We start from the raw sequence: 144,179 nt of genomic DNA on the forward strand, positions 1-144,179 counted from the left end.
AGAAAAGAGAAAAAGAAGAGAAAGAGTTTCAGTTAAGACTTATTTGATTTCCCAAAAGACCCAGAGAAATGGACTGAACAAGATTTACAAGAACTTTGGGCTGATGCACCTTTAGATATGAAGAAACCTGGTTGGGATCCTGTTTGGGCTGATGCTGATGATTGGGATGTTGTTCTTGATGAACTTGAAGAAGGGAGAGATCCTCCTATTGCTCCTTTTTATTTACCGTATCAGAAACATTACCCTGCGATACCGGATAATCATTTTGACATTTCCACCCCCGAGTCTGTCATTGAAGAGCTTGATAGGATTGAGGAGTTCCTTAGATGGGTCAGCTACATTTTCCCTGATGGGAGTTCGTAAGTATTCGTTACCCTCATTTTCCTTGTTGGTTTGTTTCTGATTGTGAACTCTTGATTTGAGTTACTACGGATATGTGTTCCCCAATTGTTTACTGAAGAAGTGCTTATACTGACACCTTTTCTTGATGACATCTGCTGAAGGTATGAAGGAACTGTTTGGGATGACTTGGCTCATGGGACTTGACGATTCAACAGTGAAAATGACATAAGATTGGGTCAAATTGAGCTGAAAAAAGAAAGTTTCAGAAGAAGAAAAGTTGCACTCTTGTTTTGATGAAAAACACACTGGGACAACATAAGAAGAAGAAGAAGTAAAAGAAATCAATCTCACCGTCATCGTCATCAGTATCAGCTGCAATGAAGCTCAAAGAAGTGAGAAGAAGCATAACAGCAACAAGAAACACTCTAATAAGTAAACCATCAGTTCTGAAACCAAATGCCATGATAGCATTTGCAAGTGAACAGTTCACTCTAAACTAGCTCAAAGCTCATTTCTCTCCTCTCTCTCTCTCTCAACTAAGTTTGGAAGTAGAAGAAGAAACAAATAAGATGTTTTTTTAGAGTGTGTGGGGTTTTTACTTTTTTCTTCATGCTTTAGAGTGTCTCAAGCAAGTGTTGTTTGAGGGGCGGGTATGTGTGGAGGATCGGGGGTCTTGAAGGTGGTCATACTAGAGGTTTCCATGTTTCTTCAGTCGTGATATTATAGAGACAGGCAGGGGTACAGCTCTAGTTTGTGATTAAACTTTTATTTTATTTATTTATTAATTTTTCGATTAGTAAGTAATTGGTTTGTTTAGGCGCTAATCAGAGAAACCAGATTTGAACAGTGTCTAATATCGATTTTGGGCTTTGAGTCGTGGGCTTTAAACAGTGTTAATGGCTAATTTCGTAATTTCCACAGAAAAAGGGTATTTAGGACAATTCATGATCTTTGACCAGTCAACTGACGGAAACTGTTGGTTGACTCCTATTGACTGTCAAGTTGGAAATCCTAATTTCAATTATTATGGGGGGGTAATCCTAATTACAACTACTGGTGGGGGTATGTCAATATAACCCTTTATTTTTCTATAAAACATTAAAAAGTATATCCACTTAACGGTGTGGGCTTGAAATTGACGTTTGAGAGTTTCTGACAGTCGTTTCAGATGGTTATATAAAGACACCAAATTTTAAAGTAGGCAGGCTGTACCTGCGGTATGACATCTGGCCCTTCATCAGGAAAGGGGTGAGAGTATACCAGCGAGCGACTCTAGAGGACAAATCGGTTGAAAGTGGAATTCTAGAGGACCCGTTATTTTTGTAATCACTCACAATAACTGAGTGGATGAAAGTTCAAGTTTACTCTTGACGCGAAATAAGAACGGCTCGGGTAGATGAAATGTCAAGTATACCCTGTAGAAAAAAATTAAATGGCCTGACCCAACTGAAACAACCCGGTTATAAACATTGATTGTTCATATTCACAATAGGTATGAACATTGATTGTTCATACCCCCGATTATGAACATTAACTATGAACAATGAGTGTTAATACCTATTTGAGCTATGAACAAGCATTGCTCATACCTATCCATGTATGAACATTGATCCAGTTATGAACATTGATTGTTCATACCCACAATAGGTATGAACATTAATTGTTCATACTTATCCATGCTGAACATTAGCTATGAACATTGATTGTGGCTATAAAAACATGAACCAAAAACAGATATGAACAATAACTATTCATACCCCAAATTATGAACATTAGCTATGAACAATAGGTATGAATATCTGTTCAAACGCAATAACTGCGGTTCTCTCATCCAGGTTCTCGACCTTCAGAGTCTCTGCCTTGAACCGGCACAAATATTCCCTCACGGTCTTCCCTCTACCTTTGTCTCACATTGAACAGTGCCGCTATATCCACAGCTCGCTTCTTCTGATGAATGAAATGATCTATAAATGTTTGTTCCAACTCTTGAAAATTCCTTATGCTCCCCGCTGGCAATCGATAGTACCAATCAGACGCCCCTCCCTTTAAACTGGCCGGGAACATCATGCACCGTAGTCCATCATATCTTGGCTCTTGCCATAATGGCATCTGCTGCCTGAAGTGGAGGATGTGGTCCGCAGGGTCGCCTTTCCCATCATACCTCTCAAACCTGGGTTGGTTAAAGCGTTTTGGAACCTCCGAAGCCCCAATGCCTTCCGCCAATGGGTTGCGGTTTAACCCAGCCACCACCTGACTTGCAACTCCTCCCCGACTCTTTGCCTTCAGCTGGTTCACTTCCTTATCTCTGTCTATCATCTCTTGCACCCGCTCGATTGTCAAGCCGACCAATGGATTTTCAACGAGGTTTCCTTCCTCTTCTGAGTTGTCACTTGCTTCCCCGCCTGTCCCGTCCTCCTCTTTTTCCCTCTCTCTCCTTAACCCGTCATTCTCCTCCCTTAGCCGCCCGATTTCTTCCCTCATAAGCCGCATCTCCTATGTCTCCGTCCCCTCTCTTCTGTCCCTTTCTTCGTCGATCACCGCTTCTGGTGTCGTTTCTTACACCGCCACTTTCTTCGGTCTGCGTACTCGTTTCTTAGGTGCCATCTCTGTTTTGCTTTTCTCGGTCCCTACAGACGGCGCCAAATGTATGAACCTAAAGTCTCAAATAAGGATCCCAAAGAAACACAACTCGGTTCCTCGTCTATGGCTGTAGCCACCCTTTTTCTATTTTCTCTCTCACCCTCTTCCTTCCTTTTTTCTCTCAATCTCTTCCTCCCTTTTTCTCTCAATCTCTTTTTCCCTTTTCCTTTTCTTTTTCCTTTCCTCCCCCTTCTTTCTCTCTCCATTCTCTCCTTTTTATATCTCTCACCACTCTCCCTAGCCATCCATCTGTCCCTTCATCTAACAGCTTCTCGTCAGTCGTACCTCGGCCACATCCACCTCTAGGGTTCCGCGGATCTACTCCCATGCTCCCCAACCCACTTGGTTATGTTACCCCCACCTCTCCCTTTGACCTAGTCCATAGTTCCATCATGTGAGTCGTACCTCGGACACGCCAGCCCCTAGGGTTCCGCGGCTCTATTCCACTGCTCCCCAGCCTACCCAGTTACCTTGCCCCCACCTCTCCTCTTTGACTCCGTACATCGTTCTATTATGGGTCACTACAATAATAGAAACGTTGTTTTAGGAATATATGGTCATATTGTTTTGAGTTTTAACTCATTTCTTTCAAGTTAGGTTGATTTGCCTTGAGCATGTCAACCAGTTGGCAATGAGTTGAAACATCTCTCTTATTTCTTCAAGTGGAAATAAGAAAATTTCGTTCTAACTAAGAACTTTGTTTGCTATTGGTTTGAAAAATTGCATGCATGATTATCCTGAACTTTTTCAATAATGGAAACTCCTTTACTCCAGCTTTTCTCTATTCTTTTGTGGTATAGGAACCAAATCAAAGCGTTAGTTTTGCAATGACAAGATAATACGTCAGCATCCATAACCAACGGACTGAGAACCTTATACCTTTTATTATACTAACTATGTTGGGGAGGGCCTTTTTTTGAAACTATGCTGAAGAGTAATAAGTTTGCTTTTGCACTACTACAGAATGACACATATACCACGGTCAATAAGAACGTTTATACCACGGTTCTTTCAAAAACCGTGGGAAATACTTATATACCACGGCGGAAATTTCTTTGGTCATTGGTTTACTAGTATATGCCACAGTTACATGAAAACCGTGGGATAAGTTGGGCCATATACCATGGTTAGTTTTTTTTTCAGCATGAGAGTACTCCACATCCCCACTACCTTAAACATAAACAGTGGTATATAAATTTTCCACTTTCTACCGTGGTTTATGACTTTATGCTAAATAGTCAAATACGCGAAAAAAAATACACAGTTGATGGATTTAATCCATTGTCTATTAAATTGGGCCTCCAACTCGCAAGCCCAACCCGAAAAGCTTCTCATATTCAATTTTTGAGGAGGGAAAAAAAACACACACTGAAAAAACTCAAAATCATTTCCACTTCTCTCTCTTGAAAAAACGAGACCACACCTCAAAATCAAAAGCAATGACAGAAACCCAAAAAACCACCCCCAACACGAGGAGGAGGAGGAGGACCAACGAGTCCATTATTATTCTCAAACAACGACCAACTCGAACGTGCACGTGTGCGTGCAGCAGCCATTAACCGCAAATCCATTATTGTCGTTTCTCCTCCTCCACTTCAATCTCAATCCAACCCTTTATGTTTCAGTAAAGAGCAAATTACTGAACTTTTCACAAACTGTATTAAATTAGCAAGTGAGAATAAGATTAATCAGAAGAATACTTGGGAGTTAAGGTTGATTGATCATATGTGTGAGATTATTAGAATTGATACTCAAGATGATAATGACGTAGAAACTAATTTCCAAAAGGTGCCCACTCAAGTTTTTTCTTTTATTAAATGTTGGGTCTTTTTGATTGTTTTGTTTTGTTTTGTTTTGTTTTTGTGTGTAGGCAAGTTGTACATTGGAGGCTGGTGTTAAGATATATGCTTCGAGAGTTGATTCGGTGCATTCGGAAGCGTATAAGGTTCTTGATGGGATTAATCGGGCCGGGGGAGATGATGTACAAGGTATGATTGTTGTTGTTTAATATGGTTGACTACAAAGAAGCCTCCTTTGCTTTTATACTTAGTGGCAGAAGCACCAATAGAAATCAAGACCCTTTTTGAGACATACTCTGAAAATGGTATTATGAGTGTTGACCATCTTCATAGATTCTTGATTCAGTATCAACGTGATGTCAATGCTACTAGAGAAGAAGCTCAATCTGTTGTTGACACCTTCAAACATCTTTTCCATAGGAAGGGTCTTAATCTCGATTCCTTTTTTCGATATCTTTTCGGCGATACTAATCGCACTCTCTCACCTTCTCTTGGGGTAATAATAATCCTCTTATATCTTACTTTATTATGTTTGGATTATATGTTTAAACATGCTCTTGTCATTTATTTAATTACATACGTTTTACTTGTATTTAGAATGGAGTCCATGCAAACCCACAGTTGTTTATAAGTCCACCACTCCATTCTCTTTAATTAGTTACTTAAGAACCCGCAGTAGTCAATTTTTGGGTTTTTTGTTGTAAAAATCAGACTTTGTAATTCGTTCTACAGATTTCCTAGCCAGTAGTCACTGTTCTTCATATGTTTAGTAAAGTAGCTTTCGATATCGAATCCGAAAGTATCAAGGATCAGGATGCATAATTTCCTAGATAGTTCCATCCCTTCCATTTTGCTGTTGCAAAATAGCTTTAACTTACCTAAGTTCATGCTGAAAATGGCAAAGTCATAATTCCTACTGGATTTATTCTTTGATTATATATATATACTCCCACATTCTAGCAAAACTTTATACCTGAATTTCACAGAAGAAGAAACAAAACAGCTCTGTAAGTTATTTCCTTGTCTTAGTCATATATATCCTCACGTAAAAGCTTTTTTTTTTCTTCGTTAGAACAGTTAAGAGGGTGGTCTTATAAATTTGTTCTACTTGTTCTTGTGAATTCTTGCTTTTTTTTTGCTTGAAACAATATGTAGGTTTTTCTACTTGTCCTTGTGAATTATAAGTTCCACAACCACTCATAAACAGGCAGGGAGCTCCTATTACAGGCAAACATGCAGCTGGCACCCTTGATCGCCCGAATAGAAATAATGCTTGGAGCGCACGGATGAGGGAAAAGGGGTATGCTTTACTTCCGTAAATTCCTTGTATTTCTATTTACACTTGAGGCAAATATGTAGGGAGTCATTTTTCGTGTGTTCTTAGTGGACTGCAGTCTACATTGGATTTCATTATTATAGTCAATTTCTTGCAATTCTTACTACGAAACCCTTCTCTAATCTCTGTGTTCTCTGTTGCATAAGCAATATGGGCTTTGATACATCTGACTTCACATACAAACCGTCTGAATCGATCATGTACCAACGATGTTAATTTATCATCCACTACACCATACCACTTGAATTTGCAACATTTAGTAAAATTGATTACTAACACTTATACATCCGTTACAATATTTGTCACACATTTGATCCGTTAGAAATGCTACCAACCGTCACATATTTTTGTAGGCAAATGTTTGATTTATTTAGTAACATTTACTTGATATTTTGTGACAGATCTTGAAGTGTTGCTTATTGCAAAAATACAAGTAAAATATTGAAAACAAAATAAATTGGGTGAAAACTATGGGGAATGTTTTTCATTCTCGCTCATCTCTAACCCTTTCAATAATAACAATAGAGAAAAGTAAAGAGGTAAGCTAGGGCAGATGTATTTGCCGACTACCGCCGTTTGTGTTTCCCAATGAGGTAAGTCGTCATCATCTCCTTCATTTTTAATCTTCTCTCTTCTTCCTCCTTTGTAAAGTAAGGGTTTTGGCTAGGGTGTTACATTTACACAAGCAACTCGCTCAATCTACTCAAGAAAACTTCTTCTTTAACGTTTTATTTAGTGATGAATCCTCTTTTACTTGCAATTTCAAGTGTTTCATTTTTGAGGAAAAGGATCGGAATAAGCTTTTGGGTTTGTCGGACATAAGATTATTAGGTTGTATGTTAACAATAGATTTGTATAATCTGTCAGCCATGACCAAAGGTTGCATCTTTATATGATAGATTTTCTTGTTGAATTGTGTATCATTTTTTAGAAATCTGCTCATGCTTGTTTCATTCACTTTGATGTCAGATTAATAGTTTATTTAATTAATGAAACTGTATATTTTGAATCTCATCACCTTGGGTTTTGAATTATGTACTAAACTTTGTTCTTGAAGTGAAGTTTTGGATTCTAGAGACGGGTGTTTCTTTCAAATTATGGGATACTTGTGTTGGTGCATAGTCTATTGTTATTGTTGGTCTTCTTGTGTTAACGTTTTAACTTTGTGTAACTTAAATAAACTTAATACCGATTTACAAGCTTAAGTTAGTTTAGCAAATCACGTGCCAAAGTTTTAATTTGCATATCATTGGTTCATTTAAGAACAATTTATCGAAAAAATTTAATATATTTAACGAAGTCAAAATTGGATGGTAATAACTTTGAAGATTATTACTATCATCTTAGATTTTTAGTAGACTTGCTTTTGTTGATAGGAATTAATCGATATTATGCATAAAACTTAGACCCAATTAATTACTACAAATTGTATGTGAAATTGCTAGTGTATTTAGTGAATATTGGGAGCATACAAGCTTTTAGCTAGTTATAGAAGCACCTTAGCAAAAGACTTGTATGCTAGTATCTGGTGGATGAGTTTGGTTGGAATTGGAGAGAGGTGACCCCCACCTTAACACTTACAGGTGGGCTAGTTGTAACAAAAAGTGGGAATTGAAAACCAAACAAGTTCAGGAGGATAAATACAAGAGAAGCTGAAAAGCTATAATAAGACAAAAGAAAGGAATGATTACCACTTCCTTTAATTCTCATCTGTTCTCAATGTTAGAAACCTTATGGCATTGCTTCTCATTAAATTGAAGGTTTGAGATCTGATTGCAGTATCTGATTTTATTATAGGAAGCTGAAGGGGAAAATGCAACCGGTGTGAAAACACGGATCAAAAACTGAAATTCTGCTCCCCGAAAGCAAAGGCGAAGGAGAGAAATCTGTCCCAGTGGTGAAGAAGGATGGTGATACTCCGTCCTCTTCGTCAAAGGTTCCTGTAAGTAAAGGTTTTATAATATTGGCACGTGAGTTTATTTAAGACCTACTCCTGCGCATGTCAAAATATTTTTATCTTGAGTAATTATAATTTAAGGTCTAAAATCTACTTTTTAATAGAAATTGATACCGAAAAGTGTTATGACTTCCAACAGTTAATTTAGCAAAGTGTTCATGATGTATTTTGTTGGCGCCCTTGATAAATTTGGTCATTTTCTCGCTAGCTATTGATGCAAGTATATGAGGTCCCCTGTGTGATTCCACTAAAACCAAACCATTGATTGATTATACTAATTAACGGATGGCTAAGCGTGGTGTCATTCCTAGTCTAATAGGTTTGCTTTAGTCACTACACATTTCTCTCATTTCATGGTCTATTAATTAAGGTCATGATATTATAGGTCAATATGGAGCTTAGACACTCAAATTTTACTTTTTTCCCATCGGTGTTGAATAATGCTAAATGTTACGCGATATGTTTAACAGGGCGTTCCTCGACAATGAGTTTGAGAAGCCGGATCAGACCGGAGGTTATTCCCGCAAATGAGATAGGAGTAACCTTTGCAGATATTGGCTCTAGATGAAATTAAAGAATCACTTGGGAGTTAGTTATGCTTCCTCACGAAGGGCGGATCTTTTCAAAGGAGGAGGTCTTCTAAAGCCTTGCAAAGGAATATTGTTGTTTGGGCCTCCCGTGGTTGGGAAGACAAATTTGGCCAAGGCCATTGCTCATGAGGCAGGAGCAAGCTTCATTAATGTTTCCATGTCTACCATCACTTCAAAATGGTTTGGGGAGGATGAAAAGAACGTTGGAGCTCTCTTCTCACTTGCAGTAAAGGGCTCACCAACAATTATTTTTGTGGATGAGGTTGATAGTATGCTAGGGCAGCTTAACCCGAGTTGGGGAGCATGAGGCGATGAGGAAGATCAAGAATGACTTCATGATCCATGGGATGGGTTCTTTGGCCAAACCTAGTGAGCAGATCCTAGTTCTGGCTGCAACAAATAGGCCTTTTGATCTTGAGGGAGCAATTATAAGGTGGTTTGAACGCAGGTATGTTTTGTGTGTTAAAAGACTGACAGTGACAATTGTTAGCAGTACACAACAGGCCAGAGTATACTCACTAGCTACTATCCTGTGATTACAATCACAAGTGCAAAGTTGTCAGAAGGAATGAATTGTTTAAAAGCGTTGATGACAAGTCTACAAATGTTTAAATATTGAATATCATTTGTTAAATGTATCCTGATTCTTGGTGCTGTTAATTATTAGGATAACTTAATCAAATGTGTTGTGATGAAAAAGTTGCACATGCCTGAATTTTAATGCTTGATGTTTACAGAATTATGGTTGGTCTCCCATTCTCGCAGAACAGAGAAAAATCCACGGAAACACTTTTGTCGAAGGAGAAGGTCAAAGGAGTAGATTTCAAGGAGCTTGCAACCCGTGATAGAAGGATACCATGGAAGTGACCTCCGTGTCCGTATGTTTGTTCTTGGAGTTTATAATTTTATATGTTGGCAGCTAAAGTTAACTTTTGATGAAACTTGTTGAAAAGCAGAACACGGTAACGATGGCGACTTTATCGCCTGTTAGGGAATTTATTCAACGGGGAGAGACTAAAAGATTTGGTAATTTTCTCCACATTTCTATTTCATAGGAAAATGTTCTCTTCACTCTTTCTTTTGTGTTTTTTATTACTAAGATTCAAACTTGAATTCCTATCTAAAACTTCGTTCTCTTTTGCGGGAGAAAAAAAAGAGAGTTGAGGAGGAACGAGAACTTCGAAGAGGCTTCAAATACACCCGACAAGAAAAAAAGGACATAGAAATTTTCCTCGGGCCCTTAAACATCGAAGATATGAAGCGGCAAAGAATCGGGTAATGTAGTGGAGTTGTATCTCACTCCACGGTGCATGTTTCACGCCTTATATATATATCAATTGTTTTCTTTTGTGACCAACTACAAAGAATGTATTTTCGGTTTATGCTAATTTACTAAGTACTCGACTTCTTCATAAAAAATTATGCCCAATTTAATTTCTTTGTAAATCCGGATCATGTACATGTTTACATTAGATTAGTTGGTGGATTTAGGCTTTTTGTTGATGTTACAATTATAATATAATTATTTTTAGTTTTTGGAATTAACATGGTGGATCAAACTCAATAACTCATCAAAGAACTAAATTCCTCAAGGTTGTTGGACTTAAGGATTGTGCATCGTCGAAAATTTGTGTTGTTTTTTGCGCAATTTTAAGAGGACTGATTTGCCTTTCTAGTGCGTTGAATTGTTTGGCTTGAACATAGAAAATTTTCATGTCGCAGTTGTCTTTGCTAGTTTTGCATTTGAGGGTTCTATAATGAGCGAGTTGAGGCAGTGGAATGAACTATATGGGGAGGGAGGTTCAAGAAAGAAGTAGCGATTTGTCCTATTTCCTATAGAGTAGCTTGTCTTGAGGCATGGGATGAGTAAAGTCTGCAGTTTGGCACCACTTTTCTGCAGTTGGGATTTGAAGTTTCACAAAGGAAAAGCTTCTTTTAGAGGAGTTCGTAGATGGGATAAGTAATCTGCGGTGTAACACCACTTTCTCGGCATGAATTGAAGTTTCACGAAGGAAAAGCCGAAGCTGGAACCAAGGATGGGCTTGGAGGTATTGAGCAAAACCCCGAATTTGTATGAAGCTGGACTGCCTGTCGAAAAGGCTAAAAAAACACATGATATAAACCTTAGAAACCTTGTAAGCTAGTTACACGTGTAGTTAGTCATGCGTGTTTTAGTGTTCAAAACACTAGTTCTTATCGGGTTCTTTAGCCGTAAGTTAGAAGACGTTGAGAAGGTTCAGAAAGATATTACTTCTCATATGCGTAGTATTCTAGTTGATTAGCTAGTTGAAGTTGCCGAGGAATACAAACTTGTGTCTGATAAACTTTATCTTACCATCTCCTACTTGGATAGATATCCATCTTTGAAATTAACGGCATAAACTTGACTTCTTGGTGTTTCTTGCATGCCCTAAAGTAAAAATGATAAACTCACTCCTTTTATTGTTCTCTAGATTGTATTATTGATTGAATTGTACTGTAATTTTATTGCCGTTATTTTTAATAAGGAAAATATGAAGAGATCAGTCCCCCTCATGTTGAAGATTTTGTCAATATAACAGATAACAATACTTACACCAAGCAAGAGGTAAATCCTTTCGCCCTTGTGCATCTCAACCTCATTTGTTCGCTTGTTATTTGTGTTTCAATGTCATCTAAATTTGCAAATGCTTTATGTTTTGTTCACAGGTAGTAAAGATGAAAACAAACATATTTAAGTTCCTAAATTTTGAGATGGGAAATCCCACGATAAAGACTTTCTTGTGGAGGTTTACAAGAACTGCACAAGGGGATTGTGAAGTAAGTACGTCGGTCACACTTTTGAATATCTACTTGTTATGCTTCCTTGTAGTCCTTGTGGATGTTTGGATTAATAAATGAGTTATGTGCTTTTTGCAGTCCTCCAGTCTACAATTAGAGTTCCTAGGTTGTTACCTTGTAGAGCTAAGTTTATTGGACTATGGTTGCCCAAGGTTCCTACCCATTCACTGGTTTCTTGTTCAATTATTTTTCTTACCAACTTCACACTTCAATCGAAGATGTACCCCTGGGTAAGTAGTTAATTTCACTTTGATACTTTAAATAGTGTTTATATTTAAAAAGAGTAATTAAGTTAATTTCCTCCTTAAGTTATTTGTCATAAGAGCTTGTTTCTCACTAGTTTAAAGTGTTGGGTATATGGATTGTTCAAGGCAGTTAAGTTTAACGAATTGAATGTTAATTGGTATGTTTAGTGGTGTGGTATCACCATATTATAGTAGTAAAACTCTTTTCCAGCTAAGATTTAGATATTTACTTTTAGGAAGGAGAACTCTTACCACTTGCATACAATTGAAGATGAGGTGTTGATCTTTATGGGTTGGTATGTAATTAATGCTAGGAGTGAATATTCATCTTTTAACACTAATTAAACTCTACTATAAATTATGTTTATAAGTGCAAACTTTAAATAGAAATCTTGCTTTGGTATGTGGATATGCATAACCTGAGTTTTTGTGTGGGGTTCAAAATGTCGATGATCCTTCCATATCTTACATAGTTACATGTCTTGCTACCTATTAGTGGAAATAGTAGATACTATTTTGCAATTTCATTTAAAGAACCTCTATAGTTTATCTGTTAAGTTCTTGTATGTTAGGAAATGTTGGTTCTCTTGGAAGTTATTAAATTTTGAATGACATATAAACTATTTTATTAGTTAGGACCTCCTTTGTTTACTTCAATACTAACGTAATTTAGATTTCATCGAGTTGTTTCTAGATTAAACCCATTTTATCTATTACGCATATTTTATAGTTTCTTAACGTCTTATTTTTATGAATCTAATTTACACAAATTTTACTTATTACTATGTATCGATCCTCTCTATTTTCTTAATTTCTTTTTGGTGTCATTGGTATGGTTGCAGGTGTCGACGACTTTTATGATTGCTAGAGGAAAGACAATGTGAGAGATCAAAAGGTTTTGTTTTAGAGCTATTAGGACTTATTCTATCTATGTATTTTTTTTTTACAAAAGACTTAATGAGTTATTTCTTGATTGTTATTATATTTTTGGTTATTATCTCATTGTTGAATAAAATGTAATCAAAGTTAAGACTTGCGAGTTATGAATGAATTATGGAGTATGTTTGGTTTAAGTGTTTTCTTTTCGTTATTATACCCAAGTGTAAGTTTAAGTTTTTAGTGGGATGGATAGATTGTGTATAATATGTGTGATATATGTATGCTAGAAGTAGGTGGCGAGGAACGATTGGGGCCATAATATTTAAATATATTTTTTTCAAATGTTTCCAAATTGCTTAACGGTTGTGTATCCGTTACTAATGGAAGCATAAGTAACGATTCACGATATCATTAGATATGAAAATTACTAACACTTTTATTTGTTGGAAATGAATTAAGAACAAAATTAATAACCGTTACTAATAATTTACTAACGGTTGATAAGTGTTGCTGAAATTAATTTTAGTAACATTTGTTAACCGTTGGTAAATTTGCTAACACTTTATAACCGTTACTAATATTTGTTACTAATATTTGTCACGCTTTTGTGTCGACGGAAAATAACCGTTACTAATATTTTTTGTAACGGATATATATCCGTTACAAATAAGCTGTTATGGTGTAGTGCATCTTTACCATAAAAAAATGTTAATTTATGGATGGAGTAAATCGTCTGATGAGGGACCTACTTGTTTACCTCTATTACCTGGTGGTGTTTTGCTTTAATCTTTCTAGTTTCTTCGATTCTCTTTCAATGCATCTATTCTCAAACCTCTTGGCGTACCATGTGTGAGGTGAAAACCTGTATGTACAAACTATGTGGGAGTGAATCATGTTTCGCTTAATAGAACGTAGCTTAGTTTCTATTGGTTGTCTCTAAACCTTGTGAATTAAATGTTTTGCATTTATCTTATTGTGAAGTGCGGTCCTCACATTGCAAAGGGTTGATGGGAAACGAGTTCCGCTGAAGTGGGACAAGATCAAGGTAAACAAATCCTACACATTATTGTCTTTTTTCTTTGAAAAGTATATGTTTACATATGTTGTGAGTCTATATGTTAGGGCCCATATCAACCAGGTGGCACAGAGTGTGGGTATTATACAATGAAGTTTATGAGGGAAATAGTAGAAGCTTGTTCAAATTTGGATCATTTGAAAATAAGGTATTGAAAGTTTTGACAAACACTTTTTTTGGCTCAACGACTTAGCCTTATTCTTATATAGTAACTCCACATGTTGTGCTTTGACTCATCCAGTTAACAAATTTAGAACTGAAGGAGATATACACGTAAGATGAACTTGACGGTGTTCGACTCGATATTATTCAGTTCATCCAGGAAAATGGGGTGTTTCAAATGAAGCGTTTAATGAGGATAAGTTTTAGCTATGTTCGGACCCCTCCAGTTTAATTTATGAGTCTTACATTTTTAATTTATGAAAAGGAATTTGAAGTTTGTTTTCTTAGTGCACTCAAAAAATTAATGGAAGTTTTTTATTATTATTATTATCTTTTTTTGCAATGTTTGATAGTTTATTGTACATTTTGGAATTTGTTGGGAAGATGGAAATGTTGTATGTAGGCAGGCTGTGTAAATTTTGTTATGCAGGTTCGGTTTTTAAGTGGAAGACTGTTACTAGCATTATTATTAATATATATATATATATATATATATATATATATACGGTTTGGCATAAACCGTAGTGTTTAGTATAACTATATACCACGGTATTATAACACATACACTAATATAAACCACGGTTTCAATAGCTTATATGCCACGGTTCTGTTGACAACCGTGGTATATAATGGGCATACAAACCACGGTTCTTTGAAAAACCGTGGTATCCGTTAAACATATATACCACATTTTTGCTATTATTATATACCACACCACCTATTGTCACGGTTGTATAACAGTGGTAAATATATTTATACCACACTTAAAAACAGTGGTATAAGTGTCATTCTGTAGTAGTGTTGAAGCTGCATAAGAAAATACAAACTTTATACAACACTTCCAGTAAAGTATGCACTATCCTTTTGATGTCTGCAGTCACCATCTTCGATATTTTGAGATGGTATGGTTTGGTTGGTAATGTTGGAAGCTTTGAGGAGAGGAGCAAAGCATACGTCAGGAACAAACAGTAAATTGTCAGACGGTGAGTTTCAAGAGCTTTTTGGCCAAAAGAGTCCTGATGTTGTAGGTGGAGATGGTATCTCTGGCACTATCCATGGGACTTCAGGCACCTTAACGGAATAGTCATCCATATCAAACCTTTCATTTGCACCTTGTGACGATAAGCAGGAAAAGTCAGAACCCCCAAGCTTTCCACTGTCGGCCTGAAAAAAAATCACCATTGATACATCAGCAAAAATATTCAGAGTCTAAAATTTATCAGCCAAGTTGTTCTATAGAGGTTGTAAGAAGGTGAGAAAAGAAGAACATAAGAAAGAAGAATGAGAAAAGATACTCACTCCAAACAGACGGTTACCAAAAATAAGTTTTTTTTTGTTTTTTTTTTGCCCCTATTGGAAATACCCCAAATAATTTTGGGAGATATTATTGGATTGAAGTGGTTATTGGGGTATGGAAAAAACTTAAGTTAGTCATGGGGTACGGGAGTATTTTGTTAGGTATGTCCAAAATTACCCTTCTTGAAACCCTAGTTAGCAATTCGGGATACAAGAATTACTCAGTATGGGAATAATTCGAGTTTCATTCGTTTAAATATTAGAAAAATTCGGTCAATAATTTGGTCAAAAATTTGCAATACGTATTAAATAATACGTACGTAGTATGTTTTATACGAGTATTAAACGTTTTGAAATAAAAATTCAAATTTTAAAAATTCGGTACACTTAAAAAGGGAATTGTAATATATATCTAGCAATATAATTAAAATGTTCCACCACTTTTACTCTACATAAACTCCAATAATCCGGATATACAACAACCAATTATATAACTGTCACTCACAATTTACAAACATTTGTCTTAGTTGTTTTCCAAAAATCAACCATGTTGTCCAGCGGGTTCATTAGAAATTGAACGTTTGAATTAGGTGAGTCCGGTTAGAGTCTAGTATTTGACTTGTCCAAACATTAATCATTTTCTTCTCCAACATTTTTATTTATCTTTTGTACTCATATATATTTTAGAATGTAGATTTGCAAATTGTATGGAGAAATAAGAATTAGAAACAACACATCTATGTCTCTATGTTAGTTTATTATTTTGAATTGCCAAAAAAAAAAAAAAATGCTCTTCACAGTTATACAAAAAAAATTAAGCCTTTAAGAATGTATTTCATAGTTTACTCTTTTGTTCTTATTTATGTATTTTCATGCTACTCATCCTTAAAAGAATTTGGTTTTCCATTTTTTTTTATTATATGAAGTATTTTTTAAATTAATTTTTGAATAATTTGAAAATTCGTGTTTTATACGTTTATAGTGAAAAAAAAACGTGAATTATTCCAAATTATTGAAAAGTGCGGAAGTATTAAACGTTTAAGTCTTCAAAATTTTGATTTGTGTATTATTCGCGAATTATTCGGAAAATTGCTAACAAGGCTTGAAACAATTTAACCTCATTTTTGCAATAGAAACAAAGCAAATGATAAGGAGACATCAATCCTTATAAAAAAATAATAATAATAAAATAAAGAGAGATAGTTCTCTCCTGATTTAGAGCGCATTTTTTTGTAACCGTCCAAAACGACAACTCAAATGGTCGGATAAAAACTAATGCTACGGCCGAAATCACAATGTTCCAGCCAAAATCACAAGTTTTTTTTTTTTTTAAGTGGAAATTTTATTGATAATAATAACGAGTTTTATAAATAATTAGGACATGCGTGCAATAAGCTGCGCGGCAAATCCTTTCTGAATATAAAATCCTATCCAAGTTAGGTTTTTATTTTATTTTTTATTTTTTTTCTCTGATGACTTTTTTTGGGCAACAGACCCATGATATTTGTTTAACAAGTGCTCCTCTTCTTACAAATACCTACACAAATTTTAATCAAATTTATTTTGTTCAAAAGAAAGAATGCGTTTATTAGATTGAGGACATATAAATTTGCTAAATCCACGACAAGATTTATCATTTTCATATTTGATTTGAACTTGGTCATGATACATGGTGATACGAAACTGTGAGAATTGTTGAACCGACAAGAACGACTTACAATTGGACGATAGGAGAGAAAATAAAGAGGAGTGCAAAACATGGATAGAGAAAGTTACCAAAAAAATAAGCAGAGATTGGGCTTTAAACCCAATGTTCCAATTTAATTATATCAAAAGCTCATCCAGTCAATTTATTGGTAATATTACAAATTTGTCCCTCGCCCCATCTTCTCCAAACATAAATCTAAATAGTTTGAAAATAAAAATAAAAACAAACTTTTTCCCCCAAATTGAATTGAAAGTTTGAAATGTGTAATATGGAAATTCGAAATGAATAAATCAATGATGATTCCGCCGATTTTGTGCAATAAAAACCGAGATCTACTTGAAACAAAAGACAACCAACTACTACAAAGGTGAGAAACTAAATATATATATATATATATATATATATATATATATATATATATATATATATATATATATATATATATATATATCGGTTTGTCTAGAGTGCCACTCTTATAGTGACACCCTTATCTCACACTTGTTCTGGTCCGTCGGATCTGTTCATGAGATCATCAGATCTAATTCGAAATAAAAATTGCGAAATTTTAAAATTTCAAACTATTTCAAAAACTAAAAAACGAAAATCAGAAAAAACGCGAAATTTTTGTCAAACTCATCTCGGTCTTCTTCTTCCCCACTCTCAGTCTCGTGAATTCTAAATCCAAAGTTTTTGACACTGACTCAGAGGAGGAGCTCAAGGAGGCCTTCCGGGTTTTTGACAAGGATCAAAATGGCTTCATTTCTGCAGCTGAGCTTCGCCATGTTATGACCAACCTTGGCGAGAAGATGGAGATGGACAAATCAACTACGAGGAGTTCGTCAAAGTCATGATGGCCAAGTAAGGGCCCATGCTAGCACTTCTTCCTCCTGCTGTCCCAAGATAAAATGGAAAGAAAGAGAAAGCTTGGCAGAAAGTATTATGAAAATTCTTTCTTTTTGGTCCCTCCTAGGAACTCGTAATTATGAATTACTTGTGGAAAGGGTATTTAGTCAGGTGGTTAGTTAAATTATCCCAGTCTATGTTATAATGTTTGTGTGATTGCTTTTGCATTTACTTTTGGATTTGTAATTTGCTTGTACTGGTTTGAACTTTGAATTGTTACCATTTCCTTCCTTTCCCACCTTGGATTGCTCTGAATGGGCAACTTTGATTGTTCATAATGCAATTGTTACCACTGACTAAGAGGGATGTGCAGTCAGATACGGACAAGCGTAGGTTGTTTGAAAGTGGAAAGTGTAGATTGAATATATAAGAAAACAAAATTACTTCTGATATTTTGGATAAACAAAATTACAACTAAGATCGATAGTGAATCAGCACTCTTCTTAGCATGTTGGCTACCAAATAGGGTCAGATCTCAGTTTTGATCGAACATAGTTGTTTTGTTGTTTTACTATGTGATGCGTACTTATGGGAAGTCATCAGTCGGAACCTAACCAGTTTCTGTGCTTTGGATTATGGATTTATGATAGCTTCTATTTTTTTTTATTTATCACCCAGAAAGCAGAAGAGAACCCAAGACAAGGCAGTAGTGATCAGGAGGAAAGAATGAAAAATGTTAGTATCAGCAGGAGGGACCAGGCATTCACTCAAAGTGTGTTATACTCGAGTGAAGACTCTGAAACAAACCGAATGGAAATTAATCAATAATCAGTATGAAACACTTTCCAAACTCAAACCAAATATAAAGTAAATATAGGAATTTATCAGTACCGTTCAAATGATTATCATTGCATCAGCCTCTTTCTCTCTACCTAAATTTGAGCAAACAAAAGATCGAAGAATAATAAAACAAATGACAGATGATTTATTGTAACAGTCTATTGCAAATCCAAAGATCAATTGTTAAATTACTCCATATTCGATCTCTATTACATTGAGATTATTCAGTGCACATACAAGGAAAACATCTCTCCACCTTTGTCATTCTATTGTGATTATCAAAGTGGTGCTTCTTTAGATAAGAGTTTCTTCCTTCCACTTCATAATCTTTTCAAGCTTTTCTTCCTGGCATCAATCTTCTTTTTATCTGCCTGAACTTTGGTTGCTCCTCCTACTGCCTTCTGCAGGTGGTATTGAACCAAGAATCGCAGCTCGGTTGTCGAGACCACCCACTGCAGATTGATCATGAGCACTTGTTCCTCCTTTGTTTGGTGCTTGCTCTGCTGAAGCGGGCAAAGGAGATGCTAATGGAACCGCATTGGAAGATGTCTTTGTATCCCCTGCTTTTTGAGAAACATTCTTTGTTGAATCAATATTGAGGGCCGTGGACTCAGAGATAGCTCCAGTTTTGAACTTTGGTTTCGATTTGAGTGCATGGATTCCCGTATAAAGTCTGTATAGAAGCCAGAAAATCCCCACTTTCAGTATACGTATATCATTCTAAACTGTATGCCTAGGCAGTAAATATACACTAAAGTCCTCAAAAACCACGCAAGTGATCTCCTACCCATTTCTAACCATAAAAGTCCAAACAAAAAGTATGATCACTCTCACATGATCACCAAGGTCAAGAAACTGTTAGTACTGTTCAACTACCACGATTACCATTTGCATATATGCAAATATCATGTTTCTTACAATTTAACGTAAATGACCTACCCATTTAACCATGAATGAGACATCAAGCACTGCAATTCACTTGATCACCACCATGGTCATGAATCTATTTGTAGTTGGTACCATCCAGCACTACCACGGTGAACATCGGTAGAAGTACAATTATACAATATTTACTCACGCAATATGGAATTCGGATAAGTGTTCTACCTCACTCAACAATTCTAAAAGGGTGTATAAACCACTGAATCTTAACATTGACAGTTTTACTCTTTGATGCCAGTTTTAACGTAAACAAATTATTTTTCCCTTTCAATGTAAACCCAAGCAATTATTCACACATTTTAAGCAAAATAACACATTACACATAATGCAAACAATAAGACAGGCATTGCTCACCTGGCATGTCTAGCATATTCTTCATAATTTTCAAGCAACATCTTGCCAGCCTGTTCATTCAAGGCACAGAGTAAAGCAACAATCATGAACGCAACCTGCAATGAACAACTATAGAGCCAATGGTGGGTGGAACATGATAAATCATCTCTAAGATTTCACGAACATCAATTGTGTCCCCAGGCACTCCATGATCAGGCCATTCAGGGTATTGTATATGGATGATAGAGTGGGATGTTTGTTCAAACATTTAAAAAATAAATAATCAAATAAAAAACAAAATCAAATAATTAAAGACCTAAAACATTAGTTCTTAAAGGATGATCATTTCTCAAAAAAGCAAAAACCCACCCCAAGTTGTTTGATAACGAGTGATATACAATAACAAATACCTTAATTAGCAAAACCCCTAAAAAAATACCTTAATTGCTTGATAATCAGAAAGAAAATCGAGTTGGAGTAGTTGGAGTTCAGATCTATTTTTCAACATTGGAGTAGAAAATTTTGGGTTTTTTCTTTGGTGAGCTGATTTTGATGAAGAAAGTATAAAAAATTGACCGTTTTATTGCGAATTTGGAGGAGTACAAGCTCAAATTCTTTGGTGGGCTGAGTAAAAAGGTTGGTGGAGGCGTGAGATTTGTTAATGAGAGAAATTCGATTTGTTTGGGAGAGAAAAAATGAAAACTACCAATCTTCCCTCCTATCATTTGCTGTGTTTTGTTTAGGCAAATCTGGGCCTTTGATCTAAGAGTGATCCAACAGTTTGAAATAGGCTGTTCGATGGCTGTTTCGGTTATGGCTGGAGTGGAGAAGAAGAAGACCGAGATGAGTTTGACAAAAATTTCACGTTTTTTCTGATTTTCGTTTTTTAGCTTTTGAAATATTTTGAAATTTTGAAATTTCACGATTTTTATTTTGAATTAGATCTGATGATCTCAGGAACAGATCTGACGGACCAGAAGAAGTGTGAGATAAGGGTGTCACTATAAGAGTGGCACTCTAGACAAACGGTATATATATATATATATATATATATATATATATATATATATATATATATATATATATATATATAATTTAGTTTCTCACCTTTGTAGTAGTTGGTTGTCTTTTGTTTCAAGTAGATCTCGGTTTTTATTGCACAAAATCGGCGGAATCATATATATAAACGTCGACATACTATACTAACATACTATCTTGACATATCCAGCCAACCGTCAGATCAAACAAAATCTAATGTCCGGATGTGCTTCTAATAACCAAACAAATAATTTAAAAAAGGGCAAAATTGACAATTTCTTTTCTCAAACGAAAAACCTTTTCATATTCCTCATTCACGTAGCTTCTTCTTCTCTTTCTTTTTTTCTCCACCAAAGAGAAATGGAGTCGCATCGTTCTCCCTCACTCAACTTTTCTCTCTCAAATTTTTGTTCGGTTTAGATAGCATTAGTTCTCTCTCACTCAATCTTTTTCATTCACGGTTTTTTTTTGTTGGACCGAGATCGCTCTATTGGAGGAGATGAAGATTAGATTTGAGGCTCTCTCTGTCGAAGATTAAAAAAAACACTAGGATTGTCGAATTCAAAAATCATCCATTTCTAATCCCATTGAAGGATGGCCAAATTTTCTACTTTTTTTTTTGGAACTGTGTTTTTGAGAAAGATGATTTTAGTTAACATCAATTGTAAAAGTTACATTTTTGTGAAGTAAATTTTTGTGAAGAATTTTACTATTGTTTATGTCATTATTGATGCATTTTGGGATTTATCCATTAAAATTATGAGGAAAATACGTTTGATGAAATGTTCCATCCACATTTCCGTCATTTTTGCTAGTTGTTTCTTTAGAATGGAGCTGGATGACATTTCTGTAATATCCCCTTTTGAAATATTCTAGGTTGTGCTAGTAGGATGTGAAACAGAAATGTTTGGCACCAAAGGAATAGTACGTACCACATTCATAAGCAGTTCATTTGATGTTAAGAACATGTATAGAAGAGGCAACTTTTTGGTGCTTTCGAAAAGAGGACTAGTGTTGTCAGTGCCTCAAGAAAACAAATCAAATCCAAGCAAATATCTAAAGATTCTCAGGTACACCCAAGTAAAATCATTAGAAAGATGAGAGACTATATACAAAGACAGATTTTAGAAGTTCAAGACTCACATAAAGCAAGGAGTTATATCAAATTGGAGTTCAATACCGTTCAAAGCTCATCCTTCTAATTAACTAGGCTATAGGACATAATGAAATCACTAGAGACAGTAATGGTACTATTCCAGTGGCTTGTATTGGAAGTGGGAAACCGGATTTTGTAATCTTTCAAGAATAAAAAGGGTGATTCCATTGGGCACTCATCAAATTGGATTGGGCAACCCCTCAAAAAAAAAAGAAATTTTACAAATTTGCCATATTACAAGTTTGCCATCAAAGCCCAAGCCCAGCAACCAATTCAACCGGTATTGCCAAAACGAACCCTCCGGGTCGTTTTTGTTTACACTCAAACGACCACCCACCATGTCGTTCGAGTGTACACTCAAACGATTTTGGCGAAGTCGTTTTGTTACACTCAAACGACATGGTCATGTCGTTTGAGTGTAAACAGAAACGACATGACCATGTCGTTTGAGTGTTACTTTGAGTTTGAGTTACACTCAAACTACATGGCCAAGTCGTTTGAGTGTATACTCAAACGATATGGACAAGTCGTTTGAGTGTTACTCACACTAACATTGAAACTACGTGTCCATGTCGTTTGAGTTTACACTCAAACTACGCGGCCATGTCGTTTGAGTGTGCACTCAAACTACGCGGCCATGTCGTTTGAGTGTATACTCAAACTACATGAACCCGTCATTTCAGTGTTACTTACACTAACACTCAAACTACGCGGCCATGTGGTTTGAGTGTACACTCAAACTACACGGCCATGTCGCGTTTGAGTGTATACTCAAACTACATGACCATGTAGTTTGAGTATACACTCAAACGACATGGCCCCATGTAGTTTGAGTATACACTCAAACGACATGGGCCAGAAGTTTGAGTGTTAGTGTGAGTAACACTCAAACGACGGGTTCATGTAGTTTGAGTATACACTCAAACGACATGGCCGAAAGTAGTTTTGAGTGTACGCCAAACGACATGGTCGCGCAGTTTGAGTGTACACTCAAACGACATGGCGAAAGTAGTTTGAGTGTACGCTCAAACGACATGGCGGCAGAAGTTTGAGTGTACACTCAAACTACATGGCCGCTTAACGATATGGCGTAGTTTGTGTGTTAGTGTGAATAACACTCAAGCGACTTGTCCATGTAGTTTTGAGTATACACTCAAACGACTTGGACATGTAATTTGAGTATAGACTCAACGACTTGGTCACGTGTTTGAGTGTACACTCAAACGGCGTGGACACGCGACTCAAACGATTCCAAATGCACTCAAACGATTTCAATTGAATTAGAAAAATTGAAACCGATTTAAAAAATTGGGTTAGAAACAACACAATTACATCAATAAAACTACATGCACTCTACACTCTTTATCTGTTATGACATAGTATATTTATAACCAAGTTAAAACATGTAATCAAACATGCTATAAAATCTAAAATAATAATTTGTTTTATATCTAAACTTGTTATTATTATTATTTTTTCAATTGTGAATCATAAACTAGTTTGGGGTTTAGAGTTCAGAGTTCAAGGTTTAGAAATTTCGTACCAACATATTTCACTTAATTATTTGAAATAATAATTTGTTTTATATCTAAACTTGTTATTTTTTATTTTATTTTTAAAATTGTGAATCATAAACTAGGTTGAGATTTAGGGTTTAGAGTTGTTTACAAATTTCGTGCTAACAAATTTTACTTAATTATTCAAAATAATAATTTGTTTTATTTATAAACTTATTATTTTTTATTTTCTTTTTCAAATTTTGAATCATAAACTAGTTTGGGGGTTTGGGGTTTGGGTTTAGGGTTTAGGGTTTACAAATTTCGTACCGACATAAAAAAAATTTTAATTTCAAACATATTTCACTAAATTATCCAAATCTAAAATAATAATTTGTTTTATATCTAAACTTGTTATTTTCCATTTTTTTTATTCAATTGTAAATAATAAACTAGTTTGGGGGGTTTACAAATATATTTCACTCAATTATTCGAAATATATCAAAATTTCAAATATATATAGAATACTCATTCACTCAGTTTAGAGTTTAGGGTTTACATAGAATACTCAAGTTTTCTACATACTCAAGTTTTCTACACACTCAAGTTTCTCTAAATGGAACATCAAGATGAAGAAGAAGTATTTGAGGTAATGTTTGAGGTACAACAACAAATTAGAGAAGGAGAAAATAGAAGATATGTTGAAAGTGAAGAAGTGGAACAAAATGTTGAAGGTCAAGGTGAAGAATTTGAAGATGCGACAAGTCGAGCAAATGAAATTCCGAGAAATCGTCGACAACAAAATGCAAACCTAAATAATGAGGTAACACTTGATTAAAATGAATACAAAACACTTGATTGATTGAATGAATGAATGAATGGATGCAAAATGAATGAATACAAAACCCGAGCCCAAACGACATGGCTGGGTCGTTTGGGAACACTATCAAACGACATGGGCTTGTCGTTTGAGAACACTACGGAACGACATAGCGGTGTAGTTTGAGAACACTACAGAACGACATGGCTGGGTCGTTTCATTACACTATAGCACTACATGGCCAGGTCGTTTCATTACACTATAGAACTACATGGCCGGGTCGTTTGGACTCTTGATGAAACTACATGGCTGGGTCATTTGAAACTAAATGCAAATTGTTTGATACTCTTGTTTTATTCTTCTATATGTAGAATTCTTTGCCGCTATCCGGGAACCGATCTTCTGCAAACTCGAATGATGTGGATTGTCAACCGATTTTAAGTGATACAACAGAAATTTTACTACGGAAGAGGTATGATTGAAAGTAGGCATTGATTTCATTTTTTTTTTTTTTTAAATTTTCTAAATATAATTTTATTAGTGTATTAATAATAATTGTTGTTTTTTATGTGTTTAGGTCTTTCATACACGAATGCGGAGGCAATCGATTGGGCAACCGCTAGAGGAAGACAAGTTAATGTTGTTGTGGTCATTGAAAAGTCGAGTGTGCCAAAGGAAACCGAGTAGCAAGATTGAATTTGGCTTTATGAGTGCTCGGGGGTGTGTCGGTCACACAAGAAGGAAGGCTTAAGAGAAGGCTAATAAGAGAAGGTCGGGAACCAAGAAATCGGGATGTCCATTTAAGTTAAAAGGTATTTTCCAACGCCGCTTTGTCGATAGTTGGAAAATTGTCATTCTTAATGGTGTTCACAACCATCCATTGGCGAAGACCCTTGAAGGACATGCATTTGTTACTTTCGACTAACCGTTCGAGTTCGAAAGTATTTGTCGAGATGAGTAAGTGTGGAATAAAACCTAAACAAATATTGGATTCCATCAAGAATAGGTATCATGATAACATCTCTAGTATATCCTAAGTCTACACCGCAAGGAAGGTGAAATGGATATGAGCGGTCTCACACAATTACGAGAGATGCGTGAGTTGTTAGCAAAAGAACATTATTTTGAGGAGTTGAGACGGGATGAGAATACCGAGGAGATAACGGGATTGTTATGGGCCCATCCGAGGAAGGTGTTAAGTTGGCTCGGACTTTTCCAGCGGTTTTTTCATGTTAGACGCTACCTACAAAACTAACCGTGTATCGGTGGCCTTCATACGCTTTGTTGGGGTGACTTTAACGTGGAAATCTTTCACCGTGTATCAGTGCCGCTTGATCTGAAAAACAATAGTCGACTATGAGTGGGCCCTACATCATTTTAGTGGCTTGCTTGGTGACATAAGTCCATCTCGCGGATCGTGGTCCGACAGGGACTTAGCCCGATGAGTGCCGGCCGAGAAGTTTTTCCTAACGCACACAAGCATCTATGTAGATGGCATATCGCTACGCGTCGTCCTTTCAAAATGTTACGATATTTTTCCAACTACGAACTTGTAGAGAAGGCCCAGTTCGTGGAACACCGTAGTCAAATCGAAGACGAGGTTATTTTCCAGTGTAGATGGGATGATTTGGAAAAATATTACAGGGTTGAAAGTACTCCAATTTTTTTGTTATTTGCGAGAGACTTGATTTCCTCCACGGGGACCGATTCGTATGTTGTTGGACTGACCAACACATTCACTTTGGGGAGTACAAACCACCAATAGAGTTAAAGGGTCTCATGCTCAGGTGAAGCGTGTACTAGGAAATGCAAACTGTCATGATTTTTTGAGTATGTTTAGCTTAATCCACCCGATTCTAGAGATCCAGATGTCCAAGATTAGAGCTACCTTCGAGAGAAGTATGATTGTAACTCAGCACCACCACCGGATTCCTTTGTTTCGTGAACTCAGAGGCCTTGTCTCACGCAAGTGGTTAGACTTGTTATTTGAAGAAATAGATACCCGCGTAAAGCGTGTTAAAGATGGAGAGATAAGGTGTTGGTGCTATTTGCGCACGAGCCATGGACTGCCATGTGCTCATGAATTAATTGAGTTTGAAGAGCAAGAGCGGTCCATCCCTTTGACTGCTATCGACCCCTTTTGGAAAACATTGTCTTCTCCCAATGTGTCAGTGGGTGTTGGTCCCGATGTTGCACCTTCGATGGACTTGTTCATGAATAGGTTTGCAATGGTTTTCGAAGAAGCAGAGGGTTATGATTAGGAAGCTTATGGAGATTGCCGCACGAGAAAAGTACATGGCTAGTACCACCTTGTGAGGAAGCAAAACCAAAGGTCGGCCGAAGGTAGCTGCAGCAGAAAGCTTCAAACTCGAGATGATAACTCTTCAAAGCGAGATCCATCTCATTTTGAACATTCTCAACGTGACCATGAAGAGTGGGTCTCGTCACAACCAAACATTACGCCCACCCAAAACACCCACACTACACCAAGAAAGAAGTATTCTCCAAAACTACCAACCCAAAATATCCACACCACACCAACAAATAAGCCTTCTCCAAAAACACCAAAAACAACCACACCAAGAAATAAACCTTCTCCCAAAACACCAAAAACAACCACACCAAGAAATAAACCTTCTCCCAAAACACCAAAAACAACCACACCACGAAATAAGCCTTCTCCAAAAATAGTCACACCACGAAATGTGAGAGATGACTTAGACTTTGGAAAGACGAGGGGTCCTAAGGATTACGGGTTGGATATTCCTGAAGAAATGCATAAATACATTGTTAGAGTCCATGACCCTGTTGGCGATGGCAATTGCGGTTATAGAGCTTTCTGCATTGTATTAGGAAGAAGTCAAGAAGAATGGCCACAGATGAGAAGGGAGTTGTACGAAGAGCTTACTGACAACCTCCCCCTTTATTGTACTTTGTACAATCAAAGTGAGGTTTTTTATTCGATGAAGGAAATCCTACATGAAGAAGGTTACGCACCCTTAAATAAGTGGATGAGCATGCCTTTTGCTGGATACTTATTTGCTTCAAGATTTAATGTTATCCTTATGCATTTAGGAGCTCGTCAGTGCTTCCTTCTCATGCCGCTGAGAACCCAAGAAAATCCTGAGAGAGTGACCCAAGTGTTGGGTGGCGCACATGTTGGTGGAAATCATTTTGTCAATGTTGAACTTGTTGAAGATTGTCCGGTTCCTCCAGTAATGCGCCAATGGCTTAGAGCTCGATATGATATTGCTGAAAGTTGGAATTTGGCATTGACAGTAAGGCAATTGCAATTTATGGCATTGAACATTCCCAATTTAATATGGGAAAATGAGCTCGTTGAAGACCCAACAGTACATGTTATCGACTAAGTTGTTTGTATGTTGTCGATATGATATTTTGATGTAATTTGTATTTTGATGTAATTTGGAACAAGTGTAATTTGATTTGATTTTTATGTTATCAATGTTAGGGCTTTTATTTGATTTGATTTGGAAATCGAAAGTAATCGACTAAGTTGATTCGGACGGACAATCGAAAGTGATTTTGAAATCGAAAGCGATCGACTAAGTGATATATTGATGTAATTTGATATTTTGATGTAATTTGGAACAAATGTAATTTTATTTTATTTTTTTGTTATTTGGAAATAATGTTAGGGCTTTTATTTGATTTGATTTGGAAATCGAAAGTGATCGATTAAGTTGATTCGGACGGCAATCGAAAGTGATTTGGAAATAGAGCGATCGACTAAGTTGATTCGGACGTCAATCGAAAGTGATTTTAAATCGAATGATCGACTAAGTTGATTCGGATGGCAATCGAAAGTGATCGACTAGTTGATTCGACCATAATCGAAAGTGATTTGAAATAACGTCAGGTATGTTGTCAATAATGACCGAAACTACACGGTGAGGTCGTTTGGTTTTAATACAAAATGACCCAACCCGGATCGTTTGGTCTAAAAGGGAAAACGATGTGGCCATGTCGTTTGGCCTTTAGACCAAACGATCTCGCCATGTCGTTTGGTCTTTAGACCAAACGATCTGGCTGGGTCGTTTGAGATTAAAAGCGAACGATCTGCCGTGGTCGTTTGGTATAAAGGAAAAACGATCTGCTGAGGTCGTTTGACCTTTATGCCAAACGATGTGGCTGGGTCGTTTGGAAGAAATTTTTTTCAAAATTCGTTTTGTTTTTACAACACTTTCATATTCATCAAATTCCACTTTTCCATTCAAACATCAAATATCAAACACTCTCATTCATCAAATTCCACTTTTTCATTCAAACATCAGATGTCAAACACTCTCATTCATCAAATTCATCCATACATAAAATTCCATTCAAACATTAAACCCTAAACTGAAACAAATTACATTCAAACATTAAACCCTAAACCCTAAACATTAAATTCCATTCAAACATTCATGCAAACATCATATCCATCAATTCATTCGAAGTTAACAAAATTACAAACCCTAAACTGAAACAAATTACATCCATCAAACTAAATTACAAAGTTACAAACCCTAAACCTAAAAACAAATCAACTATAAGCCCACCAATGTACTTGCACCTAGTCAAGTTTATGCGCTGTTCGAAGGAGGACCTTGCTTCCTCTGGCATATTATTCCCAGCCAATTGCAGACCTCTCTCTAGCAAATGACTGGTTTCATCGATGACGCCGCTCATTCGAAAAAAGAAAAATCAAGATAAGTTACCAATCAAATGCAAAAATCACGGTAGAGAAAACTCAATTAAAAATCACAATACTTACAATCGGTGAACAAGTTAGGTTAAAGTGTCTCGGGGAGGGATGAATAGGAAGTTTTCGGGGTTCACCAAAACTACATGAGAATTCCTTGCATACCAAGTCATGTAGTTTTGATGACACTCCCATGGATAAGACGAAATAGGTCCTCGGTTGCAGAGTTGAATCACGCGTGATTACGCCACGACTCGATAAAGTGGCCCAATATTGGTCCAAACTCACCTCATACCCGCGTCCGCCACGGTTCTTGTTGTCCAATTTGGCATTGGAGGATCTTTAGGTACAAGTTGCACGCGTGACCCAAACGGACGACCACCTTGCGGCGGCAGTAAAGCTCGACAATGTTGAAAAACATAGCAATCCCTCAAAAATGCAATGTCATCGATCGGGTTTGTATCTCTCGATATTTTTGTAGGGATGCCAAACAACCGGAAAAACAAAATCAAATGTGTCATTAACTCTAATGATCAATTACTAAAAAATAAATATAAAGAAACTTAAATACCAAATTGTCATTGAATTTAATACTTACATTGAACTCATTCAAATCATCAATTATCGCCGGTAAAACTGCAATGCATACGTTGTGTCGTAATAGTGTGGAGCGACCGATGTGTCTGTGGAGCACGCGGCCGGAGACGAGATATAGTTGAAGTTTGGGACTGTCATGAATACGGAAAATACTCATAGATCCATGCCTAGATATACACAAATAGTTAACATATTGATAGAGTAATAAAATTAACATTAAAAAAATAAACTCTAAAATACTCAAGTTTTACCCGTAGAAGAGTCATATAGCCCAGTAACCCCTTTCACCTTCGCATTACATGCAGCCCCGGAGACCTCTATATAAAACGCCAAAATTGCTACACCCCATGCATACTCTTCTATCTCCTTTGAATTTCAACAATGGCCTCAGATAACATATAGGCACTCCAGTCCCGGACTTGTCGGTAAAAAAACGCACATCCAAAGAAAAACAGAATAAAAGCTCTAACAAATCCGTTGAACATCCCGAAACTCGAGGCCTTCTCTACCACATTCCCAAAGAAACGCCACATATAGGGCTATCATAAATCTTGTTCATAAAATGCTTCCGGATGAATTCTAGCCTTACTTTTGAAGTGAACTTGCTAGCTTCCATCTCCGCCCTAATCAAATCAATAGGAGCCCTGCACAAGATGTAAAGAGATTTATCGATTGTTGTAAATTCAGCTCATCGTCCCCTTGCACCGCTCTTCCTCTAATCTGTGACTCCACAGATTTGGACAACATCGTCCCAAAGTCACAGCCATCTCCCTTAATGGCATATGGAAGGTGTTGGTCTCCGGATGCCATCTCTCCACAAACGCAGAGATCAATGGTGGATCCATATGCTCGTGATAACCTTCCACGAGATCAAACAACCCAATCCTTCTCAATCAGACGGGCAAATCTCGGAGACCTTTCACATTCATTTTGAAATTCCATTGGGATAACTTCGCTAAGTGTGAAACACACTTCAACGCCCGCGATCCTCCTGAAACAACCGAGCACGCATTAGATATATATGAATGTAAAACAAAAGATTTTGTAAAAAGAAAATCAAAGTACACAAGAAAAACAAAATATTACCCTTCTCTCCCAAACATCGCGAAGCGACATGCACCGCGATAGTCATACAACAACTCGACTCATACGGGCCCCCCCATACACACCTCTTTGAAACTCCAAATCATCATTGGATTTTCTTATTTAAATCCAATACCGGAGGTGCTTCTTCCACCGGTGGTACGCCTTCTACCACATATTCTTCAACATCATCATCCCGCTCATCCTCCTCCTCACTCTCCTCCCACTCTCTTCCTCACTCTCCTCTTCTACTATACTCTTCCCTTTGTCTAAACCTACATCTAAACCTACATTAAGTATACATTATCTACACTATCTACACTATCTTCACTAAACAAATCAACCTCGGGAACCTCGTGAACCTCTTTTTTCCAAATGGTCCCCTACGCTTGGCGATGCCGTTAAGCCGCCCGCCCTATGTCTTTTCTTCCAACTGCATCACCGCTAGAGGAACCGCCACCAAACAATTTCTTAACACCCTTGAATGTATTTTTCGCTACATTCTTCACATTCTTTGATCGAGGACCCATCGCTACAAAGAAAAATAAAACAAGTATTAGTAAACCATATTTAAATAAACAATGTACAAAGAAAACCACTAAAAAAAGAGATCATCCCAAATGTAAAACTAATAGACTTATAAGCTTGCTATGATAACTCCAAGTATATATGAAGAAATAGAATGAGTATTACGCTATCCAAATTCTATCGAATTTTGGGCAGAGTTTCCTTTGTTTGGTCAACATTTCAGATACTTAAACCTGTCATAACTCGGAAATCAATAATGACATCCTTCCAACAACCATATGTACATATAACCTAACTTTTACACGACAAAGGCAAAATGTATATATATACAAGACTGTTTTATATGAACCGTCATTTATGTACATCAAGTATTACAACAAAATAACTGGACTCTCTACAACAAAATGAACTTGACTCGTCCCTCGTCAAGCATGTGGGAAACCACCAAAAAACCACCTTGATAACATACATTCAAGAAGTTTGAAAACCAAAGAAAGCTTCTCACCTATAATGTTTTACCGCTTTAGTTTTGTTCCCCTCAGATCCGGACCTTAAGCAAGTACTCGTAAAAAGCTGCATGTGATCAAGGTCATTACTCATTAGTCAAGACTCAAGAACATAAGCAAAGATTATGAAAGGTGAGTAAAAGAATGTACGTAAACACTAATCATAAAATGGTAAAAGTATCTTCTCTTATAACATCAGGCCCTAAAGGAAAATACTAGGTATGAAAGATGAGCACTACTCCTAACTCTTAGTCTTTACGTCAATAAGCACATTATCAAGCTTTACGTTGTAGTGAATTATTGGTGGCTCACAATGCTCATGCAGAAAAGAGAGCCCAATTGCAATCTGAATTGCAATCTCATACAACTTCCCCCATTCTATGTTAAGGTGATTCTTGAACAAAATTTTATCGAATGATCGTTTTTTTCCGTGATAAGTAAAACAAGTGCTTTCATGTTGGTATCAAAGCAATACCCATATAGTTTGATCAGGTTTTGATGGGAAGTTTTGCCCATGGTGCCCACTTTAGCTTCGAATTGTTTCCTCATAATTTCCTTTGTGTTATTGTTGTCTTTTAGTACCTTCACTGCTATTTTGACACCATTAGGGAATTCGCCTGTGTAGACGTCTCCAAACCCACCAGCACCTACATTCTTCTCGAGATTTGACGTAAATCTCTTAAGTTCATCAAGTGAAAATGATTTTGGTTTCTCGTTTGTTAGTTTATACAAGAAATCTTCGATTGGTTGTGAACCGTCATCGTGTTCCATCAGTTTATCTCATAAAATATAGGTTGTAGTCCAACAAAGTAGAGTATGAAAAACAGAGTGATAACGACAACTTCTGGAAAAGAAAAGATGACAATGAGCTAGACATGAATTTCTATAGATTAGAGAATAGAAAATAGACACTGATGATTTATCATTTATCCAATAAACAACTAGTTAGTTCTGTGGAGATATTTCATTCAAGGATATCTTGGAGGAGCAATAGAATAAAAGTTCTAGGATTTTTAGTGCAACAGTTCAATGTATATATTTTTGGTATATTATCCTAAAACTACAGATGTTCCAAAATGGGGGTTTTCAATAAACTTTGGTGAATGATTACTAAATTTCTCCGGGGGCATGTTGTATATTGTATTATTTCATAATGAAGGCTTCGATACATACCAAAATGAATGGAGTCTGTGTTTTTAGATAGAAGTTGTTCTTCTCAAACTGTTGGACGAGACTAAGAGTTAGGAGTAGATACTTTGTTGGATTGAAGTTAAGACTAAGAGTTAGCAGTGGGATTGTTGGACTCCTATTTCTATCCAATTACGTCAGAAAGAATATTCTCTCTTGTTATACCTTTTTAACCAACTTTAGTTTATACGAAGATACTCCCGAACTAATTAAAGAATATATATACGATATATCATCCATGAATTTTAATAAACCTCGTGGTTAAGCCTCCATATCATATCAATCATGGGCCAATCACCTTCTTAAGCCAAATTTGAGAGATAATCAAACCGATTAGAGTGTTGGCCTTAAATTATGGTTGACGAGGTTTACTTAAGTATTGACTTTTTTTTTCATAATGCTTTCCTGGGCTGTCCTCTATGATTGTTAGTCTACATTGTCAAGCCACTTGATCAGAGGTTCAGACCCACAGGCCATCTGCTACTCCTAAATTCTAGATTGGATTAAGACTTGAAACTTGCGAATCACCATTTGGTCAACAAATACAAGTATACAACTATATTATTGCGTCCCAATCGGGATGTTGGCTACTAGCACTTGCGTTTATATTTGCCTTCAATCACACAGTCAATGCAATTTTACTGTCAGATTATAGCCTCTTTCAAATTGACTTGCCCAAGTGGACCAATTGAATGATTGTGCCCCGCTAGTGTGCACGGTGGCACAGCTCAAACAGGTAACAAAGTTGTATACATACTCGCAACTCGCAATACACTCAAACGACCCTCTAAACACTCCACATTAGATTTTTCATGTTATGATATTTTTCATCATGAAACATGAACAAGAATTAGATCACTGCCTGTCCGAAAACTAGACGCGCGACCCTCTAAACACTCCACATTATTAAAAAAAAGTAGGTAAATCCTATCCAGCGTTCTTTGTGTTTCAAAGGATCTTTCAAGTTTTGGACAGACCGACTTAATCCCTGTTCAATCATCATCATATAAGAATGCTAATATGACAACTTGAATACTTGACAAGGCAAATATTCATTTATGAATTACTGATGAGTTCGTTGCCATAGAAAAAACTCGGCACTAGTACAATCAAACTAAGATTATTCAGTAAGTACAAATTATTCAGTTTAGTATTAATTTTCCACATTGTTAACTAGCTTATTGTGTATATGTTCTACTTAGTTGCTGGCGGTGATGGCTTTATTGCTCGAGACATATCCTTTGTCAATACTGCCGGTCCATCTAAGGGTCAAGCAGTCGCTCTTGTAGTCACTGCAGATAAATCTGTGTTTTATCGATGTTCCATTATTGGTTACCAAGACACTTTGTACACCCTCTCGAATCGACAATTTTACGAGAGACCGATATCTATGGAACTAAAACCTAGTACACTTTAGTTCACTTTAGTTCACAATAATCGACACTTAGTACACTTTGTACCCTTAAAAAAAATCTTTTGTTGTTCACTTTCAATGCATTGATTCTCTTTTTCAGTTTCTCTCGTAGAAAATATATAGGAAATTCGAGCTCATTTTCTCATACTATATAAAGATGAACAAGACAAACATCACATTCCCATAACTCATCAAATTAAAATTAAGAAGAACTAACCTGAATTAATTAAAACATCACATTCCCATAAGGAGAGACTTGCTGGTCGGGGTGTTCGACGATCGTGGTTTCTGTAGGCGAGCAGCTGGAGCCAAAAAACGTGAGCTCCCCTTTTCGCTTCTTTCTTCTTTCTGCAGCCACTCAAAGTAAAGCAAGCACTGAAATTGGGTAACTTCACATTGAAAACTCGAATTCACAACCATCCATTATCACCAAAATAAAGTGGTGTGTAACTTATCAGAAAAAAGACATTTTCTTAATTAACAAAATTATGAAAAAGTGAGATGAGTGTTGTATTATGAAATTATGAAATTATGGTGAATATGGTGAATGTCTCTTGTGAGGTCTAAGGCTGTTTTAGTTGCAGTTGTAGCTTCTCCTGATGGATATTACGCACATGATCTAACCTACTAAGACCCTTTGGCTTGTAGGAGAATGAGATATGAGATATTTTTAAACAGGATCTTCTCCCACTTAGCAATTTCAGCAGTAGGAATCAGCTTGAGTAGCCTTGTCAACTGAAAAAGTAAATCTAGTGTCCACCAAAATAATGCCAGTGCACAATTGTACATCCAGCTCTAGGTGAGCATTTAGATCATGAGAATGCCGTTCATATAGTATCATGATATATCTGCTGTTGTTACTAAATGAAATCGATTAACATTGATCATTCAGATGCCTCAAGCATTCGGCATTAAGCTATGTCGATGTCTACGTCCCATGTTTATTAGTCGAATATAAATGCAAAAACTACTTTAAATCGAATCGGTGTCCCTTCCCGGGAGGCGAGTTGGATCAGCATTTGAAAATGAACCAACAACTACTTCAATTGGTGGAAGAACCGCATGTAGCCCACGCGCCATTACTGAAATTGGGTAACTTCACATTGAAAACTCGAATTCACAACCATCCATTATCACCAAACGACCATCCATCATACATTATACATTATACACTCGAATTCACAACCATCCATCATACATTATACACTATTCTAATTACTTATGTAAAACAGCTAATAAAGTTCGGGAATTGAAATAGGATAAAAGGGGGAACGTGTACCTGAATCAGGATGAAGAAGATTGAAACGCAAATCAAGGGCAAGCCGTTGTTATAAAAGTAAAGATGATGAAGGGCAAGTCTGTTGGCGATAAACACGGCGTTCTTGCTACTAGAACAAACCCTTCCTCATAGTCGAAGGTTCAATTGGATTGCTTCAATTCGATTTTGAATTTTTGGTTAGGTTTAGCGATAATTGGCGAAGGGTTTTGGCGAGAGATGACCGAGAGAGATGACCGAATGAAACAGTTTTTCCGGGTTTGCGATTTGGTGGGGGTGTCTTGGGCTTTCTTGTTTGGACTTTGTTGTTTGGGCTGGGCTGGAGGCTGCCCGATCTAATTTCAGTGGCACCCAATACAGCACTCATAAAAAGCTATGGAGGTAGGACTACCTGAGAGATGTTTGGATCTTAATCTACTCAGAGTCAGAGTTGAGGTAGCATCATATCCGATGAGAGGTGTACAAGAGATATTTGTCTACCACATTGTTTGCCAAAATTTCAAACTCTGAAATCCATCAACAAGGAATGTCAGAGTTATTTGTACATCAGTGAGGAACAATTACCACATTTTGTCTACAAAAATTACGAATTCCATTAACATCTACCACATTGTTTCCTAATAACAAAAGGAGTAGAAAAAAAGATTGAATGATTCAGCACCTAAAATAATTGAAAAATAAATAAATCAATAACAGCAGTTCTTTGAAGGCATAAGTCCTTTCTTATTACTCGACATCCTCTCCATGCAAAAAAACATTCACCACACTCCTATCAAAGTTCAACACACCCGCTATCAAATTTCACACTCAGCCTCCAGGGTTGCTCTATCAAAACTCACTTTCCAAACATTAGTATTCTGAGGCTTTCTTGATTTCAAGAAATAAGTTCCAGTTCCGTTTCTATCAACCTCCTCTTCAACAATTTTGTAGTAGTTTCTTGCCTTTTCCATCTAAGACTTAAATTTATTAAAAACATTTATTGTGTACACTTTGCTAGCATGCTTCAAAAGGAATTCATTTCTACCCACATTGCAACATTTATGTTTAGTGTTGTAATCAAAGTATATTTCATGCTTGGCAATCACTTTCAAACTTCTTTCGTTACCGTGGACAAATTGCATGAGAGTAGTTGTCGAACTAACAAAATTATCATAATAAGAGTTCATTGATTCACTCCGTCCAGTTATGTTCATTCCAGCAAAGAAGGTGTCTAAGTGATAAACCCGAACCCAATTTCTTCTTAACTCATACATTTCCTTCAACTAACTATGCTCAACCAAATCGTACTTTGACATCAGTACAGACCACTTGCTTTCAAAATCATCTATCCTATAGGATTTAAGAATGGAGCTTAACTCTGTAGCAAAGGTGTTGTTTTTATGGTAGACATGCCCCAACTTCTCTGAAAATTTATTAGAAACATGCCAAAAACAATGACGATGTCGTGTAGAAGGGAATACCTTAGCAATCGCTGCAGTCATCGCCTTGTCTTGATCAGTGAGAATCGAAGTTGAAGGGCGACCACCCATAGCTGCAAGCCATGTCTGAAATAACCACACAAATGTTTCCTCAGTCTCATCAAGCAATAATGCACAACCAAATTGAATGGACTGCAAATGGTGGTTGACACCAGTAAAAGGGGCAAAAAGCATTTTATAAATATTAGTTTGGTAAGTTGTATCGAAAGATACAATGTCTCCAAAGTACTCGTACTGCACCCGAGACCGTCCTTCTATCCAAAAAAAAATTAACTGCAGTGCCATTAGGATCCAGTTGAACAACATAGTAGAATTGAGGATTTTCTGCGCTCTTTTGCTTAAAGTAATCAAGTACAACTATCACATCATTTTCTTTTGGTTTCTTTATTCTGACAGAATAGTTTTGACACATATTTGAAGTAAGCCCAATTGCATCCCCAGAGAAAACTGATGCAACTTTTTCCATTGGTAAACCCTCATTATCAAAAATCTCTGTAAGATTCTTTGCTGCTTCTAGCATAGATTTATTCGCTCTCATTGAACCCCTCTTGTAAGGAGAAACCAAGCCATGGTTATGGCTGTTTTCAACCAATGCTCTGTAAATATTCTCCAATTTTTTATTTCCCAATCTCATTTTTGCTTTACAGTCACACCTAATAGTCGAAGTGTTTCTTGATGTTCTTGACATTCCACTAGACACATCTTCTTTCTTGTTATGGATCCCCTCACGTGAACAAACCAAGAGACAACTAGAAGATATCTCCACATGTGATTGTCTTTTATCTGCACTCCTAACACGTGTCTCAAATCCCTGTTGTCGACCGTACGCTTTGTAGTAATTCTTTGCTTTCTCGAAACTGTTAAACGACATCCCTACATACGGCGCTTCTAACAATTGTATGTCCTCGTTTGTGGCTTCAATTGGCGGAGAAGAATCCACTTGTATTGAATCGGGAACACCGGAGGCTCCATTCAAAGTCATTTCTAGTACGAAAAAACGAACTATTAATTAATTAACTAGAGAAATGTATAATACAAGCAATTTATAGAGTACAATATTTAATGAACTTTTCACAAATGCAAAAGCACATATACGTGTGCATTAATGGAGAACGATATTAACTGGAGTTATTTTTGCTATTGCATGCATCTTTATTTTCCACCAAAATTCTGTATTGAATAGCTAGCATAAAATATTTTAGATTAATTAATGGAGACAATTGATATAAATGATGGTAATAAGGACCTCATAGTGCCTTGTGAAGACTTTTTTTTTTCATTACTACAGGTGCGTATACAATCCTATTGGAAATGGAACTCACCTCATTTTTTAGACTAATAGTTGCTACACGACCCTCTTGTATTCGAGGTGCCCAACCAGGAGGTTAACCCTTGTCACTCTTAGACATGCATACATAAAAGAATTATCAAATATATACTTGGGTTACCAAACACGTTCATTAACTAGTTAATAATAGTTACCAAAAAAACAAGCTAGTTAATAACAGTTATGTGATCGTTGGACATATATGGGATTAAACATTGATTTCAAGTGTTTATAATCACTAAAAATTGATACCAAATGTTTAATTAATAAAGATAAACTCAAGATAAAAAACACTAAACTGTATCTAAAATTTTGTTCTTTTGCACACCAGTTCAAGCGAGAGCTTCGAGCGAGAGAGAACTAATGTTATTTCAACCGAACAAAAATTTGAGAGAGAGAAGTTGAGCGAGGGAGAACGATGCGACTCGTGTTTCTCTTTGGTGTATTTTCTTTGGTGGAGAAAAAAAAAAGAGAAGAAGAAGCTACGTGAATGAGGAATGTGAAAAGGTTTTTCGTTTGTGAAAAGAAATTGTCAATTTTGCCGATTTTAAATTATTTGTTTGGTTATTAGAAGCACATCCGGACATTAGATTTTGTTTGATCTGACGATTGCCTGGGTATGTCAAGATAATATGTTAGTATAGTATGTCGACGACGTAGTCGGCCCATATATATATACACACGGTTTGGCTAGGTGAACAACCAAAACCGAAACAGCCATCGAACAGCCTAAACAGAACCGTTAGATCATCCAAATCCGTCCAGACATTAAATTTTGAAATCTAATCAAAATTTCAAAATAGAAACAAACCGATATAGAAAGAACTGACTTACGAAGGGTTTTCGCTCCTATTCCTCTTCCCAAATTTTCTCCGAAATCAAACAACCAAAATCAAAATCAAAATTGCTTCCAACAATTCAACTGAAAAATTCATACAAATCGTCCAAAATTTGGGAAAGCTGGAACAAGCAGTTGTTTCTCACAAAAAACAAACCAAATTCAAACCCCCATTCAAATTTCTCACCAATTTCAAGTCCTCATTTCTTACCAACTTGCCCTGATTGAGCTTTTTAATTTACTTTCTTAGTGGTTGTCATTATTTAAGGTATGCTTTATTCATTATTTAAAAGTATATTGTTTAATTTATTCTAGGTTGAAATTTGAAGAACCAAAACCAAATTTTCTTCATTATATTCAAAAGTATATTGTTTTATTAACTGTTTGTATGGTAATTTTTTGTAGATTTTAATTTTTTTTTTTGGTAACTAGGTTGTGTTTATTGGATATTAATTTTTAGATTTTAATTTTCCTGCAGCCGATTTACTGCTAGCCAAGGGGTATAATTTTTCATTCACATTATATCAACATTGTTTTTATTTTATTTTAATGTTATTGTTTTAGGGTTCCATAGTTATTACATGTCAGCTTAAATTATTTGAACTTGTGGTAATCAATGAGCGGTAGCAAATCCCAATTGAAGAATCAGTTCCTAGTAACACTGCATCTATGCCAGCAGCAGTTGATCCAATGCCTGAAGTGGATACCCGAACTAACGTATCATCAACAAGTTCTGTCAAAGTAACATCATCAAGAAGTTCTATCAGAGGAGCATCATTAGCCCAACCTACAACTTAGACAAGGTAAATGGCTAGACAAACCAGAAATACTACAAATGCAAAGAAAATAACTCCAAAAAAGATGGGACCTGCAACTCAAACATGGTCAATGGCTGGTGGACCTGCAACTCAGATAAAAGGAAAGGCACCTAGTGGTAAAGGGAATGCCAAAAGATGGCATATCTAGTTGAGCACTCGTATGGAGTTGTATTAAGTACTCAAGTAGATAGAGTAATTGAAGTAAGCAACTTGACTGTTTTTTGTGTATGGATTTTTGTGTTCTTTTTTTGCCTTTAGAGAATATGGATTATTCAGTTTATTTAGAGAATATGGATTATGTAGAGTTTTTGGATTCAGTTTATAGATTAAGTTTGGATTCATTTTAATAGTTTATGGATTCAGTTTGGATTCAGTTTAATAGTTTTTGCGTGGAGTCGAGTTTTGGTTTTGGTTTCGTCAGAGTCAAGTTCTGTCTGATCAAGTTTGTGGTGAAACAAGTTCTATCAAAGTCGAGTTTTGGTTTGAGTTTTTAGTTCTGTCAGAGTCAAGTTTTGGTTTGAGTTTTTGGTTCTGTTAGAGTAGAGTTTTGGTTTTGGATTCAGTTTTTGGTTTTAGTTCTATCAGAGTCGAGTTTTGGTTTGTGTTTTAGGTTCTATCAGAGTCGAGTTTTGGTTTTGGATGTACACACCAAAAAACTCTCTACAAGTTAAAACTTTATTGTGCCCCATTATCACTTGATTATCACCATTCTTATTGGAAGTTTTGGTTTGCCAAAGTAAGGATGATACATACTATGTAGCATACCATTTTCTGGATGATGCATATCATATAGCATCATGTTGAGCCCCATTATCACTTGGTTCTCACCATTCTTACTGGAAGTTTTGGTTTGCCAAAGTAAGGATGATACGTACATACTATGTAGCATACCATTTTCTGGATGATATATACTATATAACATCCTGTTGAGCCCCATTATCACTTGGTTCTCACCATTCTTACTGGAAGTTTTGGTCTGCCAAAGTAAGGATGACACATACTATGTAGCATACCGTTGTCTGGATGATACATACTATATAGCATCATGTTGTGCCCCATTATCACTTGGTTCTCACCATTTTTACTGGAAGTTTTGGTCTGCCAAAGTAAGGATGATACATACTATATAGCATACCGTTGTCTGGATAAGAGTTCATCATGTTTTTTATTTTGGTTATTTGAATTTTGGTTTTGGTTTTTGATTAGGCAATGTTAGTTACCACTGATAACCAACTGATGAATGGCTATGCTATGGAAGCATTGAAACCTGTCAGAACTAAAACAATATGTCATAACTAAAATCTGTCAGAACTAAAACAATCTGTCATAACTAAAATCTGTTAGACCACCAAATTTTCTACACATTCACAAAAAATAATGAGGCTTCCAGACAATAACAGCATAGCCATATAAGTTTAACCAACAGAAGTGGCACACACTCAAATGAGCTGATCCGGATAAACTTTAAACATAAAGGCACACACTCAATTGAGCTGAATTGGTACAACAGATCGATACGACAGTGTCGAAACACAACAAAATTGTCTACTTAGAACTATAACATGTGCATGACTTTGAGACATATTTACAGCACCAGGTAGGCCAGTAAAATTGCTCCTGTCACCAGAAAAAACGTCCTCTTGATATCCTGCCATGACCAGGCTTAATGTCTTCAAAGGTGATCTAGCTACCAACATTCGATGAGCCATTTGTCTGGCGGTATCGATAAAGAACTGCACAGAGTTTATCCCTTCAAGTCACTCCATTGCTGCCATACCCAAAAATGGCATACACAATTGTAACTAAGACAAAAAAAACTTAGCTGCCATACCCTTCAAGCAACCAATTGTAACTAAGACAAAAAAAACTTAGCTGCCATACCCAAAAACGCCATACACAAAAACTTAGTTGCATTGTAACTAAGACTCACTACTTGAGGGAGCACATCAGCTTAACCTACTTAGCTGCAAGTAAAAACACCGCAAGATTCAATCCAAAGCTATTGCAAAATTGCAGGTATGCAAGTAATACTTTCTCTAACAAATTAGAAGCCATGATACCCTTTGAGAGAGTTAAAACCTAAATAATTCAGACACAACGGATCAGTTTACATATAACATATTACGTATTAACCAACAAACCAAGCAACCTAACAACCAAAAATACTTACATTTCACAAATTGCGTCTTATTTTTCTCCTGACAATTTCTCAAGTCATGGTTAGCAATCTTTCCACAGTTTATACACATTCTTCCTGGATTATTTAGGGTTATCTCCCTGGGGGATTTCCACTTCCGCTTTCTTTTTCCTCCCTTTTGTTTGAGAAATGTTGGGATTCACACCTTCACGTGCGCAAACCATTAAATAACCCGTAGCAAAATTCACACATTTTTTCCTATCTGTCGACTGAACACGAGTCTCAAATCCCTATTGTAGACCATAATGTTTGTAGTAAGTCTTTGCGTCGTCAACACTATTAAAAACTATTCCTACAAACGGAGCAACTAGTTTATGCGTTTCTCTATCTGGTGATTTATTCGAAGAAGACCCAAAAACTACGTTTTCGTCGATATTGATTGTTACATTTTCTACCGTTGACTCTATACCCCTGGCTAGCAATAAATCGGCTGCAAGAAAATTAAAATCTAAAAATTAACATCCAATAAACACAACCTAGTTACCAAAAAAAAATTACCATACGATCAGTTAATAAAACAATATACTTTTGAATATAATGAATAAATTTTGGGTTTGGTTCTTCAAATTTCAACCTAGCATAAATTAAACAATATACTTTTAAATAATGAAGAAAACATACCTTAAATCGAAAATGGGGGTTTGAAATTGGTGCAAAATTTGAATGGGGGTTTGAATTTGGTTTCGATTGAATTCTTGGAAGCAATTTTGTTTTTGATTTTAATTTTGGTTGTTTGATTTCGAAGAAAATTTGGGAGAGAATAGGAGCGAAAACCCTCTGTAAGTGTTTTGTTTCTATTTCAAAATTTCAGTTAGATTTTGAAATTTAATGTTTGGATGGATTTGGATGATCTAACGGTTGTGATTTGGTTGTTCGATAGCTGTTTCGGTTTCGATTTTGGATGATTTGGATGATCTATATATATATATATATATATATATATATATATATATATATATATATATATATATATATATATATATATATATATATATATATAATTTCAACTTTATTTTGTGCTTTGAAATTTAATGTTTGGATGGATTTGGATGATCTAACGGTTGTGATTTGGTTGTTCGATAGCTGTTTTGGTTTCGATTTTGGATGATCTAACAGTTTTATATATATATATATATATATATATATATATATAATTTCAGCTTTATTTTGTGCTTTGGTTGAATGAACTTGTTTCTCGTAACATCCATGTTTTAGATGAACATAAAACTTAACTGTTGATGCTTGTTGTTTGATTTTACATGTTGTTTTCAAATTGTTTAACTCCCACTACAAAACATGGGTGTTACCTCAAAAAAGTAAGTCGATAGTTCTTGTGCAATATCATCAAATTACAACATGGATTGCAACATGGATGTTGCACTCTGCAACATGAATGTTGCACTCTCAATTATGACTGCAATATGGATGTTGCACTCTCAATTACGACTGCAACATGAATGTTGCACTGTCAATGAGAACTGCAACATGAATCATTTCACAGACTATGAAATTCTATTATAACAAATGAAAAATAAAGCAAACCGACTAGCGAATAATCTTAAATGAGTATCAACATTCAATAAAAGTATACAATGAGTATCAATTTTTCATTAACAAATGTTAGAAGACCAAACTTAAAAATCTCAATTAAGATAACAAAAAAAATATTGTTTGCCGAGAACATCAAAATTGATCACAGACTAACAAATCACACCGGTGCTTTCAATTCTTTTCTTCTTGGGTCTACCAAGATCAATCTTCGGACTACACGGATAAATCACAGGAGAATCAAGCATATGTCTTGGTATAGAACCATTCAGAACTGGATTGATAGAATGTGAGTAACATTGCCTAAATGCGATCACCGTATATCATTCATCAATGTAGCCATAACATTGCCTAAACGCGATCATCATATATCCTTCATCACCCTTACTACCAATATAGGCGATAACATGTATGCAAGGGAAATTATTGATACGCCAATAGTTACAAGTACATGTTCTATTCATCAAATCAACTGAATGCATAGATAAAGCTAGGGGGTGCCTGTGGGGGCGGTCGCACCCTTGAACTTTGAAAAGCTCCACTACCGCGTAAGTCATTCTTGAGAAAAATATCCTAAGTCTAAATGAATAACGTCGCTATGAACTAGAAACTGATTTTTATTGGATCTAACCACCCTCAAAGTCCTTGCAGCTTCAACCTTGCTAGCCAATACTATCTCCATTTTTGGACATAAAATGGAATTCTATTTCATAGACTCCTCCAATCTGTTCCAACTCATTTCCATCATTTTTTCCATGATTCCAAAAAGCATAGGAGTAATAGGAAGGAAACGCTCCTTACTTATCACTGTATCTAGCACCGTGGAAGTATGCATTTGCCCAATTTTCCAATCTAATATCTATCACAAATACAGGAAAATAATTACCACAAAATCCAAAACAACAACGATAAATTCAAAATTTCAACAACATTATACCTTATTCAAAAGCGACTCAATCTCGAAGAAATAAATCTTCGCACCAACACAACCTGCCAATGTCAAACAATTTGCCACACCCAAAATTTCCATAAAATTAAAAATAGGGAACTATCCACACCCTATTCCATCTTCTAAAAATCCATGATGAAACAAAACCCTAATAACCCATTAACAATCATGATATTAAAATATGAGATCAAATTAAAACCAAACGAACAACTCTTAATGTACAAATTCAAGAATTTACTAAACCACTCTATTACATTTGTTTCAAATCAAGACTTTATACTTCATAAAACTTATACCAGTAAGACTCCAAGAGCGAATCCCAATAAAGCGTCTTCATCCGTTGCATTCCACCATCTATGTTCCCAAGAACACACCCACGTTGCAAAACAAAGCAAACATGGGTCAGCAAATTGAATTTGCTGGTATGAGTAAACTAACAACAAAATATGTATAATAATCTTTCAAATTAATAAATATAACATTACCAACCATTTCAACTTTGAAGACAATATAGTTCTGTTTTCCAAAACGGCGTGTAGTTTCTTCCCAAGTAAGATTTCAATCCCAATATACATTTCCAAGATAACTCACAACAGAAATACCGCTTATTACATATACATATGATAACTTAATTAAATATTGGTTTGATACACATTACCTTTAAGCCAGCACGACGTCTCAGGGTATGATATTTACGTCCCTGCATAAAAGATTAACAGATCCTACCCTCCTGCAAAAACAGAGTTAGACAACACTATAAAAGGATTTATCTCAACCAGTCAAATTTTTATTCATAATCAAACCTCACTTAAGACATTGAAGTCTAATTAATACAACATAGTTCGTCCCACCTATTCGGGGAATACTACTTATCATACCACTTATATCAAGGGTAGTCATTCACATGACATCATTACGTCATAAAGTTTCCAAGTGCATAACTATATATCTCAGACTATTACAAGTCATTAATGCTTTCATAATAACATATCATTTTAGAGTCATTCTACAATCACAGAAAATATCACAAGCATTCCATAATATTATTCCCAGTCACACTTCACATCCATAACCTCACACAAATCACCTATATATTTCTTTGTAAGAAAGCATATACATCATAATACATAAATATTCATAGGCAATAACTCACTCATAAGTAAAATCAATATTTAACTTTGCTTATTAATTATATTGTTGACTCATTTATAAAACAGACTCAACCCAACCTTTAGTTCCTACTCCACGATTTGCACTCGACACATTTGCCAAATCACACATACACGTGTGCCTCTCTCCCACCGAGTATCACTATATCACAGCCATCTGGGCTTTCCATACACATAATCACAACCTCTTTGGCCATAAAATCTCAGGTCATTCATGGCACATTCAATGAATACCTTGGGTCATTCCCGCCACATTCAAGGAATACCCATCATAACACTAACGGGCTATTCATGGCACATTCAATGAATTCCCTGAGTCATTCCCGCCACATTCAAGGAATACCCAAACCTACATTCTTGTACATTCAAGGAATATGACCAACCCGCAAGGTGAATACCTTAGTTCCTCTCTAGGGCAGTCCAAACTATTGGGTCATTCATGGCACATTCAATGAATACCCGGGTCATTCATGACACATTCAATGAATACCCATCTATCACATGACATCACAAGTCATAATATCTCATTACCAAATCCTGAGGCATGGAGAGTTCTAAAGATGTGGGCGACACATTAAAACATTATTATCACTTATAATTATACTAGCATTACTCATGTCAAAACATACCACACATGCGGAGAGTCATTTTTGCGCGTCAAGGCAAATCAAGCACTTAAATATCATTGAATGTAAAGCAAACTTATAATCAAACAAATACAATTTACATAACCACACTTATATACACAATATCGTAAACAAATAGTTCATTAGCCCAAATTCAAGTCCACACACACTAATGTCCAAAACAGATCCACATATATTAAAGTCTATATTCATAAATAACTTCTATCTCACACATATATATTTATGTAGTCTCAAAACAACAGTAATTTCTAACACAATCACATAGTTATCACATAAACTAATATATATATATTATAGATATAGTGTAGTGTAGTAGCTGCACTTTTGCTCAAACCTGCCTACGTATCCAAATCTTTCAAGATTGGAATCAAGCCTTCGTAGTTCTTACCAGCCACATAGTCAATACTATAGTTTTTCCTACATTCATCCAAATGACATGTAACTTAAATATTTAGAAACTAGGGTATGTAGACATACTTTTTCATGTAGAACTCGAAGTCCCAACCTTAGCCCATCTAGAAGAAAACTTAAGTTGAAAACGGTAAAAATCCTAATTTTTCAGCAAATTAGATTTCCGACGGACTATCTTCTGAATGACACAACGCTTTCCACAAGTGTCCAAATGCATCGAGGCTTTTTGTGTTGAAAAGCTAACACACAAAACTTACTTTCTTATGTTTTACAAAAATACTCAATCTCATTCTAAATGTTTGATAACTAAGCTCGAACACAGTGCGTAGAAACTGATTTCTGACGTACTATTTTCTGTCAGTCAAACTTCCAAACACCATAATTAATTCCACGGGCCTTGGAATACGATGAGGCCAATTGGAATAGAAAGCAGACTTCCAAATCTTATTTTTTTTATGTTTTATAAAAATTCTAACTCTCAGCCTAACTATTTTAAAACTGGACTTGAACACAGTGCGCAAAAACTGATTTCTGACGCACTATTTTTTTGTCAACCAAACTTCCAGACCTTATATCTATCTCCACAGACCTCGGACTGTGACGAGGCCAATTGGGTTGGAAAGAAGACGCATAAAACTCACTTTTTCATGTTTTGGCGAGAGTTTGAATCTGACTCTAACTATGTGAAAACTCAATTCCAAACCCGTCACAGACCGGATTTCTGCAGTCAGAAAATTCTGATGTGCTAACTTCCGAACACCATAACTATATCCACAAACCTCGGAATGCAACGAGGTCAATTGGGTTGGAAAGCAGACTTCCAGACCTTACTTTTTCGTGTTTAGAGGAAAATCTAACTTAAACTCGAAGTATAAAAAAATCAGCTCTAAAACAGGATGTAAGTATAAGTGTTCTAGTTTTTAGTTTCATGAAATCAATATATGTATGAACCCAAACAATTAAACCAACTAAGCAATATTCATTGATTCAAATACCATCTCCACCTCAGTCCATGTTTCAGTATGACAGGAACCATATATAGGTAAAGGCAATTGATATATGTAAACCCAAAATTTCAAATTTCAAAATCCACAAGAAATTGGTAGAATGATTACTCACGACTTCACCAGCGCCATTCTACCATATATATGGTGTGTCAAAACAAAAGAGACAACATTGAATAAATTCATGGAACGGGATAAAATGCATGTACATCAGTAAATCATTTATACTCATGATCACATATCATTAATTGAAATAGTATTCGGTAAGGTTTGCACCTGTAGCCATCTCATGCATAGCATTCATATATATCAATCATTACCACTTATACAATTCATTACTAGTTCCAACAGTAGCTATAGTCGAAGCCTTACAAAAGAAATCTAAACTTCTCACATATATAATGAAATACTTCAAAGCAACTAATAGCCTATAGAACACCCATGGGTACAACAACATACCTACAAATATCTAGATATGGCAGAAATAAACCTTGAGTCAGTAACTCAGTACGCCATTTATCTCTATTGATCAAATTAATAATTTTCCATCCTAAAATTCTAATTAATAAATTAAGTAAATAACTAAAAGAAGTTATATGCTCATCAATCAAATAAGTTGTAAAGAAAATATTTAAACTACTCATTTGTGAATTGATCGAGGAAAAAGCAAAAAAAAAACCAAATAAAAGAAGGCTCTAAACCGAAAAGTCTCTCTCTCTCTCTCTCTCTCTCTCTCTCTCTCTCTCTCTCTCTCTCTCTCTCTCTCTCTCTCTCTCTCTCTCTCTTTAGAGCTCTCTCTCTCTCTCTCTTTTTTTTCTCTTTTATTTTTAAAAACTCCCCTTTTTTATTTTAAAAACAAAAACAAAGTGTTTGGTAAAACCAAAACACCCGAAACCCCCATCCCTTATTTCCAGCAACTACTCATCCCACTTCCCCCGTTTTTATGATTCTATCTTTATCCTTTCTTTTTATTATTATTTAATTATATATATATTTAATAAAAATGGGAATGAAAAATAGGGTTGTTATACAATCTCTGGACACAACTACAATATGAACTCTACCAATTTGTACATCAACAACACTCATCTCCTTAATACATGCAATAACCCTTTTTCTCTTTCGCCCCTTCGATATATAACATCTTTAGTTCTTGCCACATAAAACCCTAGAAAATTGTAATTCAATTAATAAGATAAAACCCTAATTCACAATAAATAAAAAGCTTTACCTTGAGAATGAGCGAGAAATAGAGCTGGAGGGATTTCTGATACTGCTAATGGATGTGTTGGTGGGTTTTGAAGATTGAAAGTGAAAGGTTGAGGTTTTAAAGGATTGGAATGACCAATTTTTTTGAAAAACAAGTCTTCTAATTCTTTGAAGTCTCCTTCTTTTACTTCTTCATCTAATTGGATGACACTCTTCTCTTCTTTTTCTTTCGTTTCTATCATTGGAATTGAAGTTTAATGTGTTAAATTTTGAGATTTTGAAGAAATGAATAAGAAATACTGTAAAAGAGTATATACAGTATTTTGAAAAAACAAACAAGGTACGGTTGATTTTTCTCGCGACTTACCGAAAATGAAATCTTTATTTCACACTTTTAAAAATCGGGTGGGCTTTAGACGTAATTCATAAAATCAAACGGTTTTTAGGCTAATAAAGACTGGAATAACGTTTAGAAGAGAAAGGGAGAAAAATTCGTATTTGCTTTTTTATCTTGAAATTATTGTTTTTGCTGGGTTTTTGTGTCTCGTCATACACCTTTAGTTGTTAAAGCCACATAGTAACTTTGGACGGTTATTACTGAAGTGCGCTCCATTTGGAGGGGATCTCTCCTCATCGGGACTCCACTCTAAAACAATATATAAGCTGATCTGCCAGCTGATATGGGAAACCGTAAAACTGTTTATAGAAAGATTAACGATATTCCATTGGCCGACAGTGAAATCTTTTTTCCATTGTAGAGGATCTAGTAATGACTAAAAGTTGGGCAAGAAGAACATAATGAGATGAATTAAGTAAACATGGATAGTCTACCAATTTAAGTATTGTTTTATGAGAAAAGTTATATTTTGATACAAAGTCGAGCATTAAGATTTAGCGAATAGGTGGGTTTGATGCAACTTGAGCTCAATTATAAGGTTATAATATTCTCCACCGTGTCCCAAAATCCGAAATTGCTCGTGAATTCAGAATTCTGATCCCAACTTGTTTCAGTAGGGTTCAGTTACAGTTTCTTATTAAAGAAATTTTAATTCTGTCCTTGGAATTGGTTAAAGGGTTTTTTTAGTGATACTGATCGAATTTGATAGTTAACTACGAAATCTGATTATACATCCAGCTAGACCTGTTTGAGTAGTGGTCTGAGCTGGTCTTTTTGAATACGTAGTGGTTGACCTGAGACCTCTCAATGTTTCATTCAATCGCTCATCCAGCTTTAAGAGAAGGGCATTCGATCCATTATCGTTTCTCAAAATGAGTATAGTTGGCCTACACAAGTTTGAAGTTTGTTAGCCCAACATCTTATCTTGGATGGTTCCAAAAATGACTAAAGTATATATGTTATGTAAAATATACGCGATAAAATTCCCATAGTATTGATGAATTTCGTTCTAAACAAAGCGTAAACAGTATATGGTGATCACCATTGAGCCTGCCCAACCAGCACTTATGAAATTCATAGTTTGAACCCATAAGTATTCAGAGGTCCATATTTGTAACACAATCTAATTTCAAGTGGATCATGCACGTACATATATAACAAACCAATCTATTTAGGCTCTACGAGCGTGTGAATGACCTTACGAAATTGTGAGCAGTGTGCTGGTTTTAGCTAACCATTCTGCGGTGTATTCCTTTCGGGCACTCTGCTAGATTTTAAATAATAGGGTGAACTAGTGTTACCCTCCTACTAGATGAGCCAATTAGGATTCCCCCCCCCCAAAATTTCGGTCAACCCACTTTGACTTTTGTTTGTGTGTATTTAGGAGGAAACCCTAATTTCCCATCTAGTAGGGGGAAATCCTAATTGGCTCATCTAGTGGGGGGGTAATACTAGTTAACCCTAAATAATATACATAGGGTTCTTCTTGTTGGTGTCAATTACGTTGAGTATAATGAGGCTGGGTCAAACGAACTTAACTTGTAGTCATACTTCGGTTAATTACTACACATCCACAATGGCTAAGCATGTCTGTGACCATATTTCTCTCAAGAAGGTTATTCGTTTCTTTTAAGCATTATTCTTAGATATGTAAATATGAATAATCTGATTATTTACCAAGATGATTGCTTTGATATTGGATCGTTCAATCTGAAACTCATTATCTTTGGATTCCATGAAGGACAACATAACATCAACGAAGTCTCGATGCTGACCCTTATCACCAGCGTCAACATGCTCATCAATGATCTGCTCAAACATGTCATCAAAGACTTTACTCACTACCTTCATTCGTTTAGCCAAACCTTGAAGGTCAAGTTCCCCCACATAAGGAATATAATCAGCTATATTGAACACTGCAGCCAATTGCATCCCTTCTTGAACAACAGCATGGAAACCCTTCTGCTCATGTTCATTGTGTATACGCTTCTTCCCAAACACCATAAGGAATGACATATTTGTGCTAAGAGTTAGCACCTTTGCACTTAGATCCACCTTGACATGATCTCTTGAAGCCTCTTTGAGTGATTCAATGAAGAGCCTCAACTATTCCCTCCTCATTGTTTTAAATGACCAAGTTTTTAGATTACTAAGTAATTCTAAGAGAGTTTCTATGGTTAAGTACCGGGTTTTAAATTTCGATTTCACTATAATATCGGATTTTCAATTGATATTTCAGAAATTAGTGAGTCGAAATATTATGTGGATGCCACCTCAAGGTTGAAACTAATGCCAGATGGGCAAATTAGATTTGGGGAAATTTTTAACGACCCACGTCAGCACGCCATCCAATTAATTTGACGATATGACTAAATTGAAATGTTTTGAAAGTATAATGTTTATTTGAATAAAAAAAAATACGTTGTCTGTTTTGAAACCAACTGCAAAGTTTGATGTATTTTTTGGTCTTTTTCTCTGAAAACATCAACATTGTGCCAGGAAACAATTTTTAAAAACGTCGTTGCCTATGTAACAACTCCAACATTTGAATAAGATTTTGCTCCCAGTCTACGATATCCGGAACCATCAATTCCTAATTCCTAATATGTAGTAATTTGAAAGTAATGATTAGGCATTTGTGGGATGATGAAAACTCTGTGTAAGATATGCTTATGCACGAAACGAAAATACGTAACTAAGTATGCTTTTGCACGATATGTAATATGTAACTAAGTAGGTGCCAGCTAGTTTAGTTGGTAAATTTTTTGGGTGATGATACCAGAGATCTGGGAATCCAACCCGCCAGCATTTCCAAATTGCCCGTTATGGATCTCACTTAAAACAGGCTTGCCAAAATGAAACTACGTAAGTTACGTTACCACTAGGCATATATGTGCAAGAAAAAACACATTCAAATTCATTAATGTTGTTACACAATTTTAAAATTTAGGTCTATGATGGGAATCCAAATATATATCTTGGTAACAATTAAATTTAGTGTCACTTATTGTTGGACTCTTTCTTATTACTTAAAACATAAAATCCAAATCATTGGGAAACCTACTTAGAAATCTTGATATATGCCACATGAGATGGATTAGACACCTTAGTCACCGTGCCTAGTTCAGGAGCTAGGAAACACTTTGAAGACTCTTCCTTGTAAAAGAAACCCAAGCACCCACAATCCTTGCTGCACTTCTCCCTGCACCCACTTACCTTCATAGGTCCTTCGCCCACTGTGTAGTCATTAGTAAAGTGTTCTACACCCACAACTTTATAGTAGTTCACATTGGTAGCTCCACCCTTGCAAGAAGGAAGCTTTGGTGGTGCACAAGTTTTGCTCCATCCCAACAATCCCTTTGGCAATGGACAAGCAACACATTGACTATCCTCACATACCCCTAGTGAACCACATCTTGTAGGCAACTTGCACTCACTCTGACCATAAAGATGATCTTTGTCAAAGAGGCTGTAAGTGATTTCCCAAGCATTCCAATCCACCTTATCGTAATACGTGTACACTTTAAGACTACCGTCTGATCCCAAGCGAAGCATTGATAAGGTGCTATTATATTTTGGTCTGCCCACCAAACTGTTTCCGTTAGATGAGTTGCCCACATATATATCATACCTTAGCTCATAAGCATAGGGAAGATCATATTCGGGTACGCTATTGAACACAATACGACTTAATGGGGTTTGCTGAGACGCAAATTCTGGATATTTGTAATACGGCAAGGGTTTTGGAGAGTTTTTACTTTTAAGGTATAACGCCAATGTATTATTTTCAAAGAGGAAGCTATATGGCCCTTTTGATCCATTCACATCAGATACTCGGCTAACAAGTTGGCTAGGGCCTCCTCGGCTGAATGCCTGACCCACCAAAAGAGTGTCGGTAGGGTAGTTGAAACTCTGCCAAATGAATCGTCCTCGCTTGTCGTGGAGCACAAGGTTACCATTTGAAAGAAGTTTAAGGCCAATGACACCCTTATTGGATGTAGCGGTCTGCCAAGCGATTCGACCATCAGAATCTGCAAGGACTAGATTTCCATCAGTACTAAATGTTAGAGTGGCATTTTCACGAACTGGGTTGCCCCGGTTAGCATCCCAAACCCACCGCATAATGGACTCGGATTGATGGACACCCATTCTTAAGGCAAGAGTGAAGGCATTTGGTGTGGTGTTATAGAAACAAAGAGTGAATGGAAATGTAAAAATATCAGTAACACGATAGTCTGCGCCATATTCAACACTGTATTCACCGAATGCGCCTTGATTAATTATTTTAAAGGTGTTCGAGGGAGGAACACTAGCTTGAGCTACAATGGCTAGAGCGAGAAAGAAAAAGACGAGGGAAAAATGAAATGAATGGGAATTAGAAGGAGACATTTCTGTCTTTTGTTGTAATACAAAGAAGCAAAACCGGCCTATTTATGGAGGATGAAAGATTGAAAGTGTATAAACTTGGGTATAAAGTTTAAGACTACTAAGTTCATCCTTATTCATAAACTATAAACTACTAAGTTCATCCTTACTATAAACTATAAACTACTAAGTTCATCCTTATTAAGGGCTGGATAATCTTTTAAACAAAATACACGTTCAAGACTTCAAGGTATGACAGCTTGTATGCGTCCCTTCATTCGTACGGAAGGGTACCGTACCTGAGAACAATTTGAATTGACCTTAGCATAAGTTTCATGCGTTGACCTTATCATCTTGATTAGATGATTGATATAAGATTTCATGTTGTTTATTCACAAAGATATTCACTGGTGTATAGAACCTTATTATAAACCATCATATAAGGTTCTGTAAAGATGTAATCATTCTGAATTTATTATCTTTTAATTAGTTTTAATTTTATTTTTTAACAAATTGGCTTGGGTCTTGCTAAAAACTTCTATCCGTAGCACGGATTGCACGCCTTCCTATTGGGGAAACTAACGAGCTATATCGATCTGGTATTGGCGTGTTGCTACTCGATCGTTGGCCAGGACTACTTAATTGTACGCCAACCACCACTAGATTAGTTAAAAGACTTAAAACTATTGACAGTTAAGGGCTCATTCCTTCCTACGTATTGGCTTATTAGATTTAATGAAGGATAAGTAAATTGAAAATGGATTAAGTTAGTCAATCTATTCAGCTCAGTTCTCTTTTTTATTTGATAATTTCCCTTTGACCCGAAAAGACAGTAAGAAGTCAATAAACAATTCCAGTAGATGAAATTGATAGTTCAGAAATCAAATTTGCTCCCACATGTATTTGTCGCTTGCTTTGACTTCTTTCAGGTGAATGATTCCTTTCCCACATTGGACATGTGCAATTTTTAAGGCTTGCTCTATTGGTTTGCATTTTGCAAGTCATAAAGAAGATGTGGAAAACTGGGTACCAAGCCACCAGCCTGTCCTTCTTCAGTGTTCCACATTGTCCTTTGTGCGGGTTTTATAATTTTCACCTTCCCTGTACGGCGGCTGTACTTACATATCTTTTAAGTTTTAACAACCAAGGGGTTTTGCAGGACATTGTATGGTAGTAGGACTGTGGAAGTGAAGAATGCCAAAGTACGAGTTACAAAGATAGGAAGTAGAACATTTGTTGACAAGTACAAAACGAAGTAATACCATCTGAATGGTAAGCAAAATGAACAATTACATTTATAATTTTTCAAACTCTACTTAAAATTATTGTACAGAAACACAAATGTAGCTTTTATTACAAATATTCTCGGTACACAAATTTTTGACAAATGACTTAGAGAAGTAGAGAACACCTCTACTTGGACATCTTGATGTAAGCTACATGAGTTTGGTTGGACACTTTAGCTAAAGTGCCAAGTACAGGAGCCAACAAGCATTTTGATGATTCTTCCCTGTAAAAGAAACCCAAGCACCCGCAATCCTTGCTACATCTCTCTCTACAGTCAGCCAGTTTCATTGGCCCTACTCCTTGTGAGTACTCATATGTGAAGTGTTCTACACCAACAACTTTATAATAATCTATGTTTTGAGAACCAGTCTTGCAAGGAGGAAGACTTGGTGGTGCACAAGTCTTGCTCCATCCCAGCAAGCCCTGTGGTCTTGGACAAGCAACACATTGACTATCCTCACAAACACCCAATGATCCACACCTTGTAGGCGATTTGCATTCACTCACACCATAGATACCATCCTTGTCGAAAAGGCTGTATGTTATCTCCCATGCACCCCAATCCACCTTGTCATAATATGTATATACTTTAAGACTACCGTCGGATCCCACTCGCAGCAATGACAATGTACTGTTGTATTTGGGTCGACCTACTAACCTTGTCCCGCTGGATTTGGTGCCTGTTATCCCGTATCTTAACTCGTAAGCATACGCTTCGTCTGTCTCGGGTTCACTGCTGAAAACCACACTACTTATTGTGCCCTGTTGTGGTCCAAATTCCTCCGCAATGTGGTATAGTATAGGATTCGGAGAGTTTTTGCTCTTGAGATACATAGCAATTCTTTTCTTTTCTAAAACAAAGCTGTAAGGTCCCTCTGATCCATCCGCATCTGAAACTCTACTAACAAATTTTGTCGGACCACCTTGACGTAGTGACTGACCTACCAAAAGAGTATCGGTAGGATAGTCGAAGCTCTGCCACACAAATCGACCTCGACTATCATGAAGTACGAGATTTCCATTTGGCAGAAGTTTTAGGCCAACAACACCCTTATTAGAAGTACGGGTTTGCCAAGCGATTTTGCCATCGGCATCTGCAAGGACTAGATTTCCATCAGTACCGAATGTGAGAGTGGCATTTTCGCGAACCGGATTGCCCCTGTTAGCATCCCAAACCCACCTCATAATAGACTCGGAATTACGGACACCCATACGTATGGCAAGGGTGTAGGCATTTGGAGTGGTGTTGTAAAAACAAAGTTGAAAAGGAAAGGTAAAAAGACTTAAAACTCTGTAGTTTGCATCGTATTCAACAATGTATTCTCCAAATTCACCTTCATTAACGAATTTGAAGGTGTTGGAAGGAGGGACAATAGATTGAGCAACAATGGATAAGGTGAGAAAAATGAAGACGAGGCAAAAAGGACTGGAATGTAAAGGAGTAGACATTTTGTCACAAACTTCTTTTTGGTGCAATGAAGAGAAAAAACTGGTCTATTTTATAAGGGACGAATGCTGTGTATAAAATTCCAATAAAGGATGGATGTGCACGTTCAAGTGGATAGGCTTCGAAGCAGTAGTATAAACTTGAAAGCGTGTTATTTGACTCTGAGCTGGATATCATATATGACTCCAAGACACAATATAATGAGTACATACTACATACTACATAGTATATAGGAAAATGCAAATAACGAGTCACTGGAAGAAACAGCTATGGTTATGGTTTTACTTCCGGTGGGCAACAATTCGTTAAATTTATAAAATACCGCTAGTCCACCCCCCACTTTGGTCAATGTACTATGCCCTAGCATTTGGGGTTGCTATGTAGTTAACTTTGACCCGTATTTAAGAGCCTAAATTACTTTTGGGTTAATTAGTATTACTCCCGCTAGATGAGCCAATTAGGATTTCTCCCTTACTAGATGGGGAAATTAGAGTTTTCCTGCTAAATATACACACACACAAAAGTCAATTTGGATTGACCGTATTTTTTGTGTGTGTATTTGGGGGTAAGACCCTAATTTCCCATCTAGTGGTGGTGGGGGTGAGGTTAATATTCATTAACCCATTACTTTTTGGGCTTTCATACAACCTAAAATTATGCTGAAAAAACACATTCGGCTGTAGTTTTGACTAGGAGTGTAAAAAAAAATCGTTGACCCATCATCCAATAGGGTACCCGGTCTTCACCCGCCACCGTTTTTATACGGTCGGGCTATAGGTGTAGGTTCTATGTTCAAATCCGACCTGTCAAGCCGCCCAACCCGACCGTGTCAAAAGCCGTTGACCCGCACAATTTCAAGACTCTAACTCTAATATTTTTGTATTTTGTTTATATTTTCTTTTCACTTTTGTAGGAATTTGAGAGATATGAATACAAACTTATGAGTTCAACATCAATTTCACATATTCAAGTTTGAACATTAGGCAAATATCAGAAGTTCAAATTCAACTTTCGAATTTTGGAGAAAATGAATCATTCATCTTTGTATTAATTTCGAATTTTTTTAGTTTATATTTTATTGTTTTGTACCATAGATCCTCGCTCCCATTTTTATTTTATCATGCTATAGAAAATAATCAATTTACAAATGGTAAATCACGAAAAAAAAAAAAAATTTCAAATTTATAGATATGGTTTTGGGTTCAAGTTCAAGTTTTTGTTATTTTTGTTTATTTTTTATTGATTGATTCCATTTTTTTCTCTATGTTGTGAATTGGAAATATATTAATTGCAGAATTAGAAAAAAAAAATTTGGGTGAAATTGGGTTAAAATGATAATTTCCACCCGACCCGGATGACCCGCCCAAAACCCGCCCCCCCCCCCCCCTCAAGTTAACCCGGCCCGGCCCGCCCCGTATTACACCCATAGTTTTGACTGTCAAAAATGCCTTTGGCCCTAATTTTGTGCGACTAAGAGCATCTCTAGGTGGTGGTAGTATCGGCTGATTTGCGCTTTTGAATTTGACAAAACTTTTCTCAAAATCGACCAACTCTAGGTGGCGCAGATTTCACCCGCACGTAGCGCCATTGGTACCGTCGCTAAAAAAATTAGGGCGACAGTACCAATGGCGCACGGGGTGAAATTTGTGGCCACCTAGAGTTGGTCAGATTTTTAGAAAAGTTTTGTCAAATTTCAGAGTCAAATCTGCAAGTGATACTACCACCATCTAGAGATGCTCTTAGTCGCACAAAATTAGGGCCAAAGGCATTTTTGACAGTCAAAACTACAGCCAAATGTGTTTTTTCAACATAATTTTAGGTTGTATGAAAGCCTAAAAAGTAATGGGTTAACGAATATTAACCCCCCCCCACCACCACCACTAGATGGGAAATTAGGGTCTCACCCCCAAATACAAACACAAAAAACGGCACTCTCATTACGCCTTGGTGGTTTAGGTATTTATTGTGCCATTGATGTCTCTACATTTGCATTTGTGGCATCCCGTTTTCAGACTTTTGAGCTTCAGGACCACATTCTTAGGAGTTGTGGTACAGTGCTTTTGGATGAGATTCTTGATGCTACTAGTAGTGCATTGAGTCTCCGCCTACCTGATTTTGACCTCAATTCTCTGGCTGCGAATGCTACCGTCCCCTCAAAACCACAAAAAGTTTTGGCGGAAGCATTCTATGGTAAGATTGTTGCTGGTCTCGAGAGGGAGTTTGATTTATCTGTTCGTCAAAAGGCAGTTATGGGATGCTTGCAGTCGGAACACGCAAAAGATTTTCTACTTGCTATTCCGATGGAGGGACTTGGACAGCAAATGTCGCCGGTGGAGTATCGTTCTATTCTCCGATACCGTCTCATGATTACTTTGTACTCTGACGGTGGTTTATGCCCTGTTTGCAAAAAGAGTAGATTGGATGCTTTTGGGGACCATGCAGCACACTGTCGACATTTTCTAGGTTTCAAATACCGACATGATCATGTTAGAGACATTTTATGTGATGCATTTTGGAGGGCTGGGGTACAAGTGAAGAAAGAAGCTCCTGTTAACTTTCTCACTGATCCGAATGAGGGAAGATCAACTTTTCGGCCTACGGATGTCTTGATTTACAGTTGGTCTGAGGGGAAACATGCATGTGTTAATGTAACTGGAGTCTCCGTTGGTAGGGTTGGGGAATGATGACTTTGAGGTGGGAGAAGCAGCTAAGAGAGTAGCGACAGGGAAGACGGTAAAGCATGAGGAAGCTTGTAGGGCTAACCAACATTGCTTAATTCCGTTTAGTTTCGACACTTTCGGTTTCTTGGAACAACAGTTTGTTGAGCTTCTCAAGAGACTTCAGAAAGTTATGAACAGTAACGTTATGACAGCTGGTTCTAACGAGTTTGTTTTTAGAAGGATAGGATTTGCTATTCAGAAAGGACTTGCGGCACAGTTTGTTGCACGCTTGTCCTAATTATTTATAAAATTCTTCATCAGTATCAATAAAATTTCCACTAAAAAAAAAAAAAAAAAAATAATAATAAAAAAAAAAAACAACAACAACGCGACATTTGCAATGCTGCGCGCGACATTACTATTGTTGTGCTGCATCTACATCCGAAATCGCAATTTTGCATCCAGGGATGCAGCTAGACAGATGATGCGGCTGTGAATGCTTCCACCTAGAATTGGAATCCACCGAAATTCCGAAAATTGGAAGCAAATCTGCAGGTGATGCGGCCACCTAGAGATGCTCGAAGAGCATAAGCAATTGAGGATTCTAAGATTCTTAACTCTTTAGGGTTCAAGACTTCAAACCCAGCATACATATTGTGGCTTTGATTTAATGAAATTCAAGTACATACATTCTATTATTATAATCAAAGTGAATTTTAAGTTAATCAATCTTACTGGTTTTTTTTTTTCACTGAGAACATATTTGATTAAAAATCTAAAATAGATCATACAAACGATTTAAAGGACAAACGCGCTACAAATTGTGCCGCAAGCCCCTTCTAAATAACAAAACCAATCCTCCTAAAAACAAATTCGTTAGAGTCAGCTCTCATTACATTGTTGTCCATTTCTTTCTGCACTCTCCTAAGCAACTCAACAGCTTCAGAAGTTAAAAAACCAAACGTATTAAATGCAAATGGGACAAAACAGTGTTGGTTAGCCACACATGCTCTTTCGTGTTTCTCTACCTTTGTTGTAGCTGCACTATTTGCAGCTTATCCTACTCCAAAGACGTTACCAAAACCTACCATAGGAGATACCCCTATAACATCGACACAAGCATGTTTTCATTCATACAAATTAAAAATCAAAACATATGTCGGACGAAGTGTCGATCTACCTTTTCTAAGGTCTGTAAGAAAGTTAACAGGGGCCTCCTTCTTCACTTGTATGCCAAGCTCGCCATACAACGTCATACAAAATATCTCACACATGGTCATGCCTATACTTGAATCCAGGGAAGTATTTGCATTGCGCTGTATGGTCTCCAAAGGCGTTGTGAGAGAGCAATATCCACATTTAGTGAATATCAAACACGTGTCCAACACAACATTCCTACAAACCAACCTCCAATACTCATCAAATCACTCATCAGTAACTCGCCCCAAGTGTACGATCTCTACAAGGAGGTCGTCCCATCAGTCTGAACCAGTAGCGACCTCCAGAAAACTCGCACTCGCTGATACCACAACGACTAATAACATACGCCACAGTTGTCACCATTAAGACCGGAGCTTTAGATGCGCACACCATTAAACTCCCATTATTCACCATTATGGCTCGTTGAATGACTTCAAGTCCGGAACTTGACCTGATGCGGGAGAGGAGGAAATGCGGGCAACTTGCCTATATAAAGAGAAGATAAACTACGTTTGACTTGATTCAAGTTGCACCGAAGAACTTAATACATAGGCAGTTCGCATTTATCGCGAACTCAGTCAAATTCATACCAAAACACCAATCTCCTTCTATCCATAGAGCATTTATAGGCGTTAAGGCCACTACTCTTGCACATTGGACAACGATCACCATCTGTGTACAAAGGGCAGATCATGAGGCAATAGCGGAGGATGGCACGATACTCAACTGGTGACATGCGTTGTCCAAGGCCTTCCATAGGAATGACAAGGAGGAAGTCTTTGGCATGCTCAGACCTCAAATACTCAATAACAATTTTTTTTTTACCTGCTAAAGATCAAGATGATTAGGAGGACGAATATCCCTTTGAGATTGCCCCTTGGTCATCTTTGCATCAAACTGAGCCTTCTTTGATAACTTATCTTGTGACTTCAACAAAGCACACAGGGTCACCGGTCACATTCGTATGCAGCTATTAACTCTAACCGCTCATTCCGTCGATCATCGTCTACCATATGAAATATACTAGTAGTTGTTCCAACTTCATGAGGAGGACCCATCAAATTGTCTCGTTTATTAGTTATTTCAAGTTCTTCCTCTTCTAGAATATCTCCCCAACATATTGGAATTTGAGATGAGATATTAGTAATCAAAGTTCCTAAGTTATGTGCATTTTTCTCAACAACTCCAATTGGAGTATCAATTGGACTTAGATTTCAAACTATCGGTGATATCGACTCATATCTTTAATCTATAGAAAAATGTGGGGGTTGAGTAACAGTGTTTTGGTGTACGTCCTAGGGGCAATTTGGTAATTTACAGTTTTTTTTGTTCTTTTTGAGAGATAAAATAGTAATTTAATGTTTATAATTTAAAAAAAAAACTTAGTGGAACCCACGTGGGTACCACGTGCACAGTGGCCAGTAGCAGATGAAAGGAATCAAAATCAATCCAATTCAGAGGTCTTAACCCTCCGACGAGGTGAACTATAGGAGTTGTCAGTGGAGGCAATGGGGTGGTCTTAAAACTTGTGTGGGTGCCGATAGTATATTGACTCTTCAACGTTCAACTAGTAGTATTAATTATAAGTTTATAACTGAAACACTGAGCCAAATAAGAGAATTGCTAGCGTCCTGACCCTATAAAGGGGTAGGACCATTCTCACCCGCTAAAAGATGAGAAAGGAAACAAGGGTAATGTTTCAACCGGTGAAATTTTTCTAAACGTAAAACTTAAGGCTTAAAAGAAAAAAAGAAAAGAGATCGAAGAGAGAGAAAAACCGAGTTATCTTCTTCGTTCCTTTTTTTCAATTTTTATCTCCAAGACTATCCAACAGTGTTGCGAAGAAATAAATCTCGACAAGTCGGCAACTACCGTATTCCTTTCTTCTAGTTCTCATGACTTTGAAAGCATCCGCCCCCAATCAAATTTCATCTGGTATGTATTCCAGATAAATAAATTTCTCAACAATTGGTAGAAGAATTTTCGGTTGTTGTGACTTTGTTAAAGGTGTTTACTTTCTTTGTGAATTGGAAAAATGTTTACTTTGTTGTGATGTTTCTATATCTTCTTGTTCATTTTTTTTAGGTGAATTTCTTTGGTTGAGTTTTATTTTTGTGTGGCCGGGTCTTTAGCTAAAATTGGAAGAGCACTTGAGAAATTCAAGACGAACTTAAATATCTCAAAATGATGGTGGTTCAAATCCACCAAGACCCATTGATATTTAAACCATAGAACTGTAACTTTGTAACACTATTTCACTATACAAAAAAAATTACAAAAGTATCATATCATTGATCATGAGAATTAGAGAATTAGTTTTTTACAAAATACTTAGTGTCCATAGTGACATCGTCACAAAATGACTCTTGCACACTACAAAATTTACATCTTCTCACAAAAATATGTCGATTAATTGTATTTGTTCTGAGGTCTCATTTGTTCTTTCTTCTTCTTTAAGTATAAGGAGTCCATAAATCTTCTTCCAATCACCATTCACCAATCGTTATTGCCGCAAGCTTACTGCTATGTTGTAGTCATTACCATTTTCAGTTGCGAGAGCACTCAGTGGTTGTTGTTGTTGTACCTACAAGATATTCAAATTTGAAGTAACAAGTATCGCCTAACTAATAGCGGTGTCAATAAAAAGGCTATATAGAATTATAAACTTGTCAAGGGTCTCACCTCTTTACAGACTCTTGATGTTGTGGCGGGTTGTTTACAACGATTCGCACTTGTTTTTCTTTCTTTTCTGCTTGGCTCACTTCCACCCCAGTTTTGATTCTCTTAGATGGTCGACCTCTAGAACCCGTGGATACGGGATCGTGTCTAGCATTACGATGGGCATCATGCCTTCAACTTGATATCCATCTTGAACTTTTTGCTGCGAAGAACCCGTGACATTATCTAAAGATGACAACTTCTCATTTTGCTTCTTTCAAAATCTATTTTACAAGTATATACTTGTCTTTGGATGTACAACCTTCCTCAGCAAGTTTGATACAGCCCACACATAAGTCACTAAAGCATTTTCGCTTTTAAACTCGGATTATCCTCGTTTACTCTAGTAGAATTTTCATAAACGATATCCAAAGATTTTGCATCCTTACTCCAACGCGTTTCAAGACATAGTGAGGTGGGATCACATACACACCTTTTGTAAATAGAACAACCATTGCGTAATGCAAGACGAGAAAACCTTTGAACTTCATTATAGATGACAAATACAAGAAACATTGGTTTTTGAGTCATCCCACACAACTGTGTATTCCTTCGTTCTCTTTTTACCGTTTAGCTTCACTACCAACTCTTGCACTACATGTATTTCCTTTTCCCCATCTAGCTGGACTGTACCTCTATTACACGAAGGAATTCGTAATATTTCCTCTTGGAATTTCTTGAATATTCCAAATGTGTACATAGATGCCATCTGAGCTTCATAAGGCGACGTTGTCTTCAAATATGGGGATTTTTGGCGAGTCTCAAAATTTGCTTTCTTTTCATCATTGTATCTCTTTTGTAGAGCTAAATTGTATTGATCTACGAACTCCTTCAAACAAGTCTTACGGTTTACATAATCATCGAAGAAAGAATTTATGCTTTCACTTCGTTGAGACGTTGACATTCCTGCAAAAAAAGTATTATTCAAGCACACCGGAACCCACTGTGTACGACATTCGAACAATGCTAAAAGCCATTCATGATCACCAAGCTTATGTTTCAATCAGTTTTTTCCACCGTCTTTCGAACTTGTCGACTGTCAATGAATCATAAATGCACTTGTTAAACTCATACATGAAGGTCGGATTGACTACACAAACACTGCCCAATTTCTCAGGTACTTTTTTCAGAATATGCCACAAGCAAAAACGATGGCGTGTTGTTTCTGGAAAAACTTCTTTGATTGTTGCTTTCATCGCCTGGTCTTGATCCGTGATAATGGCTTTAGGAGCTCTTCCTTCCATTGCAATCAACCATGTTTTAAAGATCCAAACAAAAGATGGTATAGTCTCATCCGTTAGTAAAGCACATCCAAGCAACACTGATTGCCCGTGGTGATTAACTCCTATGAATGGGGCAAATTTCATGGAATATTTGTTAGTCAAGTATGTAGTGTCAAAAGTAACAACGTCACCAAAGTTTGCATAAGCCATCCTTGACTTGGCATCTATCCAAAAAACATTCCTCAAGTGTCTCCCTTCATCTAGCTCCATAGCATAAAAAAAGCGAGGATTTGAAACTTGTGTACGAAGAAAAAATTCATAAATGATCTGCGCATCCCCAGTTGACATTGATTCTCTCTTTTCTTTGTCACGAAAATTTCTAAGATCCTTATCCGTGAAAGTCAGATTTTTCACTCCACCCGATTGCTTCACCATTGTTGCCATGATCTTCGGAACACCTACTCCTACTGATGAGAGAGTTCTAATTACGTTCTTTTCTGGTGTGTTAATCTTCTTTTGTGATCTGAAAAAGCGTGAACTATCCAGTTCCACTTCATGATTATGCTCTTTAACAATGTCAAGCAAAATCCACTTTCCATTAGTGATTCTCTTCACCTTCATCATTGCCTTACAATCTATCCTTGTGTTCGGTCGTGGGTTTTCAACTCCTTTTGCAGCACGTTTTTTGCCTTCTTTAAAACACACATAAGTCCTACCAATCACATCATTGTTCAGTTTCGAATGCTTCATGTGCTGTCTACGAATACTAAAGCCAATAATCTTCGCATAGTCATTGTAACATTTATAAGTTTCTTCTTTAGATTCAAATTCCAAACCAACATAAGGATCTACTATTGCATTCTCATTTTCAGCGAACTCCTTATCAATTTCACCGTCAGCTTCTTCCATGTAAACATTAGTCTCTTCACTTCTAATGCTGTCATTGAAGATGGACTTCTCCGCAACCACGTTTCCATCAATGTATATTGCATCATCCATTATTGTTTGTTCAAAACTCAAGTGTCTTGGACTATCCATGGCGTCGACGTAATCCATATACTCTGTCCAATATAGATAAGATTAAAAAATTTAGTAAATTATCTAAATTCTATTTCATTGATGATAAACTGAAAATAAACTTGCTAACTAGATACCTGATAAGCAAAACATTGATTCAAAACAATAAAGTACATCATTGCTAACATTTTTTTTGCTCAACCAAAACAAGAACAATGACTGCAATAAATTGTTCCTAATTAAATATGACTCAATCTCGATGAAATTCAATGGGGACACTCAAGGCTAGGAGAAACGGAGGAAAACCCAAACAATTATCAAATAAAAATGAGAGTGCCATCATCCAAGTTAAAGCCTCATGGTAGTAGCTACTAATTTGAAATATTTGATGACTGAAATGTTCAATCTTTTTATCTTTGTAAGTGGTGCTTGTTTGTTGGGGTTGTTTTGATATCCACTGCGCTACGATTGTGCCATAGCGATCCCAAGTGAAACTACCATTTCAATTTTTCTATAATGTATACCAGCGAGTGAAACTACCATTTCAATTTTTCTATAATGTATACCAGCGAAAATGAGGGGAGAGAAGAAGCTGACAAAGTATACAAATTATCTTTTTCCATCAGTTTGTCTCGTTCCCGCCACTGGCTAAAACCCTCAAGTTTTCTTTTTGAGTTTCTTTTTGTTTCAAACTTTATTTATGAGTTTCACTAATTAAAATGGTAAACGTATGGCATAAGTCATTGAGTATTTTATTTCGACATTTAGCGGGTGAGAATGGTCCTACCCCTTTAATGGTCAGGACGCTAGCAATCCTCGCCAAATAAATTCAACAACAAACCAAAAATAAGATCAATCAATTATTTAATTCATTGATTCATAAATGGAGAGAATAATCTGATGCATAGGTGACCTTCATGGCCACATAACCAAACTCCAAAAACTCTGGACTAATCTCGAAACTCTCATCAACCCAATCTCCTTCCAAACATCACTAATCATCTTCTTAGGTGATTACTGTGACCGTGGTCCCAACACACGTAGAGTATTAGATTTCTTAATCTCACTTCCTTCAAAATACCCAAACCAAACACATGTTTATCTGAGTGGTAACCATGATTTTGCATTTTCAGCTTTTCTCCGTGTTTTACCTTTGCCACCAAATGGGCTTTCGTTTTCTGATACATGGAAACAGTATGAACATAATGAAGATAGAGAAGGGTGGTATAAAGATGTTGGGTATGAAGACATGCATCTTCAAGGGAAAAGATGGGGTGGTAGGATTAGAGAGAAGGTTAATCTTGATAAAGGGACTGAGTATATAGGTTCCATTTACGATGCCGAAACGACTTTCGAGAGTTATGGTGTGCCCCATGGTTCTGCAGGTGAAACATTTAGATGATTTGTGTTTTTTTAAATTTTTATTGTCTATGAATTTTAATGTTATTGTTTTTTTGTGTAGATTTGGTTAAAGCTGTCCCTGCTGAGCATAAGAAGTTTCTTAGTGAATTGGTTTGGGTTCATGAAGAGGTTAATACAATACTTTAATTTTATTATATATGCTATTTTACTAATCTTTTGAAATACTGAGGTGAAGTTATGTGTGATTTGTTGGTGGTGGGCTGTTTTGCTGGAGAATGTATGTGTAGAGACTTCGGAAGGGAAAACGAATTGTAGATTGATAGCGGTTCATGCTGGACTAGAAAAGGGTAAGGGAGTCGAAGAGCAGCTAAAGATTTTGAAAGCTAAGGATACCAGTATACCTAAAGTGGAGGCCCTTAGTGGGAAAGCAAGTGTTTGGGAAATCCCCAAGGTAGTAAATACTTTTTGCTAGTTAATTTTTACTTTATTTTATGGTGTTTTGTTGCTTGATCGAAAATCAGTAGCCAGAGTTCCTTCTGTTTTAAGGAAAGAACATGTTTGATAGCATACTCATCCAATAAATGATAATTTCTATCTAGTATCAATAATTCACCTCAATTGTTTGAAACTAATCTATAATGAAGGTTTGTTGTAAATTACCTAGTTTTAATCTGCTGAGCAATCAAGTTAACAACCTTTCAAATGATTCAAATTTAATATGTCCAACATCTTATCAAGAACTGTGGTGGGGATACTATTTTGTTCTATAGACAAGTGCAAAACTGGACATATTGAATAAGCAGAAGCATAATGTAAAGATTATGACGAAATGAAAACATGTAGTGTAACGCCCGTATTTTTAAAAATACGTTTTTATCTATTTAATTAATTAATTTAATTATTTATTTTCAAAATTCGTTGGACTCGGGATACGTGGGCCTGGTTTTGGCCAGTGCGTATCAGAGCTTGGGTTTAGGACCCAAGTATATAAAACACATTGTTCAGATAATAGGGTTTTGAAGATAATAAAATAATGAAAATGGAGGCAGAGATGAAAATTTGGATTTTCGGAGGGTGGGCCTTGACGGCTCGGATTTCGGAGAAATTAAGTAGGAGTCGTTCATACTGGTGAGTAGCTATTTTGCTATTTCAGGAATACGTAAAACCATTTTCTTGTCTAATGTTTTCACTAGATTTTACTGTTCATTTATTCGGTTATTGTTAATCGTTTGATAGTTCTGTAGTTGTTAAAATGTGTTTAAACTGTCTTTAGAATACACTATGAACCGTGGTACTGTTGTGTTGTGGGTATATGAGTTTGAAACTGTTAGAACAGTTCAAAACTCTTTGGAGCTTTGTTTATGGAGGCGCCAGCCAATGAATCCTACGGCCATTATAATATGTTGTTGGGTTTTGGGGTATTTTGTTGATTGAAATTGGTTGATGGACGTCGGGATGTAGGATTGGGAACTGTTGGAGCTTGAGAAGGCTTTAATGGCGCCGAACGCCATTACTGCGATACTGGTGGTGTGGATTCGTGTAGTTTGAACTGTGATTTTGTATGGTGGGTTGGTCTATTGTTGGTTGTGGATGTTTGGGTGAGTGGGGGCTTGATAGTAGTGCTGTCGAAGCTTATGGAAGTCGTCGCCAATGGCGGTGGCGAATTGGTGGTTCATTTTGTTTTGGTTTAATTTGAGTTGGGGGGCTTGAATATAGACTAAAATCGATGGGTTGATGTTTGGTTGTGAGGGGGTGTGTTTGAGGTTTGTGTGTGAGGTACATTGAGTGGGGAACATTTGGAAGCTTGAGGCCGGCCATTAATGGCGGTAGTAAAATTTTTAGATCTAGTTTGGAGGTAGGAGATGGAGTTAACAAATCGAGGTGGAGCTTTCATTAAAGCTATAGGGGTTTTGATTTGGGTCAAAACCATTAGGATGATGGAGTGGACGAGCGGTGGCGGAATCTCGAGCGGTGGTAAATTTGTTGGAGAAGATGACCGGACTTGGGCTTGGGCGAGTTAGATCTTTGGGCCCCGGGTTGTTTTGGGTTGGGTCGGGATTCTATTTTAAGTTGTTGGGCGGTTTTAGTGTTAGTTGTGGGCGAAGTTCTATTCTCGGATTCGGGGCCAAACTAATTAGTTGTTATTGGGCGATTCGGTTCAGTTTTGGGCCTAAACACTAGTTAGTTATTGGGCCGGATTAATCTTTTGTTTCGGACCAGTTTCATATTAAGTTTAGTTTGGGCCCAGTTTAAGTTAAGTTTTGGGACAGTTTTCTTTGTTTGTTTTCGGGCCGAACTCAGTTGTGTTTTGGGCCAGTTCAGTCTAAAATTTTGGGCCCGTTTCTAATATTGCTTGGGCCAGTCCATATAATTTAATATAGATCCCATTTGGGTCGGGTAGAATTAATAAGTTGGTTTTAGACTTTCGGGTTCTAAGGTTTGGGTTTGGCCAGTTGGGTCCGAACTATGACCTTAGCCATGAGCCCATGAACCATACACCTTTAACCTTAGCCATGAACCATGGCTATGACCCTGAACCTGTCGAACACGGAAACGACAGTTTGACTTTGACTATGATATGTTGACTTTGACTTTGACCATGACATGTTGACGGTTGACTTTGACATTTGACCGTTGACTGTGGAATGTTGACTTTTCTAGTTTTTCACATATTTGAATATATGGATAAATATAGGAATAAAATATTGTCGATATTATATAACTTGGTTGGTCATTATCTAATTTAGATTTGACGTGAGTAGTGTGTAAAGCATATACATATTGGGCTTTGATTGTGGACTTTTGACTGTTTAATCGTGCTACGTTTTATGTTGTATATTATATGGACATATGTAGTAATAAAATGCTGTGGAAGCTTGTATATATTTGGTTGTCATTATCTAAGAAAGATTTTTGATTGATGTTGTGTATTTTTGACACGTGACGATATTGAGATGTTAGGAGACATTATATTCTAATATTTATAAAATGTATGCGATACGTTGAAGCATTTTGACATGATATCATATGTTGGGATATATATATTAATGTAATATTTTTGGAGGAATTTATATAAACGCTCCATTATTATATATGTGAGATGCTACTATGAGGTAGCATAGTATTGATGAATATTTGCCCACGGGAGTGTGGTGTAGTGCAATAATATATTGGCACGTGAAAGTCGGAAAGTGGTTATGTGAAATAACTGAGATATTTTTATATATTATGGCTTAGTGCAATAAGGTAATTGACCTCCACGTGATATAGTGGAAATTTATTATGAGTCATTAATGTATGACACCTGAATAAATTACGTAACGAAAATCCTAGAACCTGACTACCACAACTCATGTGATTGGCCCTTACGGGCGCTTTCGGTTAATCAATGGAATGGCGCTTGAGGTGACTTCCGGCGTTTCATAAAAGGTGAATGGCCCTAAGCGTAAGCCGAATAGTGGCTTGATTATTCCGTTCGCAAAATAGACGATGATCGCATAATATTTTATCCGAATAGTGACATTACTTACATAATTGCTTCCGTGTGAGGATTTACGGTGTCGCGGCATCCATTTCGAGTGGTGGTTACGCGCGAGTGGTTCATTATGTAAGGGGAGGCATGTGGATGTACATGTTCGGCGTTGGGTAGCGATTGTGGTAGCCAGGAAAACTAGGTAAGACATAGATACGACGTGATTTTAGGGACACGCAAAGAAAGCCTGAAATAATCTAATTATGGTAATATGTTTGGTTGGTTATTTGTTTAGTTAGAACCTAAGGCGCATCGATGGAGGAACTACATGCCTTATTTATTATGCGTATAGTTTGTTGTGTGGTTAGTGGGAAGTTAAGGCGCCTCAGTGGAGGAACTACCTGCCTTAATTATTGTACTTGAGTATGTTATATTAGTCGTTGAAAGTTAATGCGCCTCGGTGGAGGAACTAACTGCCGTATGGATTATGTATATATTTGTATAAGAATATGTTGTATTTTAGGGCTACTCACACCAAAGCATTGTTTATAATGCTGACCCGATTTGCATGTTTGCTTATCGGGTGTGTTCATTCAATGAACATAGTTGATAAGTTTTGACATGTTTAGTGTTGAAGAAGGTTGGCTGCTGCGTGTGGTTTGCGTTAGCATTGCATTTCAAGATGTATTTTGTTTTCCCTTAAGGTGATATAGATTTTCAGTCTAGACAATGTATTTGTACTTTCATTTGTAATTTTAAATAAGGAGTTATTGAAAAGAGATTTGTAACCTAATCTTATTTGTAAATTTTTGTAATGAAGAGGACATTTGTTTAAGTTAAAATTTATATTGGTTTTTAATTATCCACATATTAGAAACTGTTTATGGGTTTTTGGAAGTTGAGAGTGCGTCACACCTCGGAGATCGAAGAGTTGGGAACAAATAATATTTTTCCAAATTCTGTCGAAATTCGGGGTATGACATGTAGTTTTGACAGTGTAAATAACATTCTCCTGCAATACGATAGAAACAAAGAAAATCCAGAATTGAGACAATTTCTGTAAGGTGTAAGCAGTAGCTATAAGACAAAAAACATACAAGCTTCCTGACTGTCTATTTGAATGAAGCACAGACCCTTATTTGAGCTACAGGGGATTCGAGCATTAACACTTTTTTCTCCAGACCTTTCCTCGAGGCTAGCTTCAGGCCTGAACTTCCATTACGTATTTACATTGGAGAGCGCCAAAAGCTCTCGTCTGGAGTATGCTGGGAAATTGTTATGTCAGGACTAACTGACAGCTTTTCTCGTTAATTACATAGATGAAATGATGACTTAAATATAGAGATCAAATGATGCTGTGAAGTGTTGCTTTTGAAGTATATGGTCTCTGCCTTCTGCAGGAATTATGTGAGAAGCCGACCATCGTGGTAAGCGGTCATCATGGGAAGCTTCACATTGATGGTCTTAGGCTAATAATTGATGAAGGTGGTGGAAAAGAGAATAACCCAGTGACTGCCATTGTACTCCCCTCAATGACACTAGTTCGTGACACTGATAGTATAACGACCCAGCTCTAGCTTTATTTGCCATTCTTTCTATATATGTAAAATTAAGTAATAAGCGCATTGCTCTTTTCCAGTGAGAATGAGATGTAAGTCTGTAAAATAAGGAACGCTTTATTATTTATTCCAAGACACACATCATTTCACGGTGCTCAATAGTCTCTCCTCTGTATTATGTGATACCTAGAACAGCTAATGTGTAGCGAATTATTTGCAAATTTTATGTATGTTAACCCAATTTTTGTGTGAGGCAACAGGTTAGTTTTTCTATTATCTTAGTGTAAGTAGATGATTTTACATGGTTTACCTATTGTTATTAGAAATGCAGTTTCATATGCAATGATCAGTGCTGTCTATCCTGATAATAATAACAGTGCTTTCTTCCCAGCTTAATATGGTTGCACGTTCAGACAGATAGAAGGAATGTGTAAATGGGACCATCATACGTTATGTGACTTTTTGCAGGCCCCTATGAGAGGGTCAACGCCATTTGATACCTAAAATCAGATTATTTTGTGAGAAGGATCATATTAGTCGGTGGCCCGAAGAACTGAGCTTGTTTCAAAGAAAATGCACCCTTTGGCGGCGTTCTATAGTCAATGCTCTGTACGTACCATGTGATAAGCAGAACAGATAATGGATGAGTAGCAAATTATGGGGAAAGTTTATCTATTTCAATTTTCAACCCACATTTTGTTGGAGGCAACATGTGAGCTAGTTACCATAGATGGAGTTTGAGTATATATATATATATATATATATATATTTCGCTAGATTTTGTTTTCAACATACGATCACTTAAAAGAGAGTCCTCCACCAATCTATCATCATCAACATCATCATGAATACTCCCATTGTCATTAACTTTGTCTAGTGCCTCAAACCTATTTGCAATAATTGTTTCACCAATATGTACATCTTGATTTATTTTGCTGATGTCGACATCTTCATCTTTTTTTATTCTACTCTTCATGTACTAAAGATTGTTTCAGGCGTTGACCATTCTTTAGTAAATCAACCGTTTCATTATTGTTCAACACCACAACCTCTCTGTTTTGGGTTGTTTTCTTTTTTCGAGCCCATCGTCCTTTTGCATTGCAATTAGCAACCTCGGCAACAACAGGTTGTTATTTGTTTATTTCTTCAACTTCTTTCTCCTTTAGTGTTATCCCACGTTTCCTCTTCTACATCCTTCATAAGAGCGGCCTAGCTTGAAGAGAACACTTGGTACAAAATTTGAGAAGTCGTTCATAACTAACCTCTTGCTGAAAGCTAATATATTCGGGATCGGAAATCCATACAGTATAGTAGATGGTAACTCCTTTGAAAGATCTACTTCCACACAAAATCTTGCTACATGAGGGCGAAACAATGTTAATTAAGGTGGGTTGATCGATTCTGAAAAACTAGCTTACCAACCATCGAAGCAATTGGAATCAACATAGCTGGGTTAAAGAGATAATCGATAAGGATGATCATAAAGTTCAACCCATGCAGAAACTATTTTAGACTCCTTTGAATTGAAATCATGAGTCCATCTAGAAATCTTATATTTATGCCCTTGATATGAAGATGTTCACGAGATACGGCCTTGATTACATCATCATCTTCTGAAAATTTTAACATGATATGCCTAAAATCAATGATGCCAATTACAACATCAGATTTCAAACCCCAAGTCTGTGGAGTGTGGAATAGCTACCCTAATCTCTTCAATCTTTAGTTTACTCATCACAAATTTTAGGATTTCGGTTATTGTGAAGGTTAGATTTGGATTAACCTTACAAATGTAGGCAATTTGGGATGACTGGTATAGATGATTTGGATTTGACCAAGTTCGTTTGGATGAACTGTCTACGTAACAATTTCTCTCTGCTGGGGGAGACTTGAATCAGGTCAGATGTAGTTCCTCCTCCTCTTTATATATGTAAGATGCCCACGCCTCGTACTTTCCGGCGTCAAGTCAAATCTAGGTCTTCAGGTCACTCGCGAGCCATGATGGCGAGTTAAGGCCATTTATTGTGTGATGCATGCCTGAAGCTCCGGTCTTAATGGCTATAGTAAAGACATGTGTTACGAGCCGTTATGAGAGGAGCGAGCGCTATTGAGGTTGCTCTTGGGCGTGATCGTCTATTCGGCTCGAGTCACTATAAAGCGAGCTTGTAGGTCGAATACTAGAGAGGACATCGAACTGGTGGTGAGCTGATTAGGTCGCTTGCCTGTCTTGAGTCACTATGAAGCGAACTAGGAGGACGAGAACTTCTCAGGTTGGTTGTTAATTCTATTGTGCTGGACACGTATATGATATTCATTAGATGTAAATATTACTCTCTCACAGTTATCTATGTTATTTCATGAATTCCCTTTTGACTAGAAATTTGATAACAAATCAACAAATAAGTCCAATATAGATGAAATACTGTAGACAGTTCTGTAGGGAAAATGGCCAATTTATTTGCTCCCACAGGTATTTGGCTCTTGCTTTGACTTCTTTTAGGTAACTGTTACATTTCCACATCGGGCGTGCGGTTTTGAAGGCCTGGTCAGTTTTGCATAGAGTGATAGTGAATATGTGGTAAACTGGGTGCGCCGCTATCCAGAGTTCCATATTGTCCTGTATGTCCTGCGCGCTTGTTTATTTTTGTTAACGTTCGCTGTAGTTATAAACTTTTAACATACAATGAGTTTTTGCACTTTTGCATCACAAGTAATATATCTACAGGCTAGTAGGACGAAGGAATACTGCCGTTTAAGAATTAAGAAAGATAGAAATAGAATTTTGTTGATAACTCTACTTAATTTGCTAGTTACAAAACAAGCAAATGTGCCATCTGAATTATAAGTTAGCAAAGTGAATAATTACATTTTCAATTTTTCAAAAATATAAAACACTGCTTGTATTACATATTCTGGATACATAAATATTAGACAGTTGACAGAGAAACCACCTCCTACTTAGACTTCTTGATGTAAGCCACATGAGCTGGGTTGGACACTTTAGCAAAAGTGCCAAGTACAGGAGCCAACAAGCATTTTGATGATTCTTCCCTGTAAAGGAAGCCTAAGCACCCGCAATCCTTGCTACATTTATCTCTACAATCAGCCAGTTTCATTGGTCCCACTCCTTGTGAGTACTCATATGTGAAGTGTTCTACACCCACAACTTTATAATAATCTATATTTTGAGCACCACTCTTGCAAGGAGGAAGCATTGGTGGTGCACAAGTCTTGCTCCATCCCAGCAAGCCCTGTGGTCTTGGACAAGCAACACATTGACTATCCTCACAAACACCCAACGATCCACATCTTGTAGGTGATCTGCATTCACTCACACCATAAACACCATCCTTGTCGAAAAGGCTGTATGTTATCTCCCAGGCACCCCAATCCACTTTGTCATAATATGTATATACTTTAAGACTACCGTCCGATCCCACTCGAAGCATTGACAATGTACTGTTGTATTTGGGTCGACCCACTAACAAACTCCCTCCTGCTGACTCGTATCTTAGCTCGTAAGCAAACGCTTCGTTCACGGTGCACTGTTGAAAACCACACTACTTATTGTGCCAAATTCCTCTGCAATGTGGTATAGTATAGGAGTTGGAGAGTTTTTGCTCTTGAGATACATAGCAATTCTTTTCTTTTCTAAACCAAAGCTATAAGGTCCCTCTGATCCATCCGCATCTGATACTCTACTAACAAATTTTGTCGGACCACCTTGACGTAGTGACTGACCTACCAAAAGAGTAACGGTAGGATAGTCGAAGCTTTGCCACACAAATCGACCTCGACTGTCATGAAGTACGAGATTTCCATTTGGCAGAAGTTTTTGTTGGAGTTATCCCTCACATGAGGAGAGAAACAGAGCTGGAGAGAAACAGAGCTGATTCGGCGTTGGAGAGCGTCGAGCTTCGCTGGCGCTTAGATGGGCGACCGCGCCATGGCTCCGATGGTTGAAGCGACCAGCGTCATATAAAGCGCACCAGCTCATATACCCGGCCATAGCTCCATGTTTAGGAACGACCACGACTGCCGCTCAAAGGGCACCGCGCCGTGTCTAATTTTGTGGGCTTCGCTACAGTAACCGCGAAATTTGGTTTTAAAAAAAAAAAAAAACCAAAATCAAGGTTTTGGAAAAACCTAAGACTAAGAACCAGACCAAAACAAAGAGAGAGAAACCCAATCTTGAAAGCTATTAAGATTGAGAGATAACCTTTTCTGAGAGAGATACAACCTCGTAAAGAGATAAGAGTGATCTAGTAAGGTGAGACCTGAAAGGAGAGATTGTAATCTTTTTCCCACTTTATAAAGAACCGCTCTTGTGGAAGTAGGCATCATTGGCGAACCACGGTAAATCTTTGTGTTGTGGTTTGCCTTTACTGCTTTGCATTATTATTTGTTGTTGATAGTTGTTTAGCGAGTTGGGCATGTTAGTATAGGCTGTAGTTGATATTTAGATTTTGTCCGGAGTTGAATTGTGTTCAAATACAAGTTATCTGTGTAGTGGGAGAATCGATTGGTATTGGTATAATCCCCAACAAGTGGTATCAGAGCCTTGGTTGGAATAGCCTAGGGTGTTATCCGAATCTTGGTCAGAAGGTGTTTGACGAAATTTCTGAGAGAAGATTTGATGTTAAATAACTTGTAGAGATGGACCATTCCGTGAACACTCGCATGATGAGTCTGAATAGGAAGAACTACACCATCTAGAAAGCCAAGATGGAAGACTTGCTATACTGCAAGGACTTGGTACTTCCCATTGAGAATGAGGGAGTAAAACCAGAAAAGACTGATGAGGATGAGTGGAAAAAGCTTGACAGAAAAGCGATTGGATACATTCGACAGTGGATTGACGACAGTGTCTTTCATCATGTGTCTAAGAGACTACTGACCTTCGATGCGTGGAAGAAACTCGAAGACCTTTATGAGAGGAAGTCGGGTGGAAATAAAGTGCTAGTCGTTAAGAAGTTTGCAGACACGAAGTACCAAGAAGGTTCTTCAATGTCTGAGCATCTTAATGAAGTACTGAGAATATCATCAATCGATGCATTTGATGAAGATCAATTTGGGAGGCGAAGTTGAGGCTTTGTTTTTATTAGGCTCTCTAACCGAAAGTTGGGAGACATTAGCAGTTTCTCTACATGGAGCAGCCAAGGATGGAATTGTCACCATGGAGATGGCTACCATGTCTTTGTTGAATGAGGAGACTAGAAGGAGTGCAAGAAGCAGCTCTTCTCACTCAGAGATCCTTTTCACAGAGAAACGGGGGAGAGGTTGAAATAGAAAACCATCTCGTTCTAGAGGTGATGACAGAAGTAAATCTAGGGGTGAAGCTAGAACTCCTAAGGCAGAGAGGCAATGTTACTATTGTGCCACCAAAGGCCACTTCAGATATGAGTGCAGGACACTGAAGAGGGATGAGAAGAATAATTGTGTACATGAAGACATGGTGTAGAGGAACGGAAACACAGGCAGAGATACTACCGCACTAGTTGACAACTTAGTGGGAATTGTGTCAGATTGTGGTGTGTGCTGTCTTAGTACCTCATGTTAGGATACAAAGTGGGTGATAGATACAGGAGCATCCTATCACGTCACACCGCACAGGGGATTCTTCACTACCTACAACTGTGGTGAATATGGTGAAGTAAGGATGGGTAACAGTGGAGTTTCGAAGATTATAGGCATTGGAGATGTTCATGTAGAAACCAATGTCGGCTACACCTTGACACTCAAGGATGTAAGACATGTCCCTGACATACGGTTAAGCCTAATTTCGGCTGGGAAATTAGATGACGATGGCTTTGTAAACTCGTTTGGTAACGGGGTATGAAAACTGAGCAGAGGTTCCATTGTAGCAGCCAGAGGAAAGAAAACTTGCTCTCTTTACAAAACACAGGCTAGTTTGTGTAAAGCGTAGCGAATCGCGCGAAGAAGAAGCTTCATCCGAACCGTGGCATAAGAGGCGTGGTCACATGGGCATAAAAGGAATGGAAGTTCTTGCTAAGCAAAAGGCCGTGCCAGACATTAAAGGTACACATTTAAATACATGTACTCATTGTTTGGTAGGAAAGCAACACAGGGTGTCTTTCCAAAGATTCTCGTCTCACAGAAAGGACACTATTCTTGAACTAGTGCACACAGACTTATGTGGTCCTATAAGAGTGAAGTCCCACCCGGGAGCTTCGTACTTCTTGACATTCATTGATGATGCATCAAGAAAGATATGGGCCTATAGTCTGAAGACCAAGGATGAAGTACTTGGCGTGTTTGAGAAATTCCACAAAGATGGTGGAAAAGAGACTGGGAAGTTGTTGAAGTGTATTCGCTCGGATAATGGGGGTGAGTACATTGGGCCATTTGAAGAGTATTGCGAGTCATGGGATTCGGTCATGAGCGGGACCGTTCCCAAGACACGCAACAGAATGGAATAGCGAGAGAGAATGAACCGTACCATTGTAGAGAGGATGAGATGCATGCTATCTCACTCTAAGCTACCTAGAAGCTCTTGGGTAGAAGCAAATCATACTGACCGTGCATGTGATCAACCTGTCGCCAAACAAAAGCCTCGAATAGTGATTATCCGGAGAGAGTATGGTCGAGGCGAGATGTTGATTATGGATACTTGAGGGTATTTGGGTGCGGGGGCATTTGTGCATATTCGAAGGATGAGAGATCCAAGCTTGATGACAAAGCCAAGCAAAGGCATTTTTCGGGTTATGGAGATGAAAAGTTTGGTTACAAACTCTATGATCCGATTAACAAGAAGGTAATCTGAAGTCGAGATGTTGTGTTCTTAGAAGACCAAACCATAGCAGACTTTGAGGAGGGTGAGAAGCTACAGGCTTTCACCAATGATCTTGTTGATTCAGAACCAGAAGTTCCTACTGTGGAACGTACATAAGACATTGAGAATGCAGAGAACCATGAGTTTGAAGCTCATGATGAGAATCCTATTGCTCATGATGGGATAGAACCTATTGGTATAGAAGATGTAGATGAGATGAATGAACCACCACCAGAGCAAGCAGAAGTGCATCCTCCTGAAGCACCAGCAGATGGGGTAAGGAGGTCCGATTGAGAGGAGACTAGCTTCAACGGTATCCACCCACATACGACGCGTGCTACTATCGGATGGTGGAGAACCTATGTACTATCAAGAGGCATTTGAAGGTACAGACAAAGAAAAGTGGTTGAAGGCCATGCATGACGAGATGAATTCTTTGCATAAGAATCACACTTATGAGTTAGTTGAGAAACCCACAGGGAGAAAAGTTCTCAAGAATAAGTGGATATACAAAGTCAAGCATGAGGAGAACAATCCTCACCCAAGGTACAAAGCTCGCCTTGTTGTGAAGGGATTTGGTCAAAGGAAAGTGATTGATTTTGATGAGATTTCTCTCCTGTAGTGAAGATGACTTCTATCCGGGTGGTATTGGGTATGGCCGCAAGTATGAACCTAGAGGTTGAGCAGCTAGATGTTAAGGCAGTTTTTCTTCATGGAGACCTTGAAGAAGATGTCTACATGGACCACCCGGAGGGTTTGAGGTCAAAGGCAAGGAGCACCTAGTATGCAAGCGATAAAAAAAGAGCTGTATGGGTTGAAGCAAGCACCGAGACAATGGTACATAAAGTTTGACTCCTTTATGGCGAAGCAAGGATACAAGAAGTCCGCTTCCGATCATTTTCGCGTTTGTTCGAGAGATTTCGGATGGGGATTTCATAGTGCTTATTCTTTGTATGTGGATGATATGTTGATAGTTGGCCCAAACATCAACAAGATATCCAAGCTGAAGAAATACTTGAGTAAGTCCTTTGAGATGAAGGATTTGGGTCAAGCAAAGCAGATACTTGGGATACGGATCACTCGTGATAGAAAGAGTGGGAAGTTGTGGCTTTCTCAAGAAAGCTACATTGAGAAAGTGTTGAAGAGATTCAACATGGATCAAACGAAGCCAGTCAGTTGTCCGCTTGGTGGCCAGTTCCGCATGACCAAAGAGATGTGTCCAAAGGGTGAGCATGAGCAGAGTCAGATGGAAAAGATTCCTTATGCATCCGCAATGGGTAGTTTGATGTATGCCATGGTGTGTACTAAACCGGATATTGCTTTCGCCGTTGGGGTTGTAAGCAGATTTCTGTCAAATCCGGGTAAAGAACATTGGGAAGGTGTTAAGTGGATATTGAGATATCTCAAGGGCACTTCCAAATTGTGTTTGTGCTTTGGTGGAAGTAAGCCCTTACTTGAAGGCTACACTGATGCAGACATGGCAGGTGATGTTGACTCGATGAAGTCCACCTCCAGTTATCTGGTTACTTTTGCAGGGGAGCAGTTTCTTGGCAATCTAAGTTGCAAAAGTGTGTTGCCCTCTCCACTACAGAAGCCGAGTATATTGCAGCCACTGAGTGTTGCAAAGAGATGCTACGGATGAAGAGGTTCTTCGATGAACCAGGGCTAAAGCAGAAACAATTTGTAGTTCTATGTGACAGTCATAGCGCCATCCACTTGAGCAAGAATCCGAGTTTTCATTCTAGATCTAAGCACATACTCGAAGACAAGCATTTGTGTATCGAGAAGATCTATACCGACAAGAACGGGTCGGATATGATGACCAAAGTCTTACCGAAAGGTAAGTTTGATATTTGTTGTGCTATCGCCGGAATGGTAGCAAACTCCTCCTGTTGATTTGGAAATTGCATGGAGGTATTCCCCCTCACTGTTCGGGAGGGGGAGATTGTTGGAGTTATCCCTCACATGAGGAGAGAAACAGAGCTGGAGAGAAACGGAGTTGATTCGGCGTTGGAGATGTCGAGCGCCGCGCTCAGATAGGCGACCGCGGCTCATGGCTCCGATGGTCAGCGCGACCCGCGCTCATATGAGGCGCACCCGCGCTCATAGCTCCAGTGTTTAGGCACGACCAGGCGCTCAAAAGCGACCCACCGTGTCTAATTTTGTGGGCTTCGCTACAGTAACCGCGAAATTTGGTTTTGAAAAAAAAAAACCAAAATCAAGGTTTTGGAAAAACCTAAGACTAAGAACCAGACCAAAACAAAGAGAGAGAAATCCAATCTTGAAAGCTATCAAGATTGAGAGATAACCTTTACAGAGATACAACCCTGTAAAGAGATAAGAGTGATCTAGTAAGTAAGAGAGACCTGAAAAGGAGAGATTGTAATCTTTCTTCCCACTTTATAAAGAACTGGCTCTTGTGGAAGTAGGCATCATTGGCCGAACCACGGTAAATCTTTGTGTTGTGGTTTGCCTTTACTGCTTTGCATTATTATTTGTTGTTGATAGTTGTTTAGCGAGTTGGGCATGTTAGTATAGGCTGTAATTGATATTTAGATTTTGTCCGGAGTTGAATTGTGTTCAAATACAAGTTATCTGTGTAGTGGCGAAATCGATTGGTATTGGTATAATCCCCAACAGTTTTAGGCCAACAACACCCTTATTAGAAGTACGGGTTTGCCAAGCGATTTGCCCATTGGCATCAGCGAGGACTAGATTACCATCAGTACCAAATGTGAGAGTGGCATTTTCGCGAACTGGATTGCCCCGGTTAGCATCCCAAACCCACCTCATAGTAGACTCGTAATGACGGTTACCCATTCGTATGGCAAGTGTGTAGGCATTAGGAGTGGTGTTGTAAAAACAAAGCTGAAATGGGAATCCATAAAGACTCAAGACACGATAGTCTGCACGATATTCAACAAGGTATTCACCAAATTCTCCTTCATTAACGAATTTGAACGTCTCAGACGGATGAACAATAGCTTGAGCAACTACGGATATGGTGAGAAAAAGTAAGATGAGGCTAAAATAACTGAAATGTGTAGTAGTAGACATTCTGTCTCTGTAGTTTGTCACAACTTCTGGTTTGGGCAATGGAGATAAAACCTGGTGTCTTTGTAAGGGACAAATGGATTTCAATAATGGGATGGATGTGCACGTTTAAATGGATAGGCTTTCTAAGCAGTATAAACTTGAAAGCGTTTTATTTGACTCTGAGCTGGATATCATTTATGCATCTATGATTTATACTGAACTATTAGGAAATGCAATAACAAGCCAATGGAAGAAACAACCTATGGATGTATTTCCATAGTTCCACTATTATAAAGAGTGTAAAGGAGGGTTTTGGTTTTCCTTGAGGTTCGCGAAGAAAGAGGGAAGAGGGGTTGAGATTCTCTGGAGGGACCGAGTTCGCTTGTGAGCGAGCTGCCTACGTATCCTCTTTTTGGTTTTTCTCTTTCTAGGGGAGAGAGGAATCAGGCCCGACGTAGTTCAAATAGGTGGTATTTATAGGCTTAAGAAAATATCAATCCGAGGGACACGTGTGTCTCTTGCACACGTGTAAGGTGGAGATCGTGAATGAGTGTTGGGCTGGTTATATTATTAGTCATGTTGATTGGGAGTTTGGCGGTCGCCCTATTTCCGGTGGTGGGAAGTACAAGTAAGATTTTGGTAATGATTACCACTGGTGGTGATCCTATCCGAGGCGTTCTGTCTCTGGCCATGCGTTCGTACCGAGACATCTTTGTTTGTACCACCTACGGGCGGAGCCGCCACAGTCGGTCTTGGAGGTCGATGTCCCGAAGTTCGCTTATCTTTGCGCGCATATATATGTTCTCGAGGAGCTGCTCACAGGTCGGTCGTGGAGGTCGATGTCCTGAGTTCGCTTATGTTGCACGCGTGCATGATAGGATATCACTCCCCTACACAGCCCCCTCTCAGTAGAGTGTTTATGCCACAAGAAACGCTCTGCTGAGAGAAAAAATGGAAGAACGTGCGGAACATGAGCGAGCTGTGGTGAACGATCCGACCAGGACGGCGCAACTTTTGAATCATGTACCATGATGATTTGGCGGGAAAGGGAAGTTGTATCGTAATATGCACGCGGATGTAATCGTGAGTGATTGAGGAAGAAACGTGTCGCCGCATTATACGGGACTGCTGAAAAGACAGTACCTTGGAACACGTGTGCGGGCTAGAGCATAGGCTGTAATCATAACTTCTTGATAAGTGAATGGGCGGTTTATACAAAATCAAATTTGGGACCTCAAAAAGGTACTGCGTGTTTTCTTCTTCTGCCAAAAATGCAAGCTAGGGTTCCTCAGGTGAGTGCTACTGCTGCTGTTACCTTTCCATTTTCAATTTGCTTTCCTCTCTGTCCAGTGCGCTTTGTTAAGTAGGTAGGTTATTGTAAGGTTATAGGTTTTAAGTTTGAGTAATTGATCGAAAAGACTCGTTATAATGTCTGATTCTGATGATACTCGATCGGAGGAGGTTAGGGAGATATCATTGAGTTGCGGAGAGTATGAGGATGAAGAAGCAATGAGTGCTGGCATTGGGGTTGAATTGGATGAGGAAGATAGGGTAGATGAGGGTAATACCCGATCTAGGTCAGAAGGTGGCGTGGCCAGTACGTTAGGTCGAGGGGAGATGTCGTCATCAAGCGACCGCCCGCAGGAGTGTAAACCGTCAGGCCGCAAACTCGTTCCCGAACCGAGGGCGGCGTCTGGGATTAATGACCCGACACGGAGATATCTGAACCACAGTTGAGTGAAAATGTTCGTAGTGAGGGGTATAACCCGCCGAATGGTGGAATAATAATCTGTGAGGGCCAGCTGAGAGCGCATATGCAAATACCGTTATCGAAACTGGTATGTGACTTCTTGGCCCGTTGTTGGAAGTCTCCTTGTCAATTCATTGGTAACACCTGGCGATTGTTTAAGGTGTTTGACCTGTTGAATGCGAGTGGGGAATACGACATAGGGGTGTCCGACATAGTTGAACACTATGTTGTAAGGCGATCTGGTAATTTGAACTTTAGCTTGCAAACAATGACAACGCGTTCTGCTGTGATCGATGGTGTAAGCAACGAGGCCTGGACAAAGAGGCCGTTGCTGCTAGTTGGCAACTACTGTGCGAGCGGGTGTAGATTGCAAACTAGGATTTGTAACATATCCGGTGGGTAGGAATATTTTTCTGTTGTTGCTTTACTTAACGAGTGATAGTTGTTCTAACAAGGTCTTGTTTTGCTTTGGCTGCAGAGTTTTCTGTGAAGAATCGAACTGATCGTGGGGAGATAGAGAGGTTCGCGCAGCTGACTCGTGAAGAAAAACAAGCGAAGTTGCCTAAAGTTGCACATTTCTTTGTGGAGAAAGGTGGGCCTGCGATCCGGGAAAAAAGGAAGGCGCAAAAAGATCGAGCTCGAGGTCATACCAGGGAAGAGGTGATGGAGATGCGAAGGAGTGATTTAGTAACACGAAGAGAGAAGGCAATGGCGATGGCGAGGCGATTCGCTAGAGGTGGTGCCTCGGTCGGGGATCGAGCTTCCACGAAGGGGTTCGATCGATGCGCCTGTGGAATTAGAAACGGTGGTTTTCAATCCTCGAGCGAGGAGCAGGTCGGAGAAGAGGCCGCACGACGCCTCAGAGCAAGACGCTGTCCGAGTTACGAAAGTAGCGCGGCACGCTCTTGGGGAGAGCTCCAGCGCAGGGGGCGGTTCTGATGGTGGCCCGGCTGGGGCTATGGTTTCTCGCCGGAGTGGAGCGCGACCTAAGCAGGTCATGGACTTGGCCACGTTTGGGGTGGGGTCTAGTGCGCCTCGACGTGGGAGTGAACCCAGTCCGCAGGTGAAAGCGAAGGCTCCGCGTAAGGCGAGTGGAAAGGCTGTTGTGGTGGCTGACGACCTAGAGGGACAGTTTGTGTTCCTGGACGAGAATGGGGCGCAACAAACTGTGAAGCGAAGTGATTGTAGCTTCAGATCGAGCAAGATATCGGGTTGTCTGTTAGAACAGATAGCTCTGGATGGCAACCGCAAGGAGCTGGACGAGAAAGGGCTGGCTGATAACCTGAGACGAATGGAAATTGCACAATGTTTGGTACGCGTGTCTATCTTTGTTTGGTGTAACTGTTTTCGTGTACTAGTTGTTGTGTTATGGCTATTAACCATGCGCGTGTGTTTGCAGCTGGTAAGTGGGTTTCATAAATTGAAGGAGATTGCCCAGTTCGCGGAGGTAGATAGAGAAGCGGTGGTGAAGCTGTCTGATGAGTTGAAGAACGTCTAGGAGGCCTCGAAGATGGAACGCGAGGAACTGGAAGATTTGAAGAAAGCTCATCAAGCGTTGAGTCTGGCCAAGATGTTGAAAGACACTGAAGTCGAAGATCTGAGGCAAAAACTACAGGGGGCGGAAGAGAACGTCCTGGCAGCGACTGTGAAAATCGGTAGGTTGAACGAGTATGCCTTACACTGCAAGAAGGTTGCTCAGGACGCTACCAAAGCCTATGACGTTCTGGATGCAGATTTCGTTGAACTGGAGGTGGACTACAACGCTTTGAAGACAGATCATGCACGCATTTGTATCTTACCTCGGGGTAGAAACGGTGCGAGGGAGGAATTAGTAGTGCTCCCTGTTGCCCGGAAAGGCGTGCTGCGATTCGCGATATGAACCGATCTGCATTGCGTCGATGTCTTGATGAGTTTAGACTTGGATGGAGTATCTGTTATGGTGACTGGGAGGGAGGCTGAGATTAATGAATCACTCGTGCCTGGAGAACTAATTGTTGAGCCCGGAGAGGGCGAAGTTGTAAGTTGGTTATGTAATCTTTGTCGGCTTATAAGTTTGTGATCTGATAAATTTGGTTTCTGGGGTAACCGCAGCTCGTCTTCTTTTATTAGTATGTTCGATCTGTGAATGATCGGTACCCGTTCGTTTGGGGATACCCATGTGAGGAGCGAATATTGTTTAGTCGGGTTGGATTTCCTGAGTAGTCTCAGCAACTCGGCTAACTTACTATGTTTCCAGCTTGTTAGGACAGGTCGTCATTTGTGTGTATGCCACGCTTGTTGGTTGTTCCCATACTGTGTATGACTTGCTATGTTGATCATAATTATGTGTGATGATACTGTGTATAACGAAACCTGGCGGGTGCATTGTAGTGACCCCTCCCCGTGATCCCGATCGGGTAAGCTTGTATGAAGCGTTTTGTTATTAAATTGCTTGTAAGCGTGGAGGTGTTTGCTCAGAACGAGGCAAACTGTGTCATTTGGACTCGGTTCGTGAAGTAGGTCGAATGGTGTTGTGTTCGATTGCTTATTAACGGTAGTGTTCCCCAGCGTCGTGACACGCGTGGAGGGAGACGAAGCAGTTCAAGGAACATAATGATGGCGGGCAGATGGCGTTTGGCGTCTCAAGGTAATTATGAGGCGCTTAGGAAAAGACGTTTCCTATTGAATAAAACTGCTCAGCAAACACCAAAAAAGGTATTTGCTCGTCTTCTTGTCGAAGCTTAAGTCTGTCTTCTCGCTTTTCTCTTATGTTGTGCATCATCTTCGTTGCTGCTCGTTCAGGTACGTTGATTCTCCTCTGAGAGTGTTATCTCGTCAAGAAGAATTTGGTATAAAAATGTTGCTCCTGTGACGGTACCTATGTTTGTTAGGTTTTATCATGGCAAGGTGTCGTCCCTTCATGAGTGGAGAAGACAGCATGAGAGAAACGTCTCCTCTGATAATGGAGAGGATAGAGTTTGAACCTCACGCATGTGGTGATCGCGGGAAGAGGAAAGCGGCTACTGTAGAGGCGAAGGGTCATAAACGATCTAGGAGGGCTGGACGTACAGCGGGCGGCATTGTGTTTAGGTCGCCGCAGCGGGTAGGCGACACGGATCGTCACGCTGCGGGGTGTAGGCGTGTAGCGACCTAAGGCAAGGTCGCCCAGTCGCTGGTGAGAGTTCGTCACCGTGCTGTGGTGATGTGGGGAGCGAATTCTATTACATGGGGAAGACGGGGAAGAAGCGTATGGTGAAACGTTCAGACTGTAGCTTCCACTCGGCGCCCATAGCGACCAGCGTTCTGAAGGGGATCGTGCTAGATGGTGACAAGGCAGAGGTGAAAGATGAAGACATGGAGACGCTGCTGGGGACGATGGACATGGCCGCTTGTTTGGTGAGTTCATGATACACTAGATGATTATGTTGGTTTTCGAGGCAACCTGACTCTTTAACTTTTTCGTGCAGTTTCTTGCAGGATACGATAAACTGAAAGATGTTGTTCAAAACACGGAGACTGATGACAACCCTCACGTCGAGCTCGGGTGTATCGCGAAGCGTGGCGTGGACAAGAGAAACTGGAAGGAATGACTACCAAGTATTTAAGCGTTATGGCTGAGAATGGTGTGTTAGTGGTGGACGTGACGGAGTTAGAAAGGAATTAGCCGTGGTGACCGCTTATGCTAAGAAGTGTCGGGTGGTGGTGAAAGTTTAAGAAAGCGTATACCGAAGCCTGTATCGCCTACGCCGCTCTGGACGAGAAGTATGATGTGTTGAAGAAAGCGACTGTGAGCGATGAACAAGGGCAGGGGATGCGTGTGATCTTTGAGATCCGCCCGCACACCGCTCGACCGCGGCACACCGGAAGATAAGCATGTCATAATCTAGATTTGATGATGTCATCTACTTTTGTCCTTGTCAGCCATAATTTGTAAGTGCTATTTACATTTTCCTCTCTTACATGAGAGTTAACAATAGAGCTGTGTCTTCAGGCTTGCCTGAGCAGTTCGCCTTTTTATTCAGAGAACTGGTTTCCACGAAAGTGGCAGTTCGATACTTTGTTAACTTCGTAATGAACACCGATCTGGATTTTCTGGGTAATCCCAGCAGATCGGTAGATGTAGTTGTTCTGATGAATGGTCAGATAATGTTATTGGTTATGCTCCACATGCATGTTGCCGTGTACTTGTGTGTAACTAGTGTGCTACTTATGATTCTAAAACTATTTGCCCTGTTGTTTAGTCGACCCTAGAAATATAGGTCTTCGACGTGACAGGAATTGAAGAGGCTATGTAGCCTGTAAGCTCCAGAGAGCTGTCTGCTCGCGGAGAGCGTTCTCGTTTAGTCGATCCTAGAATTATAGGTTCTCGACGTGACAAGAAGTGGAAAGGCTATGTAGCCTGTGAGCTCCGGAGAGCGTTTGCTCGCGGAGACCATTCTCGTGTAGTCGATCCTAGAAATATAGGTCCTCGATGTGACAAGAATTGGAGAGGCTATGTAGCCTGTGAGCTCCGGAGAGTGTTTGCTCGGGGAGAGCGTTCTCGTGTAGTCGATCCTAGAAATATAGGTCCTCGACTTGACAAGAATTGGAGAGGCTATGTAGCCTGTGAGCTCCAGAGAGCGTTTGCTCGCGGAGAGCGTTCTTGTGTAGTCGATCCTAGAAATATAGGTCCTCGACGTGACAAGAATGGGAGAGGCTATGTAGCCTGTGAGCTCCGGAGAGCGTTCTCGTCTATGAGAACGTATGGTGTGTTAAGCGTGTGAGAGCGGGGAAGTATACTGGTCGTGCAGCGGATGCGAACTGTAGGACATTCTGATGCCAGTAAATGGAATAGCTTATACTTGGTAACATAAAAAGTTAACTTTGAACTTACAGTGCTTTTCCAAAAGAAAAAAAAACAGAATCTACAACAACAAAGGTTTTACTAATAAAATCTTTTCAGCAGATAAGTATTCCATGGTCGAGATAATAATTTCCCTTCTTGAGTTTTTATCCAGTATGCTCCGTTGCCCACAACACGTTCTACGATGTATGGACCATCCCAATTAGGGGCTAGCTTGGAGTCGTCTTGCGTCTTTTTTAGCACTAGATCGCCAAGCTGGAAAGATCGAGGATGCACTCGTTTATTGTAGGAGTTCTTCAGAGTTTGTTGATAAGATGCGACTCGGATGGTGGCTAAGTCACGCCGTTCTTCGAGCAAATCGATCTCTCGTGCTAAGACAGAATCATTGTGTCCGGTCTCAACGAGCTTTCGGACCGAAAGTAATAATAACCGTTTTTCGGTGGGAATGCGACTTCGTGCCATAACACAAGGATAATGGAGATTCGCCGGTACTGGACCGAGCTGTGGTACGGTGAGCCCACAAGATGTTCTCCAACTGGTTCGGCCATTGGCTTTTGTTCTTTTCAATCTTTTTCTTCAAGTTTTCTAAAATGGCTTTGTTGCTGGCTTCCGCTTGACCATTACTCTGAGCGTACTGTGGAGTAGAAAATGCATGAACTATCTTCCACTTGGCTAGAAATTCTTTAACGGTTCGGCCTTTGAATTGGGGTCCATTGTCCATTACGAGTGTATATGGCAGCCCAAATCTGGTGATGATATGAGTCCAGATGAAATTGCGGACATGCGATTCCTTGACATGTGCTAAAGGAATGGCTTCGACCCACTTAGTGAAATAGTCGGTTGCCGCTAAGACGAACCGAAAACCAGTGCTTTTCTGGGGGACGAATGGTCCCATAATGTCCATACCCCACATGTGAAATGGCCATGGGCTTGCTATATTGATCAACTTCGCGTCTTGGTGAATGATGTTAATGGCGAATGTTTGGCATTTTAAGCGCGAGAGAACGTACGCTTTGGCATCGGTCTGCATACGGGGCCAAAAGTAGCCTTGGGAAATTGCCTTGTGGGCTAAAGAGCGACCTCCGTCATGGTTTCCACATTCTCCCTCATGAATTTTGGCAAATATCAATTGACCCTGCTCTGGAGTAATACATCGCAAATGCGGTCCACCAGCAGATTTTCTAAATAACTTATCATGTAAGACGCAATAACGTCGCGCTTGATATTGAATTTGTCTGGCTTTGGCACGCTCTACGGGGCGTGCCCCATTGATGTAGTCCATGATGGGCTGCATCCGTGTCCGGGCGAATTGATCGTCGGAGAGAGGAACGGTCGGTTATAACTAGGGCATGTTCGACCTGGTATGCAGGTCGATCGACGACCTCAATGAGGAGTTGTCGTGGAGCACAACTCGGTGTTTGAGTGGCTAGGTAAGCTAGGCTGTCTGCGTGACGGTTCTTATCCCGCAAAAAATGGTGTATGGTAGATTTCTTAAAAGAAGGCAACAAATGATGAACAACCTGAAGATAGTTCGAAAGGTTACCTTCCTGCGTAATGTACTCCTTAGCAATCTGGCGAACGACCAGTTGCGAGTCACTAAAGACTTAGAGTTCTTACACACCGAGCTGTAGCGCCATATGAAGGCCCATGATCAGCGCTTCATATTCTGCCTCATTATTGGAAGATGCAAAGTCGAGGCGAACTGATTTTTCAACCATAACTCCTTCAGGAGACATTAAGACGACGCCGATGCCACTCCCACCGGGGTTGCTAGAGCCATCTACAAAGAGAGACCAGATTGAGTTGATACGCTCTTTGACAACAGCGAGCTCCGTATCTGGTTCCCAGTGCGGGTCCTGAACAGGGAAATCGGCGAGGAAATCGGCTACGATTTGACCTTTCTGAGAGATGCGAGGTACAAACTCCATGTGGTGCTCACCGAGCTCCTCGGCCCATACGGCCATACGAGTAGTTTTGTTTTCTTTGTGGAGGAGTTTCTTCAGTGGAAGGTCGGTCAGTACGTTGATCGGATGGGCCTGAAAGTACGGCCTGAATTTCCTTGCCGAATACACCAAAGCAAGTACGGCTCGTTCGAGGAAAGAATAATTCTTCTCAGCTGGCGTGAGTGTCTTACTTGTGAAGTAGATCGGGTTTTCTGAGTTGTTCTCCTGTTCGAAAAGAACCGAGCTGATTGCGAAATCTGATACTGCCAGGTATAGCCCCAGTGTCTCTCCGTCTACTGGTGTGGCTAAGACGGGAGGTGTGGTGAGGTATTCTTTGAGAGTGGCGAATGCGTGATGGCATTGATCGTTCCATGAGAACTGCTCGCCTTTCTTGAGGATTTGTAGGAATGGACGACACTTGTCTGACGCCTTGGATATGAATCGATTAAGTGCAGCAACCATGCCTGACAACTTCTGTATCTGCTTCTTCGTTTGTGGATCAGGCATGTCTAAGAATGCTCTGATTTGGTCAGGATTTGCTTCGATCCCGCGTTGTGACACTTGATAACCGAGAAACTTACCAGAGGACGCTCTAAAGAGGCATTTCTCTGGGTTCAACTTCATTCGAGTCTTGGCTAACTGAGAACGCTTGCTCAAGGTGAGTAATATGGTCGACTGCTTTTTTGCTCTTGACGACCATGTCATCAATGTAAACCTCCATGGTCTCTCCTAACATGTCCTAGAACATGTCAGTTACGAGATGCTGATAAGTCGCTCCGGCGTTCTTAAGGCCGAACGGGAGGACGTTATAACAATAAATTCCTTGTTCAGTAATGAACGAGGTCTTCTCTTTATCTTCCTCCGCGAGTGGGATTTGATTGTAGCTGCTGTACACATCCATAAAGGAAAGGAGTTCATGTCCGCAAGTCTGGTCGACAAGTTGGTCAATACGTGGTAGGGGAAAACTATCTTTCGGCGTTTCTTGATTGACATTCGTGAAATCAACGATCAGCTTAATCGTTCCATTCTTTTTGGGGACCGCCACTATGTTAGCGACCCAATCAGGGTAGTCCACCTTTCTGATGAAACCAACTTGCTTGAGTTTGTCGACCCCGTCATTAATGGCTTTCTGAAACCGCAGAGATAACCGGCGAGGTCGCTGGCGAACTGGTTTAACATTAGGATTAACATTTAATTGATGACAGGCTACACTAGGGTCTATACCGGGCACATCGATATACGACCAGGCGAAAACATCTTTATTCATAGCTAGAAAGTTTACAAGTTGTGCCTTGAGTGTAGAGTCAAGGTTAGCCCCTACATATACAAACTTGGGATCATTATCAGTTCCTAAGTTCACCCGTTCTCTGTCGACCTGTTGAAGTGCTGGCTTGGGTGGCGACGCTTCTTCGCGTGGTGGTACTTCAGCGACCTGAGGGAGAGTACACCTATTCTCCCGAACTGGATCGGCATCTGTGTTGACTAAAACAGGGACTAGAACGGCTTCTGTGGTTGTACTAAGAGGGGCTGGAGTGACTGTCGGCATGGAGACTTGTGGGGGAACACATGTCTGTGAATCCATAGGGATGCGAACTGGTGATATAACAATAGTAGAGGGGCCCTCTGGGGGCGGGAATATGGTAGGGATAACAACTGACGTGACTTTGGGAATCCGTTTTGATGGAGCGGCAACGGCTGGATTGACTTCTGGAGTGTAAATGAACGACTTCCTCTTCTTACTGGAGCCCCCAGCGTGCTGCTTTGATGCGTTGGCTCTGACCTCTGCAACCAGGTCCTTGGCCATGGTAAAACTGATGGGCTCGCTAGTTGTGTGGAGTGGTGTACTGTTGGTCTTTCCTGCTGACAAGATTTGGTTACAATGGTATGCTTTCAGTTGATTACTTCTCAGCTCCATCAGTCCTCTGGGGCCCGGGAAATGGAGAACTTGGTGCAACGTTGAAGGTACAACTTGCATTTGGTGGATCCATCGTCGTCCTAAGATGGCATTATAGGACGACGGGATGTCCAGGACGCTGAAGCGCGTATTGCAGCTGACTTTGTCCTCTTTAGATCCCACTGACACTGGAAGGATAATATCACCGCATTGTGGTCGCCCCGAACCATTGAACCCATAAAGGGGGGCAATCGGATCTATTAGAACGGACTTGGGTAAACTCATTTCTTGGAGAGTGTGGTAAAATAAAATGTCGCATGAACTCCTCGGGTCGATCAAGACGCGCTTTACTGTACAGTCGCTGATCTTGACGTGGACGACTAGGGCATCATTGTGAGGAGCATGTGCTGCTTGGGAAGTAAAGTGATACACTTCTTGAAGAGCGCCAACACGACGTCTTTTCTCTCTGGATGAAGTAACTAAATCATCGGGAAAAGTAATCATGTGAATTGTTCGGGCATTGTCGCGATCTGAGGAGTGTTGTCTGCACTCGTGACAAGAACGCTCTTAGGGATGTCCTCTACGGTGGGGACGAACTTGGAAGTCTTGATGATGACGGCGAGGGGGAGAGCGACTGCGCACTCGGCGAGGTGGAGATCGGCTGTGCACGCGGCGAGCCATGAGCTTATGACGCAAATCACCGTCGGGAATGTTGGTGTACTGTTTAATGTAAGCCCCCAGCACGCATTCGTGTCATGACATTTGGCTCTGTGGAAGGCGCAATATGGCTTGTCAGGTCGATCTGCTGGCTGCTTCACGTTTGGGCGGAAGTACGAGGTTCGCCGGATCTTGTCGAGGATGTAACTAGGAGAGCGAGTCAAGACAGCGAACTCTCTGTTGTTATCTTGGCGTGTCCCAGCCTTAGGTGCCAGCGACCTGGATCACTGTTTGGTACGCGGAGTATGATCAGAGATCGCTGCTATCTCCTGGTTCTTGGCTAAACCACTGGACTTCAAACTTTCTTGCAACTTGATATACTTGTTGATAAACACCCAAAAATGTATTATACAAACCTGTAGAGACATAACATTTCGGTCAATTTTGTGCTTAATAATCATGAAATAATCGCATCTTCGTGCTTTTTGCAGGTTGGAGCAACTAATGTAAAAATTATGATAAAGCCAGCATTTAAGCACGGAATAGGGAGTATACACATGCCTTCCGATCAAGCCCATGTGAAGCCCAACAAATTCGGACTAAAGCCCAAAGACTCAAATAGTACGAGAATCCAAATCGAAACGGGATTACGTGCGTACGCGAAGCATCAAACTTCGAAGCTCATATCTCTTGAACGGGACTCGAATCGCGACGAGTGAGCTGCTCCGACGATCGGTCGCGATGAACTCTACAAATAGGCGGAAGTTGTAAAATGCCAAAAGACCGGACTGCCATTTGGACAGATGCGTGGACCCACTAGGCGGGCCCATAAGATTTGATGAGTCCTCATGCAAGTCAAGACAAAGGTGCAAATAATTGGTGCAAATTTGACACCTTGCATGAAGTTAATGAGTTAGTTGGATTTAGGTGATGATTATCTAAAAAAATGAAAGGTGTCAAATGGGGGTTAGTTGTGGATAAGTGAAAAATAAATGAGAGGAGAGTGTTTCCGTGGGAGAAGAGAAAAAGGCTCTCTTATGTAAAGGGGGCTGATTTTGGGAGTTGGAAGCTTTTACTTCCTTGACTTTTACTTTTCATTTACATCCATGTCTTTAATTTTGTTTTTTAGTTCTTAGTTTTTTAGAGAAAAGCTTGTAACTTGTTAATGGGGGAACTCTCTCTAGTTTTTAATAAACTCTTATTCATTTAGGTAAACGGGTTGTAGTTTTCTTGTTTCATTCTCTTTCTTTTTCATTTCACATATCTTCTTGTAGTTTAATTCAATCCTAGGATCATGAGCTAAAACTCTCCCAAAGGGGAGGGTTAATGATGCTCATGTGAGGATCATGCTACAAATTTAGGATTCCAAAATCACTACTTAAAAGACTTAGGTTCTATTTTTCATCCCGTCCCAAAATAAACAGAGATTGACAATTTTCGATCAATTGTTGTAAAGTAGAACTAGGAGTTGGAATGATATTTCAGAGATGAAATATCATTTCAATTCTACATGCTAGCATGATATGTTTAGAGATAGGTATATTATGTTAGGGATTTGAGATGATAGTGTGACTGTTTCTAAAAAGACTTGTAGCTAGGCCTTGCATGAGTAGGATTAATCCTTCCTTCTCTCTCTCTCTCTCTCTCTCTCTCTCTTTCATTTAACTATAAACAAACTTACAAATTTTAGATAACTTGTAAAAAAAAATCTATCTATAAAATCCTTCTCACTTAGTTCTCCAAAGTGTAGATTTCGGTTGTGATCATTTAAATTCTTGTCTTAGAAGTTGAAGCGAAATCCCTACTCGAACTAGATTGACATTCTCAAAGAAAAAAAAAATTGAGTGAGTAAGGAATTATTGAGTTTTAGCACGTAGTAAGTCAACTTCTAAAACACTTGAAAAGTGCTAAGATCAAATGGCGCCGCTGCCATTCTAAAGACCAAGGACATGTGCTTGCAAACCTGGAATTGCTCCAAAGGGAACCCCCCCACTCATCCTTTCATATATTTGTTTTTCTTATGTTTTTTCTTCATTTTTTAAATTTCCCGCATTTTTGCTCTTGATAAACATTCGGTTTTGTTTGAACCGACAGTTCCAAATGCTAGGACACGGAAACTAGGCTACAACAATCACTAAGCTTCTTGTGAAACATTTGTCTGCATTTGTGCACGTTTCTTTTATTTGGTGGACTTCTTGGGGAAGCTTGGGTTCCAAATTTTAAATATTTTTGCATGCTTCACATGTATGTAGTTATTATGTTGTAGTTAATGGACTATATTTTGCATATTAGGTTAGTAATATGCATGAATCATAATGAATACTTTGTGAATATATATATGCGGTTAGCGGTCATGAATTACATATTAATGTATATATACATAAAAATAGAACATGGTTATCTATATATATATATATATATATATATATATATATATATATATATATATATATATATATATATATATATATATATATACATATATATATATACTTATACATATATATGTGTACATACTTATACTTATACTTATACTTATACTTTACTTATACATATACATAAGTATAATATATATATGTATATATATATATACATATACTTTACTTATACATATACATATACATATACATATACTTATACATATACATATATATGTGACTTATATATATATATATATATATATATATATATATATATATATATATATATATATATATATATATATATATATATAAGTCACATGTTTAGCATATATATATTCTTGAGTGAGTGATTATTTGGATGTTAGCATCTATAACTTAGGAGTTATACATAGTAATTAGGATGTGTTTTGGTATTTTGGCCATAACTTTGGCTACGGTTCTCTGAATCACGCGTGTGAGCTCAATTCAGAAAGATTTTCGAGGTCAAAATCAACTGTTTTCCCCTTCAAAATTATCATTTTAGAAAATGGTGTTGTTTAATAAGTCGATTTTGTCATGAAAGAGGAGAACATTCCAACGAGGGTTAAAATCTGAGTTGGGTAAGTTGTTTCTAAACCCTAAGGGGTGAAGCTGCTCTCTATATGACACTTGCAATCTCAATGAGTATTGACGAAATCGAATTATTATGCAATACAAAAGTCGTATTTTAGTCTAGGTAAAATCGTTGCTGTTTAGTTTACGTTTTCACATTTTAGTATATATATATGCGTCATGCGTATAATATTTTCACATGCTACCATATCTAAATACATTATGAGTAATTCAAATTTGCCTGTAATTGTAGATATCACGACTCACCTTAATATCGATTTACAAATTAGCGCATACATATCATTATTCTTGATGTATATTTGCCCATGCATTATGGAAATATTTATCGATGATACAACCTTGCCTATTAGGTATAGCTATATGTATGAGTAGAGTATCTTCACATGCTACTGCATTTAGTATAGTATGAGTAGATCGTATTTGTATGTTTGTATTTTCACCCTTGCATAAAAATAAAAAAAAAAAAAAAAAAAAAAAAAAAAAAAAAAAAACCTTGCATATAAATTTTAATTCCATAACTCTTAATCATATTCCAACGGTGTCTAAGAAACTTGACAGATTGAGGTTACTTAATTAGAACCGTGCTTGCGGAAAGCCTCCCTCATATCTCTCTTGTGACACGGTTGTTGGTTTATGTACACGTATTCCTAGTTTCATCGCTACGTTAGCAAAGCAACTTAGGCCTACGTTGTTCAACTCTAATGATTGAACATAATTATAAAATTCAAGTAATAATAAGTTCCTTCTGTCAATTAGATCTAAGTTTATGCTTGCATAAGATTAAGGTCTGGTTCTACTAAAGAATTTGAACATACTTATCGTAGGAGAAAATACGATAAGCAGTTGCGTAAGTTCTCACCTCCACAAAGTTCTTCATCTATTAATCAACAAGATTCCTTGTCACATTTTCCGTCATTCATTATGGCTGACGAAAATCCAGCAGCTGAGAAGCCCCTTTCGGACTTCTATACAGCCTTACAGGAAGGACCTTCTTCCTGCATCAAACTTGAGGACATTGTCGGTGATTTTCGAATTCCGCCAAACGTTTTTAGTTTGTTACCTATGTATCATGGTTTGGATCATGAAAAACCGTACAATCATCTTCGTAGGCTACAACAAGTAGCCACAACATTTCACCATCCAGCCGTCTCTAAGGAACAACTCTTGCCTTTGTTTCCATTCACTTTAGCGGATAAAGCGTCAATTTGGCTAGGAGGACAATAGCCACAATCCATAGACACATGGAATAAACTTGTTCAAGCTTTCATGCTTCAATTTTACTTTCGAGAAAAACCATTGAAATGCTTGAAAAATTCAATTCTTTTCGTCAAAATCCTCATGAATCCTTTACGGAAGCATGGAGTCGCTTTACTGATCTTCTTTTAGAATGTCCTCATCACCAACTAGACAAAGCTATCCTTGTTCGTTCATTCTTTAATGGACTTTCTGATCATCAAAAAGAAACTCTTGATATAATGAGCGGCGGCGGTTGCTTCATGGACAAAGGAGCTCTTGAAGCATATACTTTTCTTGACAAACAAGCGAAAAAAATGTACACATTGGGGTAACACTGATTCTTCTAGGTCATCTAAGGATAATGTTACAAAAGCTACGTCTATTTTTGAGGTAAAACCCGATCCCGAGTTGAAAAAAAACTGATAGAAACCCTCACTAAAAAGTAGATGCTCTTGTAGTTCAAGTAAGCGATCAACTTCCACAGGCCAGGCCATGAACATTAACACTTCCCCATGTGTTCTATGTCTTAGTCCGGACCATCTTGATGCTTATTGTCCCTTGTTACATGCTACCCCTACCCAAACACCGGAGGAGGAGGCATGTGCATTCAATATTCCTAATACACCATGGAGACAACATCCTAATTTAAAGCGGCCGAATAACCAACAAATGGCTCCTCCGGGTTTCGCAAATCCACTGTTCGACCAATCAACAATTTTATTCCATACCGCCAAGAAAATAATCAGCAATACCAACAAAGTCAAAATCAATTTCAAAGTAATTCAAATGCTAACTATCAAAACAACCGACCTTGTTCCAAATTTAATCCAAATTCGGCTATAATCAACAACTCAAAGAATAATCGTGGACTAGTAGCTGTTGTTGCACAACCTATGCCTCCTGCTACTGATAGGACAAGTGAGATGTTCTTCGCTTACATGAACCAACAATCACAAATCCTAACGTCTATCCAACAATCAATTCAACAATTAGCACAAGACAAGAGCCAGAAAGGCGTGTTTCCTGGCCAAGCAGTTCCGAACCCTAAAGCCGACAAACCGCGCCTTTGAACTCACCAATATACCTGGTACAAGTACTCCAACCCAAGGTGAGGTGAATGCAATCACTACTCTTCGATCTGGGAAAACCGTTGATAATCAAATCCGTATGCCAGATGATAAAACAAACGATACCGGAGGTTCCAAGGAATCTGTTTCAGATAATGACCCTCAAATGGACACACCAAGTTCAACAACGTCACAATCTAAACAATTGGGAAACAAACAGGTGGACCCTTATGCCAAATTCTGCCCTAAGGCACCATTTCCTGCCCGTTTGGCAAAGAATAAACCGGATGAAAACTTTGATGAAATTAGGGAAACCTTTAAAAATTTGACAATAAACTTACCTTTTCTCGATGCCCTAAAGCAATTACCAAAACATGCAAAATTTTTGAAAGACATGTGCACCACAAAAAGAAGAACAAATGTGCCTCAACAGGCTTTCCTTACTGAACAATTTCCTTCCATCACTGAATACAATGGTATAGTAAAATATAAGGACCCCGGTAGACCAACAGTTCCATGCACATTAGGTGATAAGTATACGGCTACGGCATTACTAGACCTAGGAGCTAGTGTGAACTTACTTCCTTATTACTTAATCAAACAACTAGGTCTACATGAGCTTAAACCTACCACGATGACTTTACAATTAGCCGATCGATCCATTAAGCATCCAAAAGGCATTGTGGAAAATGTCCTTGTAAAAGTCCAAGATTTTTTTTATCCTATAGATTTTGTCATTTTGGATACAGAAGTTGCCTGTGACTCCATTCCTATCATATTAGAGGCGTCCATTTCCCGCAGAATCGCTAACGCGCGCTCATAAAGCTGTAGGGATGGGTCCATGACCATGTCCTTCGAAATCTTTCTGTCGAGGTTAATGTGTTCAAGTTGATGAAACAAATTCCAGAAAATGATATTGATGGTGAGATTAACATGATTGACACCCTCGTACAAGAATATTTCACAAACTCTTTTCCTGAAGATGAAGTACACCAATTCCATTCTTTTGGCGGTTCTGAATTTGATGTTGATGATTATTCAAAGGAGGTACATGAGTTTTTAGAATCAATACCACCAATTGACTCTACTACTATCCTATCAAGCGACTTGGACGAACATAAATCTGTTTTCTCTGTGGAAGACGACTTTCCTCAAGAATCTTTAATACCCACTCCTCCCACCCCTGACTTAAAGCCTATTCCTTCGGACTTAAAATACGTACAATTAGATCCGGATGGTAGTCACCCAATTATCATATCATCACAATTGACTGGCGATCGGGAATCACGCGTTTAATTAAGGTCATTCAAGAACACCGTTCTACTATTGGATGGTCTCGATGACATTAAAGGCATTGACCCCCTACGTGTGCACTCATCACATACATCTTGAAGACAATGCCAAGACATCCGTGAAACGCTAACGTCGTCTAAATTCAACCATGAAGGATGTGGTGCGGGAAGAAATTTTAAGGTTACTTGATGCAGGTATTATTTACCCCATCTCAGATAGTGTTTGGGTAAGTCCAGTCCATGTTGTTCCCAAGAAGTCTGGAATTACAGTTGTGCGAAATAATAAAGATGAATGCATATCCGCTCGCATTCCAGTGAAGTGGCGAATATACATTGACTATCGAAAACTTAATGCAATTACTCGTAAGGATCATTTTCCACTTCCATTTATTGATCAGATGCTTGAACGGTTAGCGGGTCATGCATTTTACTGTTTTCTTGATGGCTTTCCAGGATATTTTCAAATCATCATAGATCTTGCTGACCAAGAAAAAACAACGTTCACCTGCCCTTTTGGTACTTTTGCATATAAACAAATGCCATTTGGCCTTTGCAATGCACCCGGTACATTCCAACGCTGTATGCTTCATATCTTCAGTGATATGGTTGAACGTTTTATGGAAGTCTTCATGGACGATTTCTCATTATATGGTAATTCTTTTGATAACTGTTTATCAAATCTTGAAAAGGTTTTAGTACGTTGTGAAGAGAAAAATCTCATTCTTAATTGGGAAAAATGCCATTTTATGGTTACAAAAGGAATAGTACTAGGTCACATTGTTTGAAGGATGGAATCGAAGTCGATAAAGCAAAGATTGAAAAAATTGCTTCCTTGCCTATACCAACTTCGGTTCGGGGAAATCGTGCATTTTAGGACCACGAGGGTTCTATAGGAGATTTATTCAAGATTTCTCAAAGGTTGCCCGACCTTTAACAAATCTCTTACTTAAAGATGCCGTATTTGACTTCACTTTCGATTGCAAACAAGCTTTTGAGACCTTAAAGTACGCCCTGACTACAGCTCTGATAATTCAACCACCTGATTGGTCTAAACCTTTTGAATTAATGTGTGACGCGAGTGACTACGCTATTGAGAGCTGTCTTAGGGCAACGCCCGAGAACAAGCCAATTGTCATTTACTATGCTAGTAAAACTCTTAATGGCGCTCAACGTAACTATACCACCACCACGAAAAAAATTTCTAGCAGTTGTATATGCCCCACGGATAAGTTTAGATCCTTACCTAGTTGGTTCTTCTACAATAGTCTACACCGACCATGCGGATTCGTTATCTATTAGCAAAGAAAGATGCCAAACAGAGGTTGATCCGATGGATCCTCCTTTGCAAGAGTTTACTCTAGAAATTAGAGATAAAAAGGTTGAGAGCGTGGTAGCAGACCATTTATCGCGACTTCGTTAATGATGTCAATAATGAGTCGAACCAATCTGCGATTCATTTCGGATGAACATTTGTATTCCATTTTTTCATCTCCTTGATATCTGATATAGTAAACTACCTAGTTACCGAGGAGGTCCCTTCATCTTGGACTCGAGCGGACCGAAGAAGTTCTTATCCACTTTGTGAAATTTTATTTTTGGGATGATCCCTACCTCTTTAAGTATTGTTCCGACCAACTAATATGCCGTTGCATTCGGTGGGAACATAATGGCGTGTTATCCTTTTGCCATGAACAATCTTGTGGTGGTCATTTCAGGTGGTAAGAAAACTGCAGCCAAGGTCCTACAATGTGGATTTTATTGCCCAATATTTGTTTAAAGATGCACACGAGCATTGCAAAGCATGCAAACATTTGTCGGACTAGGGCGCATTACTCAACGCAATATGATGCCCCTTAAATCCAATTTTAATTATAGAAATTTTTGATGTATGGGGGATCGACTTTATGGGTCCTTTTCCAAATAGTCATGGCTTCCTATACATACTAGTAGCTGTTGACTATGTGTCAAAATGGATTGAAGCGTTGGCATGTCGTGTGAATGATCATAAAGCGGTCGTATTTTTAAAGTAAAGGAACATATTTTCTCTCGATTTGGCGTTCCTAAAGCTATAATTAGTGATGGGGAAAACATTTCTGTAATAAAATTTTTGAATCATTAGTAAAGAAATATGGAGTTACTCACAAAGTAGCAACTCCGTATCATCCTCGAACCGATTGGCCAAGTAGAAGTCTCTAATAGAGATTAAATCAATTTTAGAAAAGACAGGTTAATCCATCTAGAAAAGACCGGTCTCTTCGATTATCGATGCTTTGTGGGCATATAGAACGACTTTTAAGACACCTATAGGCATGTCCCTTACGCCTCGTTTTGGTAAACCTTGTCATCTTCGGTTGAACTTCGAGCATCGTGCTCTATGGGCTATCAAAAGCCAAAATTATAATACCGATCGGCGAGAAAAAAATTAGTTAAATGAGCTTGAAGAGATTGAGTGATGCCTATGATCTCGAAATCCTATAAAGCCAACATGAAAAGAGTGCATGATAAGCACATATTAAGAAAAGAATTCAAAATTGGTCAAAAGTTTTTGTTGTACAACTTCGAGATTACATTTTTTCGGAAAACTAAAAACTTCGATGGTGCGGTCCTTTCATTGTCTCTGCTATCAAACCTTATGGGGCTATCTCTTTGAAAAATGAAAAGCGATGACAGGTAATTTCAAGTAAAAATTGCCAACGCCTTTAAACATTATCATGAGTTGCGTTCTCGGATGTCGAAAAGACTCTTCTCAAAGATCCGGTCTATAAAGACTAAAGAGTCATTTGGTGTATTTTTTTTCCAGTGTTTAAAACAAGGAAAGTACACCATTAGGGTAGCCGGGCCCTCTTCTATTTTCTTCTCTAAAACTCCTAGAGTGTGTGGTTGCAAGCGCTTAGGAACCTTAGTCCACAAAAACTCTATTTCAGGTGAGTATAAATGTCTTACGTTCATCTAGCAAGCGTGCCTTACGGTAAACAATGGGTACCAAAATTTCCCCACCTTCCTTCTCTTCCCTTTTCTATTCTCTTCCTCGCGAACTCCAGCTCATCATTTGGTGTAAATCTCACCCATCTCAAATAGGTAATGGTCGCAGTACTTTTGCTCGAAAGCGACATGCGCGAAGGATGGGGTGGTGTATGAATTGTCAAACACCTTTACGTCAGTGTCTTGATTTACTATCCGATATGAGCGGTATAAGGTATATTATTATGCGACACTAGCTCAGCGGGATAAACCGTCGTCGTCGTCGTTGCTCCCGCGGGGTGGGATTCGTCTTGAGGATCGACATTAAAAGACTCACATTCGTCTTGAGGATCGGCGTTAAAAGACTCCACATGTATATACTCGTGTATTTTATTTTCACCCTTGCATTTGTGCAAAGAGAGTCGTGATGAACAACATCGGATAGTCCCCGTTAAGCGGGCAATGGATTTCACCGAGGCCAACCCGAATAGTTTTCTATTTGATGGCGGTTCAGGCGGTTTGAGGCTATACCATATGTACTAAGGGTAATATTATTATTAGACCATTGCACATTGGTCGGGGGATGGTACCGATCACGAACCCTAGGCCCCCAAAACATAAAGGTTAAAGCCACGGTCACGGCTGGATTGGGTTAAGCCCGAGCCGACATGGCGGTTGCCCGATTTTCTTGTAATGATTTTTCTTCTTGTAGTCCGGTGTTGTTGTCACGTTCTTTTGTATAATGACACATACATCTTCCCTTGTACATTGCCCGTTCATCTCCCTTGTACATTTTGTACATAAAATATATAAAAAAAAATAATAATAATAATAATAATAATAAAAGGTTGAAGGTGCCTTCTTCATATTCGATGGATGGCATTTTTAATGCCGATCATTTTAGCATTCGATTAGTTTAATTTGGAATTGAAATGAATCGAAATTCGTGGTTTGAAATTTTGGGACATAAAGCGAAATTTCCGGAATTCATTTGGGCTTGGACCAAAAATTAGAACCGACCCAAATCACGTGTCTGGTCACAAAACCCAAATGTTATCTCCATCGTAATTATTAAAAAAAAAAACGGTCAGATATCCACAAACGGTCAGATATCCAAAACGGTCAGATTTTTGCCTATAAATTCCGACACTCCTCATCACCCTTCACTCACCTCATTCTCTCACTATCCAAAGCTTAATCTTCACATATTATCTTTTCATTCAAAATAATGGATCCGATCAAGCGATTGGAAAAGGAGCAACGTGAATGGGCTGTCACAGTATTCGTGATAACAGTATTTGTCATTATTCTACTGTCAATCATGCATAACTTCATCCGGAATATCTAGATCTATGTAACCTCCATATCTCTTTCCCTTTGTTGCTTTGTATATTACTATGGTGTGTTAAATAATTCTCAACCATTTTATGCGGGTTCGCATTACTAAATGGAGGAGCATCCTTTTAATAAATTGGGTATATTAGTTGTATTTTTACCTTATCATAAACATAAAATAGTTATCAAAACCATAACAAATAAGAAAAATCAATAACGCATAATAAAATAAATCAAACTCAACTTATTGTTTTTCAGAGAAGATTTGCGACGCTACGCGTGCGCGCCTAACACTTGTCGCACGCAGCGGCTCAATTATTCTATCTATCTTCTATTATTGAGGTATGATCATAAATTTTGAAATTACGTGTAGGTCTAACTGCCCTGTGAAACTTTCCTCCGTATTCTCTATCATTTTAAGACCTCATTAATTGTTTTTGGACACCTGACATGAAAAGACATACTATGGATACCCATAGTTGCTGTACATAATTAGGGATACCAACATCACATGTTTCACTTGTAAGTTGAGATCTAGATGCACTTGACATCCTGATTCGTACCAGATCCTATATTTGCTATAAATCTCTTCATTTCAGCCATTCTCATTTCGCAGTTTCTACACTATCCTTCCATCAATTATCCTTCCAAATGGATCAACCAAGAAAGATAGTACCCGAGAAGAACTACTTGAAATTTTTTTGATGATAGCCGATTTTCTCCTTTTTTGTGACACAGAAATTGTATGCGTCGAGGATGGATGCCTCTTCTATATCATGCGAGCGACCTATTCGAGATTTGGTCTTGATGTTCTACCAATTTAGCGGACCTGAAAATGGAAAATTCTGTTTCCATGCCTATGGACAATGCTTTGAATTAACTAAGGAAGTTATCTCCGACATACTTCAAATTCAATGAATGACTTCGGGGTTCGATCTTTCGAGTCCCCATTTAATTCCGTCAAAAATTACTACGGGCCACCGTATCTCATGGCGAAGTCGGAAATAAAAATCACGTTGTTTTTCAGCGCTCTTTGAAACAAAATCAACGAAGCTGTGCTCCTTTGGTTGGGACACAATGTGGTGGGTGCGTCACACCAATCTGAAGTCACCAAGCCTCAATTACACCTACTTTGGATTATGCGAGAATCAAAGAGATGATTTTTGTATAATCCAACACCTCGAACGCAATCACCGGAAGAACAAAAGGTTAGCACCTCGCCTACTTTAGTCACGAAAATTATGATCGTTGGGGTTATCCAGCAGTTTCTCCAGAAATACCTCTTCAAAGAGCATTTGTTACAATACTTCACAAAGACTATGCCGGTGGTTCTTGGACGCCAGATACTCTGCCAGATGAAATGGAGGGCCAAAACTCAAACTCTGCACATTTCTTTGATGAAAGTGCCATGCAGAACATTTTTAATCCCATGGAAGGTATTCAAATTCTTCATCAAGGAATGAGGGAACTCCACGACGTCGAGGAAATCATCATCAAAAGTCTTATGGATTTCCAAGAGCGTCAAGCGATGCATGATCGATCAAGAGGCACTATTGGAAACTCACTCTCAGTCATTAGAAAATCACACTCTTCTAATAGAGAATCAAACTACGATCTCTGGCAACCAGGGAACCCTTCAAATCCAGCTTAGCCAACAAATTAATGAACTGAACAGTGTTGTCCACAATCTGCATTCCCATCACCATCCTTATCATCATTCTGAACCATAAAATAATAATAATAATAATGGTAAAAAAAAAAAAAAAAAATAAAAATAAAAAAAAAAAAATAAAAAAAAGGGGTTGCGTTCTGTTTTTACAAAACTCAACTTTCCCCAAAATAAATAAAATAAAATTATTATTATTAAGTATTTCATCGTGTGCGCCTTTAATTAAAATTTTTGTTATCTTTGTATCTTCTTTTGTAAGAAATGCCTACTAGGATTGTCATATTTCAAGTTGTGATAATAACAATTTTAACGTGTTCTTTTAAACTTGATTCTGAGGGAGGTTTTATCTTCTTGCATACTCATTCCTCCATCTAGTCAAAATTTTTCTTGGACATATTTCTTCTCATATCTTTCCCCATCACTCTACTCCATCAAACATGGCATCTTCATCAAGCGTAGCATCTTCATCAAACGGGACACCTCGAAACTCATCCACGAGCAATCATTTCAGGCCATGATGGATTCCAATACTTATGGACTTCATTTCGTGATTGCATTACTAACATCGGGTGGTCTTCCCTTGTTATTAATACGACCAAACTTATTCTCCAAGTTTAGCGGCCTACTTTTATGCTAATATGGAAGATACACCGGCATTCAACGCTGCTCATGGTTTTTCTTAGGCGGATTCACAATCAAAGTTGGTGGCACAAACCATGTCTTTTTCAGAGGCAACACTTTGCCCGACTTTAGATCTTCCATATCACGAGCCGGCAACAACATGGCCATACATTTATCACAACTCTACTTCGTTCCTTTTCATGGCCTGCTTTCAAGCTAGCGGCATATGGTGACGGTCTTGAAATTAAAGATGAAGGAACTAAACTTGGCGGATGGCGGACATCACCATTCCTTAGCCGGCATGACCATGAACATGGGAAATGCGATGTTGTTTGTCCTTCTTAACATCATGGGAGATTGGCATTTTCTACCGCCAATGATGCGCATGCATATGTAGTCTTCAATCGCTTTGCTCGAGGTCATACATTCTTTGATATCTTAAAGCGTGTTATCTCCAATTTGAAACGAGCTCGTACTTTTCGGGATCGGTATATACTTTTACCACAGAATCGCTTGCGAATTATGAAGACACATTTCCCACGTTTTCAGCTACTTTTCATGACCGGGTCAAAGTAGATTCTATGTGCCCGACAAACAAGATAATTCGTTCATTAAGGTTTAGGCAATGGAAACGTCCCCACGATACTTGAGACATGTTCGTTGTTATCAAGCGATGATAAGATGATGAAACATTTGAACAAATCGGTGAACAAGAATGGGCCACCATTTGGGAATACGTTATCTTTTGTAGCGATACTAAGGAAATGCATTTCACTGAAGAAGAGGCCATACCTTCACCACATCCTGGATGGTAAACTTGAGTAGGGAATTGTACATATATCTAACTGTATATAATTGTATATATAGTGTGCTTTGTTTTTCTTTGTTTGTTTTTTTTTTTTTTTTTTTTTTTCAGATAATATATTATGTTACCACAACTTTCTGTTCCAGCAATCCAGCTCTAATTTTGTTTACGGTTATCAGGTAATTCCTTTCTTTATCTATTTCTATTTCGAAGACTAATCATCACTCTGTTTGGGAGTGATATTAAAAAAAAAAAAATAAAATAAAAATAAAATAAGGCAACTTGTAGTCTGTATATAGTTTCTATTTTCTTGTTAGTAAATGTAATTAGTGACAATGTCTTGTTTCTTTTTCAATGATGAAAATTATCTAGAAGTCTCACATTAGCATTCGAATTATGATTCGTTTTTAAGAAACTTAAGCTAATACGTACGCAATAGTTTTTATATCTTTTTATGAGTATTCATGCACTGAGTATCATTGATTGTACATGACAATAAGTTTCTGGAAACTACGGTTAGTCTACTTAAACTATCAATCCTGTGAGAATCTAACCAAAAGCCTCGATATGAGTGATTTGTGAGTAATGACACAGAGGAGTAGTTTTTCCAAATAGAGAAAATCACGCATCGACTTACTTGATCACCATCCGAACCTAGGCGAGAATTTAGGCATTCTTTGGATCGACATAGCTATAAATTATTACCTGTTACAAATTTTACCGCTAGTCACTCCACTGAACCTTTCATCAAACCTTTCACTTTCACCAAAAATTCCTTACCCATATATTAACCCCAAATAAAAGAACATACCTAAGTGATGAGTATGAGAAATAGGACGAAATGTAGAAAAATAAAATAAGACTTGTTCCAAATAAAAGTTAGTTACCTGCTTCAAAAATAAAAATAAAAATAAAAAAATAAACAGGATCATGTTTCTTAAGCCTAAAAAAAAATAATAAAAAAATAAGGCTTAAGAGCAAGGTAGGAAAACTTAGGTAGGAGCAAGAAAAGAAAACAAGGATTTCTCAAGTGTAAATATCTTGAAGACCTTATTCTCTTATACTTATCATTTTTGATCTTCCACTTCCATTTCTTTCTACACTATCACCTAAGCCCCATAATACCTAATAAAGACCTCTAGCTCAATTAGGAGTAGGATGGTGTGATAATAAGTAGTAGATGTGATTGATCGACCTCGGCTCCTCCTCATTTGTCATCGGTATGTGAGGGAAAAGTGTGCCCACCGCACCTAATCGGAGTTAACAAAACACGAGTGGGAAAATTATGAGCGAATTTGTGTTTCTACACATACATGTGAGAACCCATTTAGGTACACTCTCCAAAGGATCTAGAAACAGCCCTGCTTGTGCAATTCAATGTAAATTCACTGAATGCATACTCATATGTAGATGTTTTAATTATTGTATGCATATTAACTTGAGTTTCAAAAGAATTAATCTTCGTTCCCCGCTAAGGAGATGTATAGATATCTGAGATTAATTTAGGAAACAAGCTTTTGTTACTAAGTCATTGTAGTATAAATGAAGTTTGTGAGTATCTTCTCTGGAAAACTCTCACGAGGCTATAACTCGTCCACTAGGGAATTCCTAGTGGTTTAAGGCCTTGTTGCATATGGTCAATGCAACCGCACTCTGCGAAACGAGACTTAGCTTAGAAGAATGCGATTTTGGCCACTTATCTGTTTTAATGTCTCTTCTTTGCTTGAGGACAAGCAAAATGCTGTTTGGGAGTGGTGTGATAAGCACCTAAAACTGTATTATAAAAACCTGTAGAGACATAACATTTCGGTCAATTTTGTGCTTAATAATCATGAAATAATCGCATCTTCGTGCTTTTGCAGGTTGGAGCAACTAATGTAAAAAATTATGATAAAGCCCGCATTTAAGCACGGAATAGGGAGTATACACATGCCTTCCGATCAAGCCCATGTGAAGCCCAACAAATTCGGACTAAAGCCCAAAGACTCAAATAGTACAGAATCCAGTCAGAAACGGGATTACGTGCACAGAAGCATCAAACTTCCGAAGCTCATATCTCTTGAACCAGGACTCTAAATGCGACGAGTGAGCTGCTCCGACGATCAGTGCGATGAACTCTACAAATAGGCGGGAAGTTGTAAAAATGCCAAAAGACTGGATTGCCATTGGACACTGTACGTGGACCCACTAGGCGGGCCCATAAGATTTGATGAGTCATCATGCAAGTCAAGACAAAGGTGCAAATAATTGGTGCAAATTTGACACCTTGCATGAAGTTAATGAGTTAGTTGGATTTAGGTGATGATTATCTTAAAAAATGAAAGGTGTCAAATGGGGGTTAGTTGTGGATAAGTGAAAAATAAATGAGAGGAGAGTGTTTCACGTGGGAGAAGAGAAAAAGGCTCTCTTATGTAAAGGGGGGCTGATTTTGGGAGTTGGAAGCTTTTACTTCCTTGACTTTTTACTTTTCATTTACATCCATGTCTTTAATTTTGTTTTTTAGTTCTTAGTTTTAGAGAAAAGCTTGTAACTTGTTAATGGGGGAATTCTCTCTAGTTTTTAATAAACTCTTCTTCATTTAGGTAAACAGGTTGTAGTTTTCTTGTTTCATTCTCTTTCTTTTTTCATTTCACATATCTTCTTGTAGTTTAATTCAATCCTAGGATCATGAGCTAAAACTCTCTCCAAAGGGGAGGGTTAATGATGCTCATGTGAGGATCATGCTACAAATTTAGGATTCCAAAATCACTACTTAAAAGACTTAGGTTCTATTTTTCATCCCGTCCCAAAATGACAGAGATTGACAATTATCGATCAATTGTTGTAAAAGTAGAACTAGGAGTTGGAATGATATTCGAGAGATGAAATATCATTTCAATTCTACATGCTAGGATGATATGTTTAGAGATATGTATATTATGTTAGGGATTTGAGATGATAGTGACCTGTTTCTAAAAGACTTGTAGCTAGGCCTTGCATGAGTAGGATTAATCCTTCCCTATCTCTCTCTCTCTTTCATTTAACTATAAACAAACTTACAAATTTTAGATAACTTGTGTAAAAAAAATCTATCTATAAAATCCTTCTCACTTAGTTCTCCAAAGTGTAGATTCCAGTTGTGATCATTTAAATTCTTGTCTTAGAAGTTGGAACGAAATCCCTGCTCGAACTAGATTGACATTCTCAAAGAAAAAAAAAATAGTGAGTAAGGAATTATTAAGTTTTAGCACGTAGTAAGTCAACTTCTAAAAACACTGAAAAGTGCTAAGATCACTTGTCAACACGGACGTACAGTTCGGATAGCGTTTCCGGGCGTTCCTTCATGACCGATCTGGAGAGGTCGGCATTACGCACTCGACAAGCATTAGAAAATGCCAGTGTGGCAAAATACTCTTTCAGTCCGCTTTCCATACACAACAGTTCAGCTTTGAACTGTCCTAAGAATTGGCGAATGGTTTCATCTTCTCGAAATGATAACTGGAACAGCGAATCGAGATCTGCCTTCTTACGTCTGTTATGCACGTATTGGCTAGCAAATATGTCAGTAAGCTACTCAAAAGTTTTAATAGAATCGGGTTCGAGAGAGAAGAACCAATCAAGTGCGCCATCCTTGAGACTGGCCGGAAATAATCGACAGTGAAGATAATCATACTCAGAAGAACTGTAGAGGGCCAAACTCGAATGTATCGAGCCACATGTTGATCGGGGACCAGTCTTTGCCATCATACATGGGGAAACATGGTGGATAAAATCTTGAGGAGAGGATTTGCTGAGAACGTCAGCAGTGAACGGGGACGCGCGGTATGTCTTGAGCATTTTTTGAACAATTTGGGTTCGCGTTTTTCGACCGCACTTTGGCCTATCCTATGTGACAATTCGTTAATCTGGCCGATTAACCTCGTTGATGCCATTTTCAGCAACATTGCCGACCGGGTAGTTCTTTGTTGATAAAGCGTCGACTTGGGCCTTAAAGTAGCATTTTCTTGCCCGAGCAAGGAAATGCTTTCATTTGTTACACCCGGTTGTTACGCAAGGTGTTGAACCCGAGCTTCGAGGTCGGTCGACCATGCTTCGTGGGCTTGAGAATTGGAGAGTTTGTAGTTAGGGTAACGTGATTTCTCAAGTAATCGAAACCACAGACGGTGCCAATGTAAAAAGGAGGGTTTTGGTTTTCCTTGAGGTTCGCGAAGAAAGAGGGAAGAGGGGTTGAGATTCTCTGGAGGGACCGAAGTTCCTTGTGGAGCGAAGCTGCCTCACGATCCTCTTTTGGTTTTCTCTTTACGGGAGAGGAATCAGGCCCGACGTAGTTCAAATAGGTGGTATTTATAGGCTTAAGGAAATATCAATCCGGGGGACACGTGTGTCTCTTGCACACGTGTAAGGTGGAGATCGTGAATGAGTGTTGGGCTGGTTATATTATTAGTTATGTGCTGATTGGGAGTTGGCGCGGTCGCCCCTATTTTCCGGTGGTGGGAAGTACAAGTAAGATTTTGGTAATGATTACCACTGGTGGTGATACTATCCGAGGCGTTCTGTCTCTGGCCATGCGTTCGTACCGAGACATCTTTGTTTGTACCACCTACCTGAAGGGAGCTGCTCACAGGTCGGTCTTGGAGGTCGATGTCCTGAGTTCGCTTATGCTGCGCACATATGTGTTCTCGAGGGAGCTGCTCACAGGTCGGTCATGGAGGTCGATGTCCTGAGTTCACTTATGTTGCACGTGTGCATGATAGGATATCACTCCCCTACAAAGAGAAAAAATAATTTTGTTGACCAGTCCATTGTGTATGCGCACTGAGCTCACCAGTTGGATTTCCTGTTTGTTCTTTTACTATTAATTTTCCGTAATTTAGTGGTTAACATGTTTAATCACATTGAAACTTCAAGCGTCTCGTACTCTTTTGGCTTATGTATGTTAAGAGTTTGAGGCTTCGAGCTTACTTTAGCAGGAAATTAGCAGCAAAACATAAACACGTACAGCACCAACAACAAAAATAAGAAACAGAGACAGCCCATAAATCCTTACCCCACCCCAGCAAGCGATGCGGTCTTGAGGACGCAACACATTGGCTATAGTGCTATACTTATTCCTTTCAAGCTCCCAATGACTCAAATATCGTTAGCAATTTGCATTCAGTCATTCACGAATACCATGGACACCATCTTTGTCAAAAAATGAATCTGCCAATACTAGATGGGCAGATTACTGCATGATTCATTTTTTTTTTATTTTAGTCATATAATTCTTATTTAAGTCACTGAATTGTTGGTGATTTTAGTTATAGTTCTTCACCTTGGTGCTAAAGACCTGCCGTACGGCCAAAGACTAGCCGCATGGTGGCTAAAACTAGCACAAAGTCATTAGTTATTTTGCTGGTCAAATTTAGCCACAAAAATGACAAATAACATAGCTTTTAATCTTTTATAACATTTGACACAACCATTATAGTCCAATGACAAAAAAAAACTTGTGTCAAATATAATTATGACATAACCAGTGGGGATGCTCTTACCATCCCAAACCCACTGCGTGATGGACTCGGAGTCTCGCACTGATCGATGGAACCCCTTGAAGGAACAACATATAGATTTGTTTATTAGTTCTGGTACTAGCTGTTCTTTTTGTTCCTAATTCCATGTGATTCATGTCATATAATTCGAGGATAATGACTTCCATCGATGGCCACTACAACTTGCAAGACAGCGTGTAGATAATGGGAGCAACATAGTGGAAGTTGCAAGATTATCGTTACGGGGACCAGGATGGGAATGTTTTGAGTTCTGCATCTCACTTGGGAAAGGCTATATCGGTTGTTGAAGGTAAGCTCCCAGCAGCCAGATTAATAACCATCCTTCATTCCTCTTAGCAAGAAAAAATAAATTAAAAACAATCGGGTAAAAAATAAAAACGAAACAATCCGGTCAGAGAAGAGAATGCAAAAGGTAATAATTCCATGTGTTTGGGCAGTTTGGTGACAATCAGCCGAATCAGGTGTCCTTTGACCGGGGCTTGGGGCATACAGTAGGAACATCTAATACAGAGAATAGGCCCATATGACATAATTTGGGATTAATTTAGCTTCTAGTTTGGGTCGGCAGATAATTATGGTTTAAGAACAAACCAAATTGACCACTGTTGAAAGACGATATTATTCTCACTTAAGTTTTTATCAGTTAAATCAAAATCTGACTTATTTTTCAATTTTGTTTTTAACCGTCAAGACACTCGATCACATTTTATGTTAAGACTAACATGAAAATTTTCATTTATTTAATGTTAAGTTGTACACATGCATAGTGGTGTTTGCATATTTGTTGGACACATGCATACAGTGTGTGTAGGTAGGTGTGGTAGTAGTGTTTGCATGTTTGTTGCACACATACATACAGTGTGTGTAGGTGTGGTAGTAGTGTTTGCATGTTTGTTGCACACATACATAATGATGTATGTATATGTGGTATACACATACATAATAGTGTTTGCTTGTGTGTTATGCACATGTATACACATATATAGTAGTGTTTGTATGTGTGTTATACACATGCATAATAGTGTATGCAAGTTGGTATACACATGCAGTGTATATCATACATACATAGTGGTGTTTGCATATATATCAGAAAAGATCATAATTGGTATTAATAAAAAATAACTTGCTAACGTCAGCCCGAAAATATCCTTATAACAAAATTATTAATGATAGATGCTGATGTCAGCCCGTTTTTAGCTAAAAACCGTAATTATTGGGCAATTTATGTGTTTGTGCCTAAATTTAGGCATCATCTAATATAAAAAGAACGGAGATTACGACCCAAGGACAAAACCCAATAATAATTTCGCTATAAGTCCACTTCAATTTTAATTTCGCCATAAATCCAGAATCGAGCTGGCGTCATCATTTTTTACTTATAATTTCGGCTCAAAGTCAAACCAGGCTGACGTCATCATATGAAAATTTAAATTTACATAGTACTTTTAGGGAATTGCTATATACGTAAATTTAAATTTACATAGTATTTTTAGGGAATTGCTATATACATACCCCATATCTCTCAAGGCAGACCCTATTTTTTAAAAAAATAATATCGGACATGTCCCCAAATAATCTCTTAGGGTAGACTCTACTTAAAAGTAAAAACACCCAAATTTCAACTTTTGTCTTTTTACTCAAGTTTTGTTTTTTTACTCTCTCTCAAGAAACCTTCCTTAAACCCACATTTTTTTTCCCACTCCTCTCATTTTCCAATCCAAAGAAACTTAACCCACGTACACATCTCTTCTTTCTCTACACATATTCATCTTCTTTTTCAAATTCTTTTGTTATATTTCTATTTACAACCCTAAAACCCCTCTTTTTGTGTCCATGTTATCTCCATTAACAACGTTTTGTGTCCATGTTATCTCCATTATTTTCACCACCATCTCCACCATTATCTTGATCACCCACCCCCACTATTTTCACCAACATCTCCACTATTTTCACCCCTACCTCTACTTTGTGAACTTTCTTGAATAATTTGTTTGAATTGGAGAACGTTGTATATCATCTTCTCACGTGCTAACATCCCATGAACATCTTGGGTTCCTCCTATGTCCAATAATTCTTTAAATAACCTTGTCGCTTCTGCTACAATAAGTTCCTATAAAGTAATTTGAGAGTTAAATGCATATCACAAATATAACTAACATTAGATATATTATATTTTTCGTACATAATGAAATCGGATACGAGTAGGAATAAAAAATATATATACATCTTATCCAATTTATAGGTGGAAGCAAGTCTATGAACTTGTGAAAAGTGCTTCGGATTCCGCATACGAGGATGGCTAATATTGTTGAACCAATCTATGTATCTATTAACTCAATCTGAGAAAGCCACAACACGTTCACCAAGTTCAATATTAGACAAAACATGATTATCCCCTAACGTCCACAATTGGGAAAAAGTGTAATGATTCACATTGTATCACACATTTGTTTTTTTACTACCATATTTAGGTTGAATCGGCCTACCAGGAATCCTTTGAACATATCCAACCTGACGTAGTACTCGGCCAATATTGTAGCCTTAGCTATATCAAGCACACACAATACACTATTAAAAAAAGTAACCTCGTCTAATGGTCAGATGTCACGAACATCTTTGTAAGGGTCCCAATAAACCTAACACACAAAAATTTATAATTGTTATTCTCTTCCATCATTTTACAAACTAACAAATTATAATAAGAAAGTATTAAACTTATGCCCTTACTTCTCTAGCTGATAATAAATCTATCTCCTCCCGAAGGTAAATCAAAGAAGACATTGTGGCCATTGAAAGTGATGGATATACCATCCACTGTCTCATACGAGGCATATCTCTTTTAAAGTCCATATTGATCATGGGAGAATTCAGAAGACGAAAGTGTTCATACACCCAAGACTACAAAAGTATTTTGTGAATAAGTCAAATTTTGAAAATGAGATAACTCCCTACAATAATAAAATACTACTTACTTCCAACAATGTCTTACACCCAGCAACTTGTCTCCCATTTCGTTGAGATGCTTTTGCCAACTCCCTATATAAATAAGCTAACGTAGCAGCACCCCAAACATACTTTGAAACATTGTTAACCTCTAGCAACACCTGCAAGTAGGCAATGTGTACACCAACTCCCGACTTGTCATTGAATATTGTACACCCCAAAAGAAACAAAAAATAAGCTCGAACATGATAGTCAACAATTTCAGCCGTAGAATCTTCAGGTGTGTTATAAAATGTCTTCCTTAATCACTCTACATGCCCCTTTTCACTTTGGGTACATTTTCAGCCGTCAAACCAAACTCTTGTATAAGCAATTCTTTTGCTTTTTCATTTAATTATCTAACAAATAGATTCCCACCACTGGAAGACTTTTGATTGGAATCCCCAAAATTTGGCTCATATCATCAAGAATAATGGTCATCTCGCCAAATAGGAGATGGAAAGTAGTTGTTTTTTTATGCCATCTCTCACAAAATGTTGAAATCACTACTACATTGAAGTTCTTCCTTGAATACAAGACTAAGTATAACAACCCAGTAGCTTCTGGTTTCTTTTGGAAAAGAGATGGTTATTTACTTATGTCTCATTGCTCTAGTTTGACGGTATGGTGGTGTAGTTTTAGAATACCCCTTTCCTACAAAATTAAACAAGATTTTAATTTTTTTTAAAAAAAACAAAAACAAAAAAAAACCCCGACTATAAAATGAATTAAGCATAGATGTAAAAAAAAAAATACCTTTCTAGCCCAAATCTTGCGAGCAATATGATCCTTATAATCGACCAAAACTTTGTTATCTATAGGACCTCCAGAACATATTCCCAATTTAGACTCTCCATTGCTCTCGTTCTCACAATATGGTCCTTATAATCGACCAAAACTTTGTTATTTATAAGACCTCCAGAACATATTCCCAATTTAGACTCTCCATCGCTCTCGTTCTCATCTACTTACTACAAATTTTCTTCTTGCCCATTAGAAACCTCTATCTCCTCATCATGTTCTTCTTCTAACTCAACATTCTCGTCTTCTTCAATATGGTCTTCTACTACGTACAACCATTGCCTTTTTGTTTTTTCATATTCGATGAGATGCCGTTTGGGGCACCCTAACTGAAGGCTGACTAGAGCCAACTTTCCCTTTTTTTTTTGGGGTGGCATGACTATCCCTAGATACGTCAATAGCTAACAATAGTCAAATTTCAATTACAACCCAAACTTTATGATGCAAGACAGAAAAAACAAGCTTTTGACTGTGCCATGAAAAACCGATGATTTTTTTGTAAACTATATATTAACTATAAGCACTCGGAGTCTCTCAATCAAAGACTGTTATTAAATGACAAATGATACAACAATCCCAACATCCTCATAATCTTATCCAAACCTTCAAAGTAAACGTTTCTAAGAAAGTAACAAGTTAACAATGGACTTATGATCAAATGAATGCAACTATAACATCAACAAAGCTAAAATGCAGTAAAAAAATATGTCACTTGTATTGTCACTGTATCTGATTCCTTAAGGAGATATCATACATGAATAAATCTATGAAGCAAACAAAAGAGAGCAAAATAACCTGTGGTGATTGTTCTAAACCGCAGATTAACAGAAGAGGGCAAAAAATTGAAACTTGAAGAATGAGATGGTGTTCTTATTACCTAAAACGGAGAGAAGAAGAATGGTTAAGTTTTGTACTTAAACAAGTTAAACAATACAAGTAGGTGATACTTGAAAATGTCACAGAGTTAGAACGGGGTCTTTTAGCAAACAAAGGTCATCATAGCAAAATCCTAGAATTGAGGATTAGTCTGTGTGTTTCCATTGAAACGATAATATTAACCAAAGAAGAAGAATAAATATGTACACAAGTATCTTTACATCGTTAAACTAATATGATAAAAACCAAAGTTTACAGTTAAAGGATAAACAAGTTTAAGTACAAAAAATTGAAACTTGAAAAATGAAGTGGTGTTCTTATTATCTTAAACACTTGGTTTTTTGTTTTAGAGGAGGAAGAAAGAGAACAATCGAAGAAAGTGAAAAGTGAAAAGAGAAAACAGTTGGTTTTTTGTTTTTGTGTTGACAAGGCTCAGAGTAAATGACAATTTTAAATTTTGGGTCTGTTTTGAGAAAAATGGGGTCTGCCTTGAGAGATATGGGGTTTGTATATAGTCCTTCTCTATTTTAACATATGCAAATTTAAATTTTTGTATGTAAAATTAAATTTTCATATAAAAATATAAATTTATATAGTATTTTACTATTTTACATATAAAAATTTAAATTTACATTAAGATGTGAGCTCGTGTTTTGGATTTAAAGCGAAATTAAAATTCAAGTAGACTTAGGGCAAATTATTTTTGAAAATTGGGCTCTCAGCCCAATTACTTTTAAAAAGAATCGAATAGCCTCAATTGGCCCATTTACATATGGGCTTGGGCCATGTCTGGTTTGAGGAATCGAGTTTTAAGGTAGGTCGTGACTCGTGAGTTCCCACTTGGAAAATATGGATACTGGTAGTTGGCCACTGCAACAGTGGTACTTAGTGTCAAAAAAGCAGTTGTTACTTGCTAGAACAAGATACCCCAGACATTATCGCACAAACAATGTATGTATTCCATGAGGGAAAAACGGGGATCCCAGTCTATAAATGACCAAGCAAGAGATCTTAGCTGAGGCAAGGGATGGAGGCATGGAGCCATGAAAGGTAAGGGGTCATATCAATTGTCGGTGCAGATCCCCTTCTGCAAACACTGCTCAAATTGGCCTAACCAAATCCAATCAATACTCGCATTACTCTAAAAATTGTCACGATAAAGAAAGTTTGTTAAAGTTTAAAGATGCTGTACGGATTACCTACCACGTGTGACAAGACATGGGTGGGACTTACCCAAAGACCATCTAAATTTCAAGTGGCTGTTCAGTTGTTGGCTTGTTACGATTCTTGCTCATACTTTTGTTCAGGAATCCCTGATAAGGGACACACTTAAAAGAGTTGCACCAGTGCCACCCCAAATGAAGTACCACGACAAAGTGTCCTAATGATATACATGGATTTTATATCGGAGTGGGACACTCGACAGTTCGACCTAGACATGCAAATGAAGAAACTCCATCATTTAAAAACGAACATATCGCGGCGGGGTCTTTATCATATGATTATTAGGATACAAGGTGAGTATGGAACTATGAATGCATACATCTGTTGTAGTCTAATCCGTACGCACTATATATCTTATTGTGAATAGCGCATTTTGATGTGGCCTCTTCACTCAACATCTCAGAGACGTAATTTATAGTCATATTTCGAAGTTTTTAGTCTATATCTCACATTGGTTTGTTTAATTACCTTGGTACGGTACGGATAGGGGTGCCAACCGGTCGGTTTTGGTTCGGGTTTTAGCGGTTTTGGTTTGAGTTTTACTATTTACGGTTCTATCGGTTTCAGTTCTCAACGGTTTTAGTTTGAGAATTATAGAATCCAACCTAAAACCATCAAAACCCACAGTTTTTTAACGGTTTCGGTTATAATTCGGGTTTTTATTATTTATTATGATTATTAAACAATTTCAATCATTTAAACACTAAAATTTGTTTTTGTTTTTATTTTTATTTGTTTATTTTCTTACATGATAATATTTTATATATAATTAGTGATTTATTAACAATCATATTTACATCAATTTATGAGATCAATCATACACATTAAAACATTTACCATTCATGTGATAATTTCAAGCAAGCTTTAATATAGAAATTAAAATAATAAAATATCTAACTCCAAAATTTTGATTTTTTTTTACGTGCATACATATATATTTGTTTCCTTGTATTAACTCGATCAATCACATATATTTGTTACATTGATATATATTACGTGTATACACATATATTTGTACACATGTATTAACTCGCATTTTGAATCGATTATGTGAGTACATGCGTCTTACAATTATATCTCATCGCTAATTTTTAACATGAACATTACATATTGGTTTATAATAAGTGCGTGTACCACAATACATCAAATATGTGTATCCAATTTAAATATACACGTGCATAAATTAATAAATATAAAATGTATTAGTTAATTCGTAATATACACGTTGACATTATTATTAACATCTATGATACACTTGTTTAACGTATTGTTATAAAATATACATTTAACAATACACATTCACTATTATGCTATATATATTTAATAGACTTTTACACGTAATAAATATATTTTATATTATAATGTATGAGTTTGATTATCTTAAATGTAATATAATACTAAATTTTATATATCAAAATCATAATAATCGGTTTCGGTTTCAGTTCGGGTACCCACAGATTTTTTACTATTCGGTTCTACGGTTTCAGTTCTTTATCGGTTCAGTTCTTAATGACCCATTTTAAATGGGTCTAATTTTTTAAGACCCAAAATCGGAACATTCGATTTCGGTTTTAGTTCGGTTCTAGATAATCGGGTACCCATTGGCACCCGTAGGTACGGGGGAGCTGGAAGTTTGGAACTAATTAAAATTGTTCAGGGCAAACTACAAAGTAAACATTATTGTTGTATATACTGGTGTTCATGATTCCGACATGGGTTGAAATATTGTCAATTTCAGTTTTCCATATTTTCGGTCTCAAACTATGGTATATACTTAATAGTCAAAATGTACAATGTACTTTACATTTTTTGCACTTTAGATACTTTGACTTTGTTTTTAGCATTGCAACACATTGCACATTGACTTTTCTTCTAGTTAACGACCATGAGCTAAATTCCGTTCAACAAATGTTAACGTATAACCATGGGCGGATCCAGGATTTGAGAGGGGGGTTGAATTCATAATTAGCTAGCATTGATAAACAAAAGAGTTATCACTTTTATTACCTTACTCTTACCTAAAATGGACAAAAGAGTGTTTTCACTATAGGCCTAGACAAACATAACAAAGAAATGTGCAAGAATAAGATAACACATTAGCATCACACTAGTGAAGTTTTGACCTGCATGCGTGGATTCTTATCAAATACATCTATTATTATTGCATCCAAATCAACTTATTTAGCAAAATATAGACATAATGCAAAACAATTTACCTTAAGTAATGAATAGGGAATAAAATGATAAATGGATTGGGCCGGAAGTCCGGAACTGGAACTGCGGAAGAACTACTGAAGTCTGAAGAATACAAGAAGTCAAATTTTCTTTTGTGAACAACAAAAAGTGATATTTTTATTTTATTTTTGACCTTTCAGTTTTTTGTTTTGTTTTCAATTTTTACTTTTTGACGTTGTGATTGTGAGAACTGAGAAACGTGGGATTGTGAGTTTGTGACTTGAGAGAAACGTGGCCCATTGGGCCCGGGATTGTGACTTAACAAATCTTTAACGAGTCAGTGGGATTTTTTTTTTTTTTTTTTTTTTTTTCGCTATTCATACTTCATTTTTTTTGGGAAATTAGGGGGGGCTGTAGCCCCGGTCAGCCAACCTGTAGATCCGCCCCAGCGTATAACTATTTTTTGCTACTGTGGCATCATGTACTCGTGTCACTATTTTGTATGTCACAACAGCAGAAAACAGCACATGAAAGACACGTGATCCCTACTCTCCTTCCCCATATTCCCGCGCACAATAATTTCTAACCTTGTTTGAAAATTTAAAAATGGGTATGGCTAAAAAGAGATTAATTAAGTAAAAGCATCTCTAGGTGGTGGTAGCATACTCTTCAAATTTGATTTTTTTTTTTGAAGAAGCTGGTCGCAAATTTTGACCAACTCTAGGTGGTCACAAATTCGATTACCAAAAAACAACCCACGCGACATTACCACTGTCGCGCGACAGTTGGAGTGTCGCCCATGTACAATTCCAAAACAACCCACGTGACATTAGGAGTGGCGCGTGACAATGCTACTGGCGCGTGGTACTGGTCAAAGTCAAAAAAAAAAAAATAAATAAAAAAAATAAAATAAAATAAAATAAAATAAAATTGGGGCGACATTTGTAATGGCGCGCGACATTACCAATGTCGCTCCGCATCCGCATCCAAATTGCCAAATTTGCGAACAAGAATGCGAACAAGCAGGTGATGTGACTGGATTTGAGGCCACCTAGAGATGGAATTCCGAGAAATTTCAAACTTTTCCTTCAAATATGAAGAAAAAGGCAGGTTATACTACCACCTAGAGATGCTCTAACAAGTGTCAAAACCTAATAAACTGTCACACCCCAAATTTTCAGAAAAATCAAAATAGGGAATTATCCTCACCCTATTCCATCTTCTGAAAACCCAGGATGAAACAAAACCCTAATAACCCATTACTAAACACGATATAGAAAAAACTAAAATCAAATGAAAACAAAAGGAGCAACTCTTCATTCACAAATAAATATTATAATAATTTCAACTTGGAAGACAGGTTAGTTCCGTTTTTTCAAAATGGCATGTAGTTTCTTCCCAAGTAAGTTTTCAATCCTCATATACATTTCTAAGAAACTCATATAACAGTACTCATCATTCCCATTTTTCCAAATTAACTCACAATATAAATACCACGTACATTCCACTTATTAAATACACATATAATAACATAATTAAATATGAGTTTGATACACCTTACCTTTAAGCCAGCACGTCGTTTTAAGGTAAGATATTTACATCCCCTGCATACAATATTAACAAATCCTACTCTCCTGCAAAACAAAGTTATACATCAAAATAACAGGATTTATCTCAGTCGGCCAAATTTTCGTTCATAATCAAACCTTATTTAAGACATTTAAGTCTAATTGATAAAACATGGTTTTGTCCCTCATATTTGGAAATACTACTTATCATTACACTAACAGGTCATTCATGACACATTCAATGAATACCTTGGGTCATTCCCACCATATTCAAGGAATACCCATCATAACACCAACAGGTCATTCATGGCACATTCAATGAATACCTTGGGTCATTTCCGCCACATTCAAGGAATACCCATCATAACACCAACAGGTCATTCATGGCACATTCAATGAATACCTTGGGCCATTCCTTCCACATTCAAAGAATACCCATCATAACACCAACAGGTCATTCATGGCACATTCAATGAATACCTTGTTAAACAACCACTATCACGTACCCAATTTAATACTAGAATTGTACACATATAGTTATCACTAAAACTAATATATAATATATAATATGGTGGCTGCACCTTTATATAAAGCTGCCTACGTATCCAATCTCTCAAGATTAGAATCAAGCCTTACGTAACTCTTAACCAATTTATCAATATCTTTGTATGTGCCTTTAAAGAAAATAACAACTTATATTATATAGAATCACATACGATAAGTTTCAAATACTCCTACAATTATATACATAAAGTTTCATCCCCATAGATATATTAGGACCCTTTAAGTCCAAAAAGCTCAAAAATAGATATTTCTCTACTTTGGATTATCCAAAAACGATATTATGAACCATGTCGGTTCCAGATAAAACCACAGTTTAAAAGTATTCTACAAATACTATATAAAAGCACCCAAAAATTTGAGAGGCTCTTAGTTCATTACTAGACATATTTCCCAAAACAGGTTCATGCACATAAAGGATAACACGATAGGTTTTCTGGCCAACTTGTCAATGCTATAGTTTTTCCTACATTCATCCAAATGACATGTAAATTAATTATTTAGAAACTAGGGTATGTAGACTTACTTTTTCATGTATAGCTCGAAGTCTCAACCTCAGTTCATCTAGAAGAAAAGTTAGGTCGAAAACGGTAAAAGTCCTAATTTTCAGCAAACTAGAATTCTGACGCGTTATTTTCCGGAACCACAACTCTTTCCACAAGTGTCCAAACGCTACAAGGCTTTTTGCGTTGAAAAGAAGACTCTTAGAACTTACTCTTTCATACTTTACAAAATTACTAACTATCACTCTAACTATATGAAAACTGGACTCGAACACAGTGCGCAAAAACTGAATTCTGCCGCACTGTTTTCTGTCAACCAAACTTCCAGACATCATAGTTGCCTCCATAGGACTTGGAATGGGACGAGGTCAATTGAGTTAGAAAGAAGACTCATAAAACTCACATTTTCATGTTTTACAAAAACTCTAACTCTCCTCCTAGCTTTATACAATTTGTGATCAAACCCTATGCAGAAAACTGTTTTCTGACGAAAAGAATTTCTGAACAAAAATACTAACTCTCACTCTAGAATTTCTAGCGCTGACCAGCCACTTAAAACTATTGGCTAGCATCAACCAGCCACCTAGTTACTAACAACGCTATTAACAATATAATTTGTCTAATATCAATGATTTCAGACTATAAAAGAAAATACCAAATTTTCTTCACCAATACAAAATATCATGCCATACCAGAGTGCTAAGGAATCTGATTCGAAAATTTACAATATAGAAGTGATTCCAATTAAAATACAAATCAATTATGACCACAACAAAAGAAATTAGAGTTCATGTCACTAAGAGAAACGACGACTATGTATATGGCGTACTGAATTCGGTGGTTGGGTTCACATCCTTTTTGTTTTCGATCTCGATTAACAAGAGTACTATATATGATTAAAATTCTCTAAGAGTCGGATGATCATAGGACCACCAGATGACATAAAAGATTCTCATGGATGCATGATGTGTTCAGACCGCAGATACAAAACTCTACATATATACAGATTACAAGTCTAGAACTTAATTAATAAAGAAGCATTGTTGACAAGAATACAACTCAGGAGTATTGAACAACGAGTCATTTGCACTTAGAAGAATTCACGCTGAAGTGACTATATTAACTGCTATATTAATTAGTTTCTCATATAGAGTGTGGTATCAACAGTCATCTGTCAGGACTTGTAACCATATACATCCTATTTCAGTTTTTCAGACTAAAACTTTTTTCCTTACAGTTTCAATGATCTATCTCGGATTCTCGGGTGGCCATAAGGCCATTTCTTAACTAGGGTTTCTACAGTAACTCAGTAAACGATACTAATTAAAGCCTTGTACACAAATGCCATTCAAATTGAAACGCACCTTTTTTTTTTTTTTTTTTTTTTTTGTTTATCCATACCTCAATGAGCATTCCAGCACCAACTCCTGCAGTAAAAACCCTTCTCTTTTTCTTTTTCTTTTTTAAAAACCTAGAACTCTTTCTTTTCCTTTCTTTCTTTTTTTTTTCTCTCTCCGTATATATCCCCCATACAAGGAAAGAGGTTCGGTGGTTATATCCCTCTATCCCTATCTCTATCCTAGAAATTGGGCACTAGACACTTTCTTTAGTGTGTTTTTTGTCTAGAGAAAGACCAATATTATCTTTTGATTATACTCCAATTTTAGCAACACGTCACTTTTTGGGTGTATTAACTGTTTTTAAAATTTCTTATTTCTCCTTTTTACCCTTTCATTTGTAACTGTCAATTTCTTCCACAAATAAATAATACTAAAATCTAATGTGCTCAAGCTGTAGGTGTGTGTGTCAATCGAGGCCACTCATTAGGCAAGGGTGCGTGTGTATTGCTCCAAGATGTACTGCAATCAAATAATACAATTGTCTTATAAAAAAAAAACCATTTGTTCTTTCACAATTTCACAATTTTAATTACATCAAACAAAGCTTAAACATATTATTCAAAATTATTAGAGATGCATTTTAAATTGTTAAAGCTGTATTGAAATTAGTTGTAATCAACATACATTTTTTCCGTTTTTGAAGTTGATGTTTTCCACATTGTTTTGGTCTATCCAGAAATTCATCTCACTTTTAATTGGAATTTTGTAGATTTCGAATGAATTTTAGTTATTTTGATTAACCCACTACACTTTTGGTAACTGATTTAGTTCATAGCTTTTTTTTTGTTGGTAGTTGGCTTCTAGTTGGCTTCTTTAGTTGGGACTAATAAAAGAGGTCAAAATTGTAAAAGTCAATCTGAAATTTGAGACAGATGTCAAATTTCAGTTTTTATGGAGGAAAAACAAAAAAAAAAGTTTGCTATTTCCTCTAAACTTAAGAAATTTGCGTATGTGTACCTATACCCAATTTTCTATATCTCTATCCACGTTTTTCTCTTTCACTATTTATCCCTTTTTTTTTTAACTAAAGCCCACTTAAGCCCATGTCCAAATAATACTAATAAAACAAAATAAAATACATACTATAAATATTTATTTATTTATTTAAAAAAAATAGGGTTGTTATATAAACCATGTATAAATGTTGTCTTGCAAATTGAAATTATTTGAAATTTGAATGTGTGTGTGAGGATTGAGAAATGGATTAATTAGTTGGATGTATTTATTGGCTTAAATTGCTATAAGGACTCAAACTCTTGCTATAGAAACTCAAACAAACGATAGCTAGTTTCTCACCTCCTCCCAAACATAGTTTATTTAGTGAACCCTAACAAAGAATGGTGAAGAGAAAAGTATTTGAAATTCAGAGAGATAGTAAACAATTTGAAAAATCAGTTGAAGTAGTATAAAAAATGATGCAAACAAAAAATGGTAGGAGGATATTTACAGAGATTGCGATGGAAGATGATGAGATATGTTTGAGAGTTTGTAACAAGTGTGGTAAAATTTGTTATATTGAGATGATGGAGGAGAATAGGGAGGGAAGTGAAGCTCGACGAGAACCAACTCCAGAAGTTCCACCAAGATTTGAGAGACGCCTTAGAAGGTCACCCAGGCAAGCAGAAGCGATAGCAGCAACAACAATATCACCAACAACACATACAATCAACAACACGTACTATTAGCAGCAGGGCTATCTAGGTAGCAAGCTAAGGAGGAATTGTGTTGGCTCTAAGTGTTGCTGGTGTCACTGCGTCAAAATAACAATATAGGGACGGCTATTGACCGGTGTATCTAAAACAACGGTCATTGGCCGTAGCACAGGCACTTCGTAAAATCGAAGTCGTTTTGAAATACAACGACTACTAATTGTAATGTTATTTAAACATAACCACGGCTATTGACCGTAGTTATTAAACCACGACTATGGGCCGTAGTTAATATTAATCTATACAACTACTGAGGACCATGGTTTTGGATATATCTTTGACGATTAGTTGCCGTTGTTGACTGTATTTTTTATTTGCAGGAAAAGATATTTAAAACTTGGGAAACAACTATATATTAGTGGCCGTCCTTTTCTATAATATTTTTTTAAAAAAATTAAAATTTTATTTTTCAAAAAAATTCTGAACAAACCTGATAGGTATACCTGCAGCAGAAAATCACATATAAAACAACTTCACAACATATTCATTTTCCCAAAAACTTCCATATATACATAAGTTGAAATTTACAAAAACTTGATAGCAAAAAAATAGAGATCTAGCTAATAGCTGTTTAATCTCTAAAGTAACAGCCTTACGTACATAAGTTTCATAGCACCACATCTATACTTCTTTCATTTACAAGACCATAGTTATCCTATGTATTTGACGTCTCAAAAGTAACAAAAAAGCACCAAATAAACTCACTTCTATGGCATGAACTTCAAGGGGTTTAATCAAGAAATAAGTACATACAACCTTGACCAACTGATGATATCACCAGGCTCGACATCTCCTAGCGTTCCATCTCCATTATAAAAGCAGACTATCGTAGTCAAGTATCTCATCAATGCGGATGTTATAGGAAGCTACAGATGATGCCATATCGGTACAGACTTGCCCAAGTGCTACCGCCCTTTTTGTTACAAAACTTCTCACTAGACAACTAGCGGATGGAGGAAGGTCTACTTGTGACTCTTCACGGACTGGTGGACGTCGCATTGGCTGCTGCATACATTAAGATAACACAATAACTCTTTAAGGACAAATATACAATCAATATTCAATACAGTGATACACACGCCGCAAAGTATTTTATGCGTAAAAATGTGCAAGATATATTATTATTAATTCCTAACTTAATCCAAACGGCACGTGGTCACATTCCCACATAATCAAAAACATAAAGAAAGAAAGAAATAACAACTAAGACAGATAACAATCTTACAACATGTCGCATAGAACAACATAATCATGTCATGAGTCATGACACCACCTCAGTAACGCCCCAAATCTCAAGCAACTACATACCTAATATACGTGACTTTCCTAGAAAAATTTCGGCAGAGTCCCCTCTGTATTTTTAACATTTCATTAATATAATTAAAATATGTCATAACCTGAAAATTTAATAAGAATGCATCCAAACCAAGTATAAAACTTCATACTTCAGTCGTAAATTCAACTATTAAAAGATATACTGATTCGTAGAACCGGCTACTTAACCATCTCGACTAATGCCAGTTAAGTCAAGTAACCAATCCTCGAATAAGAAGAAAACTATAAAATATACAAACATCCCAGAAACCCTAATACATGACTTATACAATGCAACTAACATACATACATCTTCACGTTACCAGAACAACCTCAACAAAACCATCTAACCCTACATATTTCAAATACACCCATAAACGAAGGATTGACAAGTGCCAGATCACTTGAGTACCAAACTAATAAAGAACACAAAATAAACCCTACTTCCCCCTTTTTCTATTTTTCAGGCCACAAAATAAAGCCCTGAAGTCCAAAGAAAAAGAAAAAAGAGAGTGCAGCTAGCTAGGTGCAGCAGCGGAGATGCACGTATACACAAGAGCAAAAAATATTTAATTTTCTTCCAATGCCTTAGTTTTTACCAACCTTACTTAGTAGTTCTATAAATCTACCTTCTAATCTATTTACTAAAGTTGCTACTCTGACTGGTTCCAATTTTTTAATATCAAATTTATGACTAGTTATGCAATAAAATTGCTTATGTAAGTTATTGTTAGATAATGAAGGTGACAGAGATCGAGCACATTTAGTTCTTAGCTATATGTAGATCAAAGTCAAGGTACCAAGAACAATTCAGTTCATGATCTTGTCATTCTTCATCGGCTTGGTATTGAATGCATACCCAAACCAGCATCAAACAAGTCACTTGGATCCCACTGACAATGACACAATCAAGGTATATTATGATGGTTCTCCTTTCGGAAAACTAGGCAGTGCTAGACTTGGCTTAATTTTCAGAGATGAATTATCTTGAAGGAATCTACACTCAAGGTCTGGGCATAGTCACAAGCTAAGAACCGGCTAAACATTTGGTTAGAAACTAACTCTATATCTGTTGCCCAACCCATCTACACATACTAGCGAACTATGCCTTGTTTCAAATGACCTACTAAAGTAGTCACATACCTTTGTATTCATTCCCAATCCTAGCAGTTTCATATCACATAATATCTATATCCAAGACTATACACATACAATACAAGCTATTTTATAAGATAGCTATATCCAATGTCCACTTTTGTTAAGCAATTATGACAAAATTAAGCTAGCAGTACAAATAATATATAATTTACTTGAGATGAACTTCCCCTAGTAGAAGATTCTTGCCGCATTGTTGCTACTTCTTCCTCAAGTTTCTTTCGAGCACTAGACTTTTCATCAAGTCATTCTATGACGGTCACATAGTTTGCATCAGTTGTCTCATGAGCTCTTTTCTCTCTTTGAGCGATCTCTTTGTAAGGCTTCGATGCATGGTACGAAGTTTTTGATACTCCAGTGCCTAGGCCTCGAGTATGCTCCCTCCCATCACGACCACAAACCTAAATCAAACATTAAAAAGTTGCACTTCATAAAACATTTCTTACAAAGGAAAATACAACGAGATAATGGTAATCAATACACACCAAAGCAACTGGATCATTAATTATCTAAATCTTTTTTCCACCAGATCTGGGTTGACGCTAGTAAGTCGCTTGATTTCCTCCTATGAAAGAATTTATATTGACGTACATATCCTGATTATTTATTAGTTTAATAATAAACAAGACATATAACAAGGAAAATAGTTCTTACCATAGTTTCTAGAGAATCAGGAAGGAAACCGCCATCCTTTGTTCTGTGGGTGCCCACAAAACCTTCTGTCCAAGTAACTGTACCTGTAGGACTGTTCTTTTTCTACAGAAAGGAATCCGACTTTTAAACACACGAACGAAACTTTACACTAAAATAAGACTATATGAGTTGAGATATAAATTACTAACTCCTCAATCACACAAGCCGAGCCCTTTCTACCAATTGTATGTTTCTTTTTCGTCTTCATCCTAGAAAACTTTCCATTTTCTCACTTAGCCTGTTCTACTTCCATGGAGCACAAGTCAACAAATTGTTCCCAATCTTCCTTTTTAACAAGTGGTGGTACATTTCTCTTTCGTTCAACATTTGTAGGAAACTTGTCATACCACTTGCAACTTGTCCACATCTGTAGGAAACTTCATTCTATGACGGTCACATAGTTTGCATCAGTTGTCTCACGAGCTCTTTTATCTCTTTAAGCGATCTCTTTGTAAGGCTTCGATGCATGGTATGAAGTTTTTGACACTCTAGTGCCTAGGCATCGAGTACGCCCCCTCCCATCACGACTACAAACCTAAATCAAGCATTAAAAAGTTGCACTTCATAAAATATTTCATATGAAGGAAAATTGATAAGAGCCCAAAACTGTAGTTTTAACCCTGTAACAGTCATACTTTTAGACCAATTATGTGAGTAATAATTAAGAGTTAACACTGATTATGTGTTTTTATGCATTTCGGGCTTCAAAGTCCATTATGTGCGAAATGTGCCACTTTTAGCGAGATAAAGAAGCAAAAGGTCGGTTGCTAAGGAGTTCGTGATTAAAGGCCAAGATTCAAGAAGACAAAGCCTTTCTAAAGCCGGTCAAAAGCTGAAAAGTCGGCCTTGGCGTAAAACAAAGACACAAAGTCGTGAGAACTTCCGAAGGCTGTATCTTTGGACTCAGACCTCGGAATGGGGCCTACCTCATATCAAAACGACCGGCTCGGAAAGAGATTTCCAATGGTCTAAGCCTTGACCCAATCAGAGGAGAAAAAGTGGACGAAAAGTCTGTTGAAGCCAACTGCAGCTAAAGAGGCCTTTTTGGACTGAAAGAATTGGGTTTTGGGCCTGATTCTCTGGCCCAAAACATGGCTCCAAGCCCATGCACGATTTTTGGATCTGAAAGTATAAAAATAAGAGCTTGACTCTTTGTTAATGGTAGCTAGTTAGACCTAAAACAATAGATAATTCTAGATCTAGTTTTTGTTTAATTAAATTAAGTTTAGTTTATATTCAATTCTTGTTTTAGATTAAACTCTTAGAATCATTGTTCTTAATTAGTTTGATAAATAAAATAGCTATTTGTCAATTTCGATTCTTGTCATTTACAATTGTTAGATCTAATTTCATTTATTACTTGTTATTCAATTCTTAGTTATTAATTAGAATTTAATTATTATTTAATTTAGATTAGTAAAATTCAATTCTTTATATTATGTTTAGTTATAATTTAGTCGGAAATGATTGCGTCATGATTCTCAGCTAAACCTCCATTAGAGGGGGTTGAGAAGCCTTGATGAAAGCTTGATTCCGAATATCGTAGAGTCGTCGTAATTTCCCTTCCACTCTAGAAACGATTAGTTCACCATGAGAATGGGTATAATCGTTCACATGCTAGTTATGAATTGGTAGAAATGCCATGTGTAATTAGGGATTAGGAGTAACAGATTTTCTGCTGAAGCGATTCAATTCGGATTTAATGATTCGATTCGTTAGTAGGATTAAGTCGAGTTAAGGTGGAATCAATCCCCCCTCTAACTCCTTATCATAGAATCGACGTAGCATTCCCATAGTTGTTCTAATAGTCGACTAGTTGCATCTCGTGGGTAGTTGCATCGTAGTCTAGTTGCCTTTTCGTAAATCTCTCATTAGACTTTAGAGTTAAGTTTACTTATACGTAGAGAACACAGCATGCGGGAGGACTAGGAGTGGAACGAACTTCCTACTCCACTATATCTGTTCAATAGATAGAGAGTAGAATCTTTGATAAGCAATCTAGCATCGTAAATAGTTTTAGTTTACTTACGTTTTGAGTTTTATCGTTCATTTCGTAGGTAAACTATCATTTTTTTCGTTTATCAAATGGCGCCGCTGCCATCTTAGTTTCACTTTCGCATTGTTTTCGTAGTATAAGTACTTTTCTTAAAGTCCCATTAAACCCACCCACCCTTGTTTGATTCATACTGTGGTTGTCCGTTTCAGCATTGAAAAGTTTCGCGAAAAAATACACAGAGCGCGACCGCGCTTCAAAGCGAAGCACTCTACCATACGCCTGGAACCTTGAGCGCGACCGCCATAAAACACTATAACTTTGAGTTACACGGAGCGCGACCGCGCCCTAAGCGAGCGCACCCGCGCCCTGAGCTGACTTTTTCCGAATTTCCACAGGTTTGATTTGAACTTCGATTTTTCAAGTTTTTCAGTGTTCTAACTAGTTATATACACTGAACACGCGTAAACAAGATGCTATTCATAAGCGAAGCAAGGACGCAATCAGGTATTCCTTTCTTCCGTACCTCGCATCTCCTACTAGAGGTTTATACTAGTATATCAGAATTGTTTGGAGTGTTGATGTGTTTAGCTAAATTTGGTCTTAGCCTTGTATGAGATTAAGGTCTGGTCGAACAAAAACACCAAACGTAATTACACAACAACGTCAACAAACAATTCTATCTAGTATACCACCCACTACACCTCTAGCTACTATTTCACACACACCACCTGACACAATGCCCGACGAAGGAGAGACTCCTCTCTCGGACTTTTATAAAGCCTTGGCGATAGCCCCAAATCTTGCATCGTTCTAGCGGACCAATTGGGGATTTCGAATCCCAAAATATTTTAATTTGTTACCCGTTTTTCATGGTTTAGACCATGAAAAACCTTATCGACACGCGTAGGATTGAACAAGTCCTAACAACATTCCACCATCCTACGGTTGGTGCGGAACAAATTAAACTCGGGGTATTCCCTTTCACCTTAGCCGATAAAGGCGTCTTGGTTAAGCGCCAAAGCCTAATTTCGTGGACTTGTGGGCTAAACTTGTTCAACTGTTTATGGAACATTTTTACCCACCCCTAAAGACGGATGAGATGCTTTCCAAGATTCATTTCTTTTCGACAAAATCCTCATGAATCATTTTCAAAGGCTTGAAATCGTTTCACCGATCTCCTTATAGAGTGTCCACATCATAACTTAGCTTAAAGACACGTTAGTTCGTGCCTTTTCAAAGGACTTCTACACCACCATAAAGAAGTCCTTGACATAATGAATGGGGGTAGTTTCTTAAGCAAAGGAGCCTCGGAGGCTTATAAATTTTAGAGGATCAAACTAAAGCTTAAATAACAAATTGGGGGTAGTGACGATATCCACCGCTCCGCTAGTTCATCAAATCTGATTAAGGCCCGGTATGTTTGAAATTAAACACGATCCCGAGCTTAAAACTCTAATCGAATCACTCACTAAAAAGGTAGAGGCCATTTCTGTTCAACAAAAGCCTATCCCCGTCATGAATGTAAATTCAAATCCATGTAGTTTCTGTTGGAGCCCTGAGCATCCCGACTTCCACTGTCCTATAGCCTATGAACAAGCTTGTTCCATTAATAGTGAACCTAAATTCCCTTGGAGACAAAATCCCAACTTTGGTTGGAGAAATAACCAACACGTCACACCTCTAGGGTACAATAATCAATATGTTAGGCCAACGCACAATTTTAACCAAGCTCCACCACGACAAGGATAGGGTCAGGGTAATTTTAATAATTATAACAACCAAGTGCAACCTCGACAAGGTCAAGGTATTTATAATAATTATAATGCTAATAGAGGTATTGTTCCGGTAAATAATAATTATCAAAATCCACCCATAAATAATTCACGTGAAATAGTTCCAGTCACACCACCTATGACTACTACACCCACACAACCGGATCGTCTTGACACCTTCATACAAGTGAGCCAAAAACTTTTCCAAACCATGGCTCAATCTAACCAACAGCTTCTTCAATCTGTTAATAATTTAACCCAATAGTTGGCCCAAGATAAAGCCCAACCCAAAGGTGTGTTGCCAGGTCACGCAATACCTAATCCTAAAACAACAAACACAGCCTTTGAGGTAATCGATAATACTAGTAATGAATATGAAAATATAGGTGAGCTAAATGCCATCACCACTCTCCGTTCTGGAAGAGTGGTTGATAACAAAGTAACTATGCCTATAGTTACCCCACCAGTAGCCCCTACACCTGCTATTTTACTAGATCTTTGAAATAGAAACTCAAGAGCCTACCACCGTAGAGGTACCAGTTACAACACAACCTAAGAAACAGAAAGCCACGGTTAAACATCCAGGTGATACCATTGCTAAATATAGACAAAAACCACCGTTTCCACAAAAATTAGCCATGTTAACTAGGGATACAAATTATGAGGAGATTAGGGACGTTTTCAAGAATCTAACTATAAACCTTCCCTTCCTCGAAGCTATTAAAAGCTACCACACCATGCTAAGTTTCTTAAAGAGTCGTGTACCACTAGGCGTAAGACCAATATACCAAAAGCGCCTTTTAACGGAACAATTTCCAACTTTATCCGAACATAATGGAATTGTTAAGTACAAGGACCTCGGTCGATCCCCATCAGTATAATGCACATTAGGAGATTCCTATACGACGACCGCGTTATTAGACCTGGAGGCTAGTGTTAACTTACTCCCGTTTTATTTGTATAGAAAAATAGGTCTAGACGAGATGCAACCCACTAAAATAACGTTGCAATTAGCTGATCGGTCTATTAAGTATCTTAAGGGTGTGGTAGAAAATGTGCTGGTAAAAGTTCACGATTTCTACTATCCGGTTGATTTTGTCATCCTCGATACAGAAGTCGCTAACGACTCTGTCCCGATCATCTTAGGGCGTCCTTTCCTGGCAACTGCCAATGCACTCATTAATTGCCACGATGGTTCAATGTCCATGTCTTTTGGCCATCTTGCTGTTGAATTAAATGTTTTTAAAACAAAGACACATTTACCCGATTTGTCTATGGATAGAGAGGTTAGTATGATCGAGAGCTTCGCTCGAGATTATTTCAACAACACGTTCCCTGATAATCATATGCCCAAATTTCTTTCCTTTGAAAGTTCAGACTCCAACATTTTCATCCCTACACTAGTCGATACACATATTATGGATGAGGACGAGATAGATGACTTTCTCAAAGATATAGTGGACTACCATAGTAATGTGGATATGACCAATCTAGAAGAGGAATTCAAGGAGTTTCTTAGAATAGGTGATGATTCAACCTATCAAGAACTACTTTGCACAACATCCACCTCGACTCCCCTCCTTCCACCCTTTCAAAGGAATCTCGAGTTTGCACTCGATCATTTTGTTTCTCCTGTGCTTCATAATTTTTTAAATCCACCTAGTAAACAAATACTTCAGAAGAATAAACCATTTGACACCTTCATTTTCAGACTTGAGACAGTCCCTACCTACACCATGAATGAGTTTTGTGCTAAACCCACATCCTCATTGTCTACATGCTTTCCCTCTACAACTTATCCATATCCACCATATTCTCCACAACCATTCACTTTTCCACACTTATTCACTAGGACACCCTCTCGTGCAAAAATGAAAAAGAATGTGCATGCTAGGTTACGTTATAGGGTTATCCGACTTTGTTTTCAGTTCACTAGGATGCGTCATAGGAAATCTTGGTGCTTGATTGTGTTTGGATATGTTTTCTGTGATATTTATTTATGGAATGATCCACAACTATTTCGGTTGTTGATATATGATAAACTGCATGCTCATACATATGTTTAGATAAAGTCTCGAGTATCTGACTATAAATGACTCAATTTTTTGTGTTTGGTGCATTCCTTTCATTTCCAGATATTGGTGAATCCACCATTTAGGTAACCGGGCCCTCCCTATGGAGTGTGTGGCTGTAAGTACCGGATCCTAAGTCCACGTTTAACATAATTCACGTTTTCCACTCTTGCATGTTTTCTCGGATTTTTGAGTCATGTTTCTTTATGGGGTGAATTATGTCTTTCTTGCTTATTGTTTTTCATTATAAAAGTATATATATATATATATATATATATTAAAGAATAAACATAGTAATCTAGGAAGTCTCGGGAATCTGACTTTAAAAGACCCAAAAAAAAAAAAAAAAAATTTCTAAACTTTGTCGTAAAAAATTTGTTTGGGGGTGGGGTGTTCGTGTTTCCGTCCTAGAATGTTTTATGTCCCATTAGAGTTGCTTAGGCCGTTTAATTGTATTTCGATTCGGGTTGACATAATCTATGAATTTAGAGTTGATCGTTAAGCATAACGTGACGCCGCACGACTTTGAGGCATTTTCCACTATCTTATATGTCATCTACGGTCGGAATAGAGTGTTTTATGGATCATTGGATTTGAAATTCTCTCCTGATCATTTCCATATCTCATTTGCAAAAATCGGACTGGTAACGAAGCGGCAATTTTAGTTTGAAGTTTCGCGAAAAATCAAAAAATTCAAAAATTTCGAATTGGGCTTGGGCCTAACCCAACAAGGGCGCGACCAGCCACCTTACCTTTGCCCAACAGTCGTGTTCATCCTTCCAACCCGCCATTAAAGCCCACCAAAGCTCCAAAACCTAAAAAAAAAAAAAAAAATTAAAAAGAAACCTAAACTAACCCACGCCAACCATCAAAAATCCACTTCAAATCTTCTCTAAAACCAAACCACCACCAAATCCACCAACTTACATCACCAAAAACCACCGAAAATTACAAATATTCAAGCTGTCGCACCACAACCGCGCCACCACCACTGGTTGTTTCATTTGGTTGACTTAAATTCCAACCCCACATCCCATTTACACTACATTCCAAACATTACAATGGCTCAACAACATCGAATTTTGCGAGACAAGCATTTTTATGGCGACCACTTTCATACTTTTTTTTACGTGTGAAATGATTAGTAGAGACTGGAATAGCTTGTGGTACTCGACCGAAGCCTTTTACCACAAAGACTTAGTCCGACGGTTCTACAACACAAGGGAGTTGGAGGGGACTATAATTTTTGTTATGGTGGCGAAGAGGAGGAAGGAAGTAACTACTGTGTTGTTGGCTGAGATTCTAGGCATTCCGCCTAGAATCTATCTGGATGTCATGTTACAGGAGTCACAATATAATGGGGTAGAGCCGTTGATGCACGTGACAGTTACCAAAGGGAACTACAATGCGAGATCGCATTATGTTTGCCAGGCATCCATCAGAACCAACCAGCTGGCTGCAGCTCAGTGGATTGGTCGGAACGTCCTGGGGAAGGAGAAGGTCAGCGACATCGGTCTGAACTGCCTCCACATTTTATGGATACTCCAGGAGCAGAAGTACGAGTTCTGTATCTTGGAGTTTTTGCTTAGCATGATTAGGGGAGTGGGAAAGTTGATGGCACCTCTCCCTGTTTTAATAACCAAGATCATCTTTGAAGTTGAGAAGCGACTCCCCGTCGATAGGATTTACATCACCTACACGAAATCCTCGGATCTATAAGGATTGTGTCCAACGAGTTTGGAGGTTACCTGAGGATAGAGAAGAGGACGAGGAGGATGGTGGAAATGAGAATTACGAGGAGGATGGGGGAAATGGGAATGACCCGGAGGATGAGGAGGATTTGACTTGTTTTTTGATCGCGGATGCTTGGAGAGGTCTGCCGGTGGGATGCGTAACGCATGGCTGTGATTCATCGTGGGCACGCGTTCGCTCAACACTATCTGCGAAGACCTCGGGACTCGACGGCCAACTATCCACCTTAACTTTGAGATCCGTACCCGAGAGAGGATGAGAGGTGGGAACAGATGAGGGCCGAGCTAGAAGCTCAGCGCCAGTTCCGGGTCGACATGCTTGCACGATTCCCACCTCACAGGGATTCTCCTTCTGAGGACACACCATCGAGGCACGAGCATTGTCGCCGAAAGACGAATGGTGCTGGCCCATCGGGAGCTTCGGGGAGCCATCTCGAGCATGTGCCCTCATTACCGATGCCGAAGTGGTTAGGGATAGTATAGTTTGATGTTTTTATTTGTAGTTTTAATATTGTTAGTTATTTTAATGTAAGTTTTATTTCCGCAATTTGGATTTTGTAGTAAACAGGCATTTAATGCCAATTTTAATATAATGCCGTTATTTTAATTTTGCGTGGTTGTTTAATATTGATCCCACCTTCCCAAATTGTTTGGGGGTGGTGTTATCTATTCCAGCATGATTTTTATATGACCTTCGTTTTAGAAGTTATTGCGGAGTTAGGGTGAAAATATGGCCGTTTAGGCATATCTATGAATAAGTATCATGGTAGGATGCAATCTCAATTAAATAGGTAGATTCTATCCTAAATTCAACCTAAAAGATACTAGGTTTGTTTTAGAATCAAGAAAATGAGTTGTTTCCGTTTTCGGGTTTGGAAATTTTAGTATTTCCGGAAACTGCCGTAAAAACTTTTTCGCAACTTCCCGATCCGTTTTAGCAGCGTAAAACCTATATAAACTGCATTCATTCTACACTCACAACTCACACTACACATAACCTCCATCACTCACCTTTCATTCCCGCGATTCCCACGTTTCGTGTCATTTTTCGATCTTCTTGACACCTCGGGCGCTGCGGAGGAGTTTAACTTCACCGCACATTTTCAGAATTTTTGTTCAGAGCGCTTTTCGGCCAAGGAGAGCGCGACTTCGGCCAAACACTTGGAATCCCAAAATCTTGAGCGCTTTTCGGCAGACTTCTGTGGACCAGAAAAATTCCAATTTTCTGCGAGTTGTTTTCGGATCATTCGCAGCTATTCTAGAGCGTAATTTTGAGATGACATCTCCTACATTGATACCGGAACAGTCTTTTGAAGATTTGTTCCAAAGCACTACTTATGGTGCTTGGTTTCGCGAGTGATAAATCTTAAAAATTGAATAGTTTACCTACGAAATGAACGATGAACTCAAAACGTAAGTAAACTAAAACTATTCTTATGTGTCTATATTTATCAAAGATTCTACTCTCAATCCTATGAGATATAGTGGAGTAGAGTGATTCGTTCCACTCCTAGTCCTTCCACATGCTTGTTATCACGTGTAATTATTCTACTTAAGGTCTAATGAGAGATTTACGAAAAGGCAACTAGACTACGATGCAACTACCCACAAGATGCACTAGTCAACTATTAGGACAACTAAGGGAATGCTTCACGTTGATTCTATGGTAAGGAGTTAGAGGGGATTGATTCCACCTTAACTTCGACTTAATCCTATGAATTTAATCGTTAAGTAATCGAATTGAGCGCCGCCCGAGAACAATTGGTTCTTCCTAATCCCTAATTACACATGGCATTCCTACCAATTCATAACTAGCATGTGAGCGATTAAACCCATTCTCATGGTGAACTAATCGTTTCTAGAGTGGAAAGGAAATTACGGCGATTCATTCGACGATAGTCGGAATCAAGCTTTCAACAAGGCTTCTCAACCCTCTAATGGAGGTTTAGCGAGAATCATTACTAATCATTTCGATTATATTTAAACTAAACATGATATAAAGAATTGAAATTTACTAATCTAAATTAAACAATAATTAAAATCTAATTAATAACTAAGAATTGAATAACAAGTAATAAATGAATCAGATCTAACACAAATGTAAATGACAAGAATCGAAATTTAACAACTAGCTATTTTATTAATCAAACTAATTAAGAGTAATGATTCTAATAGTTTAATCTAAAACAAGAATTGGATTGAAATTAAACTTAATTAAAAACAATTAAATAAAAACTAGATCTAGAAGCTATTTTAATGGCTACTTTTTACTCTAACCTATCTACCATTAACTATCTACCATTAACAAAGAGCTAAGCTTTTGTTTTTATACTTCTAGATCCAAAAATCGTGCATGGGCTTGGAGCCATGTTTTGGGCCAGAGAATCAGGCCCAAAACCCAATTCTTTCAGTCCAAAAAGGCCTCTTCAGCTGTAGTTGGCTTCAACAGACTTTTCGTCCACTTTTGCTCCTCTGATTGGATCACGGCATAGACCATTGGAAAGCTCTTTCCGAGCCGGTCGTTTCGACATAAGGTAGGCCCCATTCCAAGGTCTGAGTCCAAAGATATGGCCTTCGGAAGTTTAGCGACTTTGTGTCTTTGTTTACGCGCGCGTCGACTTTTTAGCTTTTGGCCGGGCTTTAGAAAGGCTTTGTCTTCTTGAATCTTGGCCTTTAATCACGGAACTCCTTAGTAACCGACCTTTGCTCCTTTATCTCGCTAAAGTGGCACATTTACGCACCTAATGGACTTTGAAGCCCCGAAATGCATAAAACACGTGTCGGTGTTAACTCTTAATTATTACTCACATAATTTGTCTAAAAGTATATGCATTCTGAGGGTTAAAACTACAGTTTGGGCTCTTATCAAACCACACCCAAACAGCATTTTGCTTGTCCTCAAGCAAAGATGAGAAATTAGAATAAGTGACCAAAAATGGAGTTCTAACTACTCTCGTTTATTGAAGTCGCGATTGAATTGACCATATCACGACAAGGCCTTAAACCACTAGGAATTCCTAGTGGACCGAGTTATAGCCCCGTGAGAGTTTTCGGTGAAGGTACTCACAAACTTCATCTATACTACAACGACTAAGAAATAAAACTATTGTTTCCTTATTCATGCTCTAAATTATCTATACCTCTCATTAGCAATGCATATAGAGTAATCAAGTCGAAACCTAAGCTAATATATGCATAATAATCAATCATCTACAATAAACATATATACAATGAGTAATATTATGAAATGCCTAGCAGGTTGTTAGTTTACGAAACTTCGGAATAGCGTCCCTTAAGTAGGTTCTCATAATAATAGTCAAGATATAACACTCGATTTTTCCACTCAAAGTTTCACTACTCTAGTCTTGCGATGGTACACACTTTACCTTACAATCTCAATGATAACAAGGAAGGGAGTCGATCAAACACATCTGCCACTTACTATCACACTAACCTATTCCTAATTGAGCTAGAGGTCTTTATTAGGTGTTGCGGGGATTAGGAGATGGTTTAAGAAGGAAGGAAATGGATATTCAAAAGGACAAGTCCGAGATAATAGAGTTTTCATATTATGTAACTTAGAAAACCTTGTTTTTTTCTTTTGCTTCTATACTTTGTTTCCATCCCTAGCCATATTTTTTTCTTTTTTCTTTTCTTTGGCTTTTGACTCCCTTTTATTCTATTTTTGGAGTTTTTATTTATTTCTATTTTTATTTTTTTTTCTTTTGGAAACTTCTTTTTTTTATTTTCTCAAGCAATTAACTAACTTTTGTTTACACAGGTTTTCTCTTCTTCTTTCTTCCTTATTCTATTCTCGGACTTATCTAAATTGGGTAGGTTTTTTTTTTTTTTTTTTTTTTAAGTTTTTGTTTTGTTTTGTTTAACAGGGTAAAAGGATTTGTGGTTTATGAAAGAGCTAATGAAAGGCTCGATTGGGGTGACTAGCGGACAATAATTCATAGGTCCGAATTTACGGCTATATCGATCCAAAGAGGGCCTAAATTCTCGCTTAGGATATGGCATAGTGATCAAGCAAGTGGACGTGTGATTTCTCTATCCAGATTTTACTTCTCCCTTGTGTCATTTCTCAAATGTTTAGCTCATATAAGGCTTTAGGCTATATTCTCCACAGGATTTGTAGAATAAGTACTCTAGCCTAGATTTTGAAACTTATCGCTAACAATCATAGATACTCATGTAATATATTTATAGATAGATGCAAAGATTATTACCTACATATTAACCTATGTTTCTAAAAATTATTCCGATGCAAAAGCTCATTGAGATTTCTAGATTGTTAAGAGCATAGAGAAGGAAAACAATACCACTATTCCTAAGTGTATAGCATGAACTTATTTATTTATATTTTTGAATTTTTAAAATTTTAACTAGAAAACAAATGCATATTAACTCTATCTATATCCTAACGGATGCCTTAATTACGCGTGTTTCTATGCCCCCCCAAACAAGAAGCATCGTTGTTCTCAAAGCATTTAAATAAAGAGGGTAGGAAAAATACCATTGAAACAGCGTGAAATTGGGGATATCCGCAAAACAAAGTTAGAATGTACTAATAAAGGAAATAAAACTGACGCAACTCTATACGAGTTCTACCCATTATGGGGTTAAGAAGAATGAAATTGCTTGGGACATAAGCAGACACTAACTAGAATGAAAACTTACCTTATCTCCGCGATTACTCATCATCTTTCTCATCCTCTTCTTCCATAAAGAAGTGAGGTTCCTTTTGATCTGCCATGCCATGATAATTTGCCGGGCTTCGCCATTTATCATCTATTATTGCTAACCTATTAAGAGCCACTTGGTACGTGGGGTGTAGGGTGCAACCTGATGAGGTTGTATCCTCCACCCTTGCCAAGTCATTGCACGAAAAGATCGAATAATACTATTGGTGGGTCGTACAGTGTCGACCGTAATCCAATCCGTGAAACGTGTACAAAAAATAGGAAAGAAACATAGCATAATCACGGAAAACTAGAACGGGCATAAGAAGGAACTTATGCCTCATGCTATGAGATCGAGCTAAACTAGACATCAAGGTTAGGGAAGGTCATGACACATACGTCCCGTGGCTAAAGCAAGGAAGGCGCAAGTGGCATCATTCACGTAAAAAACGCCATTCCCTAAAATGTTTAGCATGATCCAAAACATAACAGTTCCTATGTTCATGGACGGGCTACCAAAAGCGGCGTTATAGTCCCCTTGGTCCTCGATACGGAAAATGCCCGCCCCATACGACTCATGCAAAAACTCATAAGTGTAGACATACATATTATCTACCCAATAGCACCATGGGTCTTGTATTTCAGCAGGCATACCAAGTCCAAGAACAAATGCTAGCAAGAACCTGGTAATTTCCATTGGTTCATTATCAATGTTGATGGAGAACACTTGTTCTCCATCTGGTCTTTCAAAGAAAATGCAGTTATCGTAAAAATAAGATGCTAGTGTTGGAGAATAAAGTGCATCCGATCTTACCATAAGCGGCTCCCAGCCAACGTATGTGATCGCCTCGCGAAACCAAGCACCATAAGTAGTGCTTTGGAACAAATCTTCGAAAGACTGTTCCGGTATCAGTGTTGGAGATGTCATCTCAAAATTACGCTCTGGAATAGCTGCGAATGATCCGGATACTACCCGCAGAAAACTGGAAATTTTCGGTCCCGGAAGTCGGTAGCGAGTCGCTCGATAGAAGCCTTGAAGCGCTTCGAGTATTTGAAATTTCCAGTGTTTGGCGGGTCGGCATCTCACTTTAAGCCTTGGCCTCGACAAAAATTCAGAAAAAGTATCTGAGGCGCGAAGTGCGCCTCAGTAAAGCCTTGAAAAGCGCTTCGGAGTTCTTGAAACTCGGAAAATGAGCCGACACGTGGGAATCGTGGGAGTGAAAGGTGAGTGATGGAGTTTAGGTGCAGTGTGAGTTGTGAGTGTAGAATGTATGAAGTTTATATAGGTTTTAAGTTGCTAAAACGGATCGGAAAGTTGCCAAAAGTATTTACGGCGGTTTAGGAAATTCTAAAATTTCCAAACCGAAAACGGAAACAACTCATTATCTTGATTCTAATTCAAACCTAGTATCTTTTAGGTTGAATTTATGATAGAATCTACCTATTTAATCTAGATTTCATCCTACCCTTATACTTATTCCTAGATATGCCTAAACGGCCATATTTTCACCTTGACTCCGCAATAAATTCTAACACAAGGGTTATCTAAAAATCATGCTGGAATAGATAAAACCACCCCCAAACAATTTGGAAAGGTGGGATCAATATGAGACAACCACGCATAATAAAAATAACCGCATTATATTAAAATTTTCATTCGGAGTACATTTCACTACAAAATTCAAATTACGGAAATAAACTTACATTAAAATAAATAACAATAATGAAACTACAAATAAACATAAAAACATCAAACGATGCTATCCCTAACTACTCCGGAACTGGTAGCGGAGGGCACACGGTCCGGAGACTGCTTTTGGGCTCCTGATGGGCCAGCACCATTCGTCCTTCGGCGACGACGCTCGTGCCTCGATGGTGTGTCCTCAGAAGGAGAGTCCCCGTGAGGTGGGAATCGTGTAAGCATCTCTGACCGGAACTGGCGCTGAGCTTCTAGCTCGACCCTCATCTGTTCCCACCTCTCGTCCTCTCTCTGGGTACGGAGCTCGAAGTTATGATGCATCGTTGCCTGTCGAGTCCGGAGGTCTTCGCAGATAGTGTTGAGCGAACGTATGCCACGATGAATCACAGCCATGCGTTACGCGATCGACCAAAGCACCTCTCCAAGGCATCCGCGATCAAAACCGTCAAATCCTCCTCATCCTCCGAGGCATTCGATTTCCCCGGCCTCCTCGGCATTCTCCCTCCTCCACCTCCTCTTCTTCTTCTTCTCTATCCTCAGCCAACCTCCACACTCGTTGGACACATTCCCTATAGATCTTGGCGGGTTATGGTGTAGGGTGATGTAAGTCCTATCGATCGAAAGCTGCTCTCAACTTCAACATGATCTTGGTTATCAACACACGAGGAGAGGGCAATAGACTTCCTACTCCCCTAATCATGCTAAGCAAAAACTCTAAGATCACGGAACTCATACTTCCGCTCTGGAGTATCCATAAGATGTGGAGGCAGTTCAGCCGATGTCGTGACCTTCTCCTTCCCCGGGATGTTTCGACCAATCCATCGCGCTGCGGCCCATTTTGGTTGGTCCTAAAGGAGCTTGTCGAACATAATGCGATCTC

At 38.0% G+C, this 144,179-nt stretch overlaps 6 protein-coding genes, 1 long non-coding RNA gene and 4 pseudogenes across 9 annotated transcripts; 3 read left to right on the forward strand and 8 right to left on the reverse strand.

Annotated features, from left to right (window-relative positions):
• The first annotated feature begins 117 nt into the window (after positions 1 to 117).
• On the forward strand, positions 118 to 1,133 carry LOC147478102 (protein TIC 100-like). The gene is made up of 2 exons (XM_086582758.1): positions 118 to 359; positions 504 to 1,133. Exons 1-2 carry the CDS (start codon positions 118 to 120, stop codon positions 544 to 546), a joined length of 285 nt encoding a protein of 94 aa, XP_086438884.1. The 3' UTR covers positions 547 to 1,133.
• A 7,842-nt stretch (positions 1,134 to 8,975) lies between these two features.
• Positions 8,976 to 13,807, forward strand: LOC147478103 (cyclin-A3-4-like). Its single transcript, XM_086586168.1, has 8 exons — positions 8,976 to 9,112; positions 9,402 to 9,505; positions 11,172 to 11,251; positions 11,353 to 11,463; positions 11,563 to 11,714; positions 12,572 to 12,624; positions 13,590 to 13,653; positions 13,731 to 13,807. The coding sequence occupies exons 1-6, from the start codon at positions 8,976 to 8,978 to the stop codon at positions 12,588 to 12,590; spliced, it is 603 nt and encodes a 200-aa protein (XP_086442294.1). The 3' UTR covers positions 12,591 to 12,624; positions 13,590 to 13,653; positions 13,731 to 13,807.
• A 5,088-nt stretch (positions 13,808 to 18,895) lies between these two features.
• Positions 18,896 to 20,785, reverse strand: LOC147478104 (uncharacterized). The gene is made up of 3 exons (XM_086586169.1): positions 20,247 to 20,785; positions 19,829 to 19,878; positions 18,896 to 19,205 (listed from the first exon to the last, which is right to left on the reverse strand). The coding sequence occupies exons 1-3, from the start codon at positions 20,313 to 20,315 to the stop codon at positions 18,896 to 18,898; spliced, it is 429 nt and encodes a 142-aa protein (XP_086442295.1). The 5' UTR covers positions 20,316 to 20,785.
• A 15,623-nt stretch (positions 20,786 to 36,408) lies between these two features.
• LOC147478105 (protein FAR1-RELATED SEQUENCE 5-like) lies at positions 36,409 to 38,074 on the reverse strand. Its single transcript, XM_086586170.1, has 3 exons — positions 37,322 to 38,074; positions 37,075 to 37,224; positions 36,409 to 36,564 (listed from the first exon to the last, which is right to left on the reverse strand). The coding sequence occupies exons 1-3, from the start codon at positions 38,072 to 38,074 to the stop codon at positions 36,409 to 36,411; spliced, it is 1,059 nt and encodes a 352-aa protein (XP_086442296.1).
• A 5,857-nt stretch (positions 38,075 to 43,931) lies between these two features.
• LOC147478106 (uncharacterized) lies at positions 43,932 to 49,556 on the reverse strand. The gene is made up of 4 exons (XR_015207685.1): positions 49,232 to 49,556; positions 45,428 to 45,499; positions 44,758 to 45,123; positions 43,932 to 44,679 (listed from the first exon to the last, which is right to left on the reverse strand). It is a non-coding gene; the product is annotated as an uncharacterized LOC147478106 (long non-coding RNA).
• Positions 49,557 to 51,235: 1,679 nt separating this feature from the next.
• On the reverse strand, positions 51,236 to 51,622 carry LOC147478107 (cytochrome P450 71AU50 pseudogene; annotated as a pseudogene).
• Positions 51,623 to 52,500: 878 nt separating this feature from the next.
• On the reverse strand, positions 52,501 to 54,038 carry LOC147478108 (epidermis-specific secreted glycoprotein EP1 pseudogene; annotated as a pseudogene). Its single transcript, XR_015207684.1, has one exon. The product of XR_015207684.1 is annotated as an epidermis-specific secreted glycoprotein EP1 pseudogene (transcript).
• A 1,203-nt stretch (positions 54,039 to 55,241) lies between these two features.
• Positions 55,242 to 56,749, reverse strand: LOC147478109 (epidermis-specific secreted glycoprotein EP1-like). Its single transcript, XM_086582585.1, has one exon. It carries the CDS (start codon positions 56,705 to 56,707, stop codon positions 55,385 to 55,387), a length of 1,323 nt encoding a protein of 440 aa, XP_086438711.1. The 5' UTR covers positions 56,708 to 56,749; the 3' UTR covers positions 55,242 to 55,384.
• A 7,024-nt stretch (positions 56,750 to 63,773) lies between these two features.
• LOC147478110 (protein FAR-RED IMPAIRED RESPONSE 1 pseudogene) lies at positions 63,774 to 65,505 on the reverse strand (annotated as a pseudogene).
• Positions 65,506 to 66,391: 886 nt separating this feature from the next.
• On the forward strand, positions 66,392 to 72,075 carry LOC147478111 (tyrosine-protein phosphatase RLPH2-like; annotated as a pseudogene). The gene is made up of 4 exons (XR_015208381.1): positions 66,392 to 66,908; positions 66,986 to 67,053; positions 67,160 to 67,336; positions 71,758 to 72,075. The product of XR_015208381.1 is annotated as a tyrosine-protein phosphatase RLPH2-like (transcript).
• A 2,662-nt stretch (positions 72,076 to 74,737) lies between these two features.
• On the reverse strand, positions 74,738 to 81,965 carry LOC147478112 (EP1-like glycoprotein 2). The gene is given in 3 exon segments (XM_086583260.1): positions 74,738 to 75,454; positions 75,457 to 75,741; positions 81,343 to 81,965. Coding segments are annotated over 3 exon segments (1,293 nt in total). The 5' UTR covers positions 81,767 to 81,965; the 3' UTR covers positions 74,738 to 74,870.
• Between the last annotated feature and the right edge of the window lie 62,214 nt (positions 81,966 to 144,179).

This window comes from Coptis chinensis, chromosome 9, assembly GCF_015680905.1.
Source record: "Coptis chinensis isolate HL-2020 chromosome 9, ASM1568090v1, whole genome shotgun sequence".
Classification (NCBI taxonomy): Eukaryota; Viridiplantae; Streptophyta; class Magnoliopsida; order Ranunculales; family Ranunculaceae; genus Coptis; species Coptis chinensis.

Excerpts from the sequence above, each read along its gene's own strand:
- LOC147478102 (XM_086582758.1), top strand. The coding sequence starts at position 118 with ATGAAGAAACCTGGTTGGGATCCTGTTTGGGCTGATGCTGATGATTGG. Across the intron at positions 360-503 it reads ATTTTCCCTGATGGGAGTTC|GTATGAAGGAACTGTTTGGG; the intron begins GTAAGTATTCGT and ends CATCTGCTGAAG.
- LOC147478103 (XM_086586168.1), top strand. The coding sequence starts at position 8,976 with ATGAGGAAGATCAAGAATGACTTCATGATCCATGGGATGGGTTCTTTG. Across the intron at positions 9,113-9,401 it reads ATAAGGTGGTTTGAACGCAG|AATTATGGTTGGTCTCCCAT; the intron begins GTATGTTTTGTG and ends TGATGTTTACAG. Across the intron at positions 9,506-11,171 it reads TTTCAAGGAGCTTGCAACCC|GAAAATATGAAGAGATCAGT; the intron begins GTGATAGAAGGA and ends ATTTTTAATAAG.
- LOC147478104 (XM_086586169.1), bottom strand. The coding sequence starts at position 20,315 with ATGTTGAAAAATAGATCTGAACTCCAACTACTCCAACTCGATTTTCTT. Across the intron at positions 19,879-20,246 it reads CTGATTATCAAGCAATTAAG|GCTGGCAAGATGTTGCTTGA; the intron begins GTATTTTTTTAG and ends TTGAATGAACAG. Across the intron at positions 19,206-19,828 it reads GAATATGCTAGACATGCCAG|ACTTTATACGGGAATCCATG; the intron begins GTGAGCAATGCC and ends GCTTCTATACAG.
- LOC147478105 (XM_086586170.1), bottom strand. The coding sequence starts at position 38,074 with ATGACTTTGAATGGAGCCTCCGGTGTTCCCGATTCAATACAAGTGGAT. Across the intron at positions 37,225-37,321 it reads CGGTCTCGGGTGCAGTACGA|TCCATTCAATTTGGTTGTGC; the intron begins GTACTTTGGAGA and ends CACCATTTGCAG. Across the intron at positions 36,565-37,074 it reads TGACTGCAGCGATTGCTAAG|ATGGAAAAGGCAAGAAACTA; the intron begins GTATTCCCTTCT and ends TTTAAGTCTTAG.
- LOC147478109 (XM_086582585.1), bottom strand. The coding sequence starts at position 56,707 with ATGTCTACTCCTTTACATTCCAGTCCTTTTTGCCTCGTCTTCATTTTT.